At 44.4% G+C, this 142,905-nt stretch overlaps 5 protein-coding genes and 1 pseudogene across 5 annotated transcripts; 5 read left to right on the top strand and 1 right to left on the bottom strand.

Moving 5' to 3' along the window:
• Positions 1–50,934: 50,934 nt before the first annotated feature.
• On the top strand, positions 50,935–69,612 carry RAD54L (RAD54 like). The gene is made up of 18 exons (XM_056844561.1): positions 50,935–50,975; positions 51,075–51,161; positions 52,833–52,952; positions 53,674–53,734; positions 54,513–54,648; positions 55,328–55,397; positions 56,968–57,256; positions 57,835–57,959; positions 59,413–59,563; positions 60,258–60,384; positions 60,705–60,779; positions 62,890–63,020; positions 65,064–65,174; positions 65,290–65,413; positions 66,273–66,351; positions 67,208–67,387; positions 68,298–68,461; positions 69,394–69,612. The coding sequence occupies exons 1-18, from the start codon at positions 50,973–50,975 to the stop codon at positions 69,593–69,595; spliced, it is 2,235 nt and encodes a 744-aa protein (XP_056700539.1). The 5' UTR covers positions 50,935–50,972; the 3' UTR covers positions 69,596–69,612.
• A 1,533-nt stretch (positions 69,613–71,145) lies between these two features.
• Positions 71,146–82,353, bottom strand: LRRC41 (leucine rich repeat containing 41). Its single transcript, XM_056844425.1, has 10 exons — positions 82,242–82,353; positions 80,767–80,853; positions 79,564–79,634; positions 77,614–78,793; positions 77,049–77,300; positions 74,689–74,853; positions 74,360–74,458; positions 73,899–74,021; positions 73,217–73,292; positions 71,146–71,386 (listed from the first exon to the last, which is right to left on the bottom strand). Exons 1-10 carry the CDS (start codon positions 82,351–82,353, stop codon positions 71,152–71,154), a joined length of 2,400 nt encoding a protein of 799 aa, XP_056700403.1. The 3' UTR covers positions 71,146–71,151.
• Positions 82,354–82,716: 363 nt separating this feature from the next.
• Positions 82,717–87,685, top strand: LOC130473673 (cytochrome b-c1 complex subunit 6, mitochondrial). Its single transcript, XM_056845241.1, has 4 exons — positions 82,717–82,767; positions 84,877–84,906; positions 85,929–86,090; positions 87,629–87,685. Exons 1-4 carry the CDS (start codon positions 82,717–82,719, stop codon positions 87,659–87,661), a joined length of 276 nt encoding a protein of 91 aa, XP_056701219.1. The 3' UTR covers positions 87,662–87,685.
• A 2,224-nt stretch (positions 87,686–89,909) lies between these two features.
• NSUN4 (NOP2/Sun RNA methyltransferase 4) lies at positions 89,910–97,933 on the top strand. The gene is made up of 6 exons (XM_056844424.1): positions 89,910–89,949; positions 92,204–92,607; positions 93,397–93,551; positions 95,825–95,979; positions 96,823–96,947; positions 97,615–97,933. Exons 2-6 carry the CDS (start codon positions 92,258–92,260, stop codon positions 97,889–97,891), a joined length of 1,062 nt encoding a protein of 353 aa, XP_056700402.1. The 5' UTR covers positions 89,910–89,949; positions 92,204–92,257; the 3' UTR covers positions 97,892–97,933.
• A 4,381-nt stretch (positions 97,934–102,314) lies between these two features.
• LOC130473260 (fatty-acid amide hydrolase 1-like) lies at positions 102,315–117,206 on the top strand. The gene is made up of 15 exons (XM_056844784.1): positions 102,315–102,404; positions 104,511–104,624; positions 105,061–105,204; positions 107,213–107,346; positions 108,267–108,473; positions 108,893–108,933; positions 109,686–109,810; positions 110,463–110,588; positions 110,864–110,961; positions 111,852–111,951; positions 114,405–114,445; positions 115,348–115,387; positions 115,954–116,062; positions 116,838–116,983; positions 117,078–117,206. Exons 1-15 carry the CDS (start codon positions 102,315–102,317, stop codon positions 117,204–117,206), a joined length of 1,644 nt encoding a protein of 547 aa, XP_056700762.1.
• Positions 117,207–124,783: 7,577 nt separating this feature from the next.
• Positions 124,784–139,161, top strand: LOC130473259 (vitamin D3 hydroxylase-associated protein-like; annotated as a pseudogene).
• The last annotated feature ends 3,744 nt before the right edge of the window (positions 139,162–142,905 follow it).

Genomic DNA, 142,905 nt, shown 5'->3' with positions numbered 1-142,905 from the left:
AATTGTTCATTGTCTAGATCTAAAATCTCAGGATTGCAACACTTAAAGAAATCTTCCATTTTCTTCTCCCACACTACTTCCATGCGTGGTTTTGCAGGAAGGCTTCACCAGCTTGCCCTCTAATCAGCCATTCCTACACAAGACTTTCATTATTTTTATTGTCTACCTGATTATATGTGTCCCAACACAGGCTGATTGCTGAGAGCTCCCCTAATGTCATTTCTAATTATGTTGCTGTCACAGTTGCTACATCATTTAGAAATGCGATCTCAGCCTTCGCTACATCATTTAGAAATGTGATCTCAACCTTGTGAAGTATCTCTTAGCATGCCTTTTCAGACATTTTTCATGTAAAGATAATTTTATTCACAATATTTTTTTTACTTTGCTATACTTCTCACTCTCTGTATTTTATAGGTAACATGATTTATCTCTCTGGATTACATTTTTCACTCCTTCCCCACACCTTGGTATAGCAGTCTGTCAATTTGACTCTATGTAGATCAAGATATGAGGGATGCAACATCCAAATCATTATTCTGCAAACTTCAGAAAGTGTCTCTTTCCTTTTATATGTCACCTATGGGCAAGCAAACAGCCCCGTGGCGCAGAGTGGTAAGCTGCAGTACTGCAGTCCAAGCTCTGCTCACGACCTGAGTTCGATCCTGACGGAAGTCGGTTTCAAGTAGCCGGCTCAAGATCGACTCAGCCTTCCATCCTTCCAAGGTTGGTAAAATGAGTACCCAGCTTGCTGGGGGTAAAGGGAAGATGACTGGGGAAGGCACTGGCAAACCACCCCGTAAACAAAGTCTGCCTAGTAAACGTCGGGATGTGACATCACCCCATGGGTCAGGAATGACCGGTGCTTGCACAGGGGACCTTTACCTTTATGAGCAAGCAAACCAAACTTAACCTCACATTCAAAGCACAGATTTGTAGGACTAGGAAAGGTGTATAGGCTAGAACATTACTGGGCCCCACACATTTAGCGGGACACGCTCGATCTGGTGGGGAGGGTAATCCCTTGTCATGAACAGATCATTATTTGATGGAGTTTAGACTTACTGCTTCATCTTTCCTCTGCAGGGGTGCTGGACCCATTAAGATGGTCTGCCCCAGTCATCTCATGGATTCTGATAGTTTCCTATGGGAATATTCCTACTTTGACTGCGGACAATTCTGTCAAAGCCTTGACCACACTCTGAAATAGGGAAATGGCCCGGGCTGCTGACATCCCCCCCCCCCCGCAGAGCTAAGCAGTCTCCGTGGTTAACCAGGGAACTGATGGTGATGAAATGGGAGGGATGAGAGCTAGAACGTTGCTGGCAGAAAAATTGGAGAGAGACTGATCAAACATGGCACAGAGCCCATATTAGAACCTATTTCATGGCAATGAAGATCATGGAAAAGGCAATATTTCTCTGCCACCATTAGCTCTGCATGTAATCATCCAGCTGACTGTTTCATGTGGTTTGGGGGCTTTTATAACATAGCCCCAGGAAATTGAGTTCTGACCACAGAATAGCCCGCTGGGATCAAATTGCTACTTACTTTGCAGACAAAATCACCCAGATCTGCTCTGGGTTAGACGCTGGAGTGGGTGCATGTTCAGATTATGTAACTTTGGCACTTGCTTGTCTGATTGATATGGATATTGTTTGCCTTTTGGACCCTGAAGATGTGGACAAGATCCTTGGAGAGGTGAGACCTCCTCCAATGTAATTCAAACAGGGAAATATGGGGTGGTTACAGGAAGCTCTTCCATGCGAAAGCTCTGCCCCCAGGCAATGCAGGGCAGATGTAGAACAAAGCTCCATTCTTCCTCCCCCTCTCTATTCCTGCTTTTATAATTCAAAGCTGTGATGGGGGAAATGGGGTTAATGGGCTGTGGGTGGGCAAGGCAGTAGAGATTATCCACCCAATGCATCAGTACAAATAAGGGAAAGGGGGAGGTGGGGTGGTGTCTGTAGTAAGTGACGTGGATGAGGTGTGTGGATGCCATCCCTGACTGCTCCCACTCTGCTCACTGCTACTTTTAACAGGAGGGGGGTCTTTTTTGCCTCTGTTTCACACAGCTTCCTCAAAAGGGGAACGCATAGGCTTGTCTGTAGAACGTACTTAAAAGAAAATATTGATTACCCTCACTTTCCCTTGCTAGATACCACCTCTTCAGTTGACACTTCTTCTGAGATCTCAGAGGAAGAGAAAATAAACTGGGGGAAATATTTATTGAACAGCTTTGCATGATGTTGTTGCCATATAAGACACTTGCCTTTCCTGCCCAGGCCCTTTGAAAAGATCCAAGCTAAAGATACCCCCCTATACACACACTTTGTGGATGAACTGTCTGTCTTGAAAAATGAACACTGAGGACCACAACTCTGGAACACAACAGATGACTTTTGTACAGAATTTGTTGACCAGACAACACCAAAACACATAGCAATAAAATAATTCTGAATGTCAGCTGTACCTTATGTGAGCTATTATTTACAAGTTAATAACAGGGCAGCACATTTCTCCAGACTGATGGTCTTGGACGTCTTGGTGCTGTCTGAGAAAGCAGATTTGAAAAGACTTCTTTTTCACCTTGTCTTGCTGAGGATTGACTTTCTGCTGCAGTGATCTGCTTTTTGGTTTCTTTTGTGGCTAAATAAACATCTTTAAAAGTTTCCTCTTCTCCAAGAATCGCCGTTGGTATCATACATTTTCCCATTCCTAACTTTACCCAGCATAAAAGAGCAAGAGTCCAATAGCACCTTAAAGACTAACAAAAATATTTTCTGGCAGGGTATGAGCTTTCGTGAGCCACAGCTCACTTCTTCAGATGAAGAAGTGAGCTGTGGCTCACGAAAGCTCATACCCTGCCAGAAAATATTTTTGTTAGTCTTTAAGGTGCTACTGGACTCTTGCTCTTTTCTACTACTGCAGACAGACTAACATGGCTACCCACTGTGATTTACCCAGCATGAACATTTCACCCAGTTTCTTACCTTGGTTATCAACTGTCCATCTCTCTTAGCTGTCTTGGAAAGAAACTTCTGGCTTCATCACCTTCTCCCTTTGCACTACCAGCTGGGTCCAAGCTGGGCAGCCCCTGCAGCGTTGCCAGTGCTCTTAGGATTCAGCGTGTTTTGAGTCTTGCAGGAGCTGGGAGGAGGCAACAGAGGATCCCGTGTTCAATAACACTGTAGTGACAGGTTAGGTTTGAGTCAAATGGCCCCTAACGTTTTGCTACTTCCATGCCCTTGTGCCGGGAGCATAGGGAGATGTGACAAGCAAGCCTGCCTATTCCTGCTCTCACAATCACCATCACCTGAGATCAGTTCCCCTAGAGAAAATGGCCACTTTGGAAGGTGGACTCCATGGCATTATACCTCATTGAAGTCCCTCTCCTCCCCAAACTCCACCCTCCTCAGGCTCCACTCCCAAAATCTCCAGGTATTTCCCAACCTGGAGCTGGCAACCTTATGCAGTTCTGGGTTCTTACCCACAGTCTAAGAGCCACTGGCAAGTTTCAGGAACCAGAAAAGGGGTGTGTGTGGAAACAGAAGCTTCCAGTGGTCAAATGCTCATTACTGCCATATACCAAATGTCTAAAAACTCTAGTTTACTTCAAAAAAGAACAAGATTGTGTACTTGCAGCAATGTAATGCACATAAAGATATTTATACACAGTTCTCCAAACAGCCTACTTCAGAGCACAGAATACAAGTCTCTTGCTGTTGGATTTGGATTTCACCCAGCAGTTATAAATGTCTAATGGTCATTAATTATCCAAAAATATGAATGTATTATAGGCAGAGATGGACATCTCCAGCATGATTTTAAAGGGATCAGGAAGGCAATGTTTGCTGATTTGTCTTGCATTATTGCATCCACCCTGCAATCTTGGATAGCTATTTCATGGGTCTGTTGATGCCGCTGCCTGGAATTTGTTGTCATGGAAAAGTAATTTTTATTTCAAGTCATCATGACTGATTTAGCACTTCATCAGCTTGGGAGAAATAAATTGAGAACTTGAGAGAGCAATGCAGGACTAAAGGAAAAGGGGCAGGGCCCGAAGCTCATCACTGGGAAACAATGAACAGTTATGATAGCTATTCATATAGGACTAACTCAAGTATTTGAAAGGGAGGTCAGCAATGACAACTAAATAATAGTGTATGGTAGAAAACAGCACCATTAAAATTCTCACATCTGGGACCCTTACGACCACTTGATCCGGAATGGCTTCTGCAAATCTGCTGAACAACCTCAAGCCCAGCGAGCTATACAGACGCGATGCCCTGTGTGTACTGAGCTTTGTTTGAAGATGTCATCATAACACTTTCTGCTGTCAAAGGAGTAAGCTGCCATTCAGTTTAAATCAGGGGCTCGCCTCTTGCTAAAAAGCCAAGGTCTAGATGGAGCAGGTGGCTCGTGTGACTTTGCCGCTAACACTTTCAAGGTGATGTTTACTTGCAGTGAAGGACACCACACTTTCCTGTTCAGAGTCCAGCACTGAATATAAGAAAAGAGTTTCGCAGCTGTCGTCAAATCCTATTAGAAAGCAATGAAATTATTTTAACTTGTGGAGAGAGACTGGAGTCTCCAATGTGTGAGCCAAGAGAAGAGGAATGCAAGATACAATCACTACCGGTGCCTATAAAATAGGATCAGAGACCTCCGCTGGAGTTAGAATGATATATGAAATGAAAGCAATCCTATCACCAGTCGTGTCACCTTGGGATTCTCCCTGCTTGCTGAAAACTTGAAAGGAAATTAGGTGACACATAGGAACTTTGCTCCCTCTCCCAAAGGTTTTTTTTTTTTTAAAGCAGATAGATCTTTACTGTCCTTCAGCCAAATTGTTTTTGAAAAAAGAATGACAAAGGTCTGCTTCAGTATTTCCAAATGTGGAGTTGTATATTTCAAAAAGTTACTAGTTTCGGATATGTTTGAAATATTATTGGAGTGTAACAAATGAAATATTGTCCTAGTTATATCAGTACTCGGTACAACTATTAATTGAACAGAGAAAGAGAATATTTTTTAAATAAAAAGGTGGGTAAATAGCTAAAAGAAGATATTTGGAACTTTTCCTGAAATGCTGGTCTCTGTGTATAATAACTGTAAATTATTATTTATTATTATTTACAAGATTTCAAGGCTGCTTTTCAAAGAGGCTAGGGAGGAAAACAGAAACTATAACATTCATGTAATAAAAAACAAAACCAGACATTTAATGATTAAAACACAAAGGAGCCAGAGGATTTCCTATTAATTGAAGAATCCTTGACCACAGCCTTGGGCACAGTGCAGATGCTGTGGCAGAGAGTGATCACAAGGGTTGCCAGCTCCAGGTTGGGAAATACCTGGAGATTTTGGAGGTGGAGCCTGAGGAGGGAGGGGTTTGAGGAGGGGAAGGACTTCAATGCCATAGAGTCCAATTGCCAAAGTGGCCATTTTCTCCAGGGGAACTGATCTCTATCACCTAGAGATCAGTTATAATAGTGGGAGGTCTCCAGCCACCACCTGGAGGGTGGCAACCCTAGTGATCACACCAGGGAGAACTCATTATTTGCTAGACCAGAACAGTGGAATTCAGGTTTGTCTTTTAGAAGAAGTGTTGGTTTTTATAAGCTGACTTTCTCTACCACTTAAGGACGAATCAAACCAGCTTACAATCACCTTCCCTTCCCACAACAGACACAATGTGAGGTAGGTGAAGCTTAGAGAGTGTGATTAGCCCAAGGTCACCCAGCTGGCTTCATGTGTAGGAGCGGGGAAACAAATCCAGTTCACCAGATTAGAGTCTGCCACTCATGTGGAGGAGTGGGGAATCAAACACAGTTCTCCAGATCAGAGTCTACTGCTCCAAACCACCATTCTTAACCACTACACCACGCTGGTTCTAATGTGTTTTTATGTGTTTGGGGGAACCAAATGCAGCTTTCAGCATTTGGTCTTTATCCGAACCTCAGTTTCAAGCTTAAGTACCAACGTACATAAGATCAGCATCTAGCATTATAAGAGTGTGTGTGGAGCACTTGCATAGGTAAAGTACCTTCCCATGACCTACACTGTATATAAACAAAGCCTCAGAACAACATGTGCTGGGGGAAAAAATCTGGGGTTTCCTTTGAACTGAGTCTACACATTTGTCCAGCAATCTTTTCTAAGAAAGGCCTGCCATGTTCAATTAACCTCATCCCTGACCAGTTCTTATCTAAGTCACCTAACATTCCCCCTTCTTGTACTGATAAAAAGTCTGTAGGCAGAAAACCGTTCTTTTCCTTCCAGCAGTTGCTTTGTCTGTCACCTGTGTAGATGTCCAGTAGCACCTTAAAGACTAACAAAAATATTTTCTGGTAGGGTATGAACTTTCGTGAGCCACAGCTCACTTCTTAGCTGATGTTAACCCAAGGCAGGTTCCTTAAAATTACAAGTTACAGTGGGTCTAAAGGATTCCCATTATCTTGGAGCCTCTGCTCAGGTCTGCAGTCCTTCACGTGGTAATGGCTGCCTTCGCAGGAACCCAGGTCTAAGCGCTCTGTCAACCTGGATGGAGTCAGTCCCTCCTAGGGTTGCCAACTGCCAGTAGTAGCAGGATATCTCCTGCTAATTCAACTGATCTCCAGCCGACAGAGATCAGATCACCTGGAGAAAAATGGCAGCTTTGGCAATTGAACTCTATGGCATTGAAGTCCCTCCCCTCCCCAAACCCCGCCCTCTTCAGGCTCCGCCCCCAAAGAGGGACCTGGCAACCCTAGTCCCTCCTCCTCATGCCAAGGAGTTTGAATATCTCTGTTTGCCCACCCCCTGGGCAGGGGAGAGCAGATCAGGTCAAAGAAGCTTTCCCTAAAGTCTCTAAAAAAAGATTTCTACAAGCTTTTCAACCTCCCAAACTCTGTTCCCTGCAATGTGTCATGTTTCTAATGTTGGGGGGGGGGGAGAGGGGGAAGCTTGACCCTCCTGCTTTATCTGGCTAGGCCTGCCATTTGCATTTCTAAAGCCTTGTTGGACGAGGCTGGAGAGCAATTCACTTGACTTCCCACTTCCTGCCTGTTCTCTGCCAAGAAAGAGAAAATGTTTTTTAAAAAGGTGAAGGTATTGCTCAGTCCAAACCTCCAAGGAACAATGCATTTCTCCACAATACATTATATCAATTTTTGGCCTAGCTAGGGGGAAAGGAGTAGGTGGAGAATGATGGGTTTTATTCATTTATTAATTTATTCTGCCCTTCCTCCAAGAAGACCAGTTCTCTTCAAAACAACCTTGAGAGGTAAGTTAGACTGAGTGAGAGTGACTGGCCCTCCATCACCCAGAGAGATTCATGGCTGAGTGGGGCTTTGAAGCCAAGTTTTCCTGATCCCTCTGAACTCTTTCTTCTGTACCACACTTTTTATGTGCTCCACCATCACCTAGCTATTCTCCTTTGTCAAGGCCCACCAATCATATTATGTCATCATATATGGGTTTGAGGACCTATGTTTGCTGGGGAAATGCCTGCTTTTACCTTATGATCAGCCCTATTGTAATAAGTGGGTATGGCATAGTGGGTAGAATGTTGGACTAGGCCTGGGGGAGACCAGAATTCAAATTCCTTCTCACCATGAAAAATTCACTTGGCCCTAGGGTTGCCAACCTCCAGGTGGAGCCTGGGGTTCTCCTGGAATTGCAACTGATCTCAAGAGTACAAAGATCAGTTTTCCTGGAGGAAATAGCATCTTTGGAGGTAGACTATGGCATCACATCCCTGCTGAGTTTCTTCCTATCCCCAAATTCTGCCCTCTGCAAGTACCACCCTCAAATCTCCAGGAATTTCCCAAGCCAAAGTTGGCAACCCTACTTAGGCCAATTATTCTTCATTAACTTAACTCACAGGGTTGTTGTGAAGATAAAATGGAGGAGGGGGAACAACGTACTCTGTCCTGAGTTCCATGTAGGAGGAAAGGGGGTGATATAGGTTTATTATTGCTAGGTGACATAGTGCTTTTTATATCCATAGCTGATGATAATTCCATTGCCAACACGAGCGTCATCTTCTTTGCTTTCCTCTTTGCATATAGAATAGCTTTTCACTTCATTTTCTATAATTGTTTCTCTCCTATACACAGACGCACAATGTCTCTGAATCCTCACTTGATGTGTCCCAGAGCCTCCTAGCTGCTCATCTCTTTCCTAAATTAAGAGCAAAGCTACTTTCATTTCTCCCCTATTAAGGGGAGGACAGAACAATTTGCAGGCTTTTATGAGTGGGCTGTGTCCTTATTGATAGGCAGACCAATCTTGTGATCGGGAAAAACCAGCAGCCACTTTTGCCAGCAGTAACACTACTATGACACAGTCGGCAATTGTGTGCACTTCAGGCAGCCAAGCAGAATGCCCAAGAAGGATAGCGATGGAAACCAGCAGCATAGCAACAAAGGGAGCCAGCCACTCTCACAAGGTCACTGGCCTCCACCATCAGCAGTTGATGATGGAATGCCGCTCCATTAGTGATGCAGGGAAGAGACTGATCAATGCATGGGGACAGGAGGACCCAGTCTGCACTCACTCCCACACACACTGCATAAGCAAGCTGCCATGACAATGGCTTCCCTGTTAGAAGCCACCTCTGGCATCGTGGTTATCTTGGCAACAATTGATACCCGCAGACACATCCTTCAAGGCTCCCCTTGGGCAATGGTATAAGAGAGCCAGCGTGGTGTAGTGGTTAAGAGCGGTGGTTTGGACCGGTGGTCTCTAATCTGGAGAAGCGGGTTTGATTCCCCACTCCTTCACATGAGTGGCGGACGCTAATCTGGTGGACTGTTCTCTTAGAGCTCTCTCAGCCCCACCCACCTCACAGGGTTGTCTGTTGTGGGGAGAGGAAGGGAAGGAGATTGTAAAGCGGTTCGAGTCTCCTTAACAGGTAGAGGAAATCAGCATATAAAAACCAACTTTTGTTCTTCTTTCTATAAACACCCTGGCAGCCCAAGCATAGCCAGCAGCTGCCTCCCTCTTTTGCCAGAGAAAAGCCCAGGCCAAGCCTTTACTTCTCTGGTAGGGAGGAGGCCTGCATACCGAATCCATTAGGGTTGCCAGCTCCAGGTTAGGAAATACCTGGAGATTTTGGTGGTAAGCACTACAAGTAAGCCAATTTAAAAGCAGCATTTAAAGAGGCGGGACTTGATTTGAGCTTGGAGATGGCTGGTGTATAGATTCCCAACAGGAAAGTGTGGGTCCAGTGAACAACGAACCTCAGGTAAAACTCCCATGCATAAATGACCTTAGACAGTCCTAGCCTGGTGTCAGAAATGTATTTACAGAGCCATCATAGCTGACTGATGTACCGTATATACCCGTGTATAAGCCGACCCGCGTATAAGCCGAGGTGCCTAATTTCTCCCCAAAAATGGGGAAAAATTAGGCACCCACATATAAGCCGAGGGTCGGCTTATAACCCCTCCCCCCCCCGCAGACTTACCTTCTGGGCTCCTGGTGGCGGGATGCGGCGGATCCGGTGGGGGCGGCCTTCCTGCAGCTGCAGGAGGCCCCCCCAGGCCGCTCCTGGCGGCGGGAGCGGCGGCAGGGGGGCTCTGGAGGCCGCTCCCGGCCGGGAGAAGGCGGTGGGGGCGGCTGAGCGCCCTCCCTGCGGCCCCAGGGAGGCTCTGGAGGCCGCTCCCGGCCGGGAGAAGGCGGGGGCGGTTGAGCGCCCTCCTGAGTTCCCTCCTTGCTCCTCCCTCTACCGTATTGACCCGCGTATAAGCCGAGGCCGGCTTTTTCAGCCCTTTTTTTGGGCTGAAAAACTTGGCTTATACGCGAGTATATACGGTACTGCATTTGGCTCGATGCAACCAAGTTGTGCAAACCTTCTCTGTTTTATTTATGTATGATTTTTAAATCCACCTTACTCCAGCAAAGGTTGTTCTAGCCACTTTCTGTCATTCTCTTACCACCACCATCTTCTGGCTAAAAGCTGAGGGCTCCATTATGAATGGTGAAAAAGCCAGCATAGAGACTCAAGGATGATAAGCCCCACCCCCCACATACACACACAAACCATTCCCTTCAGCTACTTTTGCAATCTGAGAGTTCATTGTACAATGTTCCTTTTGACTCTCAATGCAGATTTCCTGTACAACATGAGACCAGAGGAGCTGGGAATTCGATTCAGCTGCTGGAATAAACCTCCCCAGTCTTCCCCCTTTCACATCCATTCCTTCAGCCCTTTGTCTGATATTTGCAAATTGACTTGAATTTGGAATGTGCTTATCTCTGAAACACCTTGCACTGAAAGAGGCATCTCAGCCACAGGCATGGAAGCCTACTAAAAATAGATCTAGGAGATGTGATGAGGTATGGCAGGATGCCAGAGGAAATACCCAAGGTGTATTATCCACAGTTTCTCTGTCTGCCCTGATTCCTCAGCTGCTCTCTGCTGAAAGGACACCTCCAATCTCATGTAGCTCATTAAAGGGGTGAAAAACATTTTGGAGCAGACAGGCACTGAGTTTCAGTCTCCATTTTAATAACCTTCTTGCTATGATCTCTGCTGCAGCATTCAGCACCAGCTGCTCCAGGGATAATCCAGCTCAGAGTAGGAAGATACCACCTTCCTTTTTGGCATCATCCTCATTGGAAGGAAAATAAATGAGAATGTGCTGAGTCACAGTCTAGATTTGCGCTAAAACATAGCTGACCGCACAGTAACAGTCAATCTGGGTTGATTTTGCTACATCAAGAAATGGGCCCAAACTGGATGTATAATTCATATGTTTCTCTGATGCTTAAACACATGCTTACAAATTAGTACATTAACCAACAAAGTAGTTTCTTTATGGTGGTGCTTGTGTAGATTTTTGGTGCTTTGGAATCACTGTGCCCCATTAGCCATTAGCTAACTCAGACTAAAGAGCCCTGTGGCACAGAGTGGTAAGCTGCAGTACTGCAGTCCAAGGTCTGCTCACAACCTGAGTTCAATCCCGACGGGAGTCAGTTGCAGGTAGCCAGCTCAAGGTTGACTCAGCCTTCCATCCTTCTGAGGTCGGTAAAATGAGTACCCAGCTTGCTGGGGGTAAAGGGAAGATGACTGGGGAAGGCACTGGCAAACCACCCCGTAAACAAAGTCTGCCTAGTAAACGTCGGGATGTGACATCACCCCATGGGTCAGGAATGACCCAGTGCTTGCACAGGGGACTGTTACCTTTTTTTTCTAACTCAGACTACTGTCCAGGGTTCTGAAAGAGACAAAAGGTGCAGCTATATCTTTTTATCCAAAGCATCCCACTACTGGTGACAGTAGTGTGTGTGTGTGGGGGGGGGGTTCCCCCTCCCCTTCCACCTTTTTTGGATGTTCAGCATATTTCCCTAAACCGCAACTAGGCACCAAAATAAGGGATGTTTTAAAATGTTATTATAATGAAAACAAATGGGAAAGCTAATAACAATTGTAAGAAATTACAGTTATTAATTACAGAAATTACAGTTAAATTTCAGAAATTACAAGGATGATGAGGAGACCAAGCCCTATGAGGAAAGGCTGAGGGAGTTGGGAATATTTAGTCTCCAGAAGAGGAGGTTGAGGGGGGACATGATTGCTCAAGTATTTGAAGGGCTGTCACTTAGAGGAGGGCAGGGAGCTGTTCCTGTTGGCTGCAGAGGACAGAACTCTCAATAATGGGTTTAAATTGCAGGCAGAGAGGTCTCGGCTGGATATTAGGAAAAGGTTTTTTACAGTAAGAATTGTTTGACAGAGGAATCTGCTACCTAGGGAGAGGTGGTGACCTCCCCCTCACTGGCAGTCTTTAAGCATAGGCTGGAAAAGCAGTTATCAGGGATGCTCTAGGCTGATCCTCATTAAGCAGGGGGTAGGACTAGATGGCCTGTATGGCCCCTTCCAACTCTACGACAGTGCTTTCCTTTTTCATGAGTTAATCAATTAGTGCACACTAGGGCTGTTGATTCGGTTCGACCCGAACTGAAAATCAGCCGAATTTCCCTTGATTCGGCGGTTTTTAGTTCAGGACGAACCGAACTCAAAACTGGCGGGCAACCGGGGAGCCGAATTCAGCGAGTTCGGGAGTTCACGAATAAATCCGGCAAATTCGGGGCGTCAGTAAGCAGCATAACCGTCAGTAAGCAGCATTCTCCTTCCCCGGCCAATCGGTGGCCAAGCTGGGTCTCCTTCTGGCCAATCAGTCAGGATTGAATACTGGAGGAATCAGCTGATGTGCGGCCCGGCCGGGGAGAGAGAGAGAGAGAGAGAGGGAAATCCTCCTGTGGGGGGTGCTTGTGCACATTAGCTCCTTTCCGTGGCTGCAGGGGTGCATTTTTGAGGGTAAAGACCCCAAACTTTCAGCGGAGATTCAGACAAGCCTTCTTAAGAGACCACCCAAGTTTTGTAAACATTGGGTCAGGGGGTCCCGAGATATGGGCTCCCCCCTTTTTTCTTTCCATGGCTGCAGGGGGCGCATTTTTGGTGGTACAGACCCCAAACTTTCAACGGAGCTTCAGATGAGCCTTCTTAAGAGACCCCCCAAGTTTTGTAAACATTGGGTCAGGGGGGCCCGAGATATGGGCTCCACCCCTTTTTCCTCTCCCCCTTTTCCATTTCCGTGGCTGCAAGGGGTGCTTTTTGGGGGGTGCAGCCCCCAAACTTTCAGCATAGCTTCAGACAATCCTTCTTAAGAGACCACCCAAGTTTTGTAAAGATGGGTTCAGTGGGGGCAGAAATATCGGCTCCCCCCTTTTCTCTTTCCATGGCTGCAGGGGGCGCATTTTTGGGTGTGCCGACCCCAAACTTTCAGCGGAGCTTCAGACAAGGCTTCTTAAGAGACCACCCAAGTTTTGTAAACATTGGGTGAGGGGGGCCCGAGATATGGGCTTTCCCCTTTTCCCTATTGGGATGAATGGATCACCCTCGAGAGATGCATACATATGGATCTCATATTGGATACAAATGGAATCATATTGGATTACCCAGCCTCCCAGCCCCTCCTGATGGAACAGAAGACAGCCACAGTAAGACCCCTTTGGGGGCTTTAATCTATAATTTTTCCTTTCTGTGTGTGTGTGGGGGGAAGCAGAGTCTGTGTGTGTGTGGGGAGGGAGCAGTCTCTTTGGGTGGGGGGAGCCAAAGGGGGCTTTTGCCGGTTCTGCCTGGGGTGTGTGTTCCCCCTCCAGTCTCTCTCTCCCTGGTTTGAGGGGGGGCTTCAGTTTTGTGTCTTCCGGTTTTCCCTCATTCATAAGATCAGTTAGGTTATTTTGATGCTTGCTCAAAACTGGTTTTCAAATGGTGACTTAAAGAATGCATCTGCCTGGTCCCAAGTCCAAAGCAAAAGGAGAAATTCCACCCCTTCCTGCTCATTATGCATAGCTAGCTGCCTCTGTCCCTTTCCATGGTTTGCAAACTCCCAGGTGTCAGGTGTTGCTTTGCACTGTTGCAAAGGTGTTGCATTGCGTGCTTGTGTTGCTTTGCAGTTGTATTGCTTTGCAAATTTTTTCACACCTGCCCCGCCCTTGCTCTCAGCTGTTTGTCGGGGCTGGGAGCTTTGTGCGTGGGCGGCAAGCTCTGCTCGGAGATACACATTAAAGGTGGGGGGACCCCTTTCGGGGCCCATATCTCAGCCCCCCCCGACCCAATCTTTACAAAACTTGGGGGGTCTTTCAAGAAGCGTCCTTTGAAGCTCCTCTGAAGGTTTGGGACCTTTACCCCCAAAAATGCCCCCCCAGAACCGTGGAAAGGTGCGATTGTGTTTTTAATGGCTTTATTCGGCGGAATTTTGTCCCCGAACTTTGAATTCCCGCCGAATTGCACGGACCCGAAGCGGGGGAGTTCGGACTTTGGCATATCCCGAATCTAAACGGGCCGAATTCAGCTGAATCCGAACTATACCGAATTTTTTTTAATTCAACAGCCCTAGTGCACACCCCTGACTCCTAATCCAAGAGATGTGTGGCAGGGATATCATTAGTAATGACCACACAATGCCACTATTAGTACACTCTTAGAAATGCTGCAGCAGTAACACAGGTAATCAGTTTGAAGTACATTAACTAAAAGGCCATTTTCATATGTGGCAGGTAACAACTGAAGGTGAAAGTAATGTTGAAGAGAACCAACTAGAGATCTGTTCTGATCTGCTGAAAGATTCAATTTTCTTCATTTGGCTGCCACTCGCTGCTGTGATCCTCACTGGGAATTCAGTCATCTTGAGGCAGCAGTTAAAGGCCTCAATCCCCTACCAGATAATTCTTTCTCAGCAAAGTGAGCAAGGTATAAATTACTCTGTGATGGAGTCGGCCTGCTTGTCCTGCATCACAGATTCACCTGCAGTCCTAGAGGGACCACCGGAGTGTGAATTACAAAACTATCCTGAGTGATACTGAAAAAAGAAGAAGCAAGGACAGCTGTTGATTACTGTGAACAGCATGCCCCTCCAAACTCCAATAACTTCAAATCCCTCTTAGAGTTTATACAATCTGGCAGCCACTATTATGAGATGATGATTTAATAACTCCAAAATTGCAGAAGAGGCAAATATGGGCTGCATTTCCCATGTGGAATCCTTTTGTGAAATCTGGATGAAATACACAGGCATGAATGGATAGTTGTGTCTGCAGATTCACTCTGGTAAAGAGAAGAAATGGACAATCTAGTCGGTGTTGCTAGTAAGTCTCCTAGGCTGCTGTTACAGGAAAGAAGTAAATCTGCAGAAATCCTACACTGACTCATGACCTTGAGGTGCATAAGCAAACTCTGTATATTCCTGTCAGATATGCCTATATTTATTTATTGGCACAGAAAAGAGGGAAGTTATCTCTGAGAAGCCACCTAATTTCAAATTGAAGGCACCTTGATTGAGAGTAATGGAAAAATAGAAAGCACATGGCCAAGGGCTGATAAGAAATCTGCCATCTCTTACCTGAGAAGCTTATCTCTAGGATTTAGGCTCCATCAAGAAAAGCACTGAGGTCCTCCTTCCAAATACTGCTAGTCACCTTTCTGTTTCCATCAAGACATAGTTGCAAGCTTAACTTAAGGAAGTTTCTGTCAGGATTTGACTCCCTCATCACACCATCTCTGGCTGGATGTCATGTGCACAGGGCTTCTTTTCAAAAGGATGACAAGATGAAGGCATTGTTTCTTAACTTTGTCTGCTTCCTTGTGGAGATTTTTTTCATATGGACAGTAGGAAGCCTCTGCAGTAAAGCGGGAGAATCCAGATGGCATTGGGCCCCATCTGTGCACTTTTTCATTCCAGCCCCTTTACTCCAGAGATTTCTCCCACCCCCTCTGAAGTAAAGGCAAAAATGTGGGTGGAATCTGGACACCCCTCACAGCCATCATGGTTAGGGAGAAGAGCTAAGCTCCATCTTTAAAATAGGGGAATGAAGTTCAGCATTTATCCCCTTTTCAGTCTTTTTAACTGAGGTTGTAGGTTGTGGGAGGAGGAGAAGAAGAAGAGTTGGCTTTTATATGCCAACTTTCTCTACCACTTAAGGAAGAATCAAACTGGCTTACAACCTCCTTCCCTTCCCCTCCCCACAACAGACCCCCCAGTGAGGTAGGTGGGGCTGAGAGAGCTCTAAGAGAGCTGTGACTAGCCCAAGGTCACCCAGCAGGGTTCATGTGGAGGAGTGGGGAAACCAACTCAGTTCACCAGATTAGCATCTGCCACTCATGTGGAGGAGTGGAGAAACAAACCAGGTTCTCCAGATCAGAGTCCACCGCTCTTAACCACTACACCATGCCACTGAACAATGCATAGACATGACAAGGAGGAACAAGGGGAATGGCAGAAGAGTAACAGGGTGCCTTACCACTTGTCATTTATTTTCATGTATTTTATTTATTTACTTAATTTATACCCTGCTTTTCTCCCCAAAGCAGCTTACATTTGTTCTCCTCTCCTCCATTTTATCCTCACAACCCTGCAAGATAGGTTAGGCTGACAGTGTGTGACTGGCCCAATGTCACCCAGCATGCTTCCTTGGCAGAGTGGGGATTCAAATCTGGGCCTCCCAGATCCTAGTGTCACACTCTAACCATTAAGCACACTGGCTCTCCAGTGGGCATCCCTGTCTGGAAATAGCCTTTTTAGGGATTTTATTCTCCTTGGGTTTATTCTCAGCTCCCAATTTCAGCACAAGCCGCTAAAAGAGCTCCGTTGCACCAGTATTGCCGCTACATGAAAACTGGTCTGGAAGTACATTTCTGTACTTTGTCAATCTTTTTTAGCCAGACTCTAATAATTTCTAGGCAGCTGCTGGTTAGAATAGATTTCTGTCATTATGGGACTTGTAACCAGGAGGGTGTTATGGATACCCTGGACCACCCAAAAACAAAAACAAATCAGTGGGTTATAGATCAAATCAAGCCTGAACTGACCCTAGAAGCTAAAATGACTAAACTGAGGCTGTCGTACTTTGGACACATTATGAGAAGACAAGAGTCACTGGAAAAGACAATCATGCTTGGAAAAGTTGAAGGCAGCAGGAAAAGAGGAAGACCCAACAAGAGATGGATTGACTCTATAAAGGAAGCCACGGCCCTCAATTTGCAAGATCTGAGCAAGGCTGTTAAGGATAGGACACTTTGGAGGACATTGATTCATAGCGTCGCCATGAGTCGGAAGCGACTTGACGGCACTTAACACACACAACCAAGAGTTTGTGCAATTTGTTTGTTCATGGGAGGTGTGTCAAAAGTTCTCTTAATAGTGACAGGTTAGGCAAGAAGAAAACACCAAAAGCCTGAGGGAGGGGTGAATCCTCATACCCCAGGGTAACTAGCCACCACCAGTTCCTTTAATTAACCCTTCAGCCAAGACATCAAGGGACAGATTCTCTAGTCCTACTGGGTCTTAATCAAGACCCAGCCCTGCAAGGTGGGACACTTGCAAGCTGAGATCCAAAAACAAAACAATTGCTCTGGTAGCTGTAGCCAATGAAGGCCTAAAGTACTGGATTCAGGTTGAAGCCCCAAACACTAAAGAACACTACAGGATATAATTAAGAAAGTTTATTTTAAAAATGTCCCGGACTATACAAATATAAGCGCATTGAACAGCAAGGATGCAATAATAAAAGGTAAATAGCGAAGCTAAGATATTTTGGTTCAATAATCTAAATGTTTGGTGAAGATTGGGTCGGGGGTCCAATTTTATGGGGTCCCGAAGTGGTCGCCCCCTCCATAGAAAAGCATGGTAATGTTTGCAATGCTTTTCTATGGAGGAGGGGGTCAACCCATTCGGGACCCCATAAAATTGGACCCCCTGACCCAAACTTTGGGGTTCATGCAAGGAAACACCCTTGCAGCTACACTGTGAATTTGGTAACTCTACCTCAAAAAATCCCCCCAGGAGAATTTTAAAAGTACTTATTTTTCATACTCTGTAATGGGCACTTCCTCACCAAAGACTTCCTCACCAAAGTGGGAAAACTCAGTTTCCCATGAATGCTTGCAAAGGTGCATGAATCCCAAAGTTTGGTAAAGTTTGGGTCAGGGGTCCAATTTTATGGCGTCCCGAAGGGGTCAACCCCCTACTCCATAGGAAAGCATTGTAAAGTTTACCATGCTTTTCTATGGAGGAGGGGTGACCCCTTTAGGACCCCATAAAATTGAACCCCCTGACACAGTCTTCACCAAACTTCGGGGTTCATGCAAGGAGAGGCCCTTGCAGCTATGCTGCAAATTTGGTGACTCTACCTCACAAAATGCCCCCACAGGAGCTTCAGAAAAATCCCCATAGACTAAAATGAGCTGGAATTTTGTTTGGGTAAACCCAGAAATAAAGCTGAATACCCCTTTACTGGTATGGGTATTCACCTTTTTCTGGGTTTACTGAAAAAAACACAGGCCCAACAAATCCAAACCTGAAATTTACCGTTGTTTTTTTGCGCAACCCAAGTCTAAGTGCATACAGATGCATAAATACAGATCTCTGCTCAGACCTCTCACTGAACGGAGGTTGTGGGCAGGCCCAGCAAATGTGATTCCCCTGCTCCCCTATATGCATTCAGACTATGACATATGGAGTCCAAATCAGGCTATACCTTGTTCTGGAGAGGTGAACTTAAAGATGTTCTGCAGAGGTGGCATATACATTTTCTAAATAAATAACTAAATACTTAATAAGGGAAAGGCCAGCAAGGGAAAGATCACAATGTGGTGATTATAAATACCTGCTATGACAATGGTCGATAACAACAGAGAAGCAATTCAAGCAGAGAGGCATTTTTGTCATCATTGAATTCTATGCTTGCTGTTTTAATTTATTCCAGTTACTAATACAATGTTCATCTTAAGCCTCTGAAGCCTGTATGGGGAAAGACAAAGAATGGCCTCTTTATTACAATGAGTTGTTGTATATTTTATGCAACAGCCTTTAATAAAGGTTTGGGATTAAGAAAGGCTCAAGCTGCTTTTGTAATTCAGCACAGGGACCTCTTTGAAGATGATACCCATAATAAAAAAAACACAGCTTCAATATAAAGGTATTTACTGTTTTCCCTTCTGGGAGGCTCAACAGCAAGCCAGTCTCAAGCTAAAGTTCTGGCCCAAATGAAGGCTTCAGTGACAGTAATAAATAGGCAGTAGTGAGCAGAAGACTCTGACACACACTCTCTCTCTCACACACACACACATCAGCTGAACAAACTTTCATCTCTTCTCTGATGCAGCCTCATTCTTTTTGTCGGACTACCTTTTTAAGGGCAGAGAAGAAAAGGAAGAGTTGGTTTTTATATGCCGACTTTCTCTGCCACTTAAGGAAGAATCAAACCGGCTTACAATCACCTTCCCTTCCCCTCCCCACAGTAGACATCCTGTGAGGTAGGTGAGGCTGAGAGAGTTGTGACTAGCCCAAGGTCACCCAGCTGGCTTCATGTGTAGGAGTGGGGAAACAAATCCAGTTCACCAGATTAGCATCTGCCACTTAAGTGAAGGAGTGGGGAATCAAACCCGGTTCTCCAGATCAGAATCCACCACCACTCCAAACCACCGCTCTTAACCACTACACCACGCTGGCTTCAATGGGTCTCTTCTCTTTGGCTGAAGGGAACTCAATATGGTTATTTCTGGTCTCACAGCTCCTTAGGCCTATTTAATTTAATGAAAATCCCTCAGGCCTTCTGATACATACTTTAAACATAATAGATCATAGAACAGAAACAATAAGTATTGACTGATATGTTGGAGTCTCTACACTGAGAAGCATCAGGTGATTGTCCAGTATTTCAAGGAGAGTCAATGGGCATGTGCAGACGTACTTCTGTGTGTCAAATTATGTCCAGGAAATACAGTGTAATCCTAAAACCACTTTCCTGGGAAAGATTTAGAGGCTCACGTTGAATGTATACTACAGGTCAGGAAAAGTGGTACAAAGTATATGTGGTCACCAGCATGGCTAACAAGCAGGGTGAGGGAAGCTATTCGAGTGAAAAAGGCTTCCTTCCTGGAAGGCTTACCTGAATGAGTCAAACAAAAACCAACACAAACTTGCAGAAAGGAAATACAAGCAGACAATTAGAGATGCAAAAATAATTAAAAAAAAAGGATTCTGAGGAACATATCACTAAAATCATAAAGACCAACAATAAACAATTCTTTAAATACATTAGGAGCAGGAAACCAGCTAGGGAAGCAGTTGTACCATTGGATGACAATGGAATTAAAGTACTAAAGGAGGCAATTGCTGAGAAGCTAAATGAATTTTGTCAAATCCCTGTTCCTGAATGGTTGTTTTCAGAAGGGAGGATGTGGAGCTTAGGCAATTAGCAGTGATAAGGGAGGAAGTTCTAGAACTTATAGACAAATTCCAAACTAACAAATCACTAGGACCAGATGTTACCCATCATAGAGGTCTTAAAGAACTCAAACATGAAACTGTTGATCTAGCTAAGATATGAAGCATGTCCCTAAGATCAGCCTCTGTACCAGAGGACTACAGAGTGGCCAATGTAACTTCCATTTTTTAAAAAGGATCCAGTGGGATCCAGGAAATTACAGATCAGTTCGCCTAATGTCTGTTTCAGGTAAATCGATGGAAAGTGTTATTAAAGATAAAATTGTCAAGCATATTGAAGGAGAAACCCTGCTGAATAAAAACTATAATGGACTCTGCAAAGATCAGTCCTTTTAGAGTTCTTTGACGATGTCAATAAACATATGGACAGGAAAGAGCCAGTACACATTGTTCATTTGGATTTCCTGAAGGCTTTTGACAAAGTAAGACATGATAGAGGTTTATAAAATCATGCACGGCTTGGAGAACTTTTCTCTCCCTCCCATAATACTAGAACATTGGGTCATCCACTGAAGCTGAAGGGTGAGAGATTCAGGAGAGAAAAAGAAGCATTCCTTCACATAACATATAGTTTACTTTTAGAACTCACTGCCACAGGATGTGGCCATGGCCGCCAAATTGGAAGGTTTTAAAAGGGGAGGGGACAAATTCATGGAGGACTGGACTATCAAAGGGAACTAATCATTATGGATATCTACTCCCTCCAGTACCAGAGTAGTATGCCTCTTTAAATTAGTTTCTGGGGAGCACAGGCAGGATTATGGTGTGTGTGTGTTCTTCCTCGAGATAGCTGGTCAGCCACCATGTGAACAGAATGCTGGACTACATGGCTTTGGGGCTGATCCCGCATGGCTCTTCTTACATTGGCTATTTTATTTTTCATTTTAGGCGAGGATGTTTTAACTATTATTGTGAGTCGCCTTGAAGCACAAGGAAAGGTGGAATATAATTGTTTTAATTAATAAATAAATAAATTAAAGAGGCCTGAGTAAGATTCTGAGTAGACTAGCTTAGGGCTGCTCTCTTTATGAGCAAACCCAGCTATGCAAACCAGACTTGGACTATTGTAGCACTATGTGCCTGTACATAATTTCAAGCCTAAAGATACTGTGACCTCGCTCACAGCTTGTAGTTCTCTACTCTGATTGCTATATTGCCATGAGAGGCATGAAGCTGGCACCACAGAGTTAAATGCCACTTAACCAGGGGATCGCGAAGGGCCAAATTGTCCTGCAATATACATAATGGCCATTGAACTATTATTAGATGGTTCTTGTAGGTTGTCCGGGCTGTGTAACCGTGGTCTTGGTACCAAGACCACGGTTACACAGCCCGGACAACCTACAAGAACCAATGAACTCTGACCGTGAAAGCCTTCGACAATATTATTAGATGTTTTCCCATAGCATCTGTGCTTATCAATTGGCTTTTACTATATGCAAATATTAATGACTATCATCAGTAAAGGAAATTCTCTTATCCTTTGCTGTACAGATCAATGTAGTCAATTCCCAGCTATTTCACAGCTTGGCTTCAAATGGATTTACAGGATCTACTTAGGGCTAAGAACTTGGCTCCACAGGTTTAAAGTCTGGGCAAGCTAATCTTGAAATTCCTGGCTTTCTAATTAACCTACTAATATTTGAAAGGTAGAATTTAGGGAATTTTGAGGCAAGTGTCTCTCCACTGACTGCACTCTGTTCAGAAGAATGTAATTAAATGTGCATTGCGGTATTCTAGGGGACATCTCTGCAATTAGTCAGCTGTTGGGGTCATTTCTCATGTGCGTGGGAAAGCTGAGGAGAGATGCAAAGGTTTTGTCATCACATGCGGTCACCATCAGAGTAATTGCCAACAGCCTTCCAATTTGAAAGGGCTTGCAAGGGTCAGTTCTCTGAAGAAACTGTTCCATCCCCTTCCATAACATCTTCCTTTTTTCTTTTTAATATGGTATAAATTTCTGCTGCCACCTGAACCCTCCAGGGCTCTGTTCCTCCAGCACAAGCAAGAAAATCAGTCCTGTTTATGCTAAAACATCCTTGAGAAATGGGAGTCCTTACAGCAGCTTGCTTGCTGGTCTGTCTGCCAAATGAGTGATTTTCCCCACTCTTTCGATGCATATCTATCAGCTTCTTGCATAGAGGCTTGTTGAAGGCCTCACTAGATACATTGCACGCAGCTGCTTGTGTGACATTTCCAAGATGTCTCTTTTCAAACAAGAAAAGTTCCTTCTGGAGGTGCAGTTGTGGTTCATTGAGCACTGCTCCCAATTCAACCCCTGTGCAGTTTCTCTACCCTCTCCCATGGAGCTTCAAATATGGAGAACTAAGAAAGGGGATCAGATTACTAACTCTGGGCTGGGAAAAGGAACCTGGGGAGGTTGGAGTATAATGCTGTACAGTTCACCCTCCAAAGCAGCCCTTTTCCCTAGGGAACTTATCTCTGTAGTTTGGAGCTCAGTTGTAATTCCAGAAGATTGCCAGGCCCCCCACATTAGGGTTGCCAGGTCCCTCTTCACCACCAGCGGGAGGTTTTTGAGGTGGAGCCTGAGGAGGGTGGGGTTTGGGGAGGGGAAGGACTTCAATGCCATAGAGCCCAATTGCCAAAGTGGCCATTTTCTCCAGGGGAACTGATCTCTGTCTGCTGGAGATCAGTTGTAATAGCAGGAGATCTCCAGCCACCACCTGGAGGTTGGCAACCCTATCCCACATGGAGGCTGGCAACTCTAACTAGGGAGATGGAATTATAAGGGAAGTGAGTGTGTGGCTGTGCTGTGACCTCTCTCCATTCCCACTGAAACTGGCTGAAAGCCTTATTGTGAGCTCTGTGCATACAGTGGACTCAAAGATCCTCCCTCCAAAAGTATCCCTTCCCCCATGCCATCCAACATATCCTTTCAAAAAAGCAGGTGAGTTTGAGAATAGCCTCAGATATAATAAAAGAGCATCCAATGAGAGAGAAAAACAAAACAAAACTTCCTCTGTGGAAGGACGTCCACAAATCTAAGGTGCTCTTCAGGTTATGGCCATTATTTAGTGTCCAAGTTTACCTGTCACTACAAGGTCATTTTCAAAAGTCCAGATATATGTAAGGCAACTTTATCTGCTACAGTTGCAATACCTGGCTGCTGAAGACTGTTTTTTTTTTTACAACTGATATAAGCCTTTGGCTCTTGTGACCAGATCCAGTTCACATCCAGGCCATGACACAATGAATGGTGTTGAAAAAAGAAATGAAAACAGCCCAGGATTCCACAGGACAGCATCTCACGTCTGGATATTTTCTTAAAATACTGTGAGTCTTTTTACTGGTATCTATGGATAATGGACAGAGTGATTGGTTTCCCTTACTGTCCTATATTATACCACTAGAAGGACATTCTTTTGAGTAACCAGACAGTGGTCTTGTGTCTGCAAGAACATGGTGATGCACAAATCAATCCCCCATCCATCCACATCTTGTCACCTTGTATGATGAACTCCATGTCATCATAGTAACATTATACATATCTGAAGAGAGATGTACATTAAGGTGAGTACTCTTTCTCACACACAACTTTTAAAAATAATTATATTTTCTGCATGACTCACCATTTATCTCACCATGATGGCAATAGAATAGAGATTCTCCCTGTGATCAGTCCAATCCATGCACTAAACACTGCAATGCAGAAAACTAGCATGACAAAGAAAAGAGGGAGAAATCCCTCTAATGTAACCATCTCCTGATGTGATAGATTTTCATGTGCAATAAGTTATTGATGTAGGGAAGCATGCAGACATGCACCAATGTCTCTATCAAAATACCAGGCTATTCATTTCATTCTCATTCTTTTCCTGCATTGGGAGGGTATGAAAATTGGAGCAAATAACAGAATGGCAGTAAACACCTCTAATTAAAAAGCTGCTTCCCCCATACTTTTTATTTTTCCATTACAGTGATAGCCAAGGAAATATGCACACGGAATACATACACTGCCTTATGGAGAAATCACATGAGTGTCTATTTTGCTATGTTAATTTGATTGGCAGGAGTGCCTGTTCAGATTTTAGTAAGGAAGAGCAGTAAAAACACTAAAAACAACTTGTGTTCTTTTTTCCTTGTGTTTTCCCCCCAGTTCTGTTTTGTGTGTGGTACTATTTTTTCACAGTCTGCTGAACCCCATAAAATGTAGTAAGATGTATCAAAGTATTAAAAAAGAGGAGAGGACCGGAAAACAATGTCAGTTCAAATCAAGATCAAGTAATGGGGAAAGAGAAACATTAGATGCTATGATAATTTAAGGGTAGAAAGGCAGGTCACAATAATTGGGTCATTACTTCTTCCAGTGAGACCAAATCAGAGAATGCACATTTCCCCCCCCTTAAAAGCAGTCATGGCCCTGACCTGGATGGCCCAGGCTAGCCTGATCTCATCAGATCTCAGAAGCTAAGCAGGGTCAGCCTTGGTTAGTAACTGGATGGGAGACCACCAAGGAATACTGTGCAGAGGAAGGCACTGGCAAACCACCTCTTAGTCTCTTGCCATGAAAACCCAAAAAAAGGGGTCGTCATAAGTCGGCTGCAACTTATGCACACACACACACAAAAGCAGTCATAAAAAGCTTCAAATTGCCTCTGAGGAGCAGCATTGTTGTTTTTTTTAAACTCTTCACCTTCCCATTGTTACAGTCTAAATTCCCCATTTTAAGCTTCAGCATAAATATATATATAAGGCACAGTCATTTATGTCCTCTTTTTCCATGCAAAGTGGAGGGCAGGGTAAAGGTCTTCATTTGCACCCTGAAAGCTGCAAATGGGTCTGAGCAGCTTAAGAAAAGTAGCTCAATGCTCCATCTAGTCCAGCATCTTTTTTCTAACAGTGACTACAAGATGTCACAGGGAAGCCCAAAAGCAGGGCTCACTGGGAATAGCCCTTCCCTGTTCTCTGCTCACCTGCAACTGAAAATCTTGGAGACCACATTTGGCTGTCATAGCTAATATCCAAAAATAGACCTATCTATAAATATGCCCAATTCCTTTTTAAATTCATCTAAACCAGTGACTATTGCCACATCTTATGGCGATGAGCTCCAGAAATCAACCCATTTTGTATAGTTGAGTTTACTTTTGTCTGTCGAATCTATTGCCAATGAGTTTCTCAGCATAATCCCAAGGTCTGGTATTATGGGAGAGGGAGAAAAGTTTATCTGTATCCACTTTCTCGACATCATGCACAATTTTGTAGTCTTCCATCATGTCACCCCTCAGTCGCCTTTTTTTTCTAAATTAAAAAAGGCCTTGCCTTCAGTCCCAAGATTATTTTGGTTGCCTTTTTCTGCACTTCTACCAGTTCTTCAATATCCATTTTGAGATGAGGTGGTCAAAACCGTACATATTTTTTCCAGATGTGCCCATACCAGGGATTAGTATAATGGTATGACTATAGTGGCAGTTTCTTTCCTGATGATCCCCTAGTATGGAATGTTATTTATTTCTGTAATCACCACTATAAACTGAGCTGACATTTTTAGTGAGCTGCCATAACCACAGTATTTTTATGTTTGTTGGTCATCACCAAAACAAACCTCTTCAGCATACATGTGAAAATGGGATCTTTTGCTCTGATGTGCATCACTTTGCACTTATTTAAATGTCATTGCCATTTCATTGCTCATTTGCCTATTACTTCATCCTTTTAACTGGAGATGTCAAGGATTGAACCTGGGTCTTTCTGCATGCGAAGCTGATGTTCTACAACTGAGCCACCCCTAAATCATCCTTGCTATATGTTATATTATGCTATTTTAATAGTGTTGTTATCTTTCATAGCCTCAAGGTAGAACGAGAAAGAGTATAAACTTAAATCAGAATTTTCAGTGTCACCACTGGTGAAAGCATATCATTCATTGTTCTCACTGTCTTCTTCCCACAAGGCAAAAGTGCCTTAATAACAACTCCATCCTTCACTCCAGCATTTTCTAGGTCTGCCGAACTCTCCAGTAGGAGCAAACTAATGACTCCTGAAATATTCTTCTCCCTGGCTGTCCCATTAATTTGCTTTTTAATATTTATTTGGAAACAAGTCCCCTTACATAAGAGCATAAGAACATAAGAAAGGCCCTGCTGGATCAGACCAAGGCCCATCAAGTCCAGCAGTCTGTTCACACAGTGGCCAACCAGGTGCCTTTAGGAAGCCACAAACAAGATGACTGCAGCAGCACCATCCTGCCTGTGTTCCACCGCACCCAAAATAATAGGCATGCTCCTCTGATACTAGAGAGACTAGGTATGCAGCATGACCAGTATCCATTCTAACTAATAACCATTAATACCCCTCTCCTCCATGAATATGTCTACTCCCTTCTTAAAGCCCTCCAAGCCGGCAGCCATCACCACATCCTGGGGCAGGGAGTTCCACAATTTAACTATGCGTTGTATGAAAAAATATTTCCTTTTATCTGTTTTGAATCTCTCACTCTCCAGCTTTAGCAGATGACCCTGTATTCTAGTATTATGGGAGAGGGAGAAAAACTTCTCCCTGTCCACTCTCTCCAAACCATGCATAATTTTATAGACCTCTATCATGTCTCCCCTTAGCGGCCTTCTTTCCAAGCTAAACAGCCCTAAGCGTCCTAACCACTCCCCATAGGACAGTTGCTCCAGTCCCTTAGTCATTTTGGTTGCTCTTCTCTGCACCTTCTTAAGCTCTGTAATATCCTTTTTTAGGTGTGGTGACCAGAACTGTACACAGTATTCCAAGTGTGGTCTCACCATAGATTTGTACAAGGGCAGTATGATATCAGCAGTTTTATTCTCTATTCCTCGTCTAATTATGGCCAGCATGGAATTTGCCTTTTTTACAGCAGGGTTGACATCTTCATTGAGCTATCCACTACCACCCCAAGATCCCTTTCTTGGACTGTCGCTGCCAGCACAGATCCCATCAGTGTATATGTGAAGTTGGGTTTTTTTGCCCCAATATGCATCACTTTACACTTGCTCACATTGAATCTCATTTGCCTTCACATTAAGGGAGCCCCTTTTCAAGTTAATACGGTTAGGACATGGCTGTAAGATACTTTTTACAATAGTCTGAAAAGTAGGGCCAACTTCGGGGTTTTGTGAGAGCCTGGGCAAGAGGCACAAGTCATAGGGCACACAAACTGAGAATACTACCGGGAGTCTTCAGAGAATCTTTGGCCAGCAACAGCATTTTGGAATCTGCCCCCCTCAACCATGTCAAATATCTGCTGCTAGGGATGCCAGCCTCCAAGTGGGACCTGGGGATCCCCTGGAATTACAGCTCATCTCCAGTCTATAGAGATCAGTTCCCCTGGAGAAAATGGCAGCTTTGGAGGGTAGACTCTATGGCATTGTACCCCTCCCCTCCCCAGGCTCCATCCTCTAGGAGTTTCCCACCCTGGATCTGTCAACTCTACCCCCCATCCCCTGCCAATGGCAGGGGGGGACCAGGCAAATGCTATCCTATCTGCTGCCCATTTTCTTAGGCTATATCTGGAGTATAGTTAAAGGCTGGTCTCCCTGTAAAAGAAATGTGTGTGTGTGAGGGGGGTGGGGGGTTGGCATGCTTTTGATATATGCGGAGGTTGATTTTTCAAAGAAGTTGGAAGAATAGCAATCAGGCTTCCAGGAGCGCGTTCTGATTAATCACAAGAACAGTGAATAAGCAAATCATTACAACCAATGTCAATCTTAGAACTCTCAAATACAATGCACAAGCCTATTCCAATTTATTTCTTATATTCCCATTAGGGGGGATTGCTTGAAAAATTAGTCTTAAAGTGCCAGGGTAGAAGTGCTGATGGTAAAAAGAGAGAACCTTTGTCTGTTTATCAGGGAGGAAATGAAATGAAGAAAAAGACTACATTCCCAAAGAGTCTTGCTGTGATTAGCCAAAGGCTGATCTACGTGAGCCTTGGATGAACAGCCAGAAACATCTGGTCCTATATTTTAATAAAGAAATAAATGCTATCAAATATGTATGTGTGTGTATTAATATAACAAATACACCATTAAAATTTCAGAATATTGCAAAAAAAATTCTTCACTCAATATTAGAAGGCGGCTAAGGGGAGACAGCCCTGACCTCCTGGATGGCCTAGGCTAGCCTGATCTCATCAGATCTCAGAAGCTAAGCAGGGTCAGCCCTGGTTAGTATTTGGATGGGAGACCACCAAGGAATACCAGGGTTGCTGTGCAGAGGAAGGCGCTGGCAAACCACCTCTAAGGCTCTTGCCATGAAAACCCCAAAAGGGGTCACCATAAGTCGGCTGCGACTTGATGGCACTTTACACACACACACACAAGGGGAGACATGTTAGAGGTCTATAAAACCCAGTTCTCCAGATCAGAGTCCACTGCTCCAAACCACCACACCACACTGTGTCCTCCAGGAAGGTCTGCAGCTGGCCAAGGTCTCTGGGATTTTTATCTTCCTCATATCAAAAAACCCCCCTAAATCTATAGTTCTTTACTGTCACAACTGGCTGGATGGTGTTTAGGTATTGGGCTGGAGAACACAGTACAAGGTTATGCAGGGGTGGGCTCCCTGCATTATCCTAATAGGGGTGGGTCCTCTAAGGGGCTCTGGGGGTAAAGGGTATGTTGGCCATTTCTGGGGCTGGCAATGGCCATGAATAGCAGCTTCTCCTGCTTTTTCTTCTCCATCCCTGGTTATCCCCAACAGATGGGTGGAGGGGGAGTATCTGTGTTGTCCTTCTTTCCTTCCTGCCCTGGCTGGTCTCCACTTCAGACAAAATAACTGACTGGGTAGTCTTTGTTTTGAAGGGATAGAACTGTTTTGTAATAATTGCTTCCTACTACCCTCCTAGAGAGTAGACTTGGCTTTGTAATTAACTCCCTGCTGATCTCTTTGAATTCTTCTCTCTTTTCATAAAGCACCAGCCCATATTTATCTTAATGAGATGGAAGACACAAGGAGGTGTTAAGGTATCCACAGCCATTTTGAAGCTGAATGCAGCCCTTTTAAAAATGCAGTGAGGGCCTGATCCTGATTGGGCCCACAGCATGACAGGACCAGGCATTCCCCCCTCCCATTTCACCCCCCATGGCTGTTCCAGCTCTTGAAAAGGTGCAAGGGGGAGCAAGGGCACCTTGTCCTCTTGCTTTAGGGCCTTGTGATTCTGATTAACAGCCCAGGTGTCCTGTGTTGTTTGTTTGAGACCCGCAAGGTCACACTGAAGTCCATGAAGGAGAGACACTGGATTTGCAACTGGGCAGACAGTTGGTAGCAGGCAACGGAGACTCTCAGCTAGCTGACTGTTACAGAGTTGGTGACGTATAGCTGAAGACAGCAGGTATGAGCAGAAAACAAGAAGTAGTGGGACAGTCTGAAGAGCAGTAGCAGTACAAGGATTAGCCTGACAGAGTTTGCAGGACCAGTGCCCTCTGAGGCAGACAACTTACTCCAAGGGCCTACACAGCTGAACTGAACTCTCCTCAATACTGGTACATGTTCTAGTGTCTGAACCGCATGTCACATGTTCTTGGTGAAGAGCATCTCCTTCAAGGGATCACACTCTGGCTTAGAGCCTAGTGCTCTTCTTTAAGCATTCTGAAATTTCTTGCTTGCCCTCCTGAAATCTCAGGTGAAGAATATTGCAGGCAAGAGGAGTCTTCAAGGGGCTTCATTTGCTTGCTCTGGTGGTTTGGGCTGCAGTCCACTGGGTCCCTGTCATACAGTGCCTAGTTTGCTGCTCCATGGACTGGGTCTATCAAGGAAGGACTCATGTGTTGCATCTTTGAGGTCAGTATTTGGGTCTGTACTAGGGTCTGGAAATGGTGCCACCCCCCATCCCCCCCAGTCAGTGACAGGCTGTCTGGACAGAATCATAGAATTGGGCACAAACCAATGATGTCAGTGGACCCCATGTACTTCCACCTGTGAGGGTCTCTGTTTATGTGTCTCTGCTTCCCATCACCTGCTATCAGTGAACTCGTAAAAGCAGTTCACACCTTCTGGTCTCAGGCGCCAGGCCTGATTGCCCCAAGTATCTTCCCCCCCGCTGTTCTTCCTGTCAGTACTCCCTCAGGCCGATGCGGCCTTGGAAGTGTGATAGCTTCACCAGACTTCCTGGGACTCGTCTGATGTTTTGTATTATGCCAAGCTTGTAACTTCCCATAACAATAAGTGTGAACCCCAGTGCCCCAGTGCCCTGGAGTCAATATATTCTGTAAACCCGATTAGCCCCTCACTTGCAACTTGCTACCTGTGCCTGTCTCATCTCCTGATGTCTTCAATAAATCCTTTGTTTCTTTATCAACGTCTGAACATTTGATTTGGAGAAGTAAACTCAGAGAGAGGGGATCTCTCACATTAAGTTGCAAGTCTTTGCCTCTCGAACTGCTGCTGTACCTTTTGGGACAGAATGTCAGGCGACGAGGAAAACACCCCTACTACCCCTGACGCACCGGACGGACCGGTGGTACCGGAGAAACCGGACCCCAAGGAGGAGGGTGCCAAGCCAAAGAAGCCTAGGGATCCCGTCCCCGACCAAGGCCGGGACGGACGTCCCCGAGGACTTTTTAACAATTGGCTGGACTCCCCCAAGGGTTGGTCTCTCTCCCGAACCGCGGCGAAGGATCGCCGTTTGGCCTTCCCCAGCACGGGACTTGAGGGGGACCCGGCGCGCAAGGAGGCCCTGATGGAAGAGGAACGCAGGCAGTGGCTGGAGGATCGCCAAGCCATGCAGGAGCAGATGGAGTCCATGCGGCTTGTGATGGGTGAGATGGCAGCGGCCCTGGACGCGCTGAAAGTGCAACCGCCTGCCGGCAACCCCCCGGACGGAACACCGGCAGCCCCTCCCGCGCCTCCTAGCCTCCCGTCCCGTCGGGACCTGAAAGTCACGTATGACGGTTCAGGGGACCAGTTGACCTTTTTCATGGTCCAAGTGGACATTTTTATGCGAGAACAAGGCCGAACCTTCACTTCCGAGGAGTCCCGGGTGCAGTACGTGGCTTCCTTACTGCAAGGGGAGGCGGCCGCCTGGATGGTGTTGCAGTATGAACTCCGCTCGCCGGTGCTGCGAACCCTGGACGAGTTTATGGTGGCACTCCGAAACCGCTTTGAGGACCCGACTCTGGGTGAGCGGGCTAAAGCCTCCCTGATGCAACTGCGCCAAGGGACCAAGTCGGTGGCGCAGTATGCAAGTGAGTTCCAGTCACTGGCCAGCCGAATCCTGGACTGGAGTGAGGCCACTTTGGTACAGTGTTTCAGGGAGGGCCTCAACCCGGACCTCCAACATTGGGCTTTTATGCAAGGGAACCCCCCGGATGTGGAAGGTTGGGTTCGCCACGCTGCCGACATCGAGAATCGCAAACAACTCCTGACCTTGTCCAAACAACGCGTTGGACGAGACCCGAGACCCCGGAGTGACCGGGGCCGAGACTTCCGACCGGGAGGGAGCGGGGGTCCCTCGGCCGCTGAACGCCGCAAGCGTTTTGAGACCGGTGTCTGCCTGACCTGCGGGGGAAAGGGACACTTTGCGTCGCAATGCCCCTCTCGTTCCGGTCGTCCCAACCCCCCTCGCCAAGCCCCGACCGAACCGCAGAAGGCGGCCGCTGAGGACCAGCCCCGCCGCAGGAGCGGACCATCGGGCCGGCGTTCCGGCGCACCCTCCGCTCTCCATGCGCGCCCCCAGGATGTGATCTCCACCTCTACAGGCCCAACGGGGTCCCGGATTACAAATACTACTTTTGATTCGGACGGATCCCCGAACGCCACCACTCCGTCCCCCTCTTCCAGCGAGGAGGAAGAGTGGGAACAGCCGGCAAAAAACGCCGTCGGTCTGCTGTAGAGGGGGCTCCGCAGCAGACCGCCCCTGTCGTTGTGCAAGGAGCTCCACCGATGGTAAGCGCCCAAGAGGACAATGTGTATGTGCGTGTTCACCTGTCCCTACCCAAAGGGGGTCCCAGTTTAGAATTCCCCGCCTTGGTTGATTCGGGGTGTGCCCGCACCATGATTAGTGAGGAAGCTGCCAAGAAACTGGGAGTCCGGCGCAAGCGGCTTCCGGGACCCCTCCGCTTTTCCCAGATGGACGGGAGCGATTTTAAACGGGGCCCAGTGACCCACCGAACTGCAGCCGTGATTATGTCTGTGGGAGAACATTGGGAACGCTTGTATTTTACCATCGCCCCTATTGTAACCCCAGTGGTATTAGGGATGAACTGGCTACGGGGACACAACCCCTCCATCGACTGGGTTAAACGGGTGCTCTCGTTTCCCGAAAGCCCCTGTGGGTTGCATGATAAGGAACGGGTACTCAGGACTCCGGCCGCCGCATTGGTAGGGTCCCCCACCCCAACCTCCGTTCCTCATCAACTGCCCTCAGAATACTCGCAGTTTGCGGATGTCTTTGATGTTAGAGAATGTGACGAACTACCTCCCCACAGAGAGACGGACTGTGCCATCGAAATTGTGGGGGAAGGCAAGCTGTCTAAAGGGAAGGTCTATCCCATGAGCCCTAGTGAGAAGGCGGTGTTACGGGACTATCTGGATGCCAACTTGGCGAGGGGTTTCATACGCCCTTCCAAAGCTCCTTATTCGGCCCCAGCCTTCTTTGTGAAGAAAAAAACGGGAGATCTAAGACTGTGTATTGACTTTCGTAGGCTAAACGCGGTCACCCAGTCTAACGCTTACCCTCTTCCTCTTATTCCCGACCTTCTAGCACAATTGAAGGAGGGCCGAATCTTCACCAAACTGGACTTGGTGGAAGCATACCACCGCATTCGCATTAAAGAAGGAGACGAACCCAAAACGGCCTTTTCCAGCTGTTTTGGAATGTTTGAATACCTAGTCATGCCGTTCGGACTTTCGGGGGCTCCCAGTGTGTTTATGCAATTGATTAATGAGGTTTTACATGATTTGCTGTTTCGGGGGGTGGTGGTATTTCTCGATGACATCCTTATTTACTCTGAAACCATGGAAGAACATGTGCGCCTAGTGCGAGAAGTGCTCCAGCGGCTGCGGGAGCACAAACTGTATGCTAAGGTATCCAAATGTGAGTTCCACCAACCTTCCATTACATTTCTTGGGTACGTGATTTCCCACCAAGGGTTAGAAATGGACCCCGCAAAGGTCCAGGCGGTGCGAGATTGGGAACCCCCCACTACCCGCCGCCAGCTTCAGCAGTTTTTGGGATTCGCTAACTTTTACCGAAACTTCATTCCCAACTTTGCCCAAGTTGCGCTTCCTCTCACTGCCCTGTTGCGTACCAAGGACAAGGGGGCTAGCGCCGCGCTTCCCTCAGCCCGTTTGCAATGGTCCCCCCAGTGCCAGCAGGCTTTTGAACGTTTAAAGCTACTTTTTTCATCCGAACCCGTTTTGGCTCACCCGGATTGCACCAAGCCTTTCGTGGTGCAGGTGGATGCCTCGGATGTGGCCATGGGCGGGGCCCTATTGCAGAGGGATGAAGGGGGGCGGTTGAGACCATGCGCCTACTTCTCCAAAAAGTTTTCCCAGTCCGAAATCAACTGGGCTATTTGGGAGAAGGAGGCGGCGGCGGTCAAACATGCCCTCACCATATGGAGACACTTCTTAGAAGGTGCCGAACTGCCGTTTGAAGTGTGTACCGATCACAAGAATCTCGAGGCTCTCAAGGGAGCTAGAAAGCTCAACGCCAAACAAATTCGGTGGGCCCAATTTTTCGCCAAATTCCGGTTCACTCTCAAACATGTCCCGGGCAAGGAAAATGCCCTAGCCGACGCTTTGTCACGACTTCCCCAGTATCGCAACGATTTCGATCGCCCTGTCGACTCCCTGTTCACTCCCGAGCAGCGTGGGGAGGTCCCCAGCTTAGCCGTCACTACCCGGTCCCAAGCCCATCGACCAGAGACCCCCCCTATGCTCAAAGGTATCCCGGAAGCCTTCCAACAGCGGCTCCGGGACGCTTCCTTACAGGAGGAGGAGCACCATCTCCTCCCTACTGGCCTGGAACGAACCAACACTTGGTGGATGCAAGGGGGAAAACTGTATGTCCCATCCCCCCTTCGCAAAGAGGTATTGGGACTTGTACATGGTGCCAGGTTGGCAGGTCATTTTGGTTTCATAAAAACACTTCACCTGGTACGGAGGCAGTTCTGGTGGCCCGGTATGAGAGCCGATGTGGAGCTGTATGTGCGCAGCTGCCCCACTTGCGCCACAGCTAAGAAACGGATGGGAAAACCCCCAGGGCTTCTCAAACCGCTGGAGAACCCCTCCCGCCCCTGGGAAGTCATAGCCATGGATTTTATCACCGACCTACCTCCTAGTCGGGGAAAAACGGTTCTCTGGGTAATCACGGACCTTTTTTCCAAACAGGTCCATTTTGTTCCATGTGCAGGTCTTCCTTCAGCCCAGGGTTTGGCTAAACTATTTGTTACACATGTCCTCAGGCTACACTCGGTCCCGAGGAAGGTCCTCTCCGACCGGGGGGTCCAGTTTGTTGCCAAATTCTGGCGAGCCTTCCTAAAGCTCATGGGGGTGGAGGAACAGGGTTTGTCTTCCGCCTATCACCCCCAGACGGATGGTCAAACGGAACGAGTAAATGCGGTGGTAGAATGTTATTTGCGTTGCTATGTAAATTTCCACCAGGATGACTGGGTCGACCTGCTGCCATTCGCCGAATATGCGTACAACAATGCGCCTCATTCCTCTACCGGCTTTAGTCCCTTCCAAGTAATATACGGGACGGAATTCGGTCCTTTCGGTTCCGCCCCCGTCACGCCAGAGCTCCAAACCACCCCTGATCTTCAGGAGTGGATTCAGGCAGTTAAATCTACCTGGCCATGGCTGCTCAAAAATCTTGAGAAGGCAAAAAGCAAGTACAAGGAACAGGCAGACAAACACCGGTCTCCAGGATGGGAGCTAAAGGTGGGGGAGCAAGTGTATCTGTCCACCAAAAACCTCCGCTCTCTTCGTCCCTGCAAAAAACTGAGCGACCGTTATGTGGGACCTTTCCCCATTACCAGAGGAATCAATGAGGTTACCGTGGAACTGAAACTCCCAAAGACCCTCAAGGGAGTCCATCCCGTATTTCATATTAGTCTCCTCAAACCTTATGTGGCAGCTCCCCAGTTCCACCCCCCTCCCGACCATGAGATTCCTACTGTGGTAGGAGGGGATACCCATCTGGAAATATCCAAGGTCTTAGATTCCAAATGGAAGAAGGGGAAACTGTTTTACTTTGTTCGTTGGAAAAACCTTGGGTCCGCTCACGACGAGTGGGTGGCCGCACCCCACATGGCGGCCCCTCGCTTGGTCCGAGAATTCCACCTCGCTTATCCCGATAAGCCTCGCCCTCTCGAGGACCCCGGAGGGGGGCCTTAAGGGGAGCAGAATGTGAGGGTCTCTGTTTATGTGTCTCTGCTTCCCATCACCTGCTATCAGTGAACTCGTAAAAGCAGTTCACACCTTCTGGTCTCAGGCGCCAGGCCTGATTGCCCCAAGTATCTTCCCCCCCGCTGTTCTTCCTGTCAGTACTCCCTCAGGCCGATGCGGCCTTGGAAGTGTGATAGCTTCACCAGACTTCCTGGGACTCGTCTGATGTTTTGTATTATGCCAAGCTTGTAACTTCCCATAACAATAAGTGTGAACCCCAGTGCCCCAGTGCCCTGGAGTCAATATATTCTGTAAACCCGATTAGCCCCTCACTTGCAACTTGCTACCTGTGCCTGTCTCATCTCCTGATGTCTTCAATAAATCCTTTGTTTCTTTATCAACGTCTGAACATTTGATTTGGAGAAGTAAACTCAGAGAGAGGGGATCTCTCACACCACCCTAAGCCATAGCCAGCAACTCCACACTTATTCTAGGCAGGCAAGAGATAGATGCAGGTCGCTTGTAGGTCCCATGAGACTTGTTGTGTAACTATCAGCTGAAAAGGATGGGAGTATTTAAGACCCCTCTCAAATCCTGTGTGGGAATGCTCTGGGAGAGGTTCAAAGACATTTTTGCATCTTCATTTAACATTAAGATTTGTCATGACAAATCCTAGATGAACTATCAGGCACCAATAGCCTCTTTAAAGTTTCCGACACCCAAACAACTTTATAAGCCTTATTTTGCTGATAGTGTTCAAAGACCAGCTCCATGTCCTTTCGTACCCCTTGTTGATTTGTTATGTAATTAACAGATTCATTTCTTTATTGGAATGTCAGTAAAGTATATGCAAGCCCAGTTCATCAGCACAGCCTGAGCGGAAGGCAATAGTTTAATTAGACTGTGCTAATTGTCACAATGCAGTAATGTTTTCTTCTGCCTTTTTTTGCTGACTGCCATATGACCATGGATTGTACTTGTACACAGACTTAGTCAAGCCTACCGAGACTAGCAGGGAACTAAAGCAAGGGAATTATTTAAGCCTACAAACTTTGTGAGATTAACAATGCAGTCCTATGCAGTTATACCAATCTAAGACTATTGAAATAAATGGGCTTAGGCTGGAAAAACTGCATAGGATTGCACTGCCGAAGTGGGAAAGCAGAACAGCTCCCATTATCGCTGCAGTTCATTAGCCCAGAGATACCTAAATATGTGATATGACATGACCTTCCTGAGAACCTGAACAAGCCCTTTCCTTGATCATTCATCATACAGGTGTCCACTGAGCTCAGAAAGCATGTTTACAGAGCCTTCTTTACTGAAGAGAGCAAAAGTTGCTGGAAGAAGCCCATTCCCTTGTAATCTGAAAGGGTTTAAGGGAAGAAGGTTGCCACAGAGTTCATTCATTGACACCTCTTTCAAAGTTATCACCACCTTTGATGGTCCTTCTGTCTGTTAAATCCTGTTGGGTTTTTTGTTGGGTTTTGTTGTTGTTTTTTACTGCTGGTAATCATCACTTTTCAATCAAGTAAAGTTTGCCTAGAGGAGCACCGGAGTATATAAATGTAATTCCTGTCTCATAGGGCGAAAACGCATGGTCGCTTTGTGTGTGTGTAAAGCGCCATCAAGTCGCTGCTGACTTATGGTGACCCCTTTTGGGGTTTTCATGGCAAGAGACTTAGCAGAGGTGGTTTGCCAGTGCCTTCCTCTGCACTGCATTTTAGCCTCCTTTATTCCCTGTTTCAGCCAGGATCGAATGCATGCGTTTTCACCGAATGTGCGTTCGATCCTGGCTGAAACAGGGAATAAAGCGACCGTGCGTTTTTGCCCATTTACATTGTATGTTTCATTGAATGGTGCTATAGCACCTTAAATACCAGATCAATTAATGTAACATAAACTTTTGTGGACTTGAGCCACTTTGTCAGATGCCATCAGGTCCATGAAAGTTTATGTTGCAATACATTTATTAGTCTTTAAGGTGCTATAGGACTTCTTTTGCTGCAATAAACTAGCTACCTCACTGGAATTTGATGGTGCTGTGTGAGGCTCTGGGGGGAATCTAACTGAAGCTACAGGCCACTTGCTAGATTGTCAAAGAGTATAAAGGAATCCATAAATCTATTCCTTCCTCTCTGCAGACTTGTATCGTAAGCTCCTATACTGTTGCAATTCTAAAACATTTTCCTTGGTGTAAAGCCCACTGAATAGATATGAGTAGGATCCTGAGTGGACCTGGCACTGTTCTGTCCCTGGAATGATGTCTCATAGCATCCAAGTCACCAATATGAGGGCATCACAGTCCTCTCAAGAGTGGGCCCCTGGTTTCATAATTTGGATTACTTTGGTGGAGAATGAGAAAATCCCTATATCATACATATCTTATGTTCTAATAGCCAAGTCAGTCAAATCTTTGAATACTTAGATCGATAACTGGAGCTGTGAACAGGTGACAGATCTCTTTACAAACCTGAAAAGGTCCCCAGGTATGCAGGAAAATGTGAAATCTAAAAAAATATTTTAAAAAACTCAAAATGATAAAAGGAGCATCTGTAGCTTTAACAAATAGATTCCCTCAGTGGCAGTTGCTAGGCTTGGCTTTTGTGAGTAAAAGGCAAGGGGGGAGGGAACAGGGTGAAACTGGCAACCCTAAGGGGAACTGATCTCTGTAGTTGAGAGGTCCATCGTGATTTTGGGATATCCATCACTGTCATTGATGCTGTGTGTGTGTGTGTGGGGGAAAGAGGATTCAGGTGGTTGTCTGGGAGCACTGCCGCTGCTGCTGTGGGGAGAGAGGAAACAGAAAACATTTCTTTGGTGGTAAATGACATCCTGCAAACAGTCCTTTATTGTGGTCATCAAAAATCTGATTTCAAGAGATGGTCACAGTGCTGGGAAACAAAGCCTCTAGTCAGGGTGACCTTCAGTTTGAGAGCACATTTTCATGGGGGGGGGGGTGATATTGGAGCCAGCCGAAGTAATGACTAACGTGGCTCTTCTGAAGGAGATTGCACATCTGCGCTGGTGAGAAGTCTTCTTCAGAAGCCAGATCAACAGCTGTTGAAGCTTGTGCTTTTTATTTGGAAGGTATAGCCCTCCAGATGGGATTGGGTGAGCCCATCTTTTAAAATGACCCTTCTGCTATCCAGATTAATCCACTGAAGGGTGATGAAAGCACCCTTGCCGGAGGAGGCTCATTATCCTCACTTGCCAGCTTGCAGTGCTCTTAGTTGTGCTTGCAACCTAGCACTTCTCCTACACTCGAGTAGGACTGCTCTTCCTGCATTGCTGCTCCAGAGGCTGTGGAGGGCTGCTGTCAGATGCAGGTGAGTCCCCTGCCCTGGATGATTGTAGGCAGGGGGAACATTCATCTCTTTGTGCCTGCTCAGCTTGCTGTGGTTCTTCCCTTTTACTGTCTGCTGCTTCCAGGTCCTCTTCCTCTGAGGTAGCCTCAGCAGGCTGACTCATGACAGGCTCCAACTATGGGGTCCTATCAAAACCAGTCAAAGATAGAAAAATGGGAAAAGGCACAAAACTGTGCATCTGAGCAAAGGTGAATAGCTGAAACCTGAAAAGCTGAATATCTATTCGGGCAGATTCCCAGGTTTTCGTATTCGGCCAAAACCCGAATATTGTCAAAACTGCTAACTTCTGGTTTATTTTTGGTTCAGGTTTACCAGTATGCGCAGCCCTAGTAGCTATTTATCATCACTCCTCTTTCCTAAAAAAGAAACAAACACAACCCCCGCACACACAAAATATGCTCCTCGTGGTAATGAGAAATAAATCTTTAGTAATAATCACAAATAAACCTTTAGTAAACAGTGTTGGTTGAACTGCTTCCAATCTCCTTCATTTGAGCAAATAAAACTGTGCCTTTTGCATCATTCCCTTGTGTTGTGGAGTGGTTAAATTTCTGAACTGGGATCTGGGAGACTGAGGTTCAAATCCCTACTCTACCCTTGATACTCGCTGGATGATACTGGACCAGTCACTCTTTCTCAGTTTTACCTACCTCATAGAGTGTTTGTTGTGAGGATAAAATGCAGAAGAGTAGAATGATATTGTAAGCTGCACTGGGTCCCCATTTAGGGGGTATAATACCTCAATAGATTAACAAAATCATGTTACTTCTGCTGCTGTGAGAGAGGGGACAGGTTGCTTTATTGTCTTTCTAGCTCCTTTCTTGCATCCGATCACCTGACCTTGCTTTCCCAAGTGTTCACTAAAGAGGACTGGGGGTTTGCATTTGCAAGAAGCTATAAATCAACAGCATCAGGCTATCAATCAATGTTTTACATGGCTGAAACCAATGGGAAACTCTATGTTCCTTTGCTTCATTGCACCCATATGCATTTCCATATCCAAGGCTGTGTGATCTTTTCATAACTGACCTTTAGCAGAATCATCCCGGCATGGAACCTAATATCTCAACTTTTTTTAAAAGTCTCAAACAAGGAAAACTTGGGAATGTGTAAGTAAATGTAAAAAAGCTTAAAACCCATAATGGAACTGAGGAAGAGTGAACCACATCTACGCATCTGTTGCATTCACAAGAACACATGCAGCTGCCTTCGACAGCGGCCTTTTATGCATGGCTGTTTCCCTCGCGTTCACCCCACTTAGTACTTCGGGGCTTTGTTTTGATTATGCATGCATTTTCCGACCTTCAGAGATTGCCTTGCTCTCCCCACATGTTTCCACATATTTTCCCCATGTTTTCTGGATGCTGGCTAAACAACATCCAGAAAACACAGGGGAAATGAGCGGGGAGAGCTAGGCGACCTCTGAAGGTTGGGAAATGCATGCATAATCAAAACAAAGCCTCAAAGTAGTGGGGGTGGGTGACCGCAAGGGTAACAACCATGCATGAAAGGCCTGAGTCAGACCACTGGTCTGTCAAGGTCAGTATTGTCTGCTCTGACAGGAAGCAGCTCGCCAGAATCTCCTGCAGAACTCTTTCACATCAACTGGTAAGTGATCTTTTTTACTGGACATGCGGGGATTGAACTTGGGACATTCTGCATGTGAAGCAGATTCTTTACTGCTGAGCCACAGCTCCTCTTCCTTCTTTGCCACAATGTTCTATTAGTTTCTAATCTTGTTTACTCCCATTCCTTTTGCTTTTCAGAAAACATGGATCTTGGCAGCAAAATCTATAATACAAAGACAGTAAATATTTGACAGTACTTAAGTTGCAATATTATTGTTCACACAGAATGAATTCAATCACAGAATTAGGATTTTTTTTAATGTATGTGCTTTTCCCCCATGCAATTATCCTGTTTAGTGAACAGAAATTTCTTCCTGGAGAACTGGCACTTTCTATCTTCCCCTCAGTGCTGTTGATGTCTGTTGGCAATTTTGCCTTCTTTTTTCACTGCAGGACCCCATGATATAAGTGGTAATAACACTGCCTAATTCAGTCTCCCTGCAAATCTGTATCATGATCCGCAAAGATTACCCCCTTGATAAAAGATAGCTGGGCACCTGATTCTCTGCAGGAGCCACTTAGCTGCCTCTCTAATTTGTCTCAGAGTAATTTTGGAAATCTAAGGAACTGATTTTTTTTTAAAGAGGAAATCATTGTCTTTCTTTTTCCAGGGATAGAGAATTTATACCCATTTGTGATAAGCTTCTCTGCAGTTTATGAGAGGTGTGAAGCAGAAAGACAAATGATGAGCTGTAGAAATAATGCATGTGAAGTTAATGGATTTGACATCCTCCACAGGATGGAGGATAATTGGGTATAATGGGGTTGGGTGGTACTTCAGGGTTCATTTAATCTGACCAAAGTATTGAGGTAAGTATTTGGCGAAGGGTCAGAGGTAAATACATAATGGGAGGATCAGCCATGGAAGACCATGAACAACTTGTGATTTATCTTATACTTCTAACCTCTCATTACCATACTTTAAGGTATCTGTGCAAATCAAACATTCAGAACTATGGCAGAACATATCTAATCTGCATACAATATTGTAGTATGTTGTCAGTAGGTAGTCCTTGAATATTTCCAAAAGAGAGAATGCTGGTAGGGAGGAAGAAGAGGTTCTTGCTCCTCGCAACACAGCATGAGGGAAAGAAATAGCAGTAGATCAACCGACTGGCAAGGACACGCCTCTGGTTTGAGGTAGTAGATACCAAGTCTACCCTGGTGAGGGGTTTCATATGTGAGATTTACCCAGATGAAAAATTATAGCAGGACAGTGACAGAGCAGGAAAGCCAAGATGACGTCTTGAGAGAGGAAAAATGGAAAGATGCTCATTCAGAGTATCACATTTTTTTCCAGTCTCATTAAAGGATACAACTGAGATTTATTTAAAGCATTTACTGCCTTCTCAGACTCAAGGCAGCTCACACAGGCAACAAGGTGTAATATCAATTTAAACAACAATGAAGCTGAGTTAAAACAACACACATAGACTACATCATTACATGCCATTAAAGGTTTATTATGATTATGAATTATGGAAATTCAGAATGCTGTTTGCATTAGGCATGAAGAGACAAACAGAGGGAGGGAGAAGTTTAAGGTCTGAAAGACACTGAGTGACATCTTGGCTTCTGGATGAAAGCACAAGAAGTAAAGGAAGCAGTCAATCAGGCATCCTATGATTGTTCACTGTGATTCTGACATTTTCTTCTAACATCAACAATGGCTGACAGTGTGCCTCCAGGTGGAGAAATCCCTGCTTGCCTAAGCTTCCTTTTCAGTATACACTTGCCAGTTTCTATTGGTTCAGCAAAGAACCGGGGTGGGGGTACCAAATTAGATGCTTCCCCCTCCACATTATTTGTCTTAATTTTAAAACTGCAGAATAATACAAAAAAAGGACAATAGCTTATCCCCCCCAAAAAGCAACAGCAACAAATTAAAAAAAAAAAAAACCCTAACAATTACCTCCTGAGACACAACTGATTAAACAGATGTATGTAAACAAAGATCATAAAAGATTCTATTCAGAAGGAAATGGGAAAGAGAAGCAGATGGGGAGCCTATTCCTGAGCCCCTCCTTCCCAGCCACCGAGACGCCTGAGCCCCTTTTCATCACCATAACTGTCACAGCATCTCTTGCCTCTCTGCCCCCTCAGCTCATCACAGAGACACAAGTGGGAAAAGTATACTGACAACACCTACTGCCTGCTTCTGAAAAAGCATGTTAGGATTCGGGGTACCAATAGGCAGTTAACCTTAGATAGGGCAATGGTAGCCTCGCATGTCAAAAGTAAATTCCCTTACACTGCTAGCATCACCCCCATCTTGGCTGAATTCAGATCCAATTTGTTGTTCTCATCTATTTGTCCAGAGCTTGTAAGTGTTCAGGACATGGGAACCTACAGTATTCTGAGTCAGACCGTTGATCTATGAGAGTCTGTACTATCTACTCTGACAGGCATTAGCTCTCCGGGGTCTCAGGCAGAGGACTTTCACTTTACTACCTGGAGGATGTGATGTCACTTCCTGGTGATGGTCTAGGAATTTCCCAATAGGGACTAGGGGAAATTCCTAGAGCATCGCCATCAATGCCACACCATACCATACCCCCCATTTTTCTCCTGTTCTTCAAATTATCAAGTAGAGTTGCCAACTTCTAGGTGGGGCATGGAGACTTCAGGAAATATAACTGATTTACAGAATACAAAGAGCAGTTCTCCTGCAGAAAGTAGCTGCTTTGGGTGGCTAACTCTATGGCATTATATTTGGCTTAGATCCCTCCCCTTCCCCCAAACCCTGGCCTTCTCAGGTTGTACTCCAAAATCTCCAGGCATTTCATGACCTAGAGTTGAGAAGCCTGTATCAAAGGTGGGGGGTTGCTTGCTGCCAGCTGGCAAATAGCAAGCCTAGGACGTGGTGATGCGGTGGCAGTGGGGCTCTGCAGCCTTCCCTGACCAACAGGTTTGATGGCAGCTGCTGAAAAAAGAGAAAACCAGTGTGATTGAACAAGAGCCACAGAAGCCTGCAGTGCTTCACCACAGAGGTGCTGGCCTAGGCTGGCCAGGTTCAGCCATACTGTTTTCCTGCTTGTGGCAGCCACAGCTTGACCTCAGGCCCTGGTCCCATAATGTCCTGGCTGCTACAATGGCAAATTTGGTACTCCAGCCTGGTAGCAAGAAGGGAAGCAAAGCACAGGTGAGAAGGTGCCTCCCAGTAGGGTTACTAGGCAGATTTCTGCAACCCCGGGAGACTTTGAGGGGGTGGGCATGGGGGTGGAGGAGAATGTTGTATACATATTGACCTCACTTCTGATTAAAACCCAGAAATCCTAGAGCATCAGTGATGCCACTTCCAACTAAACCTCGGAAGTGATGTCACCAATGCTCTAGTATTTTGCTGATAAAACCATAGAGATTTGGTGTGACATCACTGATGCTCTTGGATTTCTGGGTTTTAGCTGGAAGTGATGTCGACACACACAATGTCTTTCACCCATACCCACCCCCACGGTTCATTCAAACTGCAGTGTGAGCCAGGAGGCAGCAACAGAAGATCGCCAACCATAGCAGGGGAGTTGGCAAGCCTGCCTGAGGGGGTGCTATAGGAAGAATTGGGGAATGGGATAGGAAGTCTTTGAGCAGGGTGGTTCTGGGACAGATAATCCTCCAGAGCAGTGGCTCACCAGGATTTATCCTATTAAAGTAAATGACCATTCGACCTGAGTCACAGGTCTAACAGAATTATCATGGAGGTGTTCCCCTTGTCTATCTTTAGGCATAGATCAGGGGTGTTGAACTCAGTTGTTACGAGGGGCGGACGGACATTCCATCAGTGTCACTTGGTTGGGCTGGGCCATGCCTCGCCAGCGCAGATCGAGAGTGTGTGGGAGTATCTGCCTTGGCTGGCTCAGGGGCCAGATAAGAACTCTCAAGGGGCTGGATCTGGCCCCTGGGCTTTATGTTTTACACCCCTGGCATAGATAGGGTTGCCAGGTGCCTGTCTGCCACCGGCAGGAGGTTTTTGGGGCAGAGCCTGAGGAAGGCGGGGTTTGGGAGGGGAGGGACTGCAATGCCAAAGAGTGCAATTGCCAAAGCGGCCATTTTCTTCAGGTGAACTGATCCCTATTGGCTAGAGATCAGTTGTAATAGCAGGAGATCTCCAGCTATTACCTGGAGGTTGGTAATGATAGGTATAGATCATCCACCAGTGCTGCTACTATAGTCTACTATTAGTCTGGCGCTAGATTGAAATGGGTCAAGAAATGAAACATGGTTGGGGAATGCTTAGAGCTGCTCTTTGTCCTCAGCTATTTAGTGGATTAGGTCCTCAGCTATCCAATTAGTGGATTAGGTGCAGGTCCACAATTTTGCCTTGTTTTCATTAGGTGTGGTGTGTGTGTGTGTGTGTGTTTTAAATAAAGGATATACAGCCAATTCTTTTAACAATAGAGAGAGCTTACCTCTTATCCAGAGAAGTTATTAATCCTGGCCAGCAAATCTATCAGCTACTGTGAGCCATGATGGGCAAGGATTCAATTTGTGTGTGGCAGCCTTCCCAAACCCAAGCTACACCTTAAAAGGGCTGTAAACTGGGCAACACTACTGTAAAATGGAAATTTAATAGTTGTAGATTTCCCTATTGCTGATTTTCTATGGAAAGAAAAGCTAATCCTGCTGAATTTCTGCCTCTTGTGCAATTGTTAAGGCACAGGAGCCTTGGCAGAATATAAGAAAGAGGATTTAGGCAACCCTGCTGTTGAGTTTACAAGAGGTAGTGATAATTATATTCAAAGCTGAGGACAAAGTTGAAGCACTGATTTAGAAAATGGTACTGATCAAACAGTCTTCAGAGCAGTACACAGGAGTAAATTTTTTCCTTCTGATATAAACAAACATCACTAAGCTTGGAGTTCCTTGAAATCTTTTAAATAAAAATGGGGGTCCTTTGAAGTCTGATGGCTAATAATTTTTTTCTCTTTGAAAGGTTGAAAAGTTCCATGGTATTCTTTAACAACCTCTAACTGTTCATCTCTGTCTGCAAGTGGCTTTAGTGGAAGGGCATTTCAAGTGTCCCTGACACCTGAATGACAGGGTATTGACATCCTAAGTGACAGTGGCATACCGGCATTGCACTTACATCCCCTCTTGTAGGTTACGATGGGATTAACTGATAAGTACATATAAGAAATTGCGTTGGCACCTGAATATATCTAAACCTTGTTTGCTTGTGACACAACTAGCCTTGATCTGTGAAGAAGCTGAAATGTCACACTGTCAGTACAATCCTTATTATTTTTTATTTTAAACTTACATCGGTGCAAACATCAAAACAAACACAATACATACAACACACAAAATACATACACCATACAAAATCACTTACACTTGACCTAACACATCAAACATTACACTACCATTCATGTACCTTACTCTGGTCTGAGTAGAGCATAGCTTTATTATTTCTACCATCTATCCCGCAATTATATTCTAATTAAACTGCTCAGATGACCCATATTCTGTTTGTATTTCTCTTAAACACTATAATCTTAATTTCTATAATGTGTCATTCTTAACTATCAAACATCATTATACTTCTATTACTCACTTTCCCCTTAAACTTAGTAAACTTATATCTTTATATCAGTGCAATCCTAAAAACACTTTCTTGGGAGTAAACCCCATAGAACATACCTACTTAGGATCCCTGTCTAACTGTGCAATCCAATGCAGAATTACTAGTGTAATTCTACACAGGATTGCACTGTAAAGCTATGAACCTATGCATACTTACTTGGGAGTAAACCTTATTGAAAGCAAGTGAACGCCTTTAAGAAATATTGTATTTCTTATTAAAATATTGATAGACCTCTTCCCCACCCCCACTGCAACACAGTGGGTCTAGGTTTAGGGACACCGCCAGGAGGTGATTTCTGGAGAATCTCTGAGAGGGGTTGCCTGGCAACAGAAACAAGAAGAGCCTGACTTTTCACTGTTGGTAGGGAGGGAGAGAGGTCTTTTCTAACAAGGTGCTGGATTTCTACGACAGAAGTAGTTTCAGAAGAGAAGACAACCTGTGAAACTGGTTGGCAGAAGAGTGACCACTTTCTAATGTGGCCCCCTTTTATTCCTTAGCTCTTATGGGACTTCGGTTGCTGTGCGGAAAGGCTAGTTCCCAGAAAATTTACAAGAAAGGAGACCTATACAAGCATCCAGCCTTCATACTGTCTCTTTTAGCACATTTTCTACCAGCCATTGTACAGACAGAACATGCAGAACAAGACCCAAAGACTATTGAAGATGTATTTTTTGTCTCCTACAGATTAGTCAGTGTATTAATGTGATATGTTTTTACAATACTTCATCCTAAACTTCTAGTTCTGGACCATTTTCCTGATCCTCTCTTATTCCATTTGATCCTCACAACAACGCTGTCAGGTAAGTCAGGCTGAAGGAGAGTGACCGGCCCAAGTTCACCCAGTGAGCTTCATGGGTGAAGAGGATTTGAATGCTGGTCTCCTCTGTCCAAGTCTAACCACTATACCACATTGGCTCTCTGATAGCTATCGATCATGACCAGCCGGACAGAAACTATTTTTAGATGTCAGAGCACTTTCTTAGCACCATGATACCTTACTTTGCCTTGTTTGCTTCCAAAAGATGGGATGCAGACTTAGGTGCTTAATAGAAGAACATAAGGAAAACTTGCTGGATCAGACCAGTAGTACGTCTGGTCCACCTACTTGCTTTATGCAGTGACCACCCAGTTGCCCTGGAGGGCCAACAAGCAGGGCACAGAGGCCAAGACCCTCCCCTGATGCTGCCTCCCAACACTGGCATTCTTCCTCTGAATATGGAGATTCCCTTTAGTCACCATAGATCATAGCCTGCGATGGACCTCTCCTCCATGAAGCTATCTAACTTCCTTTTAAAGATATCTATGCTCATCACCATCTCTATGACCACTGGCAGTGAATTCCAGTTTCAGTCTCCAGGAAGAGTGGAGCTGACAGCATTACTATAAAACTCTGTTAATGCAGTGTTACTTATAATACAAGCCCAATACAGCCCTTTTTACAGTCATCTAATGACAGAAAATCTCAAATACTAGACCTATTCCTACTCTACAATCCCCCTAGATCCCTTCTCCTGCCTCTTGCCAACATACCCTCTCTTATTATTCCAACCTTCAAGATATTTCCCCTTCTTCCCTTCCAGTCAAATGGCAGAGCACAGTCCATTATATCTGTTTTGAATTGCTAGCGGATGGGAGAGTATGTTCCAGGTAGGGTGACATTTACTGCCGTATGTTGATTGCTACCTTCCATACATGGTTAACATGGAATCGTCAATGCGCACCATGATTTGTGGGTTCTGGTGTAGCTGCCAGGGTTACAGTGCATGTCTGTTGATGTCTTTTGTTTTCTCCATGTTGCTGGGTTTGCATAGAATCAGGCTTATATGACACAGGTGTTAGTCCCAGCATAGCAACTGACAGTGTAGCAGGATCAGACTTTTCATCTACCTGCTTACCACTGATGTCATGCTACATATGATATGGAGAAATGTTCTGAGAGTTGCTCACACAGCCAGCAAGGACAGAAAGGAACATCACAACTCTCAAAACTGGAATTTTGTTGGGAATGTGTGTGTAACGTGCCGTCAAGTCGCAGCCGACTTATGGCGACCCCTTTTGGGGTTTTCATGGCAAGAGACTTAAAAGAGGGGGTTTGCCAGTGCCTTCCTCTGCATAGCAACCCTGGTATTCCTTGGTGGTCTCCCATCCAAATACTAACCAGGGCTGACCCTGCTTAGCTTCTGAGATCTGACGAGATCAGGCTAGCCTGGGCCATCCAGGTCAGGGATTTATTGGGAATACTGTTCCAAAAATCAATTGGTGAATACGTTGCTTTGTCATTTGCAGATGGGTGTCACTGTCCTGGGTAGTGTAGAGAGATTCCCACCAGGCAATAAGAGCAACCGCCAAAATAGAAAACACACCTCCTTAAAAACAACAGCTGTGGCTTCTTAACTGTCTACAGAGTGGCCCCAATGGGCTCTGTCAGATATAATTACACACAATTAATGAAGCATCGCTGAGCTGCTGTCAATATTAGGAATCCGGTGCTAAAGGAAAATAAGCATGCAATTTCCCATGCTTAGGCAAAACCCTCAAAACAGTATCTGCAGAAGTGAATTGATTTCATTTCCCATCACTGTACCTTATATCTCAGTTATTTCGAAGGAGAATAAAATTGCCTTGTCGACAGCCAACGTGGGGTAGCAGACAGAATGTCGGAATAGGATCTTGGAGACTCAGATTTGAATCCCCACTCCACTGTGGAAGCTTGCTAGGTTATCTTGGGCCTGTCACACACTCTCATCTTAACCTCCTTCGCGGGGTTGATGTGAGGGTAAAATGGAGGAGAAGAAGAGTTGGTTTTTATATGCCAGCTTTCTCTACCACTTAAAGAAGAATCAAACCGGCTTACAATCACCTTCTCTTCTCCTCCCCACAACAGACACCCTGTGAGGTAGGTGAGGCTGACAGAGTGTGACTCACCCAAGGTCACCCTGCTGGCTTTATGTGTAGGAGTGGGGAAACAAATCCAGTTCACCAGATCAGCCTCCACCACTCATGTGGAGGAGTAGGGAATCAAACCCTGTTCTCCAGATCAGAATTCACTGCTCCATACCACCACTCTTAACCACTACACCATGCTGGCTCTCTGGAGAGGAAACAATGTGAGAAATGCACACTATAGATGAAGTTAATTAATAATAAATTACACCTTTACAAATAGATTCAGAATTTATTGCTAAAAAGATTTTACAACCTAAAATCTAGGAATGCAATAATGAACCACATTGAGCAAAAGTAATTCTATTGTATAAGTGTATTTCAATTGTATATTTTGGGTTTTATTATATACACTTTTTAAAATCTTATACGGAATTTTATAGCTGGGGAATTTGAACACACTGAAATTCTGGGCAAGACCCAGGGGAAGAATGAATAGTAGCTGGGATTCAGCTTCTGGGAATTAAGGCAGTGGGATGGAACCTGTGTTGATTGCTGAATGACAGAACCCTGAGATTGCCATCAACTGTCTGGTTCGCGAACCTTTGCACATTATCCTTGCTATATCAGACCCAGGATCTATCTGGCAATACATCCTATTTCCAATTTGAACAGTATTTTCAGATGCTTGCAGGTGCTTTCCATATGAGTACATTGTCAATGTGCATTGCTGTGGTTGGTGGGTGGCAGCAAAGTCATCAGAGATGCTGTAGGGACATTGCTACATTATCTTTTGTTTCTATGGCTATTGCTCTTTCTGTTTTGCTTCTGAGAGTGTATAGGATTGTGACTTAATTATTCTAGTTGTAACTATGATGTAGACATCAGTGTGCATTTGATCAGCCTGTAACAACACAACTGCCTCCCTTGCTGGTTTCTTGAATATGATGTATTTAAAGAAAAATGTCTCTAGCACTATTCCCCCCCCTTTTTTTGCCTGCCTAATTGTTAGCATATATTCGTTTTGTTACATTTGAACAGCATTTGAACAGGCTTTTCACCAGCACCAACTTCCTTGACTCTTCCCCTTAATCATACATGGTCACAGTGTGAATGGTCGCTACGACATACAGGTATTAATAACTTTTAGGAACCACGATACAATAAAACATCAGACAAACTTTTATTGACTATCCACAAAATTAGCATGGCAATCCTAAACAGAGTTACACCCTACAGACTTCAATGGATTTAGAAGGGTGTAACTCTGTTTGAGATTGCACTGTCAATAATTCACATTACAGGGATAAATAGTTTAACTGCAGGTTTAGTCCTATCATCTCCAGGTGGGAGACCTAGGATATTAAATACAACCCACTTAAAGTGACACTATCCCTAACTTAAAGTGACCACCTACTTAAAGTGGCACTACTAACGAAGAACACATATTATACATTTGAAAAAATAGACTCCAGTCCATGAAAGCCTATGCCAAAGCAAATCAAAGGTTCAAACTTCAAAGGTTCTTTATTATTACAGTCTACGACCAGTATATAAATAAAGGAAACATTAATTACAAAAGGGATCGAAGTAATATACAAAAATTCATTAATAAACACAGGATAGTCCTAATGGATACCAGCTAAAACTGCACATGTCCAAAGCAAATCAAAACGACCACACTTTGAAGCGCCACGAGATCAATTATTGACTTATTGCACAACGCAAAACCGCACCGCTCCGTCGCCAAACTCCCGTCCTTGACGTCGCATCAGTCCCCGCCGCCAACGACCCGCGTGCCTTCCGCACGGACGCCACCCCCTTCCCCCGCGCGCGCCTTTCTCCTCCCTCTTTGGCCGCTCCCTCGCGGACCGGCAGGAGCGCCGAGCTGATCGATGACTCGCCGATCGAGGCGCGACGGCAACTGCCTGGCGGAGGGGGCGGGGCGAAGGCGCGCGGGAAATAGAAAGCGGGCGGAGGCGCGGCCCCGCTTGCGCCTCGCTGCTCAGTGTCCGGAGCCCGCTCGCCTGGCTTGTCAGCTCACTGGGGGTTCCTTCGCTGACCTCACCGATCCGCCCGGGGGGGCGGTTGGTTGGTTGGTTGGTTAAAGGCTGCCGGTTGCCTCCTTCGCCCTTACTCTCCGCTGCAGTCGCTGCCGGCCTTTAGACTTGGTTCTGGGTCTCCCTGTGCGTCCTTCCGCTTCAGTCAGTCCCGACTAGCCTTATCGGGCTCTCTAGGGTCTCTCTAGCTGGACGCAGTTTTCATCTTTCTCGGCTTGTATTCCCTCCCCCCCCCTTTTTTTTTTGGTAACTTCAATGCTTTCCTCTTAGCCCCCATTCTGGCCGTTGCTGGGCTCGGCTGTACTTGTAGGCCTCTGGTTCCGGGCACAGATGGGAATCGACTCTCCTGGGTGGAAATGGTAAGGAAGTGGTCATCGCAAATCACATCATGGGGTGGCGGGAGACTCCTCTGCTCGTTGCAGTGGCGCTGAACTCGCCGCCTCTCCCTTTATTGCCAGAGGAGAAGCCTGGCTCCCAGCCAGCTGGCGAAGAGGAAGCCCGGAGGTGATGGCTCTGAGGACGATGAGGACTGGCGTCCGGAAGATGTGAGCTCCCTCTCCCTTGCCCCTGGACTGCAGTGTCTTCACGTAGCCTAATTCGCAGTGGGTAGCCGTGTTAGTCTGTCTGCAGTAGTAGAAAAGGGCAAGGGTCCAGTAGCACCTTAAAGATTAACAAGAATATTTTCTGGCAGGGTATGAGCTTTCGTGAGCCACAGCTCACTTCTTCAAATTCAGCTAGAAGTGTGCTGTGACTCACGAAAGCTCACACCCTGCCAGAAATTTTGCTCGTCATTAAGGTGCTACTGGACTTCTGCTCTTTTCTACTGCTAGTGACAGACTAACACGTCTACCCATCGTGATTCCTCTAGAGGAGCAGGCACCCTAGTCTTCTGCAACCAACATAGTGAACCGTCTTGCGGCACCTTATAAGACTAACGAATAAAAGCGTAATTCACAGTGGGTAGCCGTGTTAGTCTGTCTGCAGTAGCAGAAAAGTGCAAGAGTCCAGGAGCACCTGAAAGACTAACCAACATATTTTCTGGTAGGGTATGAGCTTTCGCGAAAAGTAGTAGAAAAGGGCAGTAGAAAAAGTAGTAAAAAAGTACCGCAGTAGTAAAGGGCAAGAGTCCAGTAGCACCTTAAAGACTAACCAAAATATTTTCTGGTAGGGTATGAGCTTTCACGAAAGCGAAAGCTCATACCCTACCAGAAAATATTTTGGTTAGTCTTTAAGGTGCTACTGGACTCTTGCTCTTTTCTATTAACGTAGCCTGTGGAGCTATCCCTCTTTCTGGGTTGGCTGAGATGCAATAAGTGCTGCCACTCTTTTACCTGTACCCGCTTTTTCCTTGCATGTGGGTCATGTGGTGACATGTAGCTACGAACACGCTATGCCCCCTTTTCCTCGTGTAGTGCATGTGGAATTGTTGTTACCCAGTGGAGCGCTATGTAATTGTTAAGGAGTGGTGTTAGGGAGGAAAATGTCCCCTAGATACTGGAGTTATATGTGGACTAGTGTATTGCACGTATATTGAGGAACGTGAACTTCAGAGGATGAGACAACCAGTATTTATCCGAGAACATGTTCACCGAACTGTATGATATGCTACTTTTGTAATGTGGTGATTGACTAACCTAGCCTAACTTTACACTAATTAGCCTAACTTTACACTAATTAAATGTTTATAAACGCTGTTTTGAGCCTTTTCCCTTAAAAGTAAACTCCATTAAGTTCACTAGGATGTGCTTCTACATTAGTGTGCTGCAGATTGTAATCTCTTTTTGTAACGAACACCAGTAACATTTACTCTCACTTGTTGGAAGCTAACAGTTGGCTTCACATTTTTATCCTTTCTTTCTTTGAGGAGCTTGGGGTGGCATGCCAGAGATACTAATTTCTCTACTTGTGTCATCCCATTATCTTTTCCATATCCCATTGCTCCCTTTCTTGCCATTGTTTCTAGTTTGGTTCTAAAGGAACAGAAGCAGATTACATACTTTTTTAAAGAGTATGTTTTATATCTTCTTAGTATCAAGCTAAGCAGTGCCCTTCAAAACTTATTTAAGGTGTATGTTACAGATAGTGAATATCAACTTTTTTAAAAAAGCAATGTGCTTAGGTGTTCAAATGATATGGCTGCTTTGTTAGCCAGTCTGATGTGTTCACTCAGCCCTGCATTTGCCATATATTAATTCGATGTGGCTGTTCTTCTGTAGACTTTCAAGAGGCAGAAACATGGCAACAAAACTGAGAACAGAGAGTGCTATATGTCATCTTTCCGGAAGCCCTTGACTCAGTTAACTAATCGTCCTCACTTCCTAGATGGTAGCAAACATGTAAGTGCTTTCCCTTTTTCCCATCAGAAGGCTGAATATAGTTGATTTGTGGGGAAACAGTACAAATTGTGTTAATGATTCTGATAAGACATGATTGCTTTGTAGATGAAATTACATTATCTTTCTTATGCTCTGGGCTTGAAGTTATGAGTTTATAGAGACACAGAGGCCATAAATCAGATAATCACAAGCACTGAGACTTCCCACAAACTACTTTGGAAACTCCAAGTTCTATACCCATTAGTATGATATTTTGCCTTTCCATATATGTTTCATATTTTGAAATCATTGTGATGGAGGCTTTTGTTGAATCAACTTCAGCCTAAATTTAGTAGTATAGGAAGTGAGACTTTTAAAAATAAGTCCAAAAAGACTCATAACTTTTAATGGACTATTTCATTTATAATGCCTGAAATATCCTGTGTTTTATGGAGGAAGATTTGGTTGATATCGTAGGTAGGTAATCTTTGGGTAGGCATACGAGTATACCTAGTGTAGGATGGCATACAAGTATAGAAACTGAAGTTCTGGATGTTAAACTCAATCTAAGTTTCCAGTGATGTTACTATATGGTATGTTGGTAGCTACTCTTTGATTCTGAATAGATTTAGTTGGCAGTATGTCCTATTGATTTCAGTGCAAGTTTCTTTCAGGTTTACTTATTGATTAACAGAAGTGTATTTTAAATGCTATATTAATATTTTATACTTTTAATCCTTAGGAGGCCTTTATCCGCAGCATTTTGTCAAAACCTTTCAAAGTACCCATTCCAAACTATACAGGTAAAACCATAAGGTTTTGTTTTTTCTATAGTAAGTTTTAGTTATTTTTGTTGCTATCCATTATGTCTTAGTCATCTTTTTCAAAAGTTTGATTTATTTACTTTATACCCCAATCTTTCTCCCCAACGGGGACCCAAAGTGACATACATTAGTTTCCTCTCCTTCATTTTATCCTCACAACAACCCTGTGAAGTAGGTTAGGTGAATGTATGTGACTGGTCCAAGGTCACCCAGCAAACTTTCTTGGCAGTGTGGGGGATTTGAATCTAGGCCTCGAATCTCTGATCCAACACCCTAGCCACTACACCAATAATGTATGATCCAGATACTTAACCAGGCTCATAGAGTGATTAAGGCCAAACCTGGAGACCCCAGCTACAGCCTTGGTGGTAAGGATGGGTTTTGTAAGTTACTGGGTTTTGTAAGTTACTGAGTGGCTTAACTTTAAAGGTCAGTACCAGCACCTTGAATTGAGCCTGGAGGCACTCTTGCTAGCCTGGGATTTTTCAGCGAGATAAATGGCGCCTTTTTATCCGACTGTCTCGAAGAATTCTTTCTCATTTCAAGCCTGATGAAGCTGTCAGCCCAAAAGAAATGATACACCAGGTTTAATGCAATGTCCTGTCCTGTCCTATCTAATCTATATACCTCATGCATAGACCTTTATACTTGGATTTAGTATCCCCTGAAAGTCAGCATGTAGTCAACAGAAATGACAGTCCTGCATTTTCTCTGGAAAGGTCAACTTACGGATTACGTTCTTTGTGTGATATTTCAGGCTCCTTGGGCTTTAGGGCACTGGGTATCAAACGTGCAGGAGTAAGGCATGCTCTCCACGATCCTTTTGAAGAAGGGGCTCTGGTGCTGTATGAACCTCCCCCTCTGAGTGCTCATGACCAATTGAAAATAGACAAGTGAGTTGTCCCTATTTTATCCTCTTCGTGCCCACCGTGGTTAATTTTCTTCAGTCATTTCAGCTCGGTTCTCATTACACTTGTTTCTTTACCTGTTCTGTGACTCTGGATTGAGTGTTGGATCTCAGAACTGACATGCAAAGCTGGCATAACTGGTGTGTTTCAGTACAGAACAACGGTTATTTCCCCATCAAGTGCTCTGAGGAATGGCCCACACATCCCTTTTCTATATGCGAAAGCCCTCCTAGATTGTAGAGGCTGATTTGATTCAGAAGACCCAAAGATATTATAAAAATGCACAGGTTGCTGGAAGAGGTGGTTAGAGCAGAAAACCTCTATCTGCCTGTAACTATTAATATTTATATAAACCTATGAGAGTGAAGTTCAGTCTCTTGCTTACCAGTGTTTCTTTATCAAACAAGAATCACAGAACATTCTCAGTGCTGTTTATTTGTGTTTCCCAAATTGTGAGTGCCACAGTAACGAATTAGTTTGTAGCTCTTCCTAGATGTAGTCAAAGCTGCTTTTGAATTTCAGGTCTTCAACTGGTAGTAGATTCTGAATCTGGGGATAATTGTGTCATAAGAGCCCTTCTCTTTTGCAAAACAAGATTGTCTATTGGCAACAATGGTCCTTATATCGCTTAGGAAACTTACTCAGGTATGTTTAATTCCTCAAGGGAAAAAGTTCCTGTTCATGTTGTGGTGGATCCTGTTCTCAGTTGCATTTTGCGACCCCATCAGAGAGAGGTGAGTGTTATGAGAAACCAAATGCAACAATAATTGGTCGTTTATGCCTGGGAATTTTACCTGAGGTTTGTTGCTCGCTGGACCCACACTGGTTGGGAATCTATGCACCAGCAGTCTCCAAGCTCAAATCAAGTAGTATTGAAATGTAGCCCCTTGAAATGCTGCTTTGTAATTGGTTGTAGTGAGAGAAAAGTTCCCCCACCCCGAAACCAAATTGCCGCATAAAAAAGCATTTTAAGAACAAAAACAAAAAACAGAGCTATCTGACAGGAAAGGGAGGGGGGAGTAGAAACCCAAGCCTTTTTTTAAAAAGCCTTCTCAAAAAGAACTCAGAGGAAGCAGGAAGCATTTGAATCCCCGCCCCTCAACATGCTGCTTTGTAATTGGCTGTGCTGTTTGCTGTAAGAGAAACCAAGCTTCTGTGTCCTGCACTTTGCCTTATGCATGGGGATTTCACCCGGGCTGAGCTCAGGAGAGATGGAAGAATCAGATTAATAGAGGAACAGGAAGTCCTGGGATTTGTGAGGGCTAGCAGCGAGGTCACCTCTAATGGTTGGAAAACTCATGCATAACTCCAAGGAACAACTGAGACAGACCGGGGGGGGGGGGGGGTTGAACGTGAATGAAAGTACCCATGCATGTAAGACCTGTGACTGTTTTGAGCAAATTATTTAAAGAATCTGAAAGCTAAGTTGTATTAAACTGCCTAGGGATTTTATTTAAGTTATAGTAAATCAACCTGTTGGCTGCTATTAGAACCATGCTGTGATGGATACAGGGTTAAAAGTAAACTCTGAGACTGAGGAATTCTGTCAGCCAATGCCTGCAGGCAGTAGGCAGAGTCTGTTGAGCTGACAGGAGTCATCTTGGAGGGAGAGAGAAGTTCTTGATCTTTTAGCTCTGAGCTCCTGAACTGTGCAGTTACATGTAGAGACTTTTAGAACTTGTGTGTTCAAATATTACCTAGCTTGTATAAACCAAACCTGAGTGGTGACGAGGGGAAGATTGTGGTAGAGAGAGAAAACCCTTTCTTCTGTCACTAAGTGGGAGGTAGCTCCTGAAATAGGGAGACTTCTGATTCTGTGTTTTGCCTGTGTTTTCTGAAGAGCTACTGATATTCGTAGTATTCTGCTTCAGGATATTTAGCACCAAAGTGCACATGAACACAGCAGTAATTTCTGCATGTATTCTAGAGGCTTTCCTATATGTGTGTGTCGGGGTAGCGCTCTAAATAGAAGAAGAGGAGGAGATGGTTTTTATACCCCAATTTTCTACATTTAAGTAGTCTCAAACCGGCTTACAATTGCCTTCCCTTCCTCTCCCCACAACAGACACCTGTGAGGTAGGTGGGGCTGAGAGAGTTCGGAGAGAACTGTGAGTGGCCCAAGGTCACCCAGCAGACTTCATCTGGAGGAGTGGGGAATCAAATCCGGTTCTCCAGATTAGAGTCCACCACTCTTAACCACTACACCACTCAATATACTTCAGTTCTGTGATACGACTGGGTAATGCAATATTACTGTATATTTTGCAAGTTTATCTGACTGAAGTCGAACATTCTTTTGTGCAGGGGGTGAAGTTCCTGTGGGATTGTGTCACAGGTCGCCGGATTCCTGGAAGTCATGGCTGCATCATGGCAGATGAGATGGGTCTGGGTAAGACCTTGCAGTGTATCACGCTGATGTGGACGCTCTTGCGCCAAAGTCCAGATTGCAAGCCTGAAATTGACAAGGCAATTGTGGTCTCGCCCTCCAGCCTGGTGAAGAACTGGTACAATGAAGTGGGCAAATGGCTTGGGGGAAGGATCCAGCCACTGGCTATTGATGGAGGCTCCAAGGAGGAGATAAACAAGAAGCTAGGTATGAAAGGTGGATGTGATGTGCAGCTTTTTAAAAAGCTGCTGGAAAAGGACATTTAATTAGCTGAATCACAGACCAGCTCCAAACTAAAGACTATGAACACATTTTTGCCAAGGCTCGTTCAGTTGTTGATTGTGATTCATATTGAGTAATTTAATTAAGGATATCTTGATGGCTGTGCACAGAGGCAGAAACAGCAGAGTTTAAAGGAGTATGAGTGAGGAAGTGCAGGCGCAGAGGAAGCTGCACTGTGGGAAACTTGGTAGGTAGGTTGTTCCTGGATGAGCTTGACTCAGTACCAACTCAGCTGTGGACTGGCTGAGATGGAAATATGGATTGTTAGGCACTTTGCAAACCCAAAGCACCGTAAAGTAATAGAGCAAAAGAGTAGATACGGAATGGAGGTCTAGAAAAGAAAATCTTCCCTTTCCAGTGGGTAAATAGTTTACTTGAACTAGTCTTTCATGTGGTGATGCATGCTACTCTAAACTCTGTATAAAACCTCTTAATGCTTCTGTCTGGCTCTCACATACCTTCTCATTCACCTTTCCCTCTACCATTTTTACTTTCCCCAATAGCTGGCTTTATGAATCAGAGAGGCCTTCGGGTTCCGTCTCCCATCCTGATAATTTCTTATGAGACATTTCGCCTTCATGCCGAAGTTCTACAGAAAGGTAGCGTTGGGCTGGTCATATGCGATGAGGTACGTGGAAGGCGATTGATGATTTCAGTAGTGATGGTTGATCTCCCAGAAATGACTCTGAGAGTTTGGACTGATGTCATGGGCATGGCCAGTAGTTTCTAATCGCTTGTGTGGCACCCTTCTCTCTCTTGGATCTTACTGTTCCATAGAGGTCAGGAAGGTTTATTTCTGCTTCTGTATTAAGTGCAACTGCTTCATTTCTCCCTACCCATATCTAACATGTTGATTATCTATTGTGGCCATTACTAATTACTATTACTCCTGATTAAATGGTGATATTTATTATGGCGGGGGGCATGTTTGTATAAAAACAAACACACTGAAGTCATCTTGAGAGTTACACAAGCGTTGTTTCCAGTCTAAGCTTGCAGTAGCTGAAGTACACAAACAAGTCAAGCTGAATTGTAATGTCATCATTGCTTCCTTGGATGCCAGCCCGGCAGAGAGAATAGCTAGAGGGTTGGATCCCACTATTGGTTCGATCCAGCCCTAGCTAGCGAGAGAGACCAAAAGAGAATGAACGTAGGCAGCTCACCAGCATTTGCTTGGCTAGGTGCACACCTGGAGCTGTCAGGACTCGCATCCTCTTTCTGTCCCTCTTCAAGATGGCCCTTCGGAGATGGAAGGAGAAGGCTAATCAAGTCAAATGGCCCAGCATCTTTACAAGCGAACCCTGTTTAAGACAGAACTCTGTTCTGGTGGCAGCCCCTGAAGAAGGAAAGAGAGATTCATAGACAGCGTATATTCTTCTGGAAGGAGTGTGCTTACTGATGAAAGTGGAAACCAGAATGGAATGATTTAATGCTCAACTGATAACTTGCAGTTCTGCAGTGTCTCGGGGAGAGGTCTTGTCCACCTATTTACTTGGGATCTTTTAAAGCAGAAATATCAGGGATTGAACCTAGGGCTATTTGCACAGAAAGCATGTACTTTACTGCTGAGCTAGGAATCTTCCTGTATGAATAGATGAGTAGGTATTTGAGCCTGTGTTTCATCGTAAGAATGTACTGTACAGAAATATTTATTGTTAAAATTTGCCCATATATAAACTTAATTACTTCAAGGAGCTATTGCTAGCCATTTGATTCTGAGAGCACAAATCTAGATAAAGAGATTATCTTCAAATTCCTGGTGTAATTTTCCTAAGGAGAAAAACATGGTTCCCATGAGGAACAACTTAATCCAGTACAATTCCTTTTCTTCACACCTGTTTTGTGGCTGTATTTGCCTCTTGCCTCTCTTACGCTGAGCACTAGTGGCACCCAGTGGATTCAGCATGTTTTAATAAAGGTCGTACTGAAAGGAGATTAGTAAGTGTGTTTATAAAGTGCACCTAATAACTGCTAGCTAGCTATCACTGTAAGATAGATGCATTATTCCAGTTCAGTAAAAGTAAACATGAATAAAATTATCTTTTCTGTCTGAGTGCCATGTTCAATAATTTGTTTTTCAGGGCCACAGGCTGAAGAACTCAGACAACCAAACATATCAGGCGCTGAACAGCTTGAATACACCACGGCGGGTGCTGATCTCAGGAACTCCCATTCAGAACGATCTCCTTGAATACTTCAGTCTAGTACATTTTGTCAACTCTGGGATTTTAGGTTAGGACCTTTAGCAACATAATCTCCTCATTGTAGGAGCTGGCAATTGAGCAGCCCTCAACTTCCCACTGTTGACTAGACATGTGTGTGGGCTTGCTATTGTATATCATATTGTCCTTTGAATCAAATGCACGCAGCTTTATGGCATAATCTTGTTCTACCGTCGAACGGCCTATCATTTTGTTTGAAAATCTAGAAGAATCAACTTTATTTGGAGTTGTTATTTTTAAAGAAGGTTGTTGTGAGACTCCATCAGAAGAATGTTTGTTTTCTTTGTAAGAAGCATGATGATTTTTCCAGCCATGCCAACTATTGCCCTCCCAGTTTGTCCCAGAAGTCAGTACCATGTTTGTCATCTTAGGCATCTGTTCAGTGGTGGAGATCTTGCCAGTATTTCAGATGCTCTGTTATGAATGGTTTAATTCAAGTATAGCAGATCTTAAGGTCATGGGATGGCAACAGAATTGATGGCTCTTTCTATAATGTATGGCACTTTTAAGGCTGTACCTCATGTAGCTAAAATGAATATTCATAACTTAACTTGACTTGAGAGAGGCTTTGAGACAACAGTGTCCTTATTAAGGATGAAATGGAAAATTATATTGTTTGAAATAGTATTGTCAAATGTTCATTAAATATTGATAACAAAGCTAGGTCTGTTCGTATCACCTGTGTTTCTCCTTTTTCCGGACAGGAACAGCTCAGGAGTTCAAAAAGCACTTTGAAATTCCCATCTTGAAAGGCAGGGATGCAGATGCAAGGGAAGCAGATAGGCTGAAGGGAGAGGAGAGACTGAAAGAGCTGATCAGCATTGTCAACAGGTGAAGTCCTCAAAAGACTCCCCCCCCCTCCTTTTATTTCCTTTATACTTATGCTAGGTTGGAAAGAGAGACGTTCACCATGGAAGCCCCTTGACTCGTTGTTCCTCTTAGGGCTGATCCTGATAGTCTCTATCAGAAGCTCAAAAAGTTATCAATTCATACCTATGGCTCAGCCTTACCAACACTTTGTCTGCATGGAGCTGGTGGAGGACTACAGATTTCAAATCTGAAAGGTCTCTCTGTTAATAACCTTGCTGAAAGCTAGGCATGAGCTTAAAGCTTTGTATTAGTGGCATTAACTTTGTTTTGCTTCTTCCTAGGTGTCTTATAAGAAGGACTTCTGATATTCTCTCCAAATATCTGCCAGTGAAAATTGAGCAGGTGGTATGCTGCAGGTATAAGAATACAGGGCAACTTGTAAAATAAAGCACAGACTTCTTTTTTTAATGTAAATGTCAGGTGAATTCACTATTGCACTGGAGCATTCAGATTTGGGTCTTTTATGCACGGGTTGTTTCTGTTGGATATGCTGCTTTCTCGATCCATATAGTATTTGCAGTTTAATTCTCAAATCACTCTGCGCAGGGGTCTGAAGCTGACCAAATAAGCAGGCTCATAGATTGTTTGTAATTATTTCAGCCTTCTTGCTAGTCGCAAACAAAAACAACAACCCTGTAGATCAGGCTGACGTCTGAAACTGACCAACACTTGCTGTGAAACTTACCAATAAGCAGCCTCATAGTATTACAGCTTTGAGGGGAGGGGTTGGATGAGGGGGAAGGACAATTGGCAAAAGTGAGAATGGCTGTGCGAAAACCCAGAATTGACAAATATGTACAGGACCAGCTTTTGATTTGGGATTGAGACAGACATTAAAGTTGGGATAAAACAGCACCCACAAAACAGGAAAAACATGAGGGGAGAATGAGGCGACTTCTAAAGGTCGGAAAATACATGCATTATGAAAACAAAGCCCCGAAATACTCAGGGGTTGACGATGAAGGAAACGGTTCACGCATAAAATGCCTTAGACTGATTGCACAGCTCAGCAAAAGTCAAAAGAAAAATCTCTTGAGAGTATATTGCAATAGGCATGCTGTACTGGCAAAATGTTCCTTGTGCCCTTGAGTTAACTTTCCAATTTGTGTTTTGCTTTGCATGGAAGTCACATAGATACCATTGTGCTGTGTGTGTGTGTGTGTGTAAAGGGCCGTCAAGTCGCAGCTGACTTATGGCGACCCCTTTTTGGGGTTTTCATGGCAAGAGACTAACAGAGGTGGTTTGCCAGTGCCTTCCTCTGCATAGCAACCTTGGTGGTCTTCCATCCAAATACTAACCCTTGCTGACCCTGCTTAGCTTCTGAGATCTGACGAGATCAGGCTAGCCTGGGCCATCCAGGTCAGGGTGCTAGGATGGGGGAATATGAATGTTTTGAATAATTTCCACTGAATTATCTAATTAAATGTTGGCACAAGGAACTGTAATTATTGGATTTATTATAAAGTTGTGACTGTCTGACATGTTTTAGAACTACTGTCCTCACTAAGATGCACTGATATATGTAAATCCCACTCCCCCACAACAAATCCAATCCATAGTCAGTAGAAAAGTCCTTATTGTAAAAATATAGAATATTTTTGATTTAGCATCTCTTGTATTCTGCTCACTTAGACAAAAAACCAAGGTTATTCAGCATTATTCTTTGTGCACTTGTAAAAAATAGTTATGCATTAACAATCTAAAGAAAACAGATGCTTTTACCTGAAACATCTACTTGTTCTCTTTTTTAATGGTGGGTCATTGTAGTATACTGGTTTGAGCGTTGGACCATGTCTGAGAGACTCAGGTTCAAGTCCCCACTCGGCCATGGAAGCTTGCTGAGCGACCTTGAGCCAGTCACACACTCAGCCTTACCTCCCTCGCAGGGTTGTTGTGCAGATAAAAGGGAGAGGGGAGAATATGGTAAGCCACGTTGGGTCCCCATTGGAGACAAAACTGAAATACCCATGAGGTGAATAATTATATTCTGCCTTTCTCCCCACTGGGGATCCCAGGCAGCTTATTTCATTCTCCTGTCCTCCATATTATCTTTGCCACAACCCTGAGAAGTAGGTTAGGTTGAAAAGTTCAACTGACCCAAGGTCAGTTTCCATGGCAGAGTGGGGTTGGTGCCTCAGCTCTGCCTGCCATTATGAAAGTATGCCTGCCCGTTAGGAAATGTGGCAATTGGTAGGTAATGGAAGCAAGAAGGACAGGATAGGTAACATTTCTTATTTTTCCCAAGCTAGCTTATTATTCATCTTCTAAATTCCACTTAAGTCAAGGAGACTTAAACTACTGTTAGTTCTAAGTTGGAAACGAAGGCGCTCGGTAGCTTTTGAAAATGTGAGCAATCCATGATTACCGTGGCTTTGGGTCTAAATCATCGAAATGATACAACTGTAGCTTTATATTAGTCAGTTGTTCCGTAATCACAGCCTGATCAGTGTTGCCTTTTTGCATCAGGCTGACTCCCTTTCAGTCTGAACTGTACAAACACTTCTTAAAGCAAGCAAAACCAGCTGAGGATCTGAAAAATGGAAAGATCAGTGTTTCATCTCTTTCTTCAATCACATCTCTGAAGAAGCTGTGCAATCGTGAGTAATTTGGCCACAATAACAGCAATTTATATTTACTTGTAACATGCCCCCGGGGGGTCTATAGCATCAGCACCACAGCTTCCCCTCCAACAGGATCATGCCATCCAAAGCACCCTCACCTGTCTGCAGCTCCTGTCCACACCAACAAAAAATGATGAGTTCTCCTTAACATCTGCTCCGGGGGGTGGGGGGTGCCCTTCTGCAAGGAAATGGGTCCAGGGATGTCTCGGTTACCCACTGGACTCAGAAATGGGGGGCTCAGGTCAAGCCCTCCCCCTTGTGCCTTGTCCAAGGGGGAAAATCAGCAACTGCCAGAGCTGATAGTCCAGTGCAGAGCTGGCAAATTGGGCCCCCTCCCCTGGCAGCTGTTCCACCCCTGCCCCCGTGAACTGAACCCCCTTGTGTGGGGGGGGGGCGGTGGTGGGAGGGGTTGTTCTGGGGGTCCTGCCTGCCCTGCTGGATGCGCAGCTTGAGTTTGAGAGGCAGCACGGCTGTGACGGCTCCCAGTCAAGAGGGAAGAAAATAGGGGAAGGAGGTTGCGGGAGCAGTCCCTGGCTTACCTGTCAGGGTGTGTCTGCCCCTTTGAGTCCTGGATGGGGAGCCAGGGTACCTATAAGGGTTCTGAACTGGGAGAGGTCAGCCACAGAGTGTGTGGACTTTGCTCTCCCATTTGGGTGTTTGCGCAAAGTGCTCCCCCGTAGTGCAAAGTACCCTCACTGTGCTTTTACCGCCTCCAAGGTGCCATGCCGCTTGCTCTAAGTCTACATGGCAGGGAGCAGTCAGACAGCATCCTGTGCTGTGTGCCCTACCTACTGAAGTGCTGGGCATCTTGCCCCAGCGTTTTATAGGGCTGGGGGGCAGCCATTGGTTCCTGGGGTGGGAGCTTGGCCAGCGCAGAGGAGGGAACATGATTGGTCACTCACTTAGTCGACATCTTAAGCACTTGTGGTCCTTATGGGCAGTAAAAATAACCTAAAATAGGCCCTATGGGTTGTACCACTGTTGTTCGCTGTGCAACTTTGCACCTGTAACAGAGGGCGTTCCTGGGCTGAAAGGCACAAGGAGCTGACTAAGGCCAGTCACACCCCCGGACAGCTCCCGTTTATGCTGGTGCAGCACCCTGTGCCAGAGATGTGCCAGTGTACAAAAGTGGCACAGTGGCGCTTGGGCTCTGCACCAGCATATCTTCAAGATATGCCGTCATAGGGGTCAGTAGGCTCCCTTCAGCCCCCCTCCTTAGGATTGTGCTGTTAAGCCTCTTTAAGTAACTAGAATGCTTCAGGGCACTTCTGTTTGGGGTAATATTCTTTTTGAATTGGTCACTTTAAAAATTTTATAAAGTGGGAACTCTTGAGGGTGCAAGTCATTGATGGCTGATAAAACACATGTTAGGCCCATGGTCTCCCACAGGAAGCTCCTTGGCTTTTTAATATGCCCAAGACTAATATTAATAAGCAGAGTTCATGTTTCTGCAAAGGACAATTTTCAATAGCGCAATTGTTTTTCTCCACTCTGTCCTTCTGAGCTGAGGAATGCTTACAATCATTCATCCAATCATGTTTGAGAGACAAGATCATAATGAATGCAGAGAACCTTTGCCTTTCAAAGTGGTTGTGAAACTGAAAAGGGTTGTACGATCATAATTACCACTGCTAGAAGATGCTTTTAACTCAGTAATTATCCCTGTAGGGCAGAGACATTGACATAGGGGTATATTTGACCTTGCATGATAAGTATATCGGCACATGTTTAGTACTGGACAAGATAGTTGATAAAAGTTGTCAACTGTCATATTTGTCCTGGCAAAATCCAAGTAATACGTTTTGTTAGGTCCAACCAAATTGACACAAAATGTTGTACACAATGTTGATTGCTGGGCTGTTAACATCATGTGAAATAGATGCTCCAACGATTTCTGATATTATCCGGATAGTATTGTAAGGGAACTATTTCCATCAAGTGAAGGCCAATCCTTCTGCCTTGTTAATGGTAAGTTCATTAACTTCCATGCATTGCAATGACCCCTGAACTCTTTTTCAGACCCTGCTCTGATCTATGAGAAATGTGTGGAGGAGGAGGAAGGGTTTGTGGGTGCTCTGCAGTTGTTCCCTCCTGGCTACAACATTAAATCCTTAGAGCCGCAGCTCTCAGGTAAACTTTGATGCAAATTATTCTCTATATATATTGGTACTGGGACCTGTATTGGGGATGGATTCCTCAATATTGTTTATGGAATTAGTATGCTGTGTGTGAATTTTTCATGCAGGAAAGATGCTGGTTTTGGACTATATCTTAGCAGTTACCAGGAGCACCAGCAATGATAAGGTAGTCCTAGTGTCAAATTACACTCAGACACTGGACCTCTTTGAGAAACTCTGCAGAACTAGAAGGTATGATCTGGATTAATTTCTGTTGTATTTCTGACTATATTCAAACACCATGGTAAATTGTAGTGTATGAATCTCAACTGGTTAACTTCATACAAAAGTAATAAATTCCAGTTTGTGTATAAACCTGCTTTATCAGCTTCTTGGTGACTACCTTCTGGCCAGGATGATATCTTCTCTATACTGCTGATTCTCTGGCCAGGTGGATGCAAGGGGCTGTGGTGCTCATCGCACCATGGTGTGAATACAGATGTCATAACAAACCAGAATTAGTATAAACTGTAGTTTAGAAACCCTACTTTGAAATGGTAGATGGGTGTCCACCAACAAACCCTGGTTTTTGTAAATCCAAGAAACTGTCATTTGAGGAAGCCATGGTTATCATGTCAAAGTGTGTGAGTATGAATGTACGCACACACACCTGTAACAGTGTGGATTATAGTCGGCCAACTACTATTCATGTTGCTGCTAGGACAGTCCTTCAAACTAGCGGAATTCTTTTAAGTGGAAATAGTGGGACCCGGTTGGTCCGACTGTGCTTGCATTAAAACTTTTGTTTTCTACAATGTTAAAAAAAATGCACTCATGGTATGAAACTGCCTATTCAAGCCATAGGTCTATCCAGGTCATTCTGAGTAGCAGCAGCTTTCCTTGATCTTGATACAGAAAAATAATTTCAATCGTTTGCTGTTTCAGATCATTTAATTGTGCCCGGGAACCTGGGGCCTTCTGTATGCAAAGCGTACATTCCGCCAGACAGTCCATGACCTTAATTTGTAGAACTATCTTGTGAATTGGAATTAAGCCACAACTCTTTACGATTTGTATTTATATTATGCTACTTTTTGTTTGTTTTGGCAAGGTACTTGTATGTCCGTCTGGATGGCACCATGTCCATTAAAAAGAGAGCAAAGATAGTGGAACGTTTCAATGCTGTCTCTGTAAGTGAAGTTTCTACGATCACGCTCTACCATTGTATAGTCCAGAGCAGGAAGTAATCAGTCTTCAGTCAAAAGGCCCTCATTGTTGGCTTCATGTATTTTACTCTCATGTCCCCCAATTAGTGAATTCTATTACAACCAAAAATTGCTGCACCTCTGCCTGAAGCAGAGATGTTGGTTATAAAGCTACCTTACAGTGGCGAGAAGCTCTTTCAGCTGGACCATCCAATAGGAATGTTCAAGGTTGTAACTTGTTGGGATGCATGAACATCAGTTAAAATAGTTGGAAAAGTCATTAGACTTTTTTCTTCTTTTCCACCACCTTCTCCTTGCCAGTGTTCAGGTTTGAAATGCTTTTCACTACTCAGTGATCAAGGAAACTCAGTGTGCCATAGAAAAGGGATTTGGGAAAGTGATAAGAGGGATGCTGCATGTGTCAGTCTGCCTTTGCTCTGTGTCTTCACAACCAAAACGTTTAAACCTTAAGTTTTCAATCACGGCTAATAGTTCTTTTGTATACTGTAGTTATTAACATTCATTGACTATCGATGACTGGTGTCTGACTGTATGTGCGGCTATCAGTTACAGTAGAGATTCATAACAAAGCAGGGAGAGTCCAGTGATTTCAGAAGCGGGAGTGGAGCTAGGCCAGTTTATCGGACAGCTTACTTTTGCTTATCATTGTATCTTGCTTATCTCTATCAAAGCTGGGCAGTTAACTTTGAAATGTGTGTTTGCTTGGCTTTCAATTAATACTGAAGGTCTTTGTCAACCTGCAGTCCAGTTTTCCTCCTCCAGTTTTTTTTACACTTGTCGTCAGTACGTAGCATTGACTTATTTTGTCTTGATATCACAGAGCCCTGAATTCATTTTCATGCTAAGCAGCAAAGCTGGTGGCTGTGGCTTAAACCTGATTGGCGCAAACAGACTTGTGATGTTTGACCCTGACTGGAATCCAGCCAATGACGAACAAGCCATGGCCCGCGTGTGGAGAGATGGTCAGAAGAAGACTTGCTATATCTACCGGTTGCTCTCGGTAAGAGCGGATTTGTATTTTATGGCCCTGCCATTCGCAGATATTGAAGATTGTGTCTGCTAAAGGGAAGAAACAATTTTGCAGGTGTCTGACTCTGACTGCCCAGGGCTCTGATGCCATGGCATCTATTAGGTATTTGTACATTGACACCCAGTTGTTGTCTGACTCTTTCCTCATAGTGCTACAGTACACATATTGCACTATAGAACTGGCTAAACCTTCACCAAAGGATGATTTCCGAGATCAACCATGTAATTTCCCCTGAATATCTTGCAAAATAGACCCATAACTCATTTAGAGATGGAAGGCTAATCTGTATGGAAGAGTAATCCATGCTTGATATTTAAAACTTGAATTTCTGCTGATTTCATCTGAGAAAGCGGGGGCGGGGCAGAATTCAATTGTTGAGCTGCTTCTGCCTTTGAACAGGAAGCACAGCCTATCCTAAGTTCCTGCTTTTCTGCCAGGAGTAATCTAATCCTTCTTTATAGTTTATTTCATATATCCTCCCCTGTGCTTAAGAAAACAATTTAGGCCAAGTCATAGATTTAAGCAAAAGTATTTTCATCTAATATTTTAGCAGCCTAGCTCTGGCCAGCAAGTAACTATATGGACAACTCTTTTTCTCTGCAGGTATTAAATTTGGTCAATTTTCAGTTCTTCCTTACATTCATGTTGAGTTTGTGCTGGATTAGTGTTCAGAGGGGAGGTCCCCAAAAATGGTGTAGGATGAGGAATGCTTGAAAGCAGTCCTTCTGACCAGGAGTCTCAGATGGTGTACAGTACAATACATCACTAGAAGCCAAGTGAACTCTGAAAATCAGATTGTGGTTAAAAACACACACAGCACTTGTAAGAATCCTCATAGTTTTCCCAGGGTGCAACAACTGACAGTGTTGTACCCCTGCAGACAGGAACAATTGAAGAAAAGATCTTCCAGCGACAAACCCACAAGAAGGCACTCAGCAGCTGTGTGGTAGACGAGGAGCAAGATGTGGAACGGCATTTCTCTCTTGGGGAGCTGAAGGAGCTTTTCACTCTCAATGAGACCACTACAAGTGATACCCATGACAAGTAAGTCTATGAAAGATGTGGATCGTGGGACATGATTGAAGTGTGTACTGATCCAGTTTTCAGTTGCTTTTAGAGATGTGTATGTGCAGTGGTGCTGTTAACCCACATCATCCCCCATGGCACTTATCTCCACCTGACCTTCAAGCACCTGAAGAAGAAGAGTTAGTTTTTATATGCTGACTTTCTCTATCACTTAAGAATCAAACCGGTTTACAGTTGCCTTCCCCTTCCCACAACTCAGACACCCTGTGAGGTGGCTGAGGCTGAGAGAGCTCTAAGAGAGCTGTGACTAGCCCAAGGTCACCCAGCTGGCTTCATGTGTAGGAGTGGGGAAACCAACCTGGTTCACCAGATTAGCGTCCGCCGTTCATGTGGAGGAGTAGGGAATCAAACCCGGTTCTCCAGATTAGTCCACCTGAGTTTAACATTTGCATAGGGTCCTGTACACATAGCTCAACACATTCAGACCAAATTTGTAAATGCTAATTTCATGGTTCTTAAGTCAGGTGGATGAGGCCTATTTTGTGGGACCCTTTTGCTGTGGACATATGTAGACCCCATGCAAATGTTAGCTCTAGTGCAATCTCAGTCTCCCATAACACACATAAATTGCATCTGGCCTTTATTATACTTCACTTACTTGAGGCTGTCTTACAGAGAGAGTACCTACAAGACTGGTTGCTTAGCTGAAAATTTGGAGTTGAACATTTTTCTTTCTTTGCCTTGATACTTTCCCACCAATTGTGAATGAGGCTTCTGTGGGCATCATGGATTAACTTACCATGTCTGTTTCACATGTGAAATAAAACACTGCTTGTAATCTGTTGCTCCTTATTGAAGCAACCTTCTAAATTGTAATTCCTCTAGGTAAATCTGAAACCTGCCTAAAGCAACTGGCCCTTCTAAAAACAAATATGCCCCGTTTGTTACAGGATCAAGTGCCGTCGCTGTGTGAATGGCCATCAGATCAGGCCGCCTCCGGAGGGGTCTGATTGCACTTTTGATCTCTCCCAGTGGAACCACTGTGCCGAGAAACGTGGGCTCCAGGACGCTGTTCTCAAGGCTGCTTGGGATGCTGCTGTCACCTTTGCTTTCCACCATCATTCTCATGAGGAGCAAAAGGGGATACCGTGACCTGTTAGCTTGGACTAATCCTTCTGAAACTCAGGGTATTTCACTTTTCTTCCATGAAAGGAGAACATTGATACCTCTATGGCTGTTGATTGGCAGCATTAAGGCAATCCCCCATAAACATATTAGGAAGACTCTCACTTATTCACAGAGTATACTTATACTGCTGAAGAGCATTGGAAAACCAGATGTTTAACAAAACTCACTTTTTTAAAAAACTTATTTCTGGAAAGGAAGCTTGTGTCTTTTTATCATAACATCTGAGTGTTTTTGGGATGAGGCCAAAGATGGTGACGGTTCAGAGGCAATCAGTAGGAACTCTTTGTATCTTTAAGTATGTGTAGGCAAGATGGCTTTGAAAAATAACTACTTATCTCACTTGGACTAGAACTATCAGAAGATCAGAGGTGACAAACCTGAACAGATCTTATTTGCAGTATCTGTAATTTTGCCACCCTTGGTTATTACATTGTATTTTGCTGGACAGCCTACTGCTTCATTATGTATGACAACCTATTACAAGGTAACAGCCCACAATTAGGTTTCTATTTTTCCACTTAAGTTGCAGTCAGATGTCATATGTATTCAGTTATAGAAAAATGTGCACAAACCCAGCTTGTTGGCAGGCTTGCAGGTGCTCCTGTTTTCCTTTCTTGCACTGAGAACTGCAGTTTCACTGGCTTGTGAAATATTAAGTGCAGGAATGTTGGTAAACTGAGTAAGTTTCCCCTCCCACTAGTCAAGATCATGAATGTTTTCTGATGTTCTTGACCACCTCCTCACCTGTGGAGTGTATACGGCTTGTGGGAAGAGTAATTTTACTTTGAAGATGCGCTTGCAAAGTTGTCTTTTCTGGATTTTTAAAAGGGTGTTAGACAAACTGATACCATACAAATTACTGAAACTGGATTGCTTTCTTTTTGTAAGAGTAAGATACAGTCCATTTAAAATCAAACTTAAAATGTAGCTTGCAACAAAATAAACTCCTCTTGTATTAGTACAATCCATACTATCTCAAAAGCAAAATAGAGTTTCATTAGTAGGAGAAATTCACCATTAACCAACTGATGGTTTAACCATCTTTTGTTGATCGAACAGTTAGGATAAACTGGGTCCATAACTAAAAGTTTAAAAACTGTTCAGTCTGAGCTTCATGTTTATAGCTTATTAATTACTGGAAAGTTAGTTTTCACCTTATAGTTACAGCTGGCTTGCAACAAAATGAAGTAAAGTTGTCACTGTCATTTCAGAGGGCCAGGGAAAGAATTGCTTTTCTGTCAAACTGGTGTAAATAGAACGCTAGTGTATATAGGGAGGGGGAGAGTCAGGTGTGCGTCTTCTGAAGGGCAACTCTACCACCTCATTCTGCTGCATCTGCAGATCCCAAGTTTAAAACATGTTTTGAAAACAGCACATACAGTCACTCAAATTCTGTTCAATCATAATACTTCCCTCCACTAATATTTCAATCATAGTTACTGATACAGCTGCCTAAAAAACAGGGGGAGCAAAATCTAGGCAAAATAAAATTTATTACAAAAGAGTGTCCTGCGCACTTGTCACATCACACTAACATAGTCGGCAAATGCTTGAGAGGAGTCCCATGTGTCACTGACCACGCTGCATATAGCTTTGAGCCGCCGAAGAGCCTCTTGAGCCGTTAAAGCATCTTGGTCCAGCCAGTTTTGAGAGAGACAGAGTTTGGTGAACTTGATCTGTTCTGGACGTTGGGCTACATAACTCTCCAGCTTCTTAGCAAACTCCAGGAGCCCATCAGGTTTGATGCAGTTGGAACTGTAGGAAAAGAAGATGTGGCCCCAGCTTCTTAAATTAGATTTTGTTCAGAGCAGTTCTCACTCATCATGGATACCTAGAATGTGCTGAAGAGGTCCCGTCTAACACTGGCCAACAGTAAGACAGGTGACACAGTGAACTTAAAGATGGCAAGTCAGACATTGCACCTCCCTCTTGAAACCTCAATAGGGTAGCTTGTGCTAAAGGTATCCTTAAATAGCACAAATATGGGGGGAAATGACATTCTCAGGAGATCGTAAACTAACAGAGCAAGTTTGAATGTAGAAGAGGAAGAGAAGTCTCCTGGAATCAAGGAACCACCCCATCCCTGCTTTATTCCTGGCACATTTTAACATTCTGGTAGAAAAAGACAACAGTAAGAGGCCCTTGCAACCTCTAGGAGAAATGCATGAAATAGACTTCTGCCACAAGGCTGGAAGAGACTGAAGAATTTTCATCTCAGACTAGCCCTCTTACCAGGAGGTGTCATAAAGAACACACAGGAAAGTGAGCTATGTGGGGGAGCTAATCCTTGATACCAGAAAAGTTCACAAGCCATACCGATAGGAGTTAACCCATTCCTGACTGTACATGTGCAACAGACAAACATGCACACTTTTTCTTAGAAGTCAAAAAGGGCAAGAGTCCAGTAGCACCTTAAAGACTAACAAAAATATTTTCTGGTAGGGTATGAGCTTTCGTGAGCCACAGCTCACTTCTTCAGATACAGCTAGAATGTGAATCCATCGGTCTTTAAGTAGAGGAACAGTATGTAAATGTGAATAGTAGGCTTGATGGGATTGGGTGTGGTATGTAAGGTGCTACTGCCCTTTTTGACTACTGAAAACAGACTAACACGGCTACCCACTGACTTTTTCTTAGAGTAGATAAAGATTCCACTCATATAGTTTATTAGCTTTCAATCCAAACAACTGATGCACAAACAAATGAGGCTCACTGGTACATTGTTTATGAATAAAACAACATGGTTCTACATCACAGGTATCTGAGATTATGGCTATGGAGTTTCTTTAAATTTTCCCTGCAAATCTGGGAAATAACTGCAGATTACAACTAGGTTTAAGAAAATATTGATGCCAACACCAGTGCCACAAGCAGCTGATCTTTAATTCTAGAAGCTGCTGATTACATTCAGGTGACTGGTTATTACCAATTGTGAATGGATCATTTAATACGTTCACATGGAATTTTTTTGGAAAAAGTCAACTTGTAGTGAAGACTGATTCAAGTGAATAATTGCCATCATCACTACACGAACAACAAGGCTATCTGACAGTGCAGTCCTGTGCAGTTATTCAACTCTAAACCCACTGGTTTCAGTGGGCTTTGAATGGAGTAACCATATGGGATTGTGCTGTGACTAGCTTACTGTCATGTCATTAAAATGATTAGCTCTTTAGGGCTACTTCAGCTACCACTTTCCCCAGCCCACATCTTTATAATACAAGCAGGGAATGGAAGAACTTGTTAAGCTAAGGGTAGAACTGAATACATATCCTGCCAACTGCATAAGCTGACACTTCCTAGGCAATTGGACATCTGATGCTGTTAAGAAGAGACATGCGCAACCTTTAGCCAAGTGGTCTGTATTTTAGCAATGGCCTGAGAAAAAGTGAATGAGGCATTCCTTCCCTGGGGCTATTACCTGTATGCCCTCGGGAAGGCAGAAGAGCTATCCAAGATAGGAAAGCCATACCGTCTCTTGAGAAAGCAATCAAGGGCTAGAGCAATTTTGCTGTTTGTCTTTTCAAATTTTAAATTGTAATTGTCAGAAAAGTAAATAAACGTGTTAAATAAGGTAAAGCATACCTGACATCCAGATGACAAATGGAAGCGGATGAATCTTCTGAAAAAATATCAGCCAGTGCAACCAACCTGTGATTTCCTAACAATGGGAGAATTATAATTTAAGTGCGAACACTAGCAGGTTGGAGAAGAAAATAATGACAGCACCAATAAGTACTCCCAAGTCTGACAAATTTGACAGAGATTACAGAATCAGAACTGTAATGAGTCACTATTAGTTGAAATGTTGTCTGGTAAGAAATGTTCCCACTCTATATATCTCCCTTCCTAATTCCACATTATATATAGTCTAAGGGAACTAGAAAGCTTTTGGCCATCAGGAACTTAGTGTAGGTCACTGGGTGAGTGGCTGAGTCTCTAGAAAAGCAGGATTCCTGGCCCCCCTCCACTGGCCTCAATCTGTATACTGGAAAAAATGTAGAATGTAGGAGTAAAGACAGTGAAGGGTGACCTGCTGAAAACAGAGCCCTAGGCAAAAGCCTAGCGCTTCAAGAAGGAAAGCTCAAAGTAGCTCAGCTGAAAGTCATCACCAGATGCCACTTGGCTTGCAAAACAAGACTGCAGTCAAAACACATCAGGGGTATCAAAATTTGTGACAGAACTTAGGATCCCTCCCCCCCCCCCCCTCATAACAGAGAAGAGAGAACGTATTCAGGGACGGTTGCTGCATTTTTGCCTTACATACCAAGCCTATTTCCAGGGAGCCTGAGGGTCTTCAAAGATGAGTTCTTCTTCACAGCGTTTATTATTTCAGACAGAAACTCCGTGGTACAGTTTTCAAACAGCCGACAAAAGGAAAAGGTGATTTCTGTTACAAGGAAAAGACCCCCCCATGGATAAATCATTCTGCCTTTCTACGTTTTCTCACATAAATTAGTTTTACTGAACGCCCTGAAGAACAAGAATACTAGATGCTGCCTAAGTGAAAGCAGGGGACCTACGTAAGATTGTAGTTAAATAGGTGGTATCTGTGGCACCCTTTCCCCCACCCCACCCCCATGCAAAGCTTTGTGCCTTGTTTTCCATACTTCTCATGCTTTCCCCTTACCATCCACTAAGCCTCATCTTCTCTGATTTGTCACCCAACCCCCATCAAGATAAGCCACAGTGTAAGAAAACAGACAAGAGTGGGTTGTGCAGTCATACCTTGAAGGATGGGGTCCTGCAGAAGGAGGAGGACATCTTTTGAGTGGTAAGAAAGATTGATATCATGAAAGCTCAGCCTCTTCAGGACTAGACTATATTCTGCAAGACAAACAAAGATCTCACAGGAAAAGTTAGGAGCTTTTCTCCCGCTGTGTAAAGCTTTCCTGTTTGGCAGCACACATGGCAAATACACAACTCTCTGTGTAGATCCACAGAGTCATTAATTCTATGCGGCCAGCTGGGATGGGACTGAAGATGCCAGAACCTCCCCCCACAACTACCAACACTGCCGACAAGCAGAGCTATAGGCAAACCGGCTTCCACAATACCTTTCAGTGCATGAAGGAGAAGCTCAACCTCTTGGGGACAAGAAACTGTAGCGCTGTCTAGAGAGAGACTCTGGAGAGACCTTGAGGCTTTCAGCACAGGTATCAAGAGGCTTGTTGGAAGAGGTTCCCTGGGAAATCTTATCTCAAGATGTTCCAGTTGGCTCTCTGGTTGACAGTTCCCAAAGAAAAAGCAAAAAACCAGTCACTAACCAAAGTCTCTCACTTTCCTTAAATATTACAGAGTAGTATACTCAGATATTGTATGTAGCCACACACCACATGACTTTATGAATGCATGGGCCTGTAGAATGTACACTTCTCACAAATTATAATTTGATTCCCGAACGCAAACCTCCTCATGTCCCCCTCACACCAATAAACCCACACAAAGATTTGTGCTGCAAAACAATGCCCCCGTCACTCATCATCTGTGTGAGATGGAGGCTATTACTGCTGAGGTTTAAGGGTCACAAAAAGAACCTTGCAGTCCATTCCTAGTGTGGATCTCTCTACCACAACAGTTTGCCTGTACAATCATGATTTGTAGGGTGCTGTCTTAACAGCTCCTGGCTAAAACAACATATTCCAGAGTATTTCAGCTTCACCCCCTTAGACCTCACAAAACACGTCTTGTTTAAAAAGCACTTGTTTGTGGCATGGAAGAATTGCTTGGTCAAGAACCTGAGCCTTGCCAGAGGATGCTTTGAAGCCACATCACTGTAAACCTCTGGTTAGCCATGTGAGCAGGTCAGAGGTAGAAGTGAGTAGGTTGTGTTTATGTGTGGCTTTCTCAAAATAACTGATCAGGTGAACAGAGTCTGGTTCCAAGCACCTACAGTCTCAAAGAGCAATCGTTTACCCCAGTAGCAAAATACTTCACCTGAACAGATAGAGGTGTATTGAAATGAACAGAAGTAATTTACTCCTGGGCAACGGACAACACAGCAGTGAAGTACTTTACTTCTGCTTAGGAACGAAGGTGCAAACAGACACTTAGAAAGGGCTTTACAGATAAACAGAAAAACTGGTTATACTTGGAAATGAATATGAGGGCCACTGCAGCTTCTGTGGACCTGAGTTAAATAAAGGTAAAGGTCCCCTGTGCAAGCACCAGGTCATCCCTGACCCATGGGGTGACGTCACATCCCGATGTTTACTAGGCAGACTTTATTTACGGGGTGGTTTGCCAGTGCCTTCCCCAGTCATCTTCCCTTTACCCCCAGCAAGCTGGGTACTCATTTTACCGACCTCGGAAAGATGGAAGGCTGAGTCAACCTTGAGCCGGCTACTTGAAACCGACTTCCGTTGGGATCGAACTCAGGTCGTGAGCAGAGCTTGGACTGCAGTACTGCAGCTTACCACACTGCACCACAGGGCTCCTGGACCTGAGTTAGAGTGTGTGAAAATAAATACAGAAACCTATTTAACTTGTGAACACTAATTAGTAAAAAATGAAAGGCTAGTCATATGACTCTCTCCACAGCGTCTTTAAAAACAACACCGGAGCCTGTGACAGTGAACAGGATTTCCATCTGTAAGAGAAAGGGGTTTCAAGCCATGTGGCAAGCCATGATTGGAAAGATTCTCCGGACTTTTCTATATGAAGGAGATCAAACATAGCCAATTATAAAGCAAAGCCCGACTTCTTAGAGGTCCATTTCTAATGTAACCTTGAACACATGAAGCTGCCTTATACTGAATCAGACCCTTGGTCCATTAAAATCAGTATTGTCTACTCAGGCCGGCAGCAGCTCTCCAGGGCCTCAGGAAGGGGACTTTCACATCACCTACTTGCCTGGTCCCTTTAACTGGGGATGCCGGGGATTGAACCTGTGACTTTCTGCATTCCAAGCAGATGCTCTACCACTGAGCCACAGCCCCTCCCCAAACTGACAGGATGTTCAACCTCCCAGATTGCCACAGAACACATGAAGCTGCCTTATATCAGACCCTCGGTCCATTAAAGTCAGTATTGTCTACTCTGACCGGCACAGCTTTCCAAGGTCTCAGGCAGACGCCTTTCACATCACCTACTTGCCTGGTTCCTTTAACTGTAGATGCCGGGGATTGAACCTGGGACCTTCTGCATATCAAGCAGATGCTCTACCGCTGAGCCACAGCCCCTCTCTTTCTGCAGCCTTGTTTCCAAAGATGACCAGTAGCATGAGCAATGTTTGATGGCACTCAGTGGCCATTAAAACTATGAAATAATCACTAGGTCAAGCAAAAGCATATAGACAAGCTTCCAAATTAACACAGGTGCATATCCACCTCACTGACACCTGGAAGTTCTCTTCCACACTCAAAGGGGAAAAAATCTACACATTACAATGTTAAGTTCGAAGTGTGTTATGATTTACCTGGAATTTCTTCTTCCAAAGATGGAGAGTCCAAGTTCGCTTCTGGCCTGCTCCATTCCATCAGAGTTTTGAGATCAAAGCTGACCATAAGCACCCGAAGCAACGGAACGGCACTCAAAATAGAGTGGACAAGATTCATGCAGGGGACATGGGAGAGCATATCACTGATGTGCACCGCACGGAGATGGTGGTCACTGTGGCGAGAAAGAGCCCGGAGCCCAGAAAGGATGCTGAAGATATTGGGACCTAAGCCTGCAACAACGTTTTGAAGGAAGTAGACTTTGAAAGTGCACACAGAGTAAATTATTTGCTTATAACTTGGCTTATCATAAATGATTTTAGGATTGCCTTCTGAAGTATGGGTTCAGTAAGGTTTCCCATGATTTGATTTACAAGGTGTGAATGTCTGCTGCCTCCCCAAGACTGTTTGTGAGCACCTAATTTGGAATATACATTTTTCCAATCTAAAGCTCAGATGCCAGCCAATAATGCTTTTAAAACTTTCCTTTAGAGTAAAACAAATGGCTAATAAAGCCTGAAGTCAAATGTTTGGTTTATTACTCACCATTCAAAGACAGGACAAGCTTTTCTAAAGAAACCCAAGAACTGAGCAGATTTCCCAGCATCTGGCAAGTGTTCCGGTTTAGACGGATAGAAAGAATTTCCAGAGTGGACACGCTTCGGAAATGGCTTGCCGTTTTCAGGGAAGTGATCCCAACAGGTCTATCTGTGTTAACCAAACCAGTAGCGCTGGCTCCTGTGGGGTAAGTGGAATAGTTAATGAAAGTCCTTCCCTCCTTCGAGTTCTTTCTTTTGCTGAGCAATGCTTTCTCCTCTTCTTCCTTCGAAACAGCAAAAATAAAGTCATAAAGGTCATCTGAGTCTGCAGTGCCTTTCCTGGTCTTCTGATGGCAGCCGAGCTTCCGTTTCATTACACCCTTTCCCCTCTTCTGACACTGCTCTAAAGGAGAGTCATCTTGAGACGATTTTGCTGAAGAAAGCCTAACAGGTCCTTTTTCAGCATTATAACTCCCTGAATGTGTGCTGTGCTGCATCTTGCTTTGTGAAGGACTGCTATTCAAGTGACAGTCCACTACAACATTAAGAGTCTCGCTGCTGGCCAGCTCTACAGCATTTTCAAAGCCTGGTGGCATGCTGGGTAATACTCTCTCATTTCTCAGATCTTTGTCACTATGCTGGCCAGTTGTTAGTCTCTGAAACAGTCGGCTTGAGCCCAAATGAGGTTCATGTTCTTGGTCTACCTTTTGGCTCTGATCAGCAGATGTCTCCCTGCACAGGTGGCAAAGGCTTGCTTGATTTACAGGTGTTTTTCCTGGGTGCCAAACCCCAGCGCTCATTTTCAGGATTAGGACTAAAAGGGACGAGTCAGGATTAGGCCACGAGTTCATAGATACGCAGTTCACAGCCCCATGATGAATTAGGCGATGAAGAAGCAAACTCAGCTGTTGTCTAGTAGACTGACTGGAGGAGAGCAAGTGACAGAATCGCAAGGAACTGAGTGAGAGAACCAAATTTTCTAGAACCCCCTTGTTGTGTTTGGCCATCAGCTCTGCTACTCCTTCCAGCATGTTGTAGATGGTAAGCTGGTTAACATGCTGTGAAGTTGATAGTAAGGGCAAAAAGCAAGGATCTTTCAGGCGCTGGTCTGAAGACACGTCCAAGACCCCACGCAGCACATTTGAGAAGAAAGAATCAAGGAACTTCTTCCGCCAGCACTTAACGCTCTGAAGAGAAATAAAACCTAAACAGACTCAATGCCCGAATGCCCTGATATTATTTACGTGTCCTCACAAGTCCCTCTTACTCCAGTGGAATTTTCTCCCAAGCATGTGTGTATATAACTAAACAAAAATGAATGTCCGAGGAAGGGCTACAGGCATAGCTTTCATTCCTTGCCTGGGGACACTCAGCACAAAGAAAAATAAAGGAACAATTTTGCTCTAGATTAAAGCTTCATAAACTGTGGGTCATGACCCCATATGAGGTCGCGTAACTGAATGTGGGGGTCACAAAAACAAGAACATCCATCTCATTAGTATGCAAATCTGCTTTTGTCCTTAATAAATGGAAAAAATTATATGTATACCAAAGAATTGTTTTAAAATAAATTTCTTTTATGATTTATTATCAGTCAATGTTTGATTTGTATACCTATTTTATATACCTATATACTCAGGGTCGCGTAAAAAATTCTTGGGTGAAAAGGAGTCGCGAGTAGAAAAAGTTTAAGAAGCCCTGCTCTAGATCAGGAGGGGCAAAGCTTTGTTATTTTTTAATAGCTGCCAATCAGAGTAATAGTTCCTGCACTAAGAATGGAGACAAAGGAAGTGCCCATTGTACAGTACCATCTCTCCATCTAGAACAGAAACTACCAGTGAAACTGGTACAAAAGATTATCACAAGTGGGAGAGATCAAAATCTAAATCAGCCACGAAGATAGGAAATCTAGTTTCTTCATGTACGCTAGTTTGGGGGTTTATATCCTTTATCTCACCTCAAACCTGGATGGTCTCGTTTTCATGATGTCACACCAGAACTTGCACCATATAGGTTGAGTTGACAATCCTGAGGGAATGAGCAAAAATATTTAAAGCAACAGGCACCCATTTTAAGAAGAGTAAAAATTATAGTTCTTCAAATTTAAATTGAAAAGTTGAAAAATATTGGTTTTGCTTTTTAACTATGGAACGGTCTTTTAGAAATTCTGATCACGGTTAAGCTCAAAATAATTTTATTTTACCGGCATACAGGAACCTGGCACTGACAGACAGTTACCCTATCAATCGACAACCAAAATCCAGGCCCTCAGCATCAAAATTATTATGCACTGCTTAGTGTTTTATTGTTTGTGACTATAACTTCAAAAACTCCTTTTTATTAACCTTTCATCTTTTTATTTGAAGATTTTCCAACGATCTAATTAGTTTAATCTCAACTAGTATCACCCAGCAACAATATCTGGTATTGAATTTTCTACTTTCCAGCAACCTGAATCTACACAGTTGTCATATTGTTGGGATCCCTCCTCTTTTCTAAGGAGGCCATGCTAATGGTGTAGCCTCTGAACTGATTAAGCTGACAGTGACTAGTCTAAAGCCAATGTGCAAGAGGGAATTTCAGTCTGGGTTTCCCACAGTTAAAACCAACATTCTATGCGCCAGCCCACATTGACATTCTTATTGTTTTATGCTCAATAGTTCTGGTGTGTTAGCTGCTCCACATTGACATTCTTATTGTTTTATGCTCAATAGTTCTGGTGTGTTAGATGTAGCAGTTTAACAACAATTATGTCTCTAACGCCTGCCAGCTGAAGCACAACAGAATGCAGTAAGGGTAGTTTAAAAACACATGCGCACGCACACACACTTGCACCTTAGGAAGAATGAAAACCATTCAGTGCAGTAATCTATCACCCCGCAAGCATAGTCTGTCTAGTAAACATCATGATGTGACATCACCCCATTGCTTGCACAGGGGACTACCTTTTTTATTGTTAATCTTCTGACAAAACGAAAAAGAATCTTGATGATAAAATGAGGTTTATATTAGATCACAAAAGGAATGACCTGTATCATGCACAACAGGGAAGACATCGTTTTTAAAATGTACAACATACTAGACTAGAATACTAGAATAGCAGAGAACACTATTGTTAAATATTTTTGTATCCCTGCTCCCTCCCTGCCAAGAAACTGACCTTTTTTCACAGCAATCTCCTCAATTCGCGCCAGGTAGTAGATGTTAAGCTTAGGCAAGATGCTCTGGAGTATAGGGCCTGGAAGTGCTTTTGTGGAGAGAAATGGATAAAAAACTTTATTTCAGTTAGAGAGAGAGAACAGTTTTAGACAAATGGGTGATCCAATCATTCTGGATAAGGGATACTCAACCTGTAGTGTTATCTTGAAAACAGGCAGCCCATTCTTGGAGGGGGAGGGCGAAGCTCCTTTCGAGCTGGTGTGACCCCACACCGGCGCAGGTGCCACCTTATAACAGATTAAGGTGGCACCAACACCGGCGCAGGGTAAACACGCCAGCGTCTGGGCGCTGGTTCCTTTTCTCAACTCCTATCTCCCTACTGCTAGTCCAACTCACCCAAATAACAAACCTACATTTAACCATGAAGGAACTAAAAAAGATTCTTGAGTGTAAGAATGTGCCACTGGCAACCAAGATCAAGTTAATTCATGCCCATAGTATTCCCTGTTACTACGTATGGGTGTGAAAGTCGGACAATGAAGAAAGCTGACAGGAAGAAAGTAGATTCCGTTAAAATGTGGTGTTGGAGTGTGTTACAGATACCATGGCATGCCAAAAAAAAAACCAAATAAATGGGTTCTAGATCAAATCAAGCCTAAATTCTCCCTAGAAGCTGAAATGACTAAACTCAGGCTATTTATTGTACTTTGGTCACATTATGAGAAAACAAGAGTCACTGGAAAAGACAATAATGCTAGGAAAAGTTGAAGGCAGCAGGAAAAGAGGAAGACCCAACATGAGATGGATTGACTCTATAAAGGAAGCCATGGCCCTCAGTTTGCAAGACCTGAGCAAGGCTGTTAAAATTAGGACGTTTTGGAGGACAATGAGTCATAGGGTCGCCACGAGTCGGAAGCATCTTGACGGCTCTTAACACACACACATACATTACCAACTCTGGCTACGGAAATACCTGAAGATCTAGGGGCACTGCTTGGGGTGGAGAGGGATCTCAGCGGGGTGTGTGTGTGTGTGTGTGTGTGTGTATGTGTGCAAAGCCATTCCACGCAGGGGAAAACAATCTGTGTAGCCTGGAGATCAGTTGTAATTGTAGGATTGCCCATTGGAGATTTGGAGGCAGAGCCGTGGGATGCTGGGATGTGGGGTGGAGAAGGACCTCAGGGTATAATGCCACAGTCCATCTTCCAAAACAGCCTTTTTCTTTAGGGCAACAGTTTTTTGCAGTCTGAAGATCAGTTGTAATTCCGGGAGATGTCCCGACCCCCCCCCCGAGGTTGGCAGCCCAATGACACTGGGAGATAAGGACGCTCTTTATCGTCATGGTGATTGGAGGAAGCCCTAAGTCCAATCCCGGAGTCCTATGGGTCAGAGCATGCAGAACGAGCGCCTGCTGAATCCCAGTACAATGCAAAACTAGGGACTCCTCTCAATAAGATACCCTCTTCCCCTTCTTACCCCACACTTCTCTCTCCACGTGCCCCATGATAGAGGTGACCACCGCCGCACTTAGGTCAAAGAGGCTGAGAGGATTCCGATCAGTGGCCTTCTCTCCATGCTTAGCTTCCATACTAACAGCGCGAGAAACCTCTTGACGCGGGGCATTAGGCGGAAAGCGCCATCTTGGGAAGGCTATGCGGATGTCCGGTGCCGCCACACTGAGCGCCAGCGGTTATTCTGAGACGGTTGCCGTGCCGTCAGGACCGGCGGCCATGTTGGTTGAGTCGCAACACGCCCCGTCACTGTCAAGCGCGGGAGCGGCCCGGGAGGACTGCTTCCGCGTGTCCGCAAGCACGGCGCAGCCGCCATTTTGGGAAGGTCAGTCGGAACGTCGCGCTGCTTTAGAAAGGCTGCGGAGGAGGGGCGGGACTTCCGGTGACCCTCGCGCGTCCTTCTGGCGCCGCCGAGCCTGGGCTGAGGAAGACGCTCCGAGATGGGGTTCAGCGACGAGAAGGCGCTGCAGGGCCGGGATGGGGATCCCGAGGTGCGCTGTTGCGGCAGAGGGAGCGGGAGGTGGACCTTTATCCTGGGCGATGCTTTTGTTCTTCAGACTCAACCTCCCCACCCCACCTGCCAACTCGCGGGCCATTCAGTTTCCCCCCCCCCTTTCTGCGTCTTGACTCTCCTGCTGGTTTTGTTCGTTTGTTTTGCTCTGGTTCCCCTTTCTTGGCCTCTGTTAATAGCCAGCCATGATTGAGGAATGGAGCCTTCTCCTTCAAGAGCAACCAAAATGATTAGGGGACTAGAGCAACTGCCCTATGGGGAGCGGTTAAGACGCTTCGGGCTGTTTAGCTTGGAAAGGAGGCGGCTGAGGGGAGACATGATAGAGCTCTATAAAATTATGCATGGTTTGGAGAGAGTGGACAGGGAGACGTTTTTCTCCCTCTCCCATAATACTAGAACACAGGGTCATCTGCTAAAGCTGGAGGGTGAGAGATTCAAAACAGACAAAAGAAAGTATTTTTTCACACAACGCATAGTTAAATTGTGGAACTCCCTGCCCCAGGATGTGGTGGTGGCTGCCAGCTTGGAGGGCTTTAAGAGGAGAGTGGACATATTCATGGAGGAGAGGGGTATTCATGGCTATTCGTTAGAATGGATACTAGTCATGCTGCATACCTATTCTCTCTAGTATCAGAGGAGCATGCCTAATATTTTGGGTGGAACACAGGCAGGATGGTGCTGCTGCAGTCGTCTTGTTTGGGGGCTTCCTAGAGGCACCTGGTTGGCCACTGTGTGAACAGACTGCTGGACTTGATGGGCCTCGGTCTGATCCAGCAGGGCCTTTCTTATGTTCTTAAGAGCAGTTACGCCTGAGAAACGAGGATCATCCAATGGATGTGTCCATAGCTGCTTCTTGCCCAATCGGAATACTAAGCGGTGCCTTAAGCAGAGAAAGGCCGGCCTTAAAGCCTGCGATTTGAGGCTCCTTTTAACAGGATTTGCCGGGGGTCGAGTGTAGGACCTTCTGCATGGAAAGCGTGTGCGCTTCCCTTAAGTAATGGCCCGTTTCCATTTTATTGGTGTCATTTCATTTCTGTTTGAATATTTCGTAAGACTAGGCAAGGGAGAGAAACAGAAGGGGGGTGGGAGAGAAAGGGAGGGGCTGCCAGGGGTACGGAAAGCTGAAAGGGGGGAAGAAAAAGGGAGGAGTCTGCATAGAAGATGCGGCAGCTGCTGCCAGGGGAGGGAAAGAGAAAAGGCAATTGGGGCAGAGAGTGTGTGGAAATGACCCCCCCCCCAAGTCCTTATGGGACATGTGTGGTGCTAATTCTGCTGGAAATCCTGAGGGTGGATAACAGATGCTTATTTGTCCTTTCTCCCATTCCTTTTTATCTTCCACCCTTGCATTCCATCAAGTGGCCCTAGTTGCATGCTTGCTGCGTCTGGTTATCCTATCCTGTGATAAGTTGGTTTCACGTGCTTTCCATTTAATGTCTCCCTTTGGTTTATCCATATTTGCTTATGATGCGAGTTGTATGCTCTCAGTCAAGATCGGTAGTGCCTGTTCCTCTGTTTTTCCAGAGTCTCTATCTCAGTTTTATTCCTGCGTTGCTCTTTTTCATTCATCCCCCTCTCAAACTATTGTCAGAATCAAGTGAGGTGAAAGCTTTCCCTCATGGTTTTGGGGTTCTGGTATTAAGAGATGGTGTACCATTAGCAGTAAGTAATTTACAGTGCAATCCTAAACAGTTACTCCAGTTTGAGCACATTGATTTCAGTGGGCTTAGACTGGAGTAACTGTTAGGATTGCACGGTTAGTGGCCTGATGTACCACTCGTAATTGAACAATGGCGTTTTTCTTATTTAGCAACATTGTGAGAGGTTTCCCTTCATCTTCCAACCTGCTATAATTTATATATCAATTTGAAAGTCAAATTAGATTCTTATTATCATAAACAAAAATTAAGGAATAAATCATAAACCATCTTACTGATACAAGAGCACAGGTTGAGGAAAAGCATCTATTATATTATAGGGAAAAAACCTCAAATAACTGAAACGTTAATTTTGCAATACCTGAATGTACCCACTTTATGCATATGTCAGAGAATTTATGAGTCCAACTTGATCTTTGTGTCTGTTTATCTAGGAGGAGGAGGAGGAAGAGGAAGAACTTGTGGTATGTGAGTTTTAATTAGAATAATATTGGAAAAAAGAACTTGTTAGGTTTACAAGAGGGCAACAGACATCTTTAAAAATCCTGTTGTTCCAAACAATTTCTCGTTTGGATTTAGAAAACCCACAAGAATGTGGGTGTGTATTGGGGGAGGGGTGATCATGATAAATTGACACACAAGTGCATGGATCAATTTTGATAAGCTGTGCTGTTCCCAAATCTGTTTCAAGCATCTTAAAGGACCAAGTAGTCTTGAGGGCTGTATACTGTAGCTTCATATGCTTTGCTGGGAGAGGGGGTTAATGCATGTTATAAGTATATCTGGAAGACCAAAGTTTGGTTCAGTGGGCAACTTTATTCAGAGCAGAGGTGGGTCATGTATGACTTGCAACTAATATGAAAGTGCTGCATCCCAGGAAAGGTCTTCATGATGTACAGGCTCCCTGTGGCGCAGAGTGGTAAGCTGCAGTACTGCAGTCCAAGCTCTGCTCATGACCTGAGTTCAGTCCCAATGGAAGTTGGTTTCAGGTAGCCAGCTCAAGGTTGACTCAGCCTTCCATCCTTCTGAACTTGGTAAAATAAGTACCCAGCTTGCTGGGGGTAAAGGGAAGATGACTGGGAAAGGCACTGGCAAACCACCCCATAAACAAAGTCTGCCTAGTAAACATCGGGATGTGACATCACCCCATGGGTCAGGGATGACCTGGTGCTTGCACAGGGGACCTTTACCTCCCCCCCCTTTAAATCCAAAGGCTGTTCATTTTTGTTCTGGGAAAATACTCCTAAATTATCCTGCTTGTGGTAATAAGGCTCAAAATGTGATAGTAGGTAACTTTGAAACAGTGGGAAAGATTTTAATGCCCTTCATTTGGAGTGCAATTTTAATCCTCTTGTGATAATTTTGTATATATGGGGTAAGAAATAGCCAGATATCACGTTCCAGCTAGTAGGCCTTTGGATGAATCTAAGTAACAACACACATTCATTAATTATTCTTTTTATATTATACATTGTTTTTCTTCCAGGATCCATTAACTACAATCAGGGAACATTGTGAGAAAACAGAAAAATGTGTGAAGCTTCGGGAAGTTCTAGAGCAGTGTGATGCTCGGGTGTCATCAAGGTCTCACACAGAAGAGACGTGTACAGAGGAGCTCTTTGACTTTTTGCATGCTAGAGACCACTGTGTAAGCTTGCTGTAGCAGTGATTAGTAATACTTTTGATTAATTTTAGGCCTCTATGTGGTTGAAGTGGAGCTCCATTTTTCCATTGTTGAGCCACAACCTGAAATGTTCTTCAGATTTCAACATATACTGGTTAAGGAGCAGCTGCTGAATCTGGATACTAGTTTTTAATGGAGAATTAAAACATCATTTTGATATCCCGTGGGTTAGGAAGACCTGTTGAGAATGCAAGATTAATTCTGTATTTGTCAAACTCATCAGCCTTTACTTTTAAACCATCTCAGTTTTTCTAAACAAATAGTAAAGCCGAGCCACGGTTCAGCACTGCATGAAAAACCCTTGTGCTTCCACAGTGCCTCTCCACTTCTCTTGGAATCTATCAGTGATTTACAGTATAGTAATTTTGCTATTTCATCTGAATTGGCCAGCCATGGTTTGCATTCTCTGTTTCAACCAGGATTGCAAATTAGCTTCAAACCTGGTTTGCAATAATAGCTTCTAGGGGGAGTGTAGAAGTGTACCTGGCTTGAAATGTTCAAGGGAAGGGGAGAATTTTCAAGCACAGAACTCGTTCACAAAGTGCCAGATCATGAAGGAGAAGAGTTGGTTTTTATATGCTGACTTTCTCTACCACTTAAGGAAGAATCAAACTGTCACAATCTCCTTCCCCTCCCCTCAACAGACACCCTGTGATGTAGGTGTGGCTGACAGCTCTAAGAGACCTGTGACTAGCCCAAGGTCACCCAGCTGGCTTCATGTGTAGGAGTGGGACAACCAACCTAGTTCATCAGATTAGCGTCTGCCGCTCATGTGAAGGAACGGAATCAAACCCGGTTCTCCAGATTAGAGTCCACTGCTCCTGACCACCGCTGTTAACCACTACACCATGCTGGCTCTCAGCATTGTTTTGCCATTGCACCTGAGGCATCCCGTTCTGTGGATAGAACTTGAACTTTATTTATTAAAACATTTATAGCCTGCCTTTCCTCTTGGTTCAAGGTGGCTTACAATAATAGTTAAAGCATCCCCAGCTAAAACCAAAGATAAAATAGCAAGCCCCTTTTCCCCCCTTCAAAGAAGCCTGCTATTCAAATCCCCTCAAACGACCAGGCAAACAGGCAGGCCTTGCAGCGCCACCTGAAAATCTCCAAGGAGGCCCCCCCTCACCTCTTCAGCTTAATATACAAATATCTGTAACAATATTTTAAAAGTATAAGTGGATTACAGTGTGTGTTGTAAGAATGCCGTTGAACCCCAAAGACAGAAGATAGTTTCAGGTGGGTAGCTATGTTAGTCTGTACTAAAAGAACAAAATTAGAGTCTAATAGCACCTTAAGGACCAATGAAATTTTTCAGGTTGCAAGCTTTTGTGGGTTAAAGCTCACTTAATCGTTCAAAAAAACTTGTATCCTAGAAAATATCGTTAGTCCCTAAAATGTTACTGGACTTTGATTGTGTAAAGATTGAAGTGAGATTCATTTGCTAAAGAAGCTACTGAATTCAGTTTCATTTGATGTTTTCTTCATCTCTTGTTTTCCAGGTAGCTCACAAACTCTTCAGCAAGTTGAAATAAATGTTCATACAAACCTAACTCCTCATCCCTGATGCAAAACCTGAGCATTTCTGAGTAAACATGCTGCTTTACATCTGTGTCTTGAAAATGTGGAAGTCGGCAGTTGTGACTAACACAACCATCAGTTGTAACTAATTATTCAGCAGTTGCAACCCAGATTTTGCTGTGTTCTGTGGAAGTTACATGGCTAGCAGTGTTTCTGTGGTTTTCCATATTAAACATATTTCATGTGAAAATGTTTGCTTATTTCTTAGATTTTTATCCCTCCGAGGCTGGGCTCAGGGCAGCTCAGAACCATCATAATACAACCATTATAAAACAATAGATTATAATGCAAAATAAAGTATCAATGAGACCTCTGAAAAAAACCAGTTTATATGTTCTAAGATCCAAGGTGCCAATCAGTATATTAATAAACCCTTCGGTCAGGAGAAGGAGGTGGGTGGGCAAGATGGAACAGGAGCAGGGAGGCCAATTTTAATGGCAACAGTTGCTGCCCTCAACCATAGGCCTGGCCCTGTGGAATCGAGCTAAATCCTGCAGGGCCCTGGTCTCTTGGCAGTTCCACCAGACCACAGCCAGAGCCAAGAAAGCACTGGCCCTGGTTGAGGACAGCTGGATACTTCTTGGGCCGGGGACACCACATTCTGCGATTAAACATGTACAAAATACTGCAAAGCACCCAATGTTCTTTGTATTGTGACCCATTTTATCGCATATAGGTTAACTTCCTGGCCTAAAAACTAAGCACATGATATGAGGTCTCTGTACTTGGTACAGCTCAATAAACACATCATATAGGGGGGTGGGGAGGAGATACCTTTCTCCCCCTTGTGAAGCAGACATACCTGCCTTTTACCTCATCATGAACTTTCTGTGCTTGTTCCTTCAGTTTGAGCCACTGTTTTGGGATATCCATCCATTGCTGCCTTCCGGCTTTCCTCCCTGCAGGTTTTTATATAGTGTTTTTGGCAGTTACCATGTACATGAGTTAGTTTTCCCTGGACCATTTCTTGGGTTTAGACATTTTGCTGATTCTCTGTTCTGGATTTTAATGATCTGTGCTTAACTGTTAAAATTATGTTGTGATTGTGTGCCACTTTGAAATGTGTTGAAAAGGAGGATATACATTCTATAAATAAATGAGAAGGAGCATTCTTTATTTTCAAGGGTTCACCATTTGGAGAAAAGCCCAGGAGCTCCTCCATACAATTGTTTTAAGATCTTTCGGACCAACCAACAAGTTCTTACTTTGTATTCCATCTTTTAAGTAGAGGGGATTTTGGCTGCTGTGAAAAAGGAGGGCCTTTTATGTTATGGCGATATCTCTGGAGCTTTTTATTTATTTTTTAATCAATTAAAAAAAAAAAACTTTTGACCTGTTTGTTGCTGATGTTTTAAAGCAGTTGGGTACTGCGGCTTTAATTTTTTGGGATCTCGCTCCGTGGATCGTTTTATTGAAAAGCGGGAAAGAAACCCTGGCCATCTATGCACAGGAGGTGTTGCCTTGGATTTGCCGCTCTTTAGATGCACGTTGTCCCCTTCCAAATTCTCAAAACTCAACAGTAAGCCTCCATGCAGAGTTTTGAGAATTCGGATGGGGGAAAGGGCAAGAGTCCAGGAGCACCTTAAAGACTAACAAAAATATTTTCTGGTAGGGTATTGTTTCTGGTAGGGTATTTTTGTGAGTCTTTCAGGTGCTCCTGGACTCTTGCCCTTTTCTACTACTGCAGACAGACTAACACGGCTACCCACGGTGAATTATCTGGATGGGGGAAATGTGCGTCTAAAGAGCGGCAAATCCAAGGCAAACCCCCCTTCCCCGTGCATAAACGGGCCCCTGTTTAAAACACATGTAAAAGTGCAGAGCCCTGAAGGCAGCGCAAGCCATGATAGTAGCAGACGCTAGGCAGCCTCCCGCGCCTGATTGGCCCTACTCTTAAGGTAGACCCTGCCGCCAGAGACCGGTGTTCCCTGGCGCGACCTCTTTCCAGGGCTCCTTTAATCTAAATGGGCGGGGAAACGAGCGACCCGACAGGACCGTCCCTGCCACGGCGCTTCCGGGTCGTGCCAGGGACGGCGCCTCCTCCTGGCCGCGGACGGTTCGCCGGCGCCTGGGCGCAGGAGGCAGGCAGGCAGGCAGGCAGGCGCTGGCGGCGGCGTTGGAGCGCGCGATGGCGGCTGTGGCCGCGGCTGCACGTGTTGGCGGGGAAAGGTGGCCGTTCCTGGGACCGACGTGGGCCAAAGCATTTTCCACCTCCTGCAGGCGCCAGCACAAGAAGAAATGGGTGAGCGGGAGGCCGGGCCGGGCGACTCCGGCCCTGGAGGAGTTACTGGCAAAACTGAATCCCGCCCAACCGCTCGGAGGGCTTCCTAGCCCCTTCCACCACCGCGCCAAACTTTCCCCTCCGTCCTGTTCACAAGTGACAGGGAACGCTTGTACAGTTTGCGTACAGTGTGCACTGGATTTTTCTTTATATGTGCATTGAGCAATTGTTAGGCTGCAACGCATGCACATATGAAGGGGTAGAAAAGAGCCAGAGTCCAGGAGCACCTTAAAGACTAACAAAAATATTTTCTGGCAGGGTAGGAGCTTTCGTGAGCCACAGCTCACTTCTTCAGATAGTAGAAAAGGGCAAAGAGTCCAGTAGCACCTTCAAGACTAACAAGAATATTTTCTGGCAGGGTGTGAGCTTCCGTGAGCCACAGCTCCCTTCTTCAGATACAGCTAAAATGTGAACCCATCTGTCTTTAAGTAGAGGAGGGTGAATTCAGACAAGCATTAGTATGTAAATGTTAACGGTATGTCAATGTGAATAGCAGGAGGCATTAGGTGTGGTATGCAGAAGAGTCTGGGATGTCCAGGGGAGAGATGGGTGTGGAGAAATCAGCATTGGTAATGGGCCATGAATGCAAGGTCTTTATTCAGCCCAGGTAAATGCATTGACTTTAGTTTGAATATCAACTGTAATTCAGCAGTTTCTCTTTCCAATCTCCCTTTGAAATGCCTTTGTAAGAGAACTGCTACTCTTACTCTTACGTATGAAGGGGTGATTTAAACACGGGTAGTGGTTCCCAATTTCATTTGTAAAGAGAACACGTGTTGGCTCTTTCTTGTGTGTGCTAAGGGCCTCCCATTGCTTCCGACCTGTGGTTATGGTTGGCAACCTTCAAGTGGCACTGGAGATCTTCAGACAACCAAGATCAGTTCCCTTAGAGAAAATGGGTGGTTTGGAGGGTGGCCTCTGGTGTTATACCCTGCTGAGGTCCATCCCCTCTCCAACCCCCCCCTCCAGGCTCCACCCATGAAATCTCCAGGTAGTTCCCAGCCCAGAGGTGGCAACCTTATCTATGCTTACCCAGTAATTAATCTGAAACGTCCTATTGTTAACAGCCTTGCTCAGGTCTTGCAAACTGAGGGCCATGGCTTCCTATATACCGTCACTACATCCTTTCCTGCTGCCTTCTACTTTTCCTAGCATTATTGTCTTCTCATAATGTGATAGCCTCAGTTTAATCATTTTAGCTTCTAGGGCTCTTTCTTACTAAGGGTAAGAAATTTTGTTAGTCTTTAAGGTGTTACTGGATTCTTGCTCTTTTCTATTACTAAGGGTGTACATGCATTCAGTGAAATGTGAAAAGGGCTCTCACCATTCCTGTATGCAAACAGATTTCCATAGCAAATCTTAAACTGTTTTTGCTAAGTTATGTACCACTGGGGGCTGTGATGGACAGCAGGAACTTCTTAATACCATCTCAAAAGTTTATTAAGATTTGTAGGAATCTTTGCAGCTAATTCCTTCTTTTTGACATGGGATTCTTTGCAATGCATCACCTTGGTTTGTGTTTATTTAAGATGTTTTATCCCCTTCCTCTCAGGTTTTTGCCCTCCCGACTTTGTTTTCATAACAACCTTCTTTGGCTTTTTTGGTAGAATCTTATAGTAATAAAAATGTGCATGTGGAACATGCCCCCCCCCCATTGCTATAATCTTAGATAACCAGAGAGCATGCTTTGGAAAGGCAGGTTTGTTGACTGAGTGATTTACTTCATTTATTCAAGGTTGATTGCAAATGTTCTCCATCTCTAGATTTCTGGGTACAGCTACTTTGCTAATTTTTGTCCTTAGTAACATAAGGTAGAAAATAATGCTTTTCAGGTTGTGCTTTCTGACTTAACTCACAATGTGCAGTTCATTCAGTTGGAAGGGCAGATTTGGTACTTTCTCCAAGGTACACAAAGTTTGCAGACCCAGTAACACCAGGTAGCTCAGCTTTGGCAATCCTGCAGGCAGTGGCCTCTCAGAATCTCATCTGATGAGTAGCCAGCCCCATCGAGCCTATGGTTCTACTCCAGATATTCTAAGACAGATGCTGGCTGATTCCACTGTAATGGGACCCACAGGTTGTGGGGCATGAGGAAGCAACCCCGTGCCACTGTGTCCCATTTGGGACTAATCCCTAGTCTGGAACTATTGTTTCTTTACACCCATTGGGGAACCTATTTTTTTTTAAACATCTATTGCTCTTAATCCTTTTAAAGGCAGCCACCCGTCCTCGCCTCCCTGCTACCAGACTGGCTCTGCAGAACTTCGACATGAATTACAGTGTGCAGCTTGGCAGCCTCTGGCCTTCGATCCGTATCAGTCTTCTCTCAGAGCAGAAATATGGAGCTCTTTTCAACAATTTCTCCGATATACAGCAGGTCACTCAGGAACTGGAACGTCTGGATGCGGTGGATTTCATCTGGGAATCTCAGAAAGTGGTGCAAAATCTGGATTCCACAGGAGGGAAACAGGCTAGTGAACCAGCCATGTTAACAGGAACTCTGGCTGTACCTGCTGAGTCTCAACCAGAATCACTTCCTTGTCTTTCTACACTAATTAGCCCCAACATCAAGTGTTACACATTCCCCAAAGGAGACATTAGCCTCTTTCTTCCAGCCAGGTACATAACAGGTGATTTTTCTGGTACTCTTCAGTGTTTGTCAAATTGAAAAGATTCATTCTTGAAATCTCCTAAAATATCTGCCTGCTGTCAGCGGCAACAAATCCCTTTTCTGTTGCTGATTGTTTCTTTAGTTTTTGCTTAGAAGCTTTTTCACTTAATATCATGGAGTATGGATACTGTCTTCCCTTCTAGGATAAGTCAAGGTAGATAAAGAGATGGAAATGTTATTTTGAGTATGTTAACTGGAAAGTATAGGATAAGAGATCCATAGGGTTAAAAATTAAATGAAGATTCAAGAGAAGAGACAACGAATGCTCAGTGAATATATAGAGAGTTAAAATAAGAGATAAAGTAAGAGTAAAATAGAAGTATTATGTTAGTAATTAAAATTTATAATGTTAGTAATTATAGCCTTGGAATTAAGATTTGGAAACAACTAGAGGATGCATTAATTAGTATTGCTAAGCATATATGTTAGGCATTGGCTAATCGTGATATTATTCAAAAATGTAAATTGATTTCCCTGGAAGAAGCCCAATTCGTAAACGAATGGGTATGTGTATGTTGTTTTCTTTTTTAAAAAAATATTTTTTAAAAAAACGGTAGATAAAGAGAAAGTAGATTGGTGTCAAAATCCCTACTATGATCTTGAAATCTCTGTGTACTTGGAACGTTATTTGCAAAAGCATGAATGACAGCCACAAATTTATAAATACCAGCTGTTGCACAGTTTGTATGTCTTGCACATATGGTTGATTTAGTGTCCTGCTTTTCCTTCCTTTGAAGACCAGACACCCTTGGAATTCTGGGCTACTACCTCTTGGATGCTGCATCAGTCCTCCCTGTATTGGCTCTCAATGTGCAGCCTGGTGACTTTGTCCTTGACCTTTGTGCAGCACCAGGTGGAAAGACGCTAGCCCTTCTACAGACTGGATGTTGTCGTAAGTAAAAAATTCTTCCCATCTTCTCTATAGATGATACCCGTTTGCCTACTTTTGCCTAGATTAGGTTGCCAAAGGCAACTTCAGTGGAGAGGCCGAAATGGAGGACAGCCACTTCCATGATCGGAGTCTTCTGTGGCACGTCTTCCTTTCCTTAAACATAATAGAAGCTATGGATTTGGAGATATTTCTAAGCATTTTTGTTCAGAAGTGAGATTCCCTGCAGGAGACGTGCCCCTTAATAAGTGGGCTTGGGATTAGGGCCATGTCTTTAAAGCAGAGGTGGGGAACCTCTTTTCTGCCAAGGGCCATTTGGATATTTGTAACATCATTCGTGGGCCATACAAAATTATCAACTTAAAAATTAGCCGACCAAGCCCCAAGCAGGAAGCTGCCCCAGATGACCCCCCCTCCCTGCGTGCACAGGCAAGCAGGCAGGCATCCAACCAGTGGCACACTCGCCCACCTGGTGGCACGACATGATCTGCTGCACCAGGCCTGATGTTCCCCACCCCTGCTTTAAAGTCTGCAGCCCGTCTTTCCATTTCAAGATGTTCGATGCAAAGGCGTGTGCATATTTTTAATGTTAATCTTGTTGTACACTGCTTTAAACTTTGATCAAATCTCATATAAAATTAAGGTCCTTAGTACTGCAGATCGCTTTCCCTTGCCTGTCTTCTGCAAGGCTAATGTGTGGCTTGTGAACTGCATGAAAAAAGTAGTTTCACTCAGTATGTTGCCCTCTTTTCCCTGAGCAGCTACTTCTTCTTCTCTCACAAAAGAAAATTGTAACAAAGAGTTGTGAATGGTCTACATGTGCAGCAGAATGAGGTGACAGAGTGTTAAGGAAGGTGAATAGAGTGTGGCAGGTAGATGATCACCTTTTGGAATGCTGCCTATGTAACTTCTTGCAAATAGAAAACCCAGCACAGAGAACCTCTGTGACAACTTCTTGCCTTTCTACTTGATGGGCTGTTTATTTTGTATTTCCAGGGAGTTTGTATATGGGACCCCTCTTCCCTCCCAGCAATAGAACGTGGTACTTCACCATTTTATCTCCGCATTCTCCTGCATATGTAGACCAAGCCTCAGCTGCACTGTATTCAGTAGTATTTCCTTCCAGGTAAGTATATGTAGGAATGCAGCCTTAGAGATGCTGTAGTACGTAACTTGGCCTGACTTGTTTGAATTGTCTGGAGCCATCTGCTCTTCAGGTGTTCTGGTGTGATGCATCTCACTTCTCTCTGCTCACATCATACTGTGATTTGGATTATGTAGACAAATCTTCAGGGGGCTGCCTTGAGATAGGAAGTTTAATAGGCTCTTCTGGGCCACTCCAGTTCCACGTTAAGATCATTATCTTTACTCTCTAGGGAAGCTACAGAGATGACATGCTGAACATAACACGGTGGTTTGATTGTTTGATTTGATTTATTAGATTTATAGGCCACCCTTTCCTGGACAATCCAGGCTCAGAGCAGCTAACAGCATTTTAAAACAATTTAAAACTTATCCATACATTACATTAAAAATATCTAACAATAAAACCAGGCACCCTCCACAATAATAATAATACCCATGATGTAGCAGAAATAATATTTACACCATTTGTGGAGGCATAGCAGGGGTAGAGAAGGGAGGAGGGGAGGCCAGCCAGATGAACTGTCGCTGTCCTCAACTGTAAGCCTGCCAAAACAGTTCAGTTTTACAGGCCCTGTGGAATTCCTTTAGGTCTTGCAGGACCCGAATCTCACTGGGCATAGCATTCCACCAGGCAGGAGCCAGAGCCAAGAAGGCCTGGTTGAGGACAGCCAGATATTATTTGGGCTGGGGATCACCAGCAGATGTTCTCCTGCATGAAGCGATCTTTGGGGGGTGTATTGGGAGAGGTGGTCCCAGAGGTATGACTGTCCCCAACATTTTAGGGCTTTGAAGGTCAATACCAAAACCTTAAACCTGATCTGGTGCTCAATCTGGAGCCAGTGCAGCTGGTGGAGCACTGGTTGGATGTGTGTTCTCCAAGGGGTCCCCTTGAGGACCCGCACCACTGCATTCTGGACTAGCTGAAGTTTCCACAGCAGTCCTAAGCACAGCCCTGCATAGAGTGAGTTACAGTAGTGTAGCCTGTTCATGGGAGAGAGAGCAAATAACATGCATCAATGCCAGTGGCATGTAGGAATGTGTCCAGTGGTTCTCAGTCATGCACAGATTTTGAACAGTTCCCAGAATTTGACTCCTCCTCCTGGTTAATGCTGATGTCTTTCTTGCAACAGGAGAGCTAGCAGCCAATGATATCTCTATTTCTCGTACTGGCCGGTTGAATAGCGTTCTCTGTAGCTACATTCCCCGAAACATCCGTGACATAGTGCGGATTACGTCGTGGGACGGAAGGAAGTGGGGAGACCTAGAGGCAAACACTTACGATAGGGTAAGAAATATCCTAGACAGAATTCTTGGGAGTGGGGCCACTGCCCTGCCATTGGTGAAGTATCATTTGATGCTTGCTGCTGCTGAACATGCAAACGAGCTTTTAGATTTTTTTTTTCTCTTTCTGACAAGACAAAACATTGTGTTCCATGTTGCAGTTTTCTTTTAGTGGTATCACTGGTAACTACAAAGATCAGACCTATACCTTTTCTTTTTGGAACAAAGACACAAGTGTTCTTTCTGATAATTAAGTAACCAAACTGAATGCTCCTTGCATAGCTTCAGGAAGCAAGACTTTGAATGTAGTGTAGAAGAATCTGTTTCTGTTATTGAACTGAAAATAGTTCCTGTCTAAGTCTAATCCTATGTAATGTTGATAGTAACATTTCTAGTTATGCAAATGTATGGTTATGAGATAATTTAATTTTCATTGACTTGGCTGTATGAGCATTCATTTTATGTGCAAGGGGTTTATGAATAGTTGCCGATGGGATGTGAATTTGATGATGTGCATACTAACACATAGACTAAAATCCTAAGAACACTTTCCTGGGAGTAAGCACAGCTGAATAAATGGGACTTTCTTCTGAACAGATCTGCTTAGGATTGTTCTTATAGTCCACTAAGACCTATTACAAATGAACCTGAGAATTTTAGTTTTCTAAATAAACCTCAGCCAGTTTCTAGTCCTCACAGGTGTAGAAAAACAATCCTAACAGTGAAACAGGTCAGAAGAAGCCTGCCTAGACATGTGCGGCTGGGAGGAAATAAGCAAGGGGTTTGGGGGAATACAGAGGGTGGGAGCTTGTCATTTTTACTAGGAGGATTTTTCCCCCCTGTGCAGGTGCTTGTGGATGTGCCATGCACAAACGATCGGCACTCAGTCATGGAAGAGGACAATAACATGTTCAAAAGCATGAGAAAAGGGGAGCGTCAGATGTTGCCAATGCTCCAGCTGGAGTTGCTTGTGTGAGTGATCCTGACCATAGGCAATAGCTGCTGCACCATGCTAATCTGTTTATACCATGAACTGGATTAAACTGTGTTGTAGAATAGGGCTCGTGGCTTTACAAAGAAGTCCACAGACGTCACTAGCCTACAAAACTGTTTGCTTGTCTGCCCGTTTGCCCCACATATCTGTCTTAATAATTTGTGGCTTTAACAAATCAAACAGCCACATTATTTAATGCATCCTTGCCTGGACTTCTAAAGATTCTTACTTACCACTAGAGGCCAAGCAGATTAAAAGCTGAGGTTCCAGCCAAACTAAAGTCCCTATAGGAATATAATTATTCCAGTATCATACTGACTTTTTGTAAAACACAGCTCAGAACATGACAACATAACGGGGTGGGAGGGAGCAGTGTTCTCAGGGGTGGGAAAATTTAAAAATTACAGGTGCATTGTAGGAGGAGCAAAATGATGATGCTTCATCAAAATGATGGAGCAAGTGGTAGATTAATGGGACATGGGAAGAATCTGATTCTGTGAATTTAATTGGTTCCTTTGTGGTTGGAGAAATGAACAGTGGGATTTAGGTCAGAGTAAGGAGCCACAGCTTGGGGCTCCTGTGTGCTCTTTGAACTGCTACATGATACAGTCCCCCTAACATACTTTTCTTCTTTTCCCTCTCCAGTGCTGGGATCCGTGCTGCTAAGCCAGGAGGAGAGGTGGTGTACTCAACATGTACCTTGTCTCAGCTTCAAAATGAGTATGTGGTTGAGAGAGCAGTGGAGTTACTGAAAATCCAATATGACATCGATGTCCATGTTGAAGACCTGAGCATTTTCCGGAGACTTTTCCAGGACACATTTTCTTTCTTTCCAAACTGCCGACTTGGGGAGCTTGTTCTTCCCCACCTCACAGCCAACTTTGGTCCTATGTATTTTTGCAAATTGCACAGATTGGGATAGAATGGACAGAGTCTGCTGTAGAAGGAGGGAGGACATGTACCCAGCTTTGCTTCTGACATCTGTCACTAGATGTTGTTATGGGGGGGTTGAATTTACAAAATAGCACAAACATCTTTCTTGTAAAGGTTATGGCCTATGATTGTTGCCAAAAAACCTCTACCATGGTGATCCATGCGGTGGGGAGCAACATTTACGTGCCTCTGCCTTGAGCACCCATCTAAATCACATGCCTGTGAATGCTGCCCATTAGAGGTATTTAAACATTACTTCTGTCATGTGGATCATGCATGGGGCTGCATGGGAAGAGTTTTGGGAAATTGCCCCTCATATTTCCAAAGAACCACTGAATAAAAAATGTAAACAAAAATATAAACTGTTTTTTGTGTTTTTCCTCATATTCTTTCATGGATTAAGCTGCCCTTTAGACCAGATATTAAGCAGAAGGTGGGGCTGGGGAAGAAAAACATGTTTGGCATGCTGTAAAATCAGCTGATTTCTGACAGTGTTGAGTTGAAGCAGAGACAGTGTGATACAGACAGTTGTGTTAGCCTGTGCTGGATGTTGCTAAGGTGCTGGCAAAACTATGGGGTGGGGGGTGGGGGGAGATGTTCTCCCTCCTATTAAAATTTGCAGACTTGGGATTTCCAGCATCTTTGCCATTTCAGTGTCTTGTTTAACAGAAGAAAATTCTGGTGAAGTTAAAGTTTGCTCCATTATTTTGCAATAGATCTAATAAAGGTATTGTCCAACTACTGGGTTTGGAATGTTCATAACAGGGCTATTGGCAATTTCTACCTTGTTTCTCTTTGAAAGAGTGCAGTCAGCGAGTGGTTTTCAAACTGCAGCAACTCAAGGACCCCCTTTTTGATTACAACATTTTTGCAGGCCTCCAAGCTCTCCTCTCGTATCTTGCATTTGCCAAGTGCCTGGCAGCTACTTTTCAAGGGGCACTTGGCAGACTTTACATGCTCCATGGAGTCTTCTGTCTTCAAACCAATATAGTGAGACCATTATTGCTACCCTTTAAAAGCCAGTTTAAGGAAAAATATTTTTATTGTCTGCATGAGACCTGCAGAGTCAGATTTCAGAGGGTAGCTAGTTCTTTAGGGCCACAGCTCATAAGGACCTGACCAAATCAATATCATTCATTGAGTGGAAAGGACTTTACATCAGATACAGCAGTAAATTTCCTTATTGGTTAAAAAGTTCTAGAGGGAATGAAACCAAATAGTGGTGGGAAGGGGCATGGGAAAACTTTCAGAGTTGGTGATAGAAACAGACCAGCATTGCACATAACCTGAAATTCCAGTATTCAGCTGAAAACTACCACTAGCTTTTATTGAACATATGAAGCTGCCTTCTACTGAATCAGACCCTTGGTCCATCAAAATCAGTACTGTCTACTCTGACTGGCAGCAGCTCTCCAGGGTCTCAGGCAGAGGTCTTTCACATCACCTACTTTCCTAGTCCCTTTAACTGGAGATGCCAGGGATTGAACCTGGGGCCTTCTGCATGCCAAGCAGATGCTGTGCCACTGAGCCACAGCCCCTCCCCTATTATATATGGCTGCAAAGTGGTGTGTCTATCTGTATACTGAAATTCTTTGCAGTGGAAAATAGCTAGTTCAGTTGTATAGCAGAAATAACTATATTAACTGCAGTAGGACTGTACCTCCTTAGATCCACCCAACCAATTAAGAGTTTTTAGATCTCCCCTACAGATAAAAAAAACTACAGCTAATATGGATATAGGATCCTGGTTAGGATTGGCCGAGAAGCAGCATTGGTTTTTATACCCAGCTTTTCTCTACCGTAAGGAGTCTCAAAGTGGCTTACAGTTGCCTTCCCTTCCTCTCCCCACAAAAGACACCTTGTGAGGTAGGTGGGGCTGAGAGAGTTCTGAGAGAACTTTGACTAGCCCAGTAGGCTTCATGTGGAGGAGTGGGGAATTCAACTCAGTTCTCCAGATTAGAGTCCACTGCTCTTAACCATTATGCCACGCTGGTTTAAATATTAAATCCTACAACACTACGATTTCACATAAGCCTCTTGATGTCAAGTGGTGTGTGTATGAGAACTGCTCTTAACCATTACACAACACTGGTTTAAATATCAAATCCCACATTAGGACTTCACATAAGTCTCTTGATGTCAAGTTGTGTATGAGAATCCTACAACCTAATTTATGCAGCAACCCAAAAACAATGACATGCCAGTGGATTTTTGCATCCTTACCTTATTTGATTTTTATCCTGCCTTTGGGGAAAAGGGTGGTGTTTATGGTCCCCTTCCTATCTTTTTTACCCTCACCGGGACCTTGTGAGATAGCCTAGCCTGCGAGTGATGGGCCCCAAGGTCAACCAGAGTGCTGGGGCTCGGTGGTAGAGCATCTGCTTGGCATGCAGAAGGTCCCAGATTCAATCCCTGGTATCTCCAGTTAGGGACTACGCAAATAGGTGATGTGAAAGACCTCTGCCTGAGACCTTGGGGAGCCTCTGCTGGTCTGAGTAGACAATGCTGACCTTGATGGACTGAGGGTCTGATTCAGTATAAGGCAGCTTCATGTGTTCAGAGAAGTTAATGGTAGGATAGTGATAATATATCAACCCTGTTCCAAAAGAGTTAATTGTTAAACTTAGTAACAACAGCCGGGCTGTCTGCCAACTGAAGTATGCTCCAAAGGTTGAAAAAATAATTATGAGTCAGGGATCCCTCTTGAACGTCAACATGTTTTATAAGGACGCTGAAAGAACGGGCGACTTGGATAATTTTATATTATTTACCTGTGCTGTCATGTCATATTTATACTTATGTCATGTTGAAAAGCTGATACCCAGCGCCATTATATTGTGCACTTTCCCTAACACACATCTTGGCTATGTCGCCCGGCGCCTTTCCCCTCCCTCCCAAAAGTTTGCAAATGTTGAAGCTCTTTCCCGTCATGCAGATGATCCCAGACGCGTTGTTTACCTCTGGCTGCTAAAAACAAGACCTGAGCAAGGCTGTCAAAGAGAGGACATTTGGGAGGACTTTCATTCATAGGGTCGCCATGAGTCGGAAGCGACTCGGCGGCTCTTCACACACGCACTAAAAACAGCCGATCCTGCAACCAGACCGCTCCGGCGTTCGGGGTTCACTCTGGAAGGCGCGCTCATCGGCAGGCATCTAACTTCGGGGGCGAAGGTGTCGCGATTCGAGCGCAGTTCCTCGAGCCACAGCTGAGACGCAACCAACCTCTCCGCTCCCGGCGCGCAAAGGCGTTGAAAGCCCATCCGCCTGCAGAAGTCCGAGCCGGCTTTTCCAGGCGGCGGTGCATCTGGGCGGCGGCGCAGGCCCTCGGCCCGGGCAGAGGCTCCCCGAGAGCGCGATGAGCGTCGGCCTGGTCTCCGCGTTGGTCTGCTGCTCGGCGGCCACGATCCTGCTGCTGAAGTGGCGCCGGGCGAGGGCGGCCCGGAGGAAGGCGGAGGAGGCCCAGTGGAGGCGGGAGCGCGCGCTCGAGCAGATGGGGAAGGCTGCTCGCCAGTTCAAGGAGCAGGTGGCACGCAGGAGCGGTCGGGCGGTGGGTGGGTGGGTTTGGGTGGGAGCTGTTTTGCGACGGGTGTCTGAAAATGTCAAGGCTCGTCCCCGAAAGGAATCCCGGACCATCCTCAAGGCAGGGCGCTCTTTTCCCATCGCCAGAGTTCTCTGAGCGCTTTTAGCCCTCGCACGAGTGGTTCCCAACCTTTTTTTGACCAGGGACCACTAGGGCTTTTTGGTTCGGTGCAGGGACCCCAAGGTGCAAAATAAAAATTCCGAGAATACGAAAATAAACGTGAATCATAACTGTTAGTTAAACATTAAACTTAGAATAATATTTGAAATATATATAGTTGAATAATATTTGAAATATATATATATATATATATATATATATATATATATATATATATATATATATATATATATATTATATATATAATAGTTCTCTATTTTATATATATATATAAAATAGAGAACTTTTAATTGAAAATATTAATTTATTATGGGTTTATAACTTTGTTTCGCGGACCTTAATTTAGGTCTCGCGGACCCCTGGGGGTCCACAGACCCCTGGTTGGGAACCAGTGAAGAGGCTGCGATGAAAGTAGATGCACCCAAGTCTGCAGAGGGCTCCTGCTGGTTTAAAAAGGCAAAGGTCCCCCTGTGCAAGCATTCCTGACCCATGGGGTGATGTCACATCCTGACGTTTCCAAGGCAGACTTTGTTTGCGGGGTGGCTTGCCAGTGCCTTCCCCGGTCGTCTTCCCTTTACCCCCAGCAATAGTTTACAAAGGAGGATTTCGACAGGAGTGCCTTGATCCTTCCTCTCCTTGCACTGATGGGAGAGGCGGCAGCTCCTGAAAGTCTCCCTTCTGCTATGCAACATGTGCACGTTTGCTCATATGCATGGCCCGCTGCATTCAGCTGGATGTTCCCCTTCTGTTTCAGGTTGTCGCTTTAAGGTACATGAACCTTCTCTTAGCAGCCCTGTCCAAAGTATGTAGGATTACATTAAATCCCCCTGGAAAAAAAACTGGTAGGGATTTCTAAAGAAGCATCTTCATTATTACAGAAATCTGTTGGGTTTAGTGAGAAGAAAGAGAACATGTTGTTCTGTCATCAGTAGGTTAATACTGGAATATTCTTTACACGCAATGTAGTTTTCCAGTCAGTGAATATAACAATGTGATCCCTACTGCTTACTTACATAAAACTGATGTGTTATCAAATCTATATCGACATGTTGAACAGGTTAGAATGAAATTGTTAGGTCATCTCTGCAGTAGTTTTTCCGGTTCTAGTGTGTAAGAATACTCTTGCATGGTAAATGGAACAGATATACGGCACATACTTCAGTGCAAAAACTGCATATTGTGCACACAAGTAAATATTTATGGAACCATACCTTTTTCCCCCTACAGCAAACAGTTTGCAATTTAAAATAAAAGGGAGTCATGTTGCACCTTAAACATTAATAGATTTATTGTGGCATAAACCTTTGGGTGATTTAAGTGTGACTTTGCAAAAATCTTATGCTGCAATAAAATCTCTTTAAGTTTTTGAGGTGCCACTAGAAGCCTTTTTGTTTTTGCTGGATTTAATACAGTTTGCTACCTCTCCGAAGCATGTAGTTAAGGCTCCAAAGTGTGATCATGGCAGTAATAGCAACCCACACACTTCTAACCTTTGAACAGCTGCAGAGGGAAAGCTGTTTTTGTTGAATTCTGTTTCCTTTGCAAGTTGCAGGAGCTCTGCTGGCTGCCCCTCCCCACCCCCAACTGCCCCTGCCACTTTGCCTTCTCTTTGCAAGTAAAGCTAAATATTGCATGGAGATGTGATGGGAAAAGATTTACTTGCTATAGTTTTGTGGGACAACTTGCTCTTAGAGCAGTAAGAAGAACACAACCTTAGCATGGGTGTAGATTAATTGAGAGCAAACTGAGGTAGGTACTATAGCACAAGAAAATTTGCTTCCAATGATTCCTCAGATTTTTAAAATATTCAATTACATGCCCTATCTGCACCCATCCCCGCAATCAAACTGTATTCAGGAGAATAGTCCAGGCAATCTCTTTGGTCCTGACAATTCATGAAGCCTCTCCAATCTTTTTGTTCGAACACCGGAAAAGCAATCACTTCTTTGTCTCTGGCTTTTCTGCCAGCTTACCTTATACCACCTCAGGACCCATTTTGGAGTATAAATATTGGTCTTTTGGCCATTCATAGTGTTTGTGTTCTGGATCTGTGCCACCACCCCCACTTGCATGTGGGTTCTTTCCTTTGCTCCTGGAAACGCTGGTCATTTTCCTCTTCAGTTATGCTTTCCCTGGATATCCCTTAAAGACTGGTAACTATTACCCATCCCTGAAATCCTATCCAACTTTCTCCCTTTCCTCTTAGTCAGCTCTTGTATGTGTTGTGTATATTCATTGCTTGAAATATATTTCTTGTTTTTATTATTATTCTTTAATAAAACCAATTTTAATTATACAACCGCCTGCTCATTTGAGAGTTTTCTCCCAGGACTATCCTGGTATACCGTACATAGGTTACAGATCTCACCCTCTCGCTCTTTATCTCCAGCTAATTCCCCCCAACTAAAGTAGAGATTGCTTACTTAGGATAACAGTACCCTTGACTGAGGCATGAGGAAAGGCTGGAGATAAATATTTTTAGTAACACAAGAAATAATAACGTTTTAGGGCTGATATTGTGTACTTGCTTGGATGAACCGTTCTCCATTTTGGGACAGGGCACAGGAGCTGATATGAGCGAGAGCTTGAGGTTTACACAAAAGATCCTAGGCCTAATGCATGTCACTGTGCTAGACGTGTCCACATGAATAATAGAAAGAAAGTTCTAAACACAGTATCTGAGATATACAAGATTCACAGCCTGATTTTAATCATATGTTGTACTGTGTAAGTGTGATTTAGAGCAAGAGCAAGTGCTCTGTCCATTGAATTACATCAGTTTGCATGAGGAGATCAGGTTCTGTGGTGTTCTCTTCCTGCTCTATTGAAACACATCTCTATTTCTGTGCGGGTAGGTTGAGTAAAGCAGCAGTGCATCACTGTAAACCATTGTGGATTTCTTCTTCAGAATCCAGGCCACCAAGCAGCACCGATATTGGCTTTCAGCCTGCCTCAGCTGTGTGGGAAGCTCAGGGATGGCTCACTCTCACCTGAGAGTGTCTTCTACGCCTACATGGACAAGGTGAGAACTGGTTTCTTTATCAGCAAATCTGAGTTAAACTGACGAAACTGCAAGTGGTTCCCAGTTCCCTGGTTGCAGTGGACGGCTCCTTGTTCTCCAATCCAACTACAAATACAGATGCTATTTAAACAAGTCGACATTCCAAAATAAGGGTTGGACTTCCCCAAATCATGCACCCTAAACTCTTGGAGACTGTTCCTTGCAAGCAGATGCCTAATTCTTCTGTTCATAGCAAAGCACACTTTTCAGACTTTGGACTGGGTACCCCTCTAGGTCAGTGTTCAGAATCGTGGGTATTATGATTTGGAGTAGTCCAAGGCTTATTTGGGGGGTGGGAACTGTTTGCTTTAGCAAGGGTGATCTCAGTGTGTGTGTGTGTTGTGATGGTGGAAATTATGTCTCTGGACTGAATTTTGCCTTTTCCTGTTTTTCATAGGCCCTGGATGTGACTAGAGAGATCAACTGTGTGACTGATTATCTGGAGGATAGTGAATTGCAGCTTCTGCATATAAAAAGTCAGGGGAAGAAGGGTTTGCTCTATGGGGTTCCCATCAGCTTAAAGGATTCCATTGACTGCAAGGTAAACCAGAGTTCCTCATGAAATGAAGTGCTGGATATTCCTATAGCAAACCAGTAGTTGGGTATAAAGCTTTCCTGATAGTTTGTAATCTCTCAGGTCAGGTGTTCTTAGGTCACAAGCCAATGGTGAAAGAAGCCTGTCCACTTTGTAATTATTTTTAATTATGAATTTTGTAAAAATATAATAATTGTTAGAATGCTGAACTAGGGCTGGGGAGACTCAGGTTCAAATACCCTTTTAGCCACGATACTTTTAGGAAAGGCAGGTTAGGCTTTTTTTAAAAAAAGTTATACAACTGAGACTGCGCCTTTTTCCAGTCACACACTCTTAGCCTAACCTACCTCATAGGATGGTTGTGAGGATAAAATAAAAGAGGGGAAAACTGTATACACTACCTATTATTCTGTGAAGGAAGGACGGGTAAAAATGTGATGGGTAAATAGGTGGGAAGTGTTATTTTGTCCAGTTTCAGTTCCACAGTAACCTTGTCTGGACTATACTAAAGAAACTGGGAAAAGGTAAGCTATACATTAAGCCATGAACAAGTTTTCATAATTCCGGAGGGAAATCTGCTTTTGATATTGCAGGAATGAAGGGAGGAGGGCAGAATTGGCATAGTGCTATGGGCCACTTAACACGTAACAAAGTCGTTGTCTCTCCCACAGGTCCTATCAATCAAACTTGTGCTTGGAACAGTTCCCAGGTTTGCATAGGACCACAGGGCACAAGGAGACAGGGCTTAAGACTCCCCCCATGCCATTATCTCTATAGGAAATGGCCCAGGGGAGCCACTATTTGCCCTGCTGGGGAAACTTGCAAGTGCTGATGGTTAGGAATATATTTTCCCAACAGGGAAAATAGCAGCTCCCCTGGGATGTTTCAGGTTGGGAAAATGGTGCAGGAGGAGAGGCATAAACCCCTTTCCCTGCACATGGTGGTCTCAATATGAATCAGACCTGCGCTCAACTGGGAATTATGTTCAGATCATGGATGACACCTGTCAGCCAGCCGCGTGAGGGATGCAAGGACTTCATAGCATTTGAACTGGCCCTATGATGCTATTGACTGCTGGATGGTGCAGTGGTTAGAGTGTCTGACTAGGATTTAATTTAGATCCCCATTCTTCTGCAATGCTTGCTGGGTAACTTTGGTTCAGATACTTTCTCTGTTTCACCTACCTCACAGATTTCTGTGAGGATAGAAAAATGATGCATTCCTTGGAGGAAGGGCAGGGTAAAAATAGTGATAAATGGATCAGAAACAAGCAGTAGATTCAAGTTTTGGATCCTGTCCTGGACAGTTTGCTCTACTCCCTTGCTTGGCGCAAAGACACTTTCCCCATGCTCCCCAACCCCCAAAGCATGTTAGAAAAGTACCCTCTTCTTAGCCTCTGCCTGGCACTTACTTTTTCCTGCAGTCTTCTGGTGCCCCAATTAAGGCTAATTTGTATGACAATTTTATTTGGTAGCTAAATGCTGGAATTCCATAACTTTGTGCAGTTTCTTTGGTACAATGATTGGTTTTGTGAATACATTACATGCAGCTGCTTTGAGCTTTTAGGAAAGGCAACTTAGACTTTTTAAAGTCATACAACCAAGATGTGCAACCCTGCACATCTTTTAAGGATGGGTTATATCCAGAAGGATGTATTAATTGTGATTTACTATTGCCCGCTGCACCTTGCCTTAAGAACATTGGTCTGCACATGTTGAGGCACAGCTTTGAAACATGTCGTTCACGAGACCAGTTACCATACCTTTGTAAAAAGCCAACAGTTGTATGAATGCACTCAGCTCAGCCACTCTGAGTGCAGCTATGCTTGTTCCAACTGATATGCATCTCAACCTTCTGGATCTGCAAGATCTCAGCTCTATAATCTGCCAGATTATTGCTGACCACTTTATTATGCATTTTTAGGAGACTTGTGATGTGTACCAGAATACCAGTATTGTTGCCTGATACTGAATGTTTGTAGGAAAGTTAGATTTCTCTGTATACCCCTCTCCAGAGCCACGACTCCACACTGGGCTTGGTGAAGCGTCTCCATAAACCAGCAACAGCAGACGCTGTTGTAGTCCAGGTGTTAAAACAGCAGGGAGCAATTCCATTTGTCAAAACCAACGTTCCTCAATCTTTGCTGAAGTAAGCCTGTAACGTTTTTGCTGTACTACCTGTGTAGACATCTGTCTTCATTAGCTGCCTTCAGGCATCATGAGATGGGTTTAGTTTAGCTCTTCTATTTCTAAACATGAAACCTGCTCTAATTTGAAGCCAGCATCTGAATAACAGAGCAGTAAGGAGCCAATGTGGTATAGAGGTTAAGAATGGTGGACTCTAATCTGGAGAACTGGGTTCAATTCCCCACTCCTTCACATGAAGCCCACTGGGTGACTTTGGGCAAGTCACAGTTCTCTCAGAACTCTCTCAGCCCACGCAGAGGCAGGCAATGGCAAACTACCTCTGAACATCTACGGGGTTGCCATAAATCAGCTGTGACTTGACAGCACTTTACACACACACACACAGCACTTTTGCCAGAGGACATTTTTTTTTTAGCAGTTTCTGTTTCTTAGGGGGATGAAAGAGTTTGTGTTATGCTCCTTAACGACTATCTAATTTCTAAGTAAGAGGAGCCCCCGGGGTCATGAAAACTGTAAGTTTGCCTGGCAGCCATTTCCCTTAATTTGAGAGAGAAGAGGGCTAATTACTCAGTGGTGAGGCAAGTAACACTCTGCACATGTTCCAAGGCTATTTGAGCACTGAAAATGGGCTTCAGACTAAACCCCAGCACACCCTGTGTTTAACTATTTCCAGGTTGACCAAGAAGCAATTGGAAAGTGTTGTGTGGCTTTCTAGCAATAATAGCATGCTTTCTTTCTCTCTCCCCACAACCCCTAGTGGTAAAAAGAAAATTGCAGCATAGTGTTTGAAGGCAACACATGATCAGATAGCTGGTGGCATAGCATGGGTAGGGTTGGGTGGGTAAGACTCCCATCTAGGGAGGCTAAAGGATACGAAGTAGTCCTGACTGATCATTGGTTGTGTTCACTTTCCTGTTTCAGCTATGACTGCAGCAATCTGATCTTTGGGCAGACGGTACATCCTATGGATCACACAAAAACCCCTGGTGGTTCCTCAGGAGGGGAAGGTGCCCTTATTAAAAGTGGAGGCTCTATCCTCGGCATTGGCACGGATGTTGGAGGGAGCATCCGCATTCCATCTGCTTTCTGTGGAATCTGTGGATTCAAAGCCACAGCCAACAGAATCAGGTACTGTGCCATGTTAGATCCTTTAAAGACCTTGCATAGGCTAAGGGCTCAACACCTGTTAAACCCCATCTTTGGGAGTGGTGTGGGGTTTCCATGGGAAATGCCCAGGGTAAGTAGATGGGCACGACGCTTAAAGAATGGTGCAACAAGCAACTCTAGAAATGCAAGAAGCAAAAATCAGTAAGTTGCATTGTTATATAGGCAGAAAGCTAGGTTTGAGCTTCCTATATCTGTTTGTACAAGTGAGATTGCCAGCTTTTGTTAGGCAGAATGACTTTTTCTCCTGTCTTAATGGTGCTTGAAGCATCATGCCCACAGCACCTGAGGAGAGATTCCCAGTTCATGGTCTTACCCAAGCATTGGTGTTGAGAACTGGGGACCCAGAGATCTTTGCTAAGATTTTTTGTGGTCTTTCACAGCAAAAGAGGAATTGTACCCAGCATTCGTGGGCAAAAATCAGGTGAGTGACACCATTTGCTTGGATAAAGTGGGGGGTTGATATACGGTGAATTTGGCAGGGTGGCATTCTTGGTCTCTAACTGCTTACCTTGATGGATTCTAGTAACAAAATCCATTTAGGTTTATCTGTCTACCTTGTTACTCCAAAGAGCACAGAATGGCATAGATGGGGATATCCTGTCTTATACAAAAACTTTAAATTAAATTATTTTAAAATAAGCAGTTCAGTCAGGGAAGATAGTACAAAGAACCTTGGATAGCAGGAGTATTAATAATTGGTGCGGGGGGCAAGTTTGGGAGGTAGTTCTTCCTGAGCATTGTAATTTTATTTATTACTCTGCTTACTTGAAAGGAAGATGAGTCCCCCCCCCACATGTACTGTCAAGAAAAAGAGGGGATCATCTTAAATTTGCATATAAGTTACAGTCATGTATGGTAATAAAAACCTTTTGCGTATAATCTTTTTTTTGGGGGGGATGTTTTACATTCAAGGTCACATTCTTCTTGGGTAAATATGGTGCATATGAGATGTATATCCGACCTTTCTACAAGAGACAGCTTATAAAATAGCTATAATTAAAATAAACAATATAAAATGCAACAAATAAAAAAACAGAAGTATTGGTAACACGGCTAGTAATTTGCTTTCTGGGTTTGTTCTAAATATGCCCTCCTCACTTTGTTCCCTGAAATGTGTGTTGTGTGGCTGACCATATTGTCAGGCCTCCATTTCCCCCCCTTTTTTTATTTTAGCCAATACGGGAGTAGGACCAATGGCCAGGGATGTTGATGGTGTTGTTCTGTGCATGAGAGCCCTTCTGTGTGACCAGATGTTCCAGTTGGACCCCACAGTGGTTCCTCTTCCCTTCAATGAGGAGGTGAGAGATTTGGGGGGGTATCGCTTTGGGGAATAAACAAGACTTTTTTCCTGCTCATGGGAGGTGGGGAAGTTAAGAGCAATTAGTAAAATCTTTCTGTCTCCCCTTATAGTAGTTGGTTTCACATAGCCAAAAGCAAATTGCACCCGATAGCTCTGTGAGGGATATTCAAGAATAAATGGCGTCCCATGACGCAGAGTGGTAAGATGCAGTATTGCAGTCAAAGCTCTGCTCACAACCTGAGCTTGATCCCGACAGAAGTCGGTTTCAGGTAGCTGGCTCAAAGCTCATTTTAAGTCACTCTTTATAAGTTGCCCTGAGGAGGGATAATTGGAAGGTTAATGAACTTTGATTTAGAAGAAGAAGAGTTGGTTTTTATACCCCACTTTTCTCTACCAAAAGGATTCTCAAAGTGGCTTACAATCCCCCCACACACACACACACAACAGTCACCTTCTGAGGTAGGTGGGGCTGAGAGTTCTGATGGAACTGTGACTGGCCCAGGTCACCTAGTAGACTGCATGTGGAGGAGCAGGGAATCAAACCCGATTCTCCAGACTTAATGTTTTTTTGCTTTTTAAGAGCCCAATGTGATTAATGCTCTGGGGGGGGGAGTATTTCCAAATTGTTATTTTCCCTTTTATTGTTCCAGGTATATTCCAGCTCTCAGCCCCTCCGAATAGGATACTATTCTACTGATTCCTTTACCATGCCAAGCCCTTCCATGAAGCGGGCTATTCTGGAAACCAAGCACCTTCTGGAGAAGGCTGGCCACATGGTATGTCACGTGGTTCGTTATTTCAGTGGTTTCCCTGTTGCTCTCAGGAGTGGAGCAGAACTTGAGTGCTGGAAAGAAGACCAAGACAGTCATTGTAACCAAGAAAAGAGAGTTCTGCATCAGCTCCGGAGGTTTAGTGATTTTCCCCTTTAGCATGTGCCTTGGCTTTTTTCTTCCTTGAATCATCTACAGCTATTTGTGGCCAGTTAAACTGTGTGCTCACAAGGCATAAAAGTGACACAAATTCTGATATTATTATTTAATTCCTTTTTTAGTTGGTGCCCTTCAAGCCCTTGCACATAGAACATTTTATGAGCACCCTTTTACCAGCGGGGATGTTTGCTGATGGTGGTGCCACCTTTCTAGAAAGCTTGTAAGTCTTTAAACTCTGTGTGTGTCTGTATGAGAGAAGAAGACTTGGTTTTGGGCTCTTTTTATACTCCAAGAAACATGCCTTTTCCTTAATACTTAAGTTTCCATCACCTCTGGCATGCTGGTAAGACAAGAGATAAAAGTCCTGAGTCTTCCAGAGCTGGAAGACCATTGAACTGAGACCCTTAAGCCTGTGATTTAGCTTAAGCCAGAGGACAGAACTTTGGCTTGTGTTGCTGCAGATGAAACAGAATTGTATGAAACTTTTGCCGTTTCCTTGTTATGAGTTCTATGCAAGGTTCTGCTTTTCCTTTGGCAAAAATATCCATAGGATGCAACAGAACATCCTTATAGAATTGTGTGGTGTAGTGGTTAAGAGCAATGGTTTGGAGCGGTGGACTCTTATCTGGAGAACCGGGTTTGATTCCCCACTCCTCCACATGAGCTGCAGAGGCTAATCTGGTGAACTGGATTGGTTTCCCCACTCCTCCATATGAAGCCAGCTGGTTGACCTTGGGCTAGTCACAGCTGTCTTAGAGCTCTCTCAGCCCCACCTACCACACAGGGTGTCTGTTGTGGGAAGGGGAAGAGGAAGTGATTGTAAGCCAGTTTGATTCTTCCTTAAGTGGTAGAGAAAGTCAGCAGATAAAAACCAATTCTCCTCCTCCTCCTTGTTCTTCCTACCCTGCTTGTGGGTTTCCTAAAAGCTTCTGGCTGGCCACCATTTGGAACAAGACCTGGCTGTATAGGATGACAGTAGGGAACAAAACTTTCAGAGGGACAGCAGTGTAATGTTTGATGTGATCTTTGGAGTTGGGGGGGGGAAGGCTGAAGGGTTAAGAACATAAAAGACACTGTGAAACTGACTGGACTTGTCTTGTTTCCTTTCAGCCAAGGGGAGTCTGCGGATCCCACCATGAAGGAAGTGTTGCTGGTGGCAAAGTTACCTAATTGGTTAAGAAGCCTCCTATCCTGGATCATCAGACCAATAGTAAGGCTTTCCACTTGGCATTCTTTCTGTAATAAGAGCAACCAGTGGTTGTGGTGACTACAAAGTTCTTCTGACTCTTTTTGAGAAAGAAGTTCTTGCGCTGTTAAATTGGAAACAATTCCTGTGTGCAGACCCTTAACGATTATAAGAGATGTTACTGATACATGCCAATAACTCACTTCCTCTCCCGTCTCAAAGGGGCTCTACCCACTTGGTGTAAAAAAACAACTGCTAAATCCAAGAGAAAATCAGTTTTCTATCTGAAATCACTTGAGTTGGACAGGAAAGAATAAGGCTGTTTTTTATTATTTAAAGGAGTCGAGTTCTAGGTAAAATTACAAAGGTCATCTTGGACTGATTGTTTGGAAACTGCAGTGGGAAGGCTGTGCAGTTCACTCATGGTGAAAGCAGGGAGGATGGGTGGGGTGGTGAGAGAATAACAAGGCAGGAGCACAGGCAGCGACCTGTCATTGCAACCTGCTTGCAGGATTGGTGGGTCTTCACACAAGACTGAACCAGGCACCTGTTTTCCTTCTGTGTCCCCTCTTGTTTGGAGCTGGAAGGAAGACTGCTGGTCAGCAGCCGAGGCCTCCCCTTGGTGGTTGTGCCAAGTGTTTTCTTTAGGTATGCTTGAGGACCATACCTGGTAGTGAACGATGGGAACCAACTACCCTGTGCTTCAAGACAGAACGCTGTCAATGTCAAACTGACAAAATACTGTAATAGCATAGGATACTGTTTTGAGAATCCTAATAATACTACAACATTTTGAGGGGAGAGGGAGGTACAGTGTGCTTCTGTACAATTATGGTTCAGTGTTAGAGCATACAGAAGGTCCTAGGTTCAGTTTAAGGCACAGTTAAAGGATCTCCGATGCCACGTGTTGGAAAAGGCACTCTCTGGCTGAGACTCTGGAGTTAGAGCAGACAATAATGGGCTAAATGGAGGGGCCGTGGCTAGAGCATCTGCTTGGCATGCAGAAGGTCCCTGGTTCAATCCCTGGCATCTCCAGTTAAAGGGACTACGCAAGTAGGTGATGTGAAAGACCTCTGCCTGAGACCCTGGAGAGCCACTGCCAGTCTGAGTAGACAATACTGACTTTGATGGACCCAGGGTCTGATTCAGTATAAGGCCGCTTCGTGTGTTCATGTGATCAGTGGACAAGGCAGCTGCATGTGTTCAATTAAAGAACGTTTGGACTGTTGGGGGGGTGTAAGGTGTATTTAAGCTGTTTGAACTGGGAATAGTTGAACCACTCTCATGGGGTATGTGCCTTAGGATGATTATAGCTATACTGCAAATGGGGTTGGGGCACAGGGAGTTTGTCTTCCCCCACCCTTTGCACACGTGGCTGCAAATCCAGTTCTGATTTCCCCACCAAGGTTGATTGCTTGATTGGCAACAGAGGAAGAATAAAGGCCTCTTAGGAATTTTTATTCTCAGATATTGTTTACAATAGGACCCATCCATGGATTAGCTTGAATACATGGTGAAAACAAGGATCATTAAAGCTATTCTTAACCTGCATAATTATAACAAAATTCTCTCTCTCTGCTACCTGATGTGGCCGGAGAAGTTTGCAGTAGTATGTTCCCTCTGTTACTTAGCTAGCAGTGAGAAGTAGATTAATCATTACATTCTGCCAAAAGAGCCTCATGTATCTTAAAGCATTGCAAATGGCTTCCCAATCAAAGTTCCCACTATTACCTTACCTACTTGCATTCTTATTCTCTAAGGTGCAGATTAACTTCTGATCATTTCTGGCATTTATTCCAGGCTCATGTTCCCAGGGTTTGAGTGGAGGCAAATCCTTTAACCCTGGGGTGTCAGACATACAGCCCTGGGGCCAGATCCGCCCCCTTGAGAGCTTTCATCCGGCCCGTGAGGTGGCCACCCTCCCTGCCCCCCCAGCCTCAAGATGTCAATGATCAAATACTGTTTAAAAAAAGAAAATACTGTAAGAGTGATATATATTTTAAGTAAAAAAATACTATCATTAATTGGCTTTGCCTTTGTCTTCTATAAAGTTTGTATCTCTGGTCCCTGTCATTAAATGTTATGGTACCCACAGCCCGGCCCAACCAAGTGACATTTATGTCATATCCAGCCCTCATAACAAACAAGTCCAACATCCCTGCTTTAACCACTGCTAGGTCTAGCCTGAGAAAAATGTGACTCTATGCCTATGGATTCCTGAGAATCTTTGGCTCCTGCCAATTTCAAGGCAAGATTCTACACCTCCTTGTTATGTTGATTAATTAGGTCAGAGTAGTATGCCATTATTTGCAGAACTGTACTAGGGTAGATTACTGGGGATTTAAGAGTGGGAAAGTCATGACTTGCAGTGCCTATCCCAGCAAGATGCAGTCCTATTTAAACTTACAAATTTGCAGTGTTTGGTTTTCAATTTAAAACCAGGTGTGACAACTTGTCGATTCCTTTTGTTTCCTTAGAGTCCTCGTATGTCAAAAGCCCTGAGGAGCATGAAGGAGAAGTAAGGAGTGATGTGCTGGAGACTTAAGGCTGTAATTCTTAGAATTCTGTATCCTGCACTGGAGACATCTCTTTCAGTATGATGTAGCAGGATGGAAAGCAGGCGTAGTTCCTCTAGGCAGTTCCCTCCCTGGTCCTTTTTGACTGCCCCTCCTCTCCCCTGCTGTGGCAGGCAGGCCTCAGAATGTGCCCCAAAGATGTTTGGCAGTGGAAATGTAACCTGGGAAACAATGAGATTTGACTACTGTAACTCACTCTATGCAGGGCTACTCTTGAGGCTGCTCCAGAAGCTTCAAGTGGTCCAGAATGCAGAATGCAGAATGCGGGTCCTTATGGGGACCCTATAGAAAGCGCATATACGATGGGTGCTCCGCCAGCTTCACTGGTTTCAGGTTGAGTTCCGGATCAGGTTCAAGGTTCTGGTTTTGACCTTTAAAGCCCTAAATGGTCTGGGACCATTGTACCTGTGGGACCATCTCTCCCGAAACACCCCCCAAAGAGCATTACACTTAGCTGGGAACAACTTACTGGTAGTCCCTGGTCCAAAAAGCAGGGCATTTGCAAGAGGGAATCATTGAGGGCAGAGGATTCTTAAACCTGTCTCCACCTAGGTCATTTTTATTGTTTTTCTCCACACACACACACCCCACACACAGGACTGGAATCCAGCACCATGGAGGAAAAACTGCCTGGTGGGGTGGGGGAGCAGTTGCAGGCAGAATCTGCAAACAGGAGAGTTAAGCACCTCACCTCCCTGTTCAGTGATGCTCCTTTAGCTCAGCTCCCACAGCTCTGCAAATGCATTTCCCAAGTTCCTAGGTAACTCCATTCAAACTGTAAACATGAATACAAAAGCAGCAACTCTGCAGCCTATTTGTTATTTTCTGTTCATTGACATTTCAGGTCTGTCAATCAGCTTTGGAAACTTCATGCTGAAATTGAGGTAATTTTTGAAAATGGCTTCTTTGCTATGTAATGTTCAGTAAAGGGTACTGGAAGTGCCAGTATAACCTTTACCAGCATCAGACCATAGATATTCCAGGCATAAGTAAGGACACCGTTATCTGCTTCTTCAAAAGTGTAATACAAAGCTTCCTAGTGATTGGTTTAAAGCTGTCATATGAAAGCATCCATACTATTGTTGCCACTAAATGTACCTCCAGTGACAGCTTTCTTCTATATAATTTTTACTTGGATTGCACCAAAATATCTGGATTTTTGTCATCAGAGCACAACTTCTCCACTACCCTGCTGCAGCCCAAAATGCCTCCGAAAGGGGGACAGCACACCCACCCCCTGTTAAACTCTGCACCGCGTACTTATTACTGACATTTGCTTTCTAGATTTTGACTTCTACGGGAGTCCATATACTTGCTTAATCTGATGGCTCTAGAAAATCTCATTTCCCTTATTGTCATTGGAGAGGAGCCATGCTGCTTGTCCTAGTTAAAATCCTGCTTGCTGCCTGACATGCTGAAGAATGCTTGTCCTGTGATTTCCCCATTTCAGGAATACTGCCACGAATTCATTGCCGAATGGAAGAGGCTCAATCTGGATGTGATACTTTGTCCTGCTCTGGGTCCGGCTTTTAAGATTGGGTTTCCAGGGAAATGTACAGGTACTTAATGGAAAATCAGACTGACAGAGGCCACTAGTGTCCATTAGAGTACATCCATAGCATTCAGAAAAATTTCATGCCGTCTCTCCAGGAATCTGCCCCCATAGGAGCTTGCAAAATAAAAGGAATTTAAAAAAAATAAAAAATATTAATCCAAAGCCAGCTATAGGAAAAAAGACCAACGTAAAAAGATAGACCATAAAAAACAGACCACAGACATCTTAAAAATAAGATTCAAGACTGAAAATGTTACCCCTTAATTAAAAAAATGGGTGAACAGAAACATTTTTGCCGTGTGCCTAAAAGAAAGCAATGCAGATGCCAGGTGAGTCTCAAGGGGGAAGGGCGTTCCACAAACAAGGTGCCACTACTGAAAAAGCCCAGTCTCTGGTTGCCACCCACCTCACCTCTGAAGGCAAAGCCCATAAGAACAGGGCTTGTGAGGAGATCTTAACTGGCAGGCTGGACATTATGAGGAGGCACCAAAAACAGATTCAATCTTAGTACTGCAATAGTCATTTTTAACCGACAGTGTTTTCTGCAGCACTGCATTTCTTTGTTTATCTACACTCAGGTTCCTTCTTATTTTTTTTCTAAAACCAGGATAACAATTTGTCTCCTTGGGTTTGTAATGATGATTTGTGAGAATTACATTGAAAAGCTGCCTTCCGCAAATGCACTGCATGAATCATAAGAGTCTCCAAATTTTCCTTCTCTTAGCTAGAGCTGCTGATTGCAGTGTGTGTGGCGGTCTCTTTTTTTTATATTTGCACAGTTGGCGCAGGTTACACCTTCTTATATAACTTTTTGGACTTCCCTGCTGGAGTGGTGCCGGTCACGACAGTGACAGAAAAGGATGAGGAGGATCTGAAAACTCTCAGAGGCTACTACAATGATCTATGGGACAGGACCTTGCGGAAGGTACATAGCCAGGCCTTCTTGGCAATGTCACTTGCTGGCACCCTTGCATTGACACTTAATCTGAAAACTTCCTCTCCCTGTTCTCTCCTTGCAGGCAGTAGAAGGAGCAATAGGGCTCCCTGTGGCTGTCCAGTGTGTGGCTTTGCCCTGGCAGGATGAGCTGTGCCTCCGGTTCATGAAAGAGGTGGAGAAGCTGACCCAAGAAAAACAAAGGAAGTGTTGAACGGGGACTCTGGGATGCAGCACTGTCACTGATTAAATCATTGAAGAGCTTAGGTGTCTTGTGAACATTGAAAGTGCATTTGGGGTCACATGGTTGCTTGTCCCTTTCTGAATGCTTCTGACAAAGGAACCTTGCCATCTGTGCAGCTGCTGTCCTGACAGCCCCAAATGGAGAGGCACAGTGTGTTTGCCTGTTTGTTCTGAAAACGGGGGGGGGGGGGATGAAATTCCGAGTGGAGTGGAAAGAATGTCAGGACTTGCTTCACCCCCCACCCCAACACTGAATTTAAAAGCCAGAGCTGAGTCACTGGCGTGCAAGAGGCAGGGTACAAAGCGTCATTACTAAGTCACTCAGCAGCATGGGAGTGAGTTAATGTCGTAGCTTCCCAAGCTTGCCAGTGAGCGTTGGTTTGAACAGGAGCACCTTTTAGTTAAGAACCTGCCTTCCTCTCTCGGCCACTATTCAGAGTCCTAAAGGTTGCTCCCATGACCCTAATCAAGAGCCGGGAGCCAGCACACCACCTCTGTTCCTCCCCGACCCAGCTACAAGACCTCCATCTTCGATGGATTTAGTTTCAGTCAGCTCTGTTTTAACTATTTTGTCACAGCCTCCAAACACCTGGTCAGTGTGTCCAGGGTGGCATCCAGCTGGCCATCCATCAATAGGTAAACCTGGGTGTCATCAGCATACTCGTGACAGCACAGCCTGAAACTCTGAACTAAATAGGCCAGGGGGCGCATATAGATGTTAAATAACATGGGGGAGACGATATCTGGGGGAGACTATTGATTAAAAAAAGCCAACATTTGATTTCTCCTATCAAATGGAGCATAGATTTATTGACCATTTGGATTAATAAGACATTACTTGCAAGACAGCATGCCCCTTATAGGGTTAGCAAGCCCAAGGGTACTACAATATGTGCAAATAAAACACACATTTACTTTGACACCATTGAAGCAGCCAGCCATGCTTCACATGCAGGTTTTAGACAGATATTTCAAGCAAGTAAGGGCTTGCAGCCCTGGCTTGCAACATATTCCTTGACAACAAATATTAAAGAACCGGGGCAGGGGGAATCAAGATGGTGTAGGTTCTACATTTTTTTCCTGTTATGCTATAAGAATAATATCTGCATCAAGTCCAAGTTACCCTCCTGGTGATCCTGTGCTGTTGGAACACCTTTTGGTATATTAATAAAATGACTATTTTCTCTTATAATAATAATGGGTTGATTATATTTTATCTTAACAATTGTGCAGGACCATTGCAAGGATTCATGGGAAACTGAGTTTTCAAGCAGGCAGCCATTACAGCCTGTGAAAAGTAAGTAATTTTAAAATTTCCCCGGGTGGGCGGGGTTTTTTTGAGTTAGAGACACCAAATTTGCAGTGTAGCTTCAAGGGTCTCTCCTTGCATGAAACCCAAAGTTTGTTAAAGTTTGAGGCAGGTCCGATTTTATCAGGTCCTAAATGGGTAGCCCCCATTCCCCATAGAAAAACATTGCAAACTTTACCATGCATGGAGGAGGAGGCAACCCCTTCCAGAACCCATAAAATTGGACCCTGACCCAATCTTCACCAAACTTTGGGGTTCATGCAAGGAGAGTCCCTTGAAGCTACCCTGAAAATTTGGGAACTCTATCTCCAAAAAGGCCCCCATAGGAGCTTTGAAAAAAATCCCCATAGACTATAATGGACCCGAAATTTTGGGTAAACCTGGAAATAAGCCGAATACTGATATTTACCGGTATGGGTATTTGGCTTATTCCAGATTTACTGGAAAAAAAGGGCCCAATAAACCTGAACCCAAACTTTACCAAATATTTTTTTTGCACAATCCTAGTAGCAATATCTGAAGGAGGATCACCACAAGATAAGTGGCAATTGCAAGCATTTCATTGCATCCAATGTGGTTCTTAATGCTGATAGGAATTCCATACAGCAAGCCCATCTCCTTTTGTTTCTTGATGTCCTGAAGCAGCTCCTCACATCCATGAATGAAATCCGTCATACCGTTCGCCTCTGGGGTCATGTCTAAAGCCTTTTTTTAAAAAACAATTTTTATTATTTTCCACAATATTATAATCAAAAATTTCAACAATTTATACAGTTTATCAATAAAAAAAGAAAAAACAGTGTGTTATTGTTGAAAATACATCCTTGTTACTAAATAAAGAGTAAAATCTTCCCCTTCATCTTTTTATAACTCTATTTGCTCTTTTGTATTAAAAATTCTAATCCTAATATAGTTTCTTTGTAATTATAGTTGAACTGATATTGAACAATGTATTCAAACCAGAGATGCTTATTTCATTATTTTAAACCCAATATAATATATCAATTAAGAATTTTGATTATTAAACTTTACGTGTAGTAATAAAGAAGTTATTTAAAACTAAAAACAGAATTAATTCATCATTTTTACAACAATATCCTTAGAAAGTGGATTAGATCAATGAGTAACCTTTACGTTTCCCCATTTGAATTTCAGTTTCACAGTAAACCCTCCACACCTCCCATTCACTATTGTTACGCTTAGGGGGGATTCTGACTTAGAGGTGTTCAGTCATAATCCCACAGATAGTAGCTTCGCCCCATTGGCTCTGGTCACGTCTTGATGAGCCTTGATGCCAGAAAGAGTCATCAGGGAGAACAGATGGAGAGGGAACAACATGTAAATAGTTTTAAAGGAATTCTTGATACGAGTTCAAAAGATCAACATTATCAAATATCCCAGCTTCCCTGTGATACCGCTTTCCTCCCACTTTTTCTGTGCAGACCTCCTCAATTTGGTTTATCACATCTGAATTACTATGGAGTTAGCAGTGGGTTGAGGCCTTTCCTGGACCTGACACTTTGGTATCTTGCCATGAGACCATTAAGATTTTCATCAAACGCTACCCCTTTGCCACTATTGGATAGTCACAGGGATGCTTTGTAGGCTCTGGTAAAAACTATTGATTGATTAGTTTTTAGGCCACCCTTCCTCCAAGGAGCTCAAATTGGCTTTATGGTCACAGAAATCCAGTGAGGTAGGGTGGGCTAAAAGTCAATGTCTGTCCCAAGATCACACCGTGAGTTTGATGGCAAGCGGGGACTTGAACCTGGGCCTGTTTATGTTTTCTCCTACCAGCATCACAACAAACTTTATCAGACAAACCTCAGAAAATGAGGCATGGCTTTTAAAAACTCTATCAAGACCTGAGTGCCCACAGAGCTCCTCAAGTCCAGGGGGATCAGAGGACCAGCCTCAGCATCCACTCACCAAGTCAGAAACACATGCAGTGTCTGTGCTAATGGTTCTAGCCAGCTGATTAGAAATGACTGGCCCACTGCTTGACAATCATCTGGAAGGAAGCCTTGAGCCAGGAGTGGAGAAAGATGGGGGTGAGTCACAGCGGAGAAGCAGGGGTGGCACAGCAGCTTCTCACAGGAACTGCTCATATTTCATGGGAGTACAAGAGGGGTGGAGCCACCACACAGGCTGGCCTCAGGGTGGGCCAGGCCCTTCATAAGGCAAAAGTGAGGACACACTGCCTGTTGTTGCTCAGGTTGATGGGAATAGGGTCTAGAGAGAGGATGAATGAAACCCTGAGGCCAGTGGGAGAGTATGCAGCGCTCCCTGCAGGCCATTTTCAGGCTCAGATAGTTCTTTAATAGTATCTATTCTTTCCTCTACAAAGTTACCCAATTTTCATCAGAACACTATTATAATTGTGTTATTGTAGCAGCTGGATCTTTTTTTGTGAAATTGAAATCTATGCAATAGATGCTTTCCTATCAAACTACTTTTACCTATTGAACAACATAAAATGCATCATTTGTAACTTAGCATACAAAATTGTACTATTTCACATGTTTATGAAATTTAAAGATGAAATTTCTTCATTTTCTATAAGGAAAATTGCAAGTATACTCAATACTTGAAAAAGAATTGCAAACTGCTGCACTCTATGCTACTATAGCACATGTTACTTTTTGCAAACAGAGGTAGGCAACATAAATGTTGCAGGTACATTTTTGTAGTAAACAGAAGTAGTAAGTATGTTACTTGGACAGAAACTCTATGAGAGTCACAATAGCATGACTACCTGTCAGTTTGGATATTAAGCTAAACTTTATAATGCTGAAAACACCGAACTCTTTAATAAATACATGAACACGATAGCATATTAATTGATTTCAAAATTATTTACATTTAAACCAAAGAATTCCTGAAAATGTGGTATATGTCTACAGTATAAGAGTTTTTTCCAGTGCTCCCCCAAATCTCCCAACTTTCCATGGAAAAAACTGAGAAAGTGCTCTGACTTTTTATTGCTGTACATTTGGAATGTGTAGAATGCTTTGTAAGGCAAGGTTTTTATTACTAAAAAGAAAATATTGTGTAGGACTTCCCTCCCTCTAGTAGTCCCCAAGGTTTTTCATAGGAAAAACTGGGGGGGGGGGAGTCCTCAGACTGTCATGCTATACATTTTGAGTGTGAAATACCTACCTCTAAGAAGCACTTTACTAATAGTAAGAAAAAATATTTCATAGGAGGTTCACCCCCCACCCGTACTCCACTAAATTGACCAGTTTTTCCATCAGATAAATGGGTGTGGGGGAGAATGTCAAATTTTCCTGTTCTCTCCCCCACCCCAGGCCTTACATCTCTTGTGAGGGTAAAGAATTGAAAGTGTTGTTCATACATTAGCCACCATGTGGCAATATAGCAACATGTAATCAGACTAGCCAGGTTCTCCAGTTGTTTCCTAGAATTGCTCCCTTCAACTAGTCAAATATTTGGTTCCATCTTTGCTATTAGTAAAAAAAAGAAGAAGAAGTGGCACAGGTTTGCAGGTCACCAAGCTTATATTCTTTTGCTTAGAAAGAGCTCTGAGGTAGCAGGAAGCACTTGAATCCCTGCCTCTTTACACACTGCTTTGTGATTGGCTGTGAGAGAAGCCAATCTGTGCTTCCCCTGTTTGGCTATCTGTATGCGGCCTTGAAGAGGGGTTTGGAAAAGGGTGGGGCGAAGCTCCACCCAAGAAAGTTGTACTCTCGCTCAGTGATTCTGGAATGAGCCAGGACGAACAGTTTAATTCGAGCCGGAAGAGGAATGGGAAAAGCCGGGTTCATTTTGCGTTGAAACAGCATTGAGCTTCCAAGGAATGAGGTAACGTGCATACAGAAAAATTCGATCCTGGCTGAAACAGGGAATAAAGGAGGTTAAAGTGACCATGCGTAAATGACCTTTAAGAATTCCACCTCTGAAGTACTAGACAAATAACTTGAACTAGTTATAAACTTCCAGACTTCGTTCTCTGTTACAACCTCATTTGGGATTTGTAAAGCTGTAACTGGGATTTTCAACTCACACAATACAGCATAATCATTGTCCTCCTTTATGAAGATAATCCCATGAATTTTACACTCCTTCACACCCTCAAAGGTGTGTAAAGCACTAGCCACTGTCTCTTCATTATGCCCCTCTTGTATTCCTGTTATTAGAAAAGACTTTTTAGGATCTATACACCTCCCCTTACACCAGTCTTCTAATAAATGCACTGCCATATTATACAATGTTACAGTACAGCCTCTTCAAACTCTAACAAGAGATTATGTTCAGGCCTTGAACAGGGATACTATCCTGTGCCACTATAAATCCCGGACCGAGCCCCCAAAATGTAACCCTTTTTTGCAGTAAAAAGGGCCAGGTTGGTGACCACAGGATTTTAGATGCCCCATTCAAAACCTGAAACACTTAAACAAGTAACATTTATTGAAAGGGGGAGGGGAACAATAAAGTCAAACTAGGAGTGTGAAACTAGGGCTGTTGAAAAAAAATTCGGTAAAGTTTGGCTTCGGCAAAATTCGGCCCTTTTAAATTCGGGCCGTGCCGAAGTCCGAACTCCTCCTCTTTGGATCCCCGAAATTCGGTGGGAGATCCGGAGTTCGGGGAAAAATTTGGCCGGGTCTTTGAAGTGCTGGGCGCCGCCTGCCCAGGAGGCACCCACCACTTCAAAGAGTCGGGAAGGGGGCAGGGGTCTTTAAAGAGCCCCCCCGTGGGCCTTCACGGGGCTTCCATGAAGGCACGCAGGATGCTCTTTAAACAGATCTTCGCCTTCCAGCTGGAAGGCGAAGATCTGTTTAAAGAGCCCCCCGCGCGCCTTCAGGGAAGCCCGTGAAGGCGCCGGGGGGGGGGCAGAGGGGTTTAAAGACCCCCTGCCCCTCTTCCCGGGACTCCCAGGAAGAGGGGGGATGGGTTGTCAAGCCCCCTCTGTGCTGTCTGCGCAGGCAGCGCAGAGGGGTTTAAAGACCCCCCCGCCCCTCTTCCCGGGACTCCCAGGAAGAGGGGGGATGGGTTGTCAAGCCCCTCTGCGCTGTCTGCGCAGGCAGCGCAGAGGGGTTTAAAGACCCCCTGCCCCTCTTCCCGGGACTCCCGGGCAGGGACTCCCGGGAGGGGTTTAAAGACCCCCGCCCCCTGCTGCTGCCCCGAACCCCGAATTTGCCGAATTTATTCCCAAACACCCCAAACTCGCTGAATTTGGCTCCTTGTTTTCCCGTCTTTTTAGAGTTTGGTTCGTCCTGAACTAAAAACCACCGAAGCAGGGGAAATTCGGCTGTTTTTTGGTTTGGGACGAACCGAATCGACAGCCCTATGTGAAACAAGTGAGAATAACCATTATATTAACCCGTCCCAAAGTCTGTGGGCAAAGGAGAGGAGGTCTCTTTAGTCTCTGGGTTCTGACTCACAAGCTGCAGACAGGTCCCACTCTCCCCACAGTTCCTGAGAGAAACCCCTTTTCCTCACAGTCACAGCAAAGTCCCTGTGACACTTAGGATCAAAGACTCAGTCCAGAAGATGGCCACTCTTCTGCCAGCTGGCATTAGGATTGCCAACCTCCAGGTGGTGGCTGGAGATCTCCTGCTATTACAACTGATCTCCAGCCAATAGAGATCAGTTCACCTGGAGAAAATGGCCGCTTTGGCAATATGGATTCTTTGACCCCAAACCCCGCCCTCCTCAGGCTCCACCCCAAAAACCTCCCCCTGGTGGTGAAGAGGGACCTGGCAACCCTAGCTGGCGTTCTCTGTGTCCCTGGTGTTTTCTTCTCTGGAGATTCTTCTCTCAGTTCCCCATAACATGAGGAGGAGAAAACCCCAGCCTTTTTCCCAGCCTCCCCTGTAATAGGCACCTCCCTCTAGAGGGCGGTGCTTCCAGGCTAGTGTTTCATACTTTGCAAGTGAAACAAGGCAATACACTTTTCAGCATAAATACAATTTTTTACAAGGCTTACATGAGGGTCAGGTTCTGCGATGTCTTGGGAGGAGTCTTGGTCTGAAGTCTGAACCCATCCGCCTGATCTGGAACAGCTCTGCAGCATATCATTATATAGCCCCAGGCGCTGCCTACTCATGTGAGAGAGACAACCGGGCAAAGGTAACAAAGCACTTTTGGCCATGAATCTGGAGATGCTGAGGAAGATCCTGCCTGAGGATCCATTACGTGCTTCTGCAGCCCTTGCCTGTGGCTCAGTGGCAGCTGTGGTGTTGTGGCAGTGGGCGCTGCGCTGAGGTGTCCAGAGGAAGATGGAAGAGGCCAGGCAGTGGCAGGACAGAAGTCTGGAGCAAATGGAAAAAGTGGTTTTGCAGTTCAAGCAGAAGGTAATTTCTCTCTCTCTCTCTCTCTTTGGTGGGTTGGGAATGGTATGGAGGCCTCAAAGTGGGCTCTGTCACTTCTGACAGGAAGAGCCCAGGTGAGCTGTGTTGGAAACAAATCAGCTGGGTCGATTTAGTCTCTGCTTCAATGCTTCCCCATTACATGTAGCTTCCCTTTCTACTGGAGCAGATTTTTCCCCAAGATTTTTTTTTTGGGGGGGGGGCGGGGGGTGAAGATATGTTTTCAAATGCAGCCCTGAATAGCAGAAGATTGCCTGTGCTTGAATAAGAAGAGAGGCTTTACCTTACTAATAATATAGGCTTGAGGTAAGGGTTAATGAAAATAATGAGAGCAGCTTTCTGAGGTGGATGAAAGGAGATGTGAATTCACAAACTTCTGATGCGGTTGTAGGAGACAGAAGAAGCGTACCCAATCTTCCCCATGCCCTGTTCTAAGCACCGATTGTTCTGCCTATCCTAAAGGCAAAAGTTCACATATTGAAGGTTTCACTTTAGAGATAAGCAACACTTCACTAATAGCCTCAAAGAGTCAAAGTACAGAAGTTCACCGGATAAGACAGTAGCTTAGATGCATCTCCAAGAACATATTAAATCATACAGTAGTTTATGGACTGTCAGATAACACACCTGGTTAATTGGACAAAAGGTATGCCAAGATGACACCAAGGTGAACATCTCTCATGTGTTATCTCTTTCAGGGAAGGTAAAAAAGGTATTTGTTTATCACAGGTGTACAAGTTGGCATAAAAAGATAGGGAAGAGAGCTAAAGTCAGCCAAAGTCCAATGCCAATTAAGCTAAAGCCCAGAATTAATTGTGTGAGATCATGGGCATAAGGTAACCAAAAGATAAGAGGGTGGACGAGACAAAGAACTCCCGAAATGTATAAATACACATCTGTAAATAAAGGTAAAGGTCCCCTGTGCAAGCACCGGGTCATTACTGACCCATGGGGTGATGTCACATCCCGACGTTTCCTAGGCAGACTTTGTTTACGGGGTGGTTTGCCAGTGCCTTCCCCTGTCATCTTCCCTTTACCCCCAGCAAGCTGGGTACTCATTTCACCGACCTTGGAAGGATGGAAGGCTGAGCCAACCTTGAGCCGGCTACCTGAAACCGTTGGGATTGAACTCAGGTTGTGAGCAGAGCTTTTGACTGCAGTACTGCAGCTTAACACTCTGCGCCACGGGGCTCTGTATTGCATGCTTTTTTGAAGAGTTGTATTTTGCTGTCCTGAGACAGACTCTTCCTGCTGGCATAATAAAATTACCTCTTGCTTCCAATATGAATACCTGAGTCATCCTCGTTCTTGGTGGGTCTGTGCCATAGAGCGGGGGTTTGGCTTTTGCATCCAACAACAGCAAGTCAGTGGCATCCACCTGCACTGGACTGAGAATAGTATTTAAGTGAGCTCCTTGGAGGAAGGGTGGCCTAAAAACTAATGAATCAATAGTTTTCACCAGATCCTACAAAGCATCCCTGTGACTACCCAATAGTGGCACAGGAGTAACGTTTGATGGAAATCTTAACGGTCTCCTTGCCAAGATACCAAAGTGTCAGGTCCACGAAAGGTTTCAACCCACTGCTAACTCCATAGTAATTCAGATGTGATAAACCAAATTGAGGAGGTCTGCACAGAAAAAGTGGGAGGAAAGCGGTATCACAGGGAAGCTGGGATATTTGATAATGTTGATTTTTTGAACTCCTATCAAGAATTCCTTTAAAACTATTTACATGTTGTTCCCTCTCCGTCTGTTCTCCCTGGTGACTCTTTTTGGCATCAAGGCTCTAGAAGTGACCCAAGAGGTGAACTGTGTGACGGATTTCATTCATGGATGTGAGGAGCAGCTTCAGGACATCAAGAAACAAAAGGAGAAGGGCTTGCTGTATAGGATTCCTGTCAGCATTAAGGACCACATTGAATGCAAGGTGGTTGGTCCTCTCTGGACAATGAAATGCTCTCAATTGCCACTTACCTTGTGGTGATCCTCCTTCAGATATTGCTACATGAATGGTTCCGGACAAACCTTCAGTCTTCCATGCTCCTTCCTCCCCCTCCACACACACCCTGTCTACTTGCTGCTTCCTTTTCTGTGGCAAACCAAAATACTGCCCCGATTCAGTCCCAGAACACCACGTCATGGTTTAGTGTCACATCCAAATCAAGCCTGTGTGTTGCAAGCCATCCAACAGGAGGTGCAATGTAATCAGGAGTTTCACAGAATATTAACCAGGTCAGATTAGGTCACTCTGCAAGTCTGTTGTAAGATAGAATATGGTATGGCCCATTTCTGATCACTGACAGGTTCATACTACCATTTTTTAGGGAAGGGGGGTAAAATTTCAACCTCATCTGTGTGCATCATGTTTCCCATGCAGTGGGAAATCATGTTCAAGAACACCAGCAGTAAATTCATTAACAGACTTGAATATCTGTGCTGGAGGAGCAAGTGAAATGGTTGTAATTCAGATGTGAATGACAACCATTGTTGGACTTGATGACCCTGGTGGTCCCTTCCAGCTCTATGATTCTATGGTTTTGTGTGGTTGATTTTACCTTATTTTTGTCTCCTTGTGGATTGTTATTGTGCTGTTAACCACTTTTAGTCCAAGGATATAAGGCCAGGATGTAAATATTTCAAATAAATGCCTTCTCTGTGACTGACAAACAAAATATTTCCATTCCTGTGTTACCAGTCAGGCTTAACAGTTTGCTTTTGGTAGGCAAAATCGAACAAAGTCCTTAGTCCATGTTGACAACCCAGCTGTTGTTTTTTCTCTCTCCCAAAGGGCCACATCTCCACATGCAGCTTGGTGTATTACCTAGGCAAAATGGAAGAGGATGACAGTGTGATAGTGAAGGTTTTGAAGAAGCAGGGAGCAATCCCATTTGTGAAGACCAATATCCCCAAGAGCATGATAAAGTATTTATTGGCTGTTGTGGTTTTGCAAATCAACATCTTTCTCTTTCTTCACAACCGTATAGATAAAAAAAAATGAAGATTGGTTTTTTTTTAATTTAGGAAAGAAAAAGGGACGTGATGGTGTTTTAAAAATGATGTGGAGAAAGCACAGTGAAATAATTCTGTCTAAAATATGGAACTTGGGGGCTTCCAATGAAGTTGATCTGCAGTAGTTTCAACACAAAGAAGAGGAAGTGTTGTTGTTTTTCACGCAGCACATAATTAATTTAGGGAATCTACAGCTCTGTGATGTGAACTATGTATTTCAGAAGAAATATACCTATGATTACAGAGACAAGCAACAGCTGCCTCTATCATACCATTCTTATGAGTTTTGCAGGGACATCTGAAGGCTCCAGTGTGGTGGAGATTGTTGATTTAAATGGACGTGTGGGCTTATTCAGCAAGATTGTTCCTACAATTGCATTCTTACTGTGCACTACCCTTTCTGGCATAGTTAGGCATGCTTGCCAGCGTGGTGTAGTGGTTAAGAGCCAGCATGGTATAGTGGCTAAGGGCATATCTGGCCCTCAAAGGGTGGTTAGACTTTAACACCTCCAAGATGGGGAAATACTAAGGATGCTGTGTGCATAAAAGAAATGGTAGTCATGATGCCCAAGCCGGCATCTGTTTAAGCAACTGCCAACTGTATCAAGAGGCCCATGTAGCATTCAGAAAGAAGAGAAGTTGTGGCATAGTGGTTAAGAGCAGTGGACTCTAATCTGGAGAACTAGGTTTGATTCCCCACTTCTCCACATGTGTGGTGGATGCTAATCTGGTGAACCAGATTGGTTTCCCCACTCCTACACATGAAGCCAGCTGTGTGACCCTGGGCTAGTCACAGCTCTCTTAGAGCTCTCTCAGCCCCACCTCCCTCCCTGGGTGTCTGTTTTGGTTAGAGGAAGGTGATTGTAAGCCAGTTTGAGTCTACTTAAGTGGCAGAGAAAGTCGGCATATAAAAACCAACTCTTCTCCTCCTCCTTCTCTGTCATGCACTTTCCCTATTTGTCTCTTGATACTGTTTCAATGTCTTTTCATTCTTGACCTATTACTGCATGCATTGCTTTGTGTCTGAGGCACAATGCTGAGATAAAATATGAACATTCAGTCTGCTTTCCATCTCTCTTAAGCTACGACTGCAGCAACCTGATCTTTGGTCAAACGCTGAACCCGCTGAACCACAAGAAAAGCCCTGGTGGCTCCTCTGGAGGGGAAGGGGCCCTTATTGCCGGAGGAGGGTCCATCCTAAGCTTTGGGACTGATGTTGCTGGGAGCATTCGCCTGCCATCCAGCTTCTGTGGGCTGTGTGGGCTCAAGCCAACAGGAAATCGGCTGAGGTAAGTCCTAGAATCTTCCCTGCACAAACATCTGAAAATTAATAAATTTGTTAATTACAGCAAAAACAAAGGTGTTTTTTAAATTCAGAAATCAAAGATTAGCATTGTTTTATTTTGATAAATATTCCAGTTTTTATTTCCAGGGAAGTTTAACTTGTAACTAATGTTATTGTCATTACATTATTGTGGTTTTTGCTATTACTTGTATTCATTTTTCTTTTTTGCTATTGTAGTTGATGGCAATATGATGATCAACTTACTCAAAGAAGAAGAAAAAATCTTCACAATTCATTCCAAAAATATTCCCGAGTTGCAATTAAATGGCAAATGACATTCAGAGGAATTAAACTATGAACATTTTAACTCTTTGAAATGAATGTCAGCCTTCATAGTTGCAGGCTGTACTCTCAAATTCATTAAGAGTTTGGATAATGAAATGCTGTTTATTTGCTTTCTTTTAATTTTTCCCCACACCTTAACATTTTGTAATGCAATGTAAAAGCCATAACCAGAATAAAATGGTGGATCAGTACAAAATGTAAGATAAAATGTAATTAAACTATTATTATGATAATTATAAGAAAAAATAGTCATTTTATGAATATACCAAGAGGTGCTTCAACTGCACAGAATCACCAAGAGGGTAACTTGGACTTGATGCGGAAGTCATTCTTATAGCACAATGGGGGAAAAATGTAGAACCTAAACCATCTTGATCCCCCCTCCCCCCGTCCTTTAATATATATTGTCAAGGAATATGTTGTAAGCCAGGGCTGGCTGTGCACACTGCCCTTTACTTGCATGAAATATCTGTCTGAAACCTGCATCTGAAGCATGGCTGGCTGTTTCAATGGTGTCAAAGTAAATAATGTTTGTTTTATTTGCACACATTGTAGCCCCGTTGGCCTTGCTAACCCTATAGGTGGCATGACGTCAGGTAAGTAATTTTTTATTAATCCAAATGATCAAGAAAATCTATGCTCCATTTGATCGGAGAAATTTGTTGCCTTTGAAAAATATCAGGGTAGTTGAAAAATAGTCTTATTTATACTTTCTGAGGTCATTAGCTCTAATCATTTCAGCCTTTGCTGTTTGCTGTTATTTAAATCCATATGGACTTTCTTACCCTGTCAACAATGTTGGGGCACAGCTAGTAATCCCAGAGAGAATGTCCTAAAGGTATACAATCCCTTTACATTGGTAACTCTAAACAGATCTCACATGCTTAATGTTTCATTTTCTGGGAATCTGATGACAGCTCATCAAGTCTGGACTTCTGGTGATGAAGGCATGGCTCAAAGGTGAATCCTCACCCACTCCTAAATCCCATTGTATATCAGTTGGCATGACCACTAAGACCTAAGATCACTAAGGGCATCTTGAGAGTCTTAAGAATAACTTTCTTCCCTTGCGTAAGGGTGAATAGATGAGGTCATAGAAATTCTCTCTGTCCACAATCTTCGTAACTGGATCAAGCGGGTCAGTGCTGCTGATTCTGTTAGATCTTTCAGCAGCTTTCAGGATGGTTGATTATGATCTATTAGACCACCGCCTCACCAACATTGGAAATTGGGGGACAGCCCTTCAGTGGCTGTGCACTTTTCCCCTTGGTCAAGGACAGAGGGTAGCGCTTGGGGAGAAGGTATTGCCATGTCACCCCTTGGTGTGTGTGGTTCCGCTGGGAGCGATCTTCTCCCTCATGTTATTTAACATCTATATGTGCTCCCTTGCCCTGTTAGTCCAGAGTTTCAGGCTGGGTTGTCACCAGTATGCTGATGACACCCAGCTTTATCTGTTGATGGATGGCCAGCTGGGCGCCTTCCCAGACACACTGACCGGGTGTTTGGAGGCTGTGACAAAATGGTTGAAACAGAGCCGACTGAAACTAAATCCATAGAAGAAGGAGGTCTTGTGGCTGGGTTGGGGAGAACCAGAGGTGGTCCGCCAGCTCCCAGCTCTTGATGGTGGGCAGTTGACACTTATGCCCACCATCAAGAGTCTGGGTGTGATTCTGGATGCCTCCTTGTCAATGGTCACAGCTGTAGCCAAGGTGACCTTTTACTATCTCCACCAGGCTTGGCAGCTGATGCCATATCTCTCCTGCCCTGACCTAGCCAACAGTGATCCATGTGACGGTCACATCCAGGCTAGACTACTGTAATTCGTTCTGTGTAGGGCTGCCCTTGAGACTGTTCGAGAATCTCCAGCTGGTCCAGAATGCAGTAGCGAAGGTCCTTATGAGGAACCCGCTAAGAGAACACATTCAACTTGTGCTCCAGCAACTGCACTGGTTCCAGGTGGTGTACCGGATCAGATTCAAGGTGTTGATACTGACCTTCAAAGCCCTATATGGTCTGGGACCATTGTATCTGCGGGACCATCTCTCCTGTCATACCCCCCAAAGGGCATTGCGCTCAGCAAATAACAGCCTGCTTGTAGTCCCCAGCCCGAGAAGTATCTGGCTGTCCTCAACCAGGGCCAGGGCATTCTCGGCCAAGTGGAACTCTCTATCAAGTGCAGGGGTGGGGAATGTCAGGCCCAGGGGCCATGTAAGGCCCACGAAATCATTTGGTCTGGCCCTTCATGGGTCCTGGCAGATCTCTAGCTCAGAAGGATCTAAGACTGGTGATCTGCCCCCTCCTGTGGACAGGAATAGCCTCCATTCAAGGCAGATGTGAGTTTGTTTCACCGAGAAAAGCAACCTTCCCCCCCACTTGCAGAAGAGTTGTTAGCTGTGGAGCTGCTAGGACCGCCCAAGAAATGGTGTTAACCCTTTCCCACCCGGGCCATGGAGAAACATATTCCCTCTGTACTACAAGAGGGCTGGGGGCATAAGTGGAGACAATGGAGGGCTTAAAGGGAGCAGGGCCAGAATGCACAGGGGGGCATCCTGCCTGCTTGCTCATGGGGGGGTCATCTGGGGCAGCTGCCTGCTTGGGGCTTGGTCGTCTAATTTTTAAGTTGATAATTTTGTATGGCCTGCAAATGATGCTATAAATATCCAAATGGCCCTTGGCTGAAAAAGGTTCACCACCCCTGATCTAGTGAGACCCGGGCCATGCGGGATCTGGTGCAATTCCGCAGGGCCTGTAAGACTGAGATGTTCTGCCAGGCCTATATTTGATGGCATCATTGTTGATGGGGTCTCCCTTCCCCTTCCCTTATTTGTCTGGGTTTGATTTAACTTGGGGGTCCTGACTGCTTCTCCTCCAGGCCGGCTGCTGACCTGTGTGCCAATGAATTTGGTGCCAGCTGGATTTCAGAGCTATGGAATGATGGTTTTAATGTAATGTATATTTTATATGTTGTTGATTATATGTGATGATGTTTTAACGATGTGAGCTGCTCTGAGCCCTGCTTTGGCTAGGACAGAGCGAAATATAAATAAATAAATAAATAAATAAATAAATAAATAAAATACTTTTCAGTCACAGCAGCGATTGGCCCAATGGCAAGAAATGTGGACAGCCTGGTTCTGAGCATGAAGGCTCTTCTGTGTGACGAGCTGTTCCACCTGGACCCATCCGTGCCTCCCATACCATTCAACGAAGAGGTAATTAGACAAAAAAGGAAGGGGCGTGCTTTCCATAACTTCTACAGCATTTCATTGATCTTTGCTAGTCAGTTTTCTGTGCCTTAAGCCTTAGTTTTGAAATATTCAAAAGGTCTGCCAAAAGACATTCACTTGTTTAATTGTCTCCTTCAAATAAACCAGGAAGACAATTTTTGAGGTTAAATCCTACTCTACCTTCTGCCGACTTAAAAATGCATTGAACTAGAATGAAGAAAGCAGGCGTGTTGGAGTAATGTGGTTTATGTTATACAAAGCTCTTCAGTGCTGCAGCAGTACGTACAGCTTCCTTCTTTTCTTCTTCTTCCAGCTTTATAAGAATTCAAAACCCCTTCGGATTGGATATTATGAAGATGATGGATATTTCTAGCCATCTCCCAGCAGAGCTGTTCAGGAAACAAAAGATCTCCTCCAGGCAGCAGGACACATGGTGTGTTTTATTTTGTGAAAAGATCTTCTCCTAAATGCTAGCTTTCAGTTTATTTTTGCACCTCTGACAGTTGAGCTCCATATACCATGGACAATCCAACCTGTTATCTTTTTCTTACAGCTTATTCCCTTTGTTCCTCCACGACATGACTATGCAGTAGATGAACTCTTCAACAGGGGCCTCTTTTCAGATGGTGCTATAACTTTAGTGGACAAGTTGTAAGTAGACCTGCTGAAATCTGAACATGGCTGGGGCTTGCTAGCTCTACACAGGGAGTTACTTTTGCAGTTTTGAATGTCAGAATGCAATGCTCAGAATGCCTTCTGAGGCATCAATCAGCTTGTTACTAAATCAATGGTCATCTAAGGATTATTGAGCTAGGCGATAACTCAGTGGTTGATAACATAATATTGGGGGGGGGAAATTAGAATTCCATGGAGACCTCACAGTCAAATGATAACAAGAAGAGGCTATATCTTTAGAGAAAACGATGGGTCAACAGGTAAGGGTCATGGTCATGGCTCAGTGATAGAGCACCTACTTTGCATGCAAAAGGTCCCAGGTTCTGTTCTTGGCACCTTCAGATAAAGAGCATCAGGTACTAAGACGTGATGTGAAAGGCCTCCAAACAAAACCTTGGAGAGCTGCTGCCAGCCAGAGTAGACAATAGTGGGTCTTTATATTCTCTTACAGTCTTCTCTTTCACACTGTTGATCTTAAAATGCTTCCCCCTCTTCCACCTCTCAGCAAAGGAGACATTGTTGATCCAGCTCTGAAATCCCAGATCTTCTGTTATAGTATTCCAATTCTTCTGAAGAAGATTTTGTCATTCATCCTAAAGCCTGTGGTGAGTCGTCTGTTCATTAGTTTCTTTTTATGACTGTAAAAGCTCCAGGATTCTGATGAGCACGTTATTGGGTTATTTAGAAGAGAGAAAGTGGGCCACAAAACACAGAGCATAGATGAGTTTGCTGTAGAATCTGCAAGTCAGAGCAGGTCTCTCTTCTCTCTCTCTGTCTCCCTCACCTCCCTCTCACACATTAGGGCTCAAGAGTAAGAAAAGATAAAATGGAAATAAAGAACAAAGAAAATAGATTCACAACTGAAACCAATTACTTGTGTTTCTATCTCGGTACCCTCGGATTGCCAGACATCTCAATGCATTATGTGGAGCTGGGTAAGAAATAACTAGTTTCAAAAGTCGTTAAAGGCATTGCTCACATTCTACAGAGCTGCCACTAACATCTGTATCTTATAGTAAATATAGAGGGGAAAATTGTACCCACTAATGAGGTTGCCCTGCAGTGGATGAAAGTAAAAACGTGATTCAGGTCATATGGTCCAAAGATTCAGTTTAAGCATAAGGAGACTGAGATGCTTCCAGATTTTATCCCTTTAGCATTGGCAACCAATTTAAGATTGATGCTTTGTACATACAGTGCTGCTGCTGCTGTTCTGCTTTCCCTTTCACATCATAGTGGAAATATCTGCAGGTCACAGTGTTTTATGTTTGCAGTTCTTACGGGGTACAGTGTGGAAGGTCAGGGTTCCACACAATCTGTGATGTTGTACAGTGACTGGTTTGCTCATGATACAACCCGCAGTGACTTCTTCTGCATCAATTATATAACCAGATCACACTTGGCAACTAGGGTTGTCAAGTACCCCCTGGCAACCACCAGAGGAGGCGTGTGTGTGTGTGTGTGTGTGTGAACTTACCAGCATCAAACTGAGGCCTAGCCCTCATGTGGTCAGGGATGTGTCGACGTCACTTCCAGATTGACAGGAGTGATGTCATCACATTGCTGAACATGTGGGGACACTCTGATTGGGCAAAAACTCTATGGTAGAAGCTGTTTTACCATAGAGTTTTTGCTCAAATACCAGAGTATCACCACATCATCAGCGACGTGATCAGATAACTTCTGCTGAGTCCCAGAAGTGACACTGATGCGTCGACAGCAATGTAGGAGTTAGGCCTCATTCCAACACTGGTAAGATTCCTGCTGGCCAGCACCGGGGGGAGGGAGCCCAAAGCAAGGGATCCCATACCCCTAGCGGGGTTATGGCAACCCTGTTGGCAACTGTCCGGGGCCAGCTCCAGGCTCCAACTTAGCCCCCCTCCCATTGGGCAAGTTGCAAACAACCCAGTGCCCTGAGGGCCCTTACCCAGAGGAACCCAGGAGCAGTAGCCAGCCCAGCAGGGCAGGTAGTGACAGGCTATAACCAAGCAGTGGCCTCCATTGCTGCTAGAGAGGTGGCTGGAGACCTGGACAACCTGGTGATGGCTCATAGGGTGAAGACCAGCAACCAGGAAGGGTCAAGGTAAGAAGAAGATGAAGGAGGGAGGCTGGGTCTGATACCTTTGTAGTCTGGGAGGGAGAGCCATGGTCAGACAGCCCTGAGAGTGGGTACCCACTCTCCTTTTATCACTTCCAGGAAAAGGCTGGGGCAAACCTTGATTGGGGCCAGGGTATGGGGCCAAGGGAGGAGGAGGCTTCCAGGAGGCTTCCAGGCTGGGCCAGGAGTAGAGCACACATGGTCAGATAAAAAGAGGTCAAAGGCATGCTCGCCTGGGGGTTAGGACCAGGGTGCCTGAACCTGCTCTCCTTCCCATTCTGAGGATGGCCCAAACCCATCCAGGACTGCAGAGGGCAGGCGAGCCAGTACAGTGAAGGGGAAGCATCACAACAACATAATATGCATGGCATTTGTTGCTTGCCCACCAACACAAACCCATGTGCAAATGTAGCACAGTTTTACACTCATGTAGACACACTTTAAACTTCAAAGGCTTGAACTGCGCTCTGTTCACAGAGCACTCATAGAGTTAGCATAGCATAGCCTCAATATTTTATAAATACATTGTATTCAGCACATTTACACATACACAGTTGTCTTACAAGCTGCAAGCTGTATTAAGAGCAAGAGTGTTGATTTCTATCAACACAATCAATACATGTGGTGAAGGGCTAGTCACTGGTGCTATTGTGTATGTGTAAATGTGCTGAATTCAATGTATTTATAAAATATTGAGGCTCTGCTATGTTAATTCTATGAGTTAAGTAAAGGGCATAGGAAGGTGTGATTTTTGTACAAACTGTTCACAGAGCAGACATCAGTTAATTAATTCTACCAATCTTGCAGGTCAGTAAAAAAAACTATGGAATCACCATGTGGCTGTGGCGGTGAGTTTACAAAATAGTCTGTAATTACTTAATTGAGGAATTGGGCTGCCATCTAGCCTTTCAGTCAATTGCCACGTATGCTTAATGCATGCTCTTTTCTATGTGGATAGATATATGAAATCATAATGTAGGAAACATCTCTAAGGGGAGGGCTTCGTGTAGGATTTTTTTAAAACTTGAGAATACTTACCTGAGTACACATGTATGCATTGCCTGTCTGATAGGAAGGGCACATGGCATGTTTGCTGTTGCGTTCAGCAACCCCATACTTGACTCCCAGTGTCTGCATTTTATAAACGGGAGTCAAACACAAAATTTGTGAGACCTGGCCCTCCAACACATTTTGTCTCAGCATCAGTCACTAGGTGGCAGTATAGTTATACTAATGCAGAGTTCAAGCTGTCCTGCCTTGTAAAACCCTCTCTCGCTGTTTTTCTCTTTAGACTTACCGTGCAGAATTAATGCTGAATGGAGGAAGTTGAAACTCGATGTCATACTCTGCCCTGTCTTGGGCCCAGCTTTTAATGAAGGCTACCCTGGGAAATTGTTTGGTATTTATTATCTGTGTCTTAGTAACATGTGTATCTTATACGCTACGTATATAATTCTGAACCTAGCCCTTATGTAGATCGATAGACCCAGAGAATGGGGCTAGGTTCAGATAATGGTATCCTTCTGCAGAACTCGGGGGGGGGGGGGTGTTCCAATCCCCATAGAGATGTACACAGTCTTCATTTGCACAGTTGGCATTTGGGATTATCCCCATGGGCTGGAAGTGGGGAGAGGAGGGAGCCAGACCCACTGCCACCACCAGCTGGGCAGGTGGGGGGGAAGGAAAGGGGAACTGAAGGATTCAGCTGGGTAGACAGAGGAGGAGGGGGGGACCTGCTGCTGCACCTGGCAGATGGGCCACTACCTGAGCAAGGAGGAAGAAGAGGCTCTGCAAGGGGATGGGAAGGAGCAGGCACCACCAGTGCTGCCACCACTTCTGTGTGAGCTAGGCAGGCAGAGGTGGCACTACTGCAGGTGGGCACGCTGGCCAACAAGTGGCTGACTGATCAAGTGCAGGGAGGAAGGGATTACGCCCTGTGAGTCTTGTGGGTCTCTGTTTGTGGGTGAGTGTGTGTTTGTGCCACCTACTAAAAATCTGCCACCTACTAGGAGCAAATTGGTTTTCTTTTCACTCCATTGTAATTGGCTTGTAGAGGGCCAAAGGCCTGGCTGAAGATTAAGAGTCCAAAAATATATAGGGAACAATCTTTTTAAAAAGAAAGTTAAATCATACAAGTTTTAAAAAAGAAAGTTAAATTGTGCAAGTTGTTGAATAGTTCAAATGTGTTACCCTTGGACAATCTGCGGAAAGTACCTATCTTTTTCATTACTTCTGCAGTTCATTCTTTGATTATTTTCTTTTCATTTTTTATTGTTTTATTCAGCTATGGCCACAAGCCAACTCTAACTCAGTGTTGTCTGTTGTGACAAATATGGGCTCTCCAGGGATCTTCTGCAGGCAAAGCATGTGATCCACCACTGAGCCCCCTTTCAGTTCTGTTCTATGAATGTTAATTAAGTAACCGGTAGTAGAATTTCCACAAGATTCTTCAAATAATGTGAATTAATATTTTCACATAGCTACAGATCAAGTTACATAGGCTCCCAAAAGGCAGAACTTCTCCTCTGACCTCCCACAACTCAATATTTCAATCATGTAGTGATTCCATTGGCCCTGACCTGGATGGCCCAGGCTAGCCTGATCTTGTCAGATCTCAGAAGCTAAGCAGGGTCAGCCCTGGTTAGTATTTGGATGGGAGACCACCAAGGAATACTAGGGTTGCTGTGCAGAGGGAGGCACTGGCAAACCATCTCCGTTAGTCTCTTGCCATGAAAACCCCAAAAGGGGTCGCCATCAGTCGGCTGCGACTTGACTGCACTTTACACACACTCAGTGATTCCATTGGAAGAAGACATGGTAATGGTAAGTGAGTTTTCCAATAGGAATGTCAGTGGGGATATAATTCGCCAGCCTTGCATTATCATCCCTGTTGCTGTGTCACTATTACTGGTTTTATTTGGGGAAGGGATGTGGCTCAGTGGAAGACCACATGCTTTGCATATGGCATCTCTCATTAAAAGTAGCTGAGAAAGGCCTTGCTCTGCCTGAGACCCTAGAGAATTTCTGCCAACCAGAGTGGACCATTCTGAGCCAGATGGACCATTGGTCAGACTTGGTATGAGGGGAGATCATCTGTTCGAATGGAGTTGATAAAAATGTTCCATGTGTAGTTGCTGTTAGTGTGAATCTTAACAGTGATAAAGGCCTCTTCTGACAGAATCACGCTCATCATGTTTAATAATTTCTCTGCACTTCAGCTGCTACATCCTACACCTGTTTATACAATGTCGTGAACTTCCCTGCTGGGGTTGTGCCAGTCACTCAGCACTGTTACACCAGCTGATGAAGAAGAACTCAAATACTACAGAGGGCACTATGGTGATCCTTGGGACAAGCAATTCAAAAAGGTTGGTGTACAGTCCCAAAGAGACCATATGCCATTGCCTATTCTATCTGTATAACCTTTGCAACACAGAGAAACTCTCTTTCTCTCTGAAGGCTGTTGAAGGTGCTGTCGAGCTCCCAGTATTCATCCAGTGTGTGGCTTTGCCTTGGCAAGAGGAGTTGTGTCTTCGGCTCATGAAGGAGGTGGAAACTCTTGTCCATGGGAGGAGAACAAAAATACGATATGTTGTGTCAAAACATAGCAACAATGCAAACTTACAAAACAAAACAGCTTGGCACTAGGAGAATTAGAGCATTTCAGACTTCTCCATTTCTAAAATATGTGCAATTTATGATTACTTGTTAAGTATACTTCCCTATATCCAGCAGGAACTATTTATGATAAGAGCCTAGTTCTCATGAACAGATGCGATTTCCAGGTTTGTCCGAATACTACTAGTCCAGACTGCAGGGGGAGGCTCTGATGCTTGACCGCTCCTTCTTACAAACAAATCTGCACAGATTTAAAAACAACAACAACTGCACAAAAGTTGTTTGCAGCCATGAGGGTTCGAAATCACAACCCAAAAACAAAGCAAAATCCATGTAATACCTTTTATCAGAACCAACCCAAATAAAAAACAACAGTGTGCAAGCTTTTGGGTTCTCCAGGGTAGATGTTACAAAATAAAAAAAGAGATGAGGGGATAGAGATGTTTCCGGTGAAGATTCTTAAAGCCTGTCCTTGCTAGCATTCCTGTGCTGACAGGTTTATATATACAGTGGTGCCGCTGTGTCAGGATGATACCCACTCTCTTGCTAGTTCCAGTCCCTTCCTTGAGCATCACCTTAAGTTTATCTCCAGAACTGTTAGTACAATTACTACCAAGCAATTCCTTTGCTTCCTTGCTCACAGAAACCAGGGTACAACCTGACACCAACAACACCACTATATAGCTACATGCCTGCCAGTAGTTTGCACAGGATCGTAGCCTGAAACATCTCCCCTCCCCCCCGGGAGTAGGTATTCTACACTCTTCAAGAGGTAGGGTTAAATCACTCTTCACAGAGCTACCACTCAAACTGCTCGCATGCTGAGGCATACCTGAACTAACTTCCTGTGCTTCCAGCCAAGACAAAAAAAAGTACAAAGAAATTGTTACTTAATTCCCCCACCCCGCAAGTACTTGTAGTCTTACAAAGGAACACGGGAATGTTGTAATATTAGATCAACCATTTCTATTTGTGCAGGGTCCCAATCAAACATTTCCCCCATACGGAATGTCCTTGAAGTGGATTTTGTAAATGGTTCGTGGGCTTGAGGGGGAAGGAATGCAGAGGAGGGCGAGGGCTGGAAAAGTAGTGAAATTGCTGCGAGCGGCAGATGGGGGAGGGGGAAGCAGCAGGAGGAGGAAGGGAGAGAGACTGAGGGATAGAGGGAGCGCCCGCATACACACACACACAAGTCAGGGCTCTCCTGCTGGCACAAAGTTTCTCCCAGCCTGTTCCTCCCTTTCTCCCGCTGCCAGGGTTGAGCGGGCCTCCCTGCTGTCCTCTTTGTTTTAATGCTATCCAGGCACCATTCAGAAATTCAACATATTTCTATTGTCATTCAGAACAAACCAATGGAATACAATAGGCGTTTTCTGTCATTCATTTTAGTATGTCCTGCCTAACAGTGAACTCTGTACACATATATTTGTGTGTGCATGTGTGTGGTGTGGAAACATTGTGAAACATCAAACATTTTAATATAGATAGCTCAACACGTTTGAAGCATTTAAATAAAATGCAACATTGCTAAAAAGCAATTGCTAATTGCCTGTCAATTATCCCAGTGACTTTGCATGCATTGGCCAGAACAATGAAGGTTTGGAGCATGTTTGGTGATGGAAAATGTCGAATCGATTACCTGACTGATGATGGTAAATGCTATTTTCTCTGCTGCTGTTAGGCCAGAGAGCTGCTAGGCGTGCTGATCCATTTCCTGTTGTGAACAGCTCTGATCATTGAAAATATCCCCGGCCCAGGAAGTTTTTTCCTAAAAAAACAATGGCTTGGTGTTGTTTTGCAATCCTCTGCTGATCTCTTACACATAGTATCAGCTTCCATCTCACATTCCTACTCCTTGGCTCCTATTTGAACAAACAGAAGATATAAAATCTTTCTTGACTAAAATTGAAGTTCTCCCCCATCATGTTGGATTAGGTAACAATTCCGCCCTGCAATCCTGGCATACACCATACAGTTCAGATGGATATGTTTTAATGAGCAAGTGCATCTTCAAATCCCACCCACTGACTGATGGTTCAGCAAATTCCCCCAATGTATCTCTGAGCATAAACAGAGTGCTTTTCCTGGTGCTGAATAAAGCTGCAACCTGCTAGTTTTCTTCCATTGTTATTCTGTGTGCTTGATTCCGGTTTTATCATATTCCATGTCGGCAGAGATTCTCAGGAAAAGAGGCATATTACAGAAGTAGGTAATATAATAACAAAGATATGAAGAATAGAGCATCTGGATCACAGACATGCTGAAGCCTCAATCTCCCCCCCCCCCCAATACACACACATTGCAATAGTCACATATACAGAGAAAGACTCAGTAAATCAGTATTAAGTACAAGCAGCCTGTGGGCCAAAAATGGCAAATAAGATCATTGCATATGGTCCTATCTAGGTATCGCAAAATGTTTGCACACAGTTTCACTAAAAATACAAGAAAAATGTTACCAAGTGGTAAGAAATAGTGATCTCCCACAGGTACAACCTGCTATAGCTGGCTTTTATTTAGTTTGTGTTGGAGGAACCGCAAGGAGTTGCAGGGAGCATCTCATTTTCCCCTCACCCACTATTTCCTTTTTGCCTTTCCTGAAAGCCCCCATACTTTCTTCCCTTGTCCTGCTTTCTTCTCTTTGTGCCATCCACCAACTAATCGGTCATTTATCTGCCCCTCACCTGCAGCTATATTTATTGATTTACCTCATTTATACCCCACCTTTCTCCACAATGGGACCCAAAGCAGTTTACAGCATTCTCCTGTCCTCTATTTTATCTTCATAGCAACTATGTGAGGTAGCCAAGATCACCCAATATAAACCTTCATGGTAGAGCAGAGATTCAAATCTGGGTTTCCCAGAGCCTAATCTAAAGCTCTAACCACTGGCTTTTCTAGGGTGGCTGCTGTTGAACAGTGGCAAGTGGCCAGTCCTGGGTGAGTCCTGCGAGTCATGTAGTATTAAGTTGCCCAGTGGTTGTTGCCAGCCTGGCTGTGATAAGTCCTCCCTCAAAAGCCAAACCATGCCTTCTCCTCTCCTTGCTTTTTACTAGGGTTGCCAACTTGGGGTAGAGCCTGATGAGGGTGGATTTTGGGGAGGGGCTTCAATGGGGTATAATGCCACAGAGTTTACCTTCCAAAGGGGCCATTTTGTCCAGGCGAACTGATCTCTGTCGCCTGGTGATCAGCTGTAATCCCAGGAGATCTCCAGCTACCACCTGGAGGATGGCAAACCTACCTTTTACTGACAGAAACAAAGGCTTGAACACTGGCAATACTGTTTCAGTTGCCTAGCAATAGCCACTGAGGGTGTTTGTTTTTTAAAGCTACAAGTGCTGGGTGAGTCATGTGTAGGGTTCCCAACTGCCCGCTAATGGTGGGCAATTGCCCACCAATTCATGCTGCTGCCCACTGACACTCAGCAGCTTGATAGGCAGAAGCAGGCTAGTGGAAGGAGGGGGAGGGATGTGGAAGCTTGATGTGGAAGCGCTGGCACTGCACTGAGGGGACGTGCTAGCACTCTCAACAAAAACTCTATGGAAACCATAGAGTTTGGGGGCAAGTGCTAGAGTGATGTGATGTGATGCCGGTGCTTCCGTGTCAAGTTGGAAGTGACATCATCATGCAGGGGACATAAATCGCTGCCCATGAGCCCGCCTTCTTAAACCTCCCACCAGTTGCTAGGAGAGACCTGGAAATTCTAGTCATGTGGTATTGAATTTCCCAGTGGTTGCTGCCAGGCCTGGTCCTGATGAGTCCTCCCTGAAAGGC

Source organism: Euleptes europaea, chromosome 2, assembly GCF_029931775.1.
Source record: "Euleptes europaea isolate rEulEur1 chromosome 2, rEulEur1.hap1, whole genome shotgun sequence".
In the NCBI taxonomy this organism is placed as follows: domain Eukaryota; kingdom Metazoa; phylum Chordata; class Lepidosauria; order Squamata; family Sphaerodactylidae; genus Euleptes; species Euleptes europaea.
This window is presented reverse-complemented; position numbering and strand designations above follow the sequence as displayed.

Coding starts and splice junctions, on each gene's coding strand:
- RAD54L (XM_056844561.1), top strand. Junction 60,780..62,889: donor GAGCAGGTGGTATGCTGCAG/GTATAAGAATAC, acceptor TTTTTGCATCAG/GCTGACTCCCTTTCAGTCTG. Junction 65,414..66,272: donor AAACTCTGCAGAACTAGAAG/GTATGATCTGGA, acceptor TGTTTTGGCAAG/GTACTTGTATGTCCGTCTGG.
- LRRC41 (XM_056844425.1), bottom strand. CDS start 82,353: ATGGAAGCTAAGCATGGAGAGAAGGCCACTGATCGGAATCCTCTCAGC. Junction 79,635..80,766: donor GGAGATTGCTGTGAAAAAAG/GTCAGTTTCTTG, acceptor TCATTCCCTCAG/GATTGTCAACTCAACCTATA. Junction 74,022..74,359: donor GCAGGACCCCATCCTTCAAG/GTATGACTGCAC, acceptor TCCTTGTAACAG/AAATCACCTTTTCCTTTTGT.
- LOC130473673 (XM_056845241.1), top strand. CDS start 82,717: ATGGGGTTCAGCGACGAGAAGGCGCTGCAGGGCCGGGATGGGGATCCC. Junction 82,768..84,876: donor GCCGGGATGGGGATCCCGAG/GTGCGCTGTTGC, acceptor CTGTTTATCTAG/GAGGAGGAGGAGGAAGAGGA. Junction 86,091..87,628: donor TGCATGCTAGAGACCACTGT/GTAAGCTTGCTG, acceptor CTTGTTTTCCAG/GTAGCTCACAAACTCTTCAG.
- NSUN4 (XM_056844424.1), top strand. CDS start 92,258: ATGAATTACAGTGTGCAGCTTGGCAGCCTCTGGCCTTCGATCCGTATC. Junction 92,608..93,396: donor AGCCTCTTTCTTCCAGCCAG/GTACATAACAGG, acceptor CTTCCTTTGAAG/ACCAGACACCCTTGGAATTC. Junction 96,948..97,614: donor CTCCAGCTGGAGTTGCTTGT/GTGAGTGATCCT, acceptor TTCCCTCTCCAG/TGCTGGGATCCGTGCTGCTA.
- LOC130473260 (XM_056844784.1), top strand. CDS start 102,315: ATGGCCCGCTGCATTCAGCTGGATGTTCCCCTTCTGTTTCAGGTTGTC. Junction 110,589..110,863: donor TGGAGAAGGCTGGCCACATG/GTATGTCACGTG, acceptor TTCCTTTTTTAG/TTGGTGCCCTTCAAGCCCTT. Junction 114,446..115,347: donor CTGAGGAGCATGAAGGAGAA/GTAAGGAGTGAT, acceptor TTGACATTTCAG/GTCTGTCAATCAGCTTTGGA.